Source organism: Pygocentrus nattereri, chromosome 14, assembly GCF_015220715.1.
Source record: "Pygocentrus nattereri isolate fPygNat1 chromosome 14, fPygNat1.pri, whole genome shotgun sequence".
In the NCBI taxonomy this organism is placed as follows: Eukaryota; Metazoa; Chordata; class Actinopteri; order Characiformes; family Serrasalmidae; genus Pygocentrus; species Pygocentrus nattereri.
In genome coordinates, this window is record NC_051224.1 from 20,774,450 (window position 1) to 20,905,000 (window position 130,551).

General features: G+C 40.6%; 6 protein-coding genes across 6 annotated transcripts in view; 1 reads left to right on the plus strand and 5 right to left on the minus strand.

The window, feature by feature from the left end:
- armc5 (armadillo repeat containing 5) overlaps positions 1-329 on the minus strand; it is a 13,714-nt gene extending 13,385 nt beyond the window's left edge. The window contains exon 1 of the mRNA XM_017697403.2: positions 1-329. This exon is cut by the window's left edge and continues 747 nt beyond it. The gene's annotated coding sequence lies outside the window, so the exon portion shown is untranslated.
- A 131-nt stretch (positions 330-460) lies between these two features.
- si:dkey-66i24.7 lies at positions 461-4,314 on the plus strand. Its single transcript, XM_017697405.2, has 2 exons — positions 461-689; positions 3,650-4,314. The coding sequence occupies exons 1-2, from the start codon at positions 596-598 to the stop codon at positions 4,297-4,299; spliced, it is 744 nt and encodes a 247-aa protein (XP_017552894.1). The 5' UTR covers positions 461-595; the 3' UTR covers positions 4,300-4,314.
- Positions 4,315-6,267: 1,953 nt separating this feature from the next.
- Positions 6,268-19,041, minus strand: LOC108427313 (putative nuclease HARBI1). The gene is made up of 4 exons (XM_017697365.2): positions 18,934-19,041; positions 14,631-14,960; positions 10,562-10,802; positions 6,268-7,664 (listed from the first exon to the last, which is right to left on the minus strand). The coding sequence occupies exons 1-4, from the start codon at positions 18,949-18,951 to the stop codon at positions 6,946-6,948; spliced, it is 1,308 nt and encodes a 435-aa protein (XP_017552854.1). The 5' UTR covers positions 18,952-19,041; the 3' UTR covers positions 6,268-6,945.
- Positions 19,042-20,107: 1,066 nt separating this feature from the next.
- elob (elongin B) lies at positions 20,108-27,854 on the minus strand. The gene is made up of 4 exons (XM_017697402.2): positions 27,779-27,854; positions 26,290-26,424; positions 23,499-23,607; positions 20,108-21,556 (listed from the first exon to the last, which is right to left on the minus strand). Exons 1-4 carry the CDS (start codon positions 27,779-27,781, stop codon positions 21,444-21,446), a joined length of 360 nt encoding a protein of 119 aa, XP_017552891.1. The 5' UTR covers positions 27,782-27,854; the 3' UTR covers positions 20,108-21,443.
- A 14,577-nt stretch (positions 27,855-42,431) lies between these two features.
- Positions 42,432-54,014, minus strand: arl6ip1 (ADP-ribosylation factor-like 6 interacting protein 1). The gene is made up of 6 exons (XM_017697401.2): positions 53,857-54,014; positions 50,978-51,111; positions 49,276-49,395; positions 45,743-45,860; positions 45,377-45,461; positions 42,432-43,388 (listed from the first exon to the last, which is right to left on the minus strand). The coding sequence occupies exons 1-6, from the start codon at positions 53,890-53,892 to the stop codon at positions 43,270-43,272; spliced, it is 612 nt and encodes a 203-aa protein (XP_017552890.1). The 5' UTR covers positions 53,893-54,014; the 3' UTR covers positions 42,432-43,269.
- Positions 54,015-55,205: 1,191 nt separating this feature from the next.
- smg1 (SMG1 nonsense mediated mRNA decay associated PI3K related kinase) lies at positions 55,206-120,429 on the minus strand. Its single transcript, XM_017697399.2, has 62 exons — positions 120,170-120,429; positions 112,853-113,010; positions 110,365-110,517; positions 108,922-109,058; positions 107,819-107,877; positions 107,398-107,611; positions 103,862-103,987; positions 103,692-103,764; positions 103,509-103,606; positions 100,166-100,339; positions 98,945-99,166; positions 97,077-97,178; positions 96,722-96,991; positions 94,898-95,028; positions 94,604-94,765; positions 94,321-94,439; positions 93,880-93,967; positions 93,148-93,249; positions 92,052-92,195; positions 90,875-91,074; positions 89,247-89,443; positions 88,812-88,973; positions 88,363-88,517; positions 87,809-87,954; positions 87,391-87,595; positions 87,017-87,126; positions 85,983-86,127; positions 84,809-84,968; positions 83,094-83,214; positions 82,459-82,704; positions 81,778-82,047; positions 80,618-80,762; positions 80,369-80,507; positions 79,577-79,795; positions 79,169-79,349; positions 78,667-78,828; positions 77,792-78,012; positions 76,938-77,092; positions 75,808-76,030; positions 75,167-75,413; positions 74,769-74,998; positions 73,380-73,628; positions 72,621-72,759; positions 72,417-72,526; positions 71,722-71,940; positions 69,909-70,102; positions 68,972-69,144; positions 67,805-68,084; positions 66,722-66,994; positions 65,543-65,777; positions 65,041-65,267; positions 64,512-64,668; positions 63,951-64,140; positions 62,725-63,197; positions 61,771-61,908; positions 61,336-61,668; positions 59,968-60,195; positions 59,565-59,776; positions 57,473-57,573; positions 57,124-57,300; positions 56,812-56,918; positions 55,206-56,492 (listed from the first exon to the last, which is right to left on the minus strand). The coding sequence occupies exons 1-62, from the start codon at positions 120,244-120,246 to the stop codon at positions 56,415-56,417; spliced, it is 10,941 nt and encodes a 3,646-aa protein (XP_017552888.1). The 5' UTR covers positions 120,247-120,429; the 3' UTR covers positions 55,206-56,414.
- Between the last annotated feature and the right edge of the window lie 10,122 nt (positions 120,430-130,551).

The following is a 130,551-nucleotide window of genomic DNA, read 5'->3' on the forward strand; positions in this document are numbered from 1 at the left end:
GAAAGTAGGCCACGCACAAACTAAACCTAAACAGCGACGAGTAAGAATTTACAGTGTGCATATATGTCCGTATTCTGTCGCGAAGTGATAATGATTTGACGATAATCTACCTTCCTCGCGGCCTATTTCGTACGTTCAAACAAACGCAATCGTCTCGGTTTTGCACTGACGCCATCTTTTGCTGAACGACGAAAAGAGAGGGGAAGGGGGAGGGAACGGGCATCTCAGTGTTATTGGTTTGCGGGTATTGTAGTTCTAGTCAGTCGTTATATTGGATTTAATCGAGACTTTCTCAAAGTAAACCTATTTTTAAAGTATAATTTACACATGTATCGACCATTTTGTTGGTTAAATATATCAATAAAGCCACGAATGTCGTTGCAAACGAAGAAGCGACTCGTTCTGAATTATATCAGGACTTCATTTCCCATGATCCTCTAGCCAAGCCGTCCCAGTTTAACAAAACAAATCGCAAGTGAGATTGTTGTTATAGTCATCGATGTTGTGGAAGAGTCATCGCTACCAATCTAGCGTTGTTAAAATCCGCGATTACAGCAGCAACTGCTTGTAATATATATTAAAATCAGCTGAAGGGATGGAAGTGATTGAGTCGATAGTTACGGACGGGATTGAGGTGGAAGAGTCAACAGCCACGGTTTCGACATTGGACTCGGAAAAGTCGAAAACAGGTAAAAGTGTTGTGTTCATGCAGGCGGTGAACATGAGATACCGATGGCATCGCTGCATGCTTTTTTCTGCCCATATTATTTTATTATTACATACTTTTCAAGATTATTTAAACAGTTTTTACTGACTCTCAAAGCAGAATTCATTGATAAAGACTAAATCGGGTAACAGCAGAGAGGAGTTCAGTTATCACACGTTATATAGCGGCTCTTTTGCATCACATGTTTCAGATGTACTGCACATGCGTGTTATCGTCCTCTCTTAAAGGGAAATTACACAATTTTATGGCGTTACTTTGTGAAACTCGTGAGCGCAAAAACACAACTCGCGTGCGTAAATGTCCCTCCCGCGAGCGTTGTGCTCGCGCGACATGTGTGTCCTTCGAATGTTTTCTGCCCTCGAGTGAAAGTTTTGTGCTTGCGAGTTGGATTGTAGGTGGTTTTGACCGTTTGGAGGCGGGCCCATGGCCGCTTCTGTCAGCGAATGCTATTGGCTGACGGCTCCGGGGGTGTGACTGAAGGCTCCGGGGGTGTGGCTGACTAGTAAATTAATCTTATAATTAAGATAAATCGGAGTTTAGTGGTTTTAACGTTACACATCGGCCGCCGTTCGTCTTCGTCCTCCATGTTTGTGCTTTTCGTACTGTGCGATCAGCCCCACCCCCGGAGCCGTCAGCCCCACCCCCGGAGCCGTCAGCCCCACCCCCGGAGCCGTCAACCCCACCCCCGGAGCCTTCAGCCACACCCCCGGAGCTTTTTCATCAACTAATTAAACAACTCCTCTTGGCCGTCAATCACATTTTGCATTGGCCAACCGCAGATTAGAACGAGCTGCCTGTGATTTCCTGCATTAGACAGTTTAGGGGTCAGTCTGCTGAAAACCACGACGATAAAACAACGTCGGGTTCATTCACCGAAAAAACAAACACACTACTGCTGAAGACGAACAGAACCGTTAGAAATAAAACCTGATGGTTTTGCTTCTGAATGGGAAAGAGCTTGATGGTTGCCATTAGAGACCATTAAGAAATGAAGGACTGCATATGGAATCAGTCCCAGAACACCTGATTAAATGATCTGAATCCCTCACACTGCGATACCAACCCAGAGCATCATTAGCGACTGAACACCACCAGGAACCGACAGACACCTTTAATGGGTTCTATGACTGTTTTCAACAAGCAGGTCCATTGAACGGCGTCCGCTAGCTGAGTTATGGACGAGCAAGTGATGATCTCGCTCAGCAGAAGCAGCCGAGCGTTACCGTGTGATCTGGTTAGATGTTGTGAGAAGGGGAGAATCTGCAGACCGGAGACCTGAAATGATCATAAGCGCTAAACACTGAAGGCAGACAGTTTCCACCAGGAACCAAGTGGCTGTGTGTAAATAACGTTTTGTGAACAGAGTTTGTATAAACTCAGGAAAAGACGCGTGCCGGTCAGAACTGCACACCTGCACATATTTCTATATGGAGTTCATGTATTTATTTACCCCCGAAGTCAGGAAGACATGCTCCGTCAGTTCACCGACGCTGTTGTGTGTGGTGGTCGGTCGGTGTTCGCATAAACTCCGTCCTGCTTTACCTGCTAGAGGCCTAAGCGTGGACACGCAGACCAACAGCAGCGGCAGATCTCACCCAGTGTGGTGTGACTTTGAGATGTGGTGGAGCTAAAGTGAAACAGTAGTTATAATAGTGTACTGATCTGAAATAAGAAATTAGGTGATTTTTAAGGCAACTTCACACGATCTTCCCACTTCCGCGTGTCTGAACAGTGTGAAACGCATTTTTGCACTTTCCTTCAAACCATTGGCCGATGCAGAAAATGAGTGACAGGTCATTCACACTTGTGATTGGCCAACGCGAGTTTGCGCGACAGTCCATCTGTTCCATGATTGGCCGATGCATGAAATGATTGACAGTGTCTCCGCCCATTCGCCACGCCCACTGGTTCTCCGGGCTGCAGACGCACACAAGTTGGGCGAAACTTTGTGTTTTGTTTTTGCGCTCACGAGTTTTGACATTAATATAACGCCATATGATCGGAACCAGGGGGCGTCGTGTCTACAGCACATATTTACCACCCAAAACCGCCAGAGAACCTACACGAGTCTTCTGAGCTTTAATACGGAATGCTGGTGATGGTAAAACTACTCATGAACCTGAAACGAGTTTTCTTTGGCCGCTAATTTGCTTACATCCCTCTGCTTGCACCCTCCTCCATGAATGGATTAAAATAAATTGATTCAAATACAATACAAGCTGAAACTTTATCACAGCACTGTCATAAAACGATGTCTCAGACGTTAGAGAGTGTATTCATAACCATTTCATGTTATAACTGTGAGGCAGTTTTTAGAAGTGGACGCCTGGTTCCGAGTGTGTAGAGCAACAAATGAAGCTTAAAGATTCAGTAAAATCATTAAAAAAATATATATTACATATTTAAATGTACATTAAACAAAAATAAACCAGCTACTTCATTAATTACCCCTTTGTTTCTACATTCATTGTCCATTTAATTAGCTCCACTGACCATATAGGAACACTTTGTAATTCTACAGTTACAGTCCGTTTGTTTCTCTGCATACTTTCTTAGTCCCCTTTCATCCTGTTGTTTAATGGTCAGGCCCACAGAGCAGGTATTACTGGTACAAGTGGATCAGCCATAGCAGTGCTGCTAGAGAGTAGCAACAAGGAGCTGTCCTATATATATATATATATATATATATATATATATATATATATATACACCTTTCTAAATAAAAGGAATATAGTTTAAGGATAAATTTTAAGTGGTCAACTTAATTCCTGGACCTATAAAATATTAAAACCATGATGCACAAGGAAGCATTTGTGCTCTACTTGCTGTGCAAAGTTATGACAGTTTTATAAGTTAAAAGTTTTTAAGACAAGAGCATAAATATGATTAACTATATGATGTTTCCTTCTTGTTTCCCCAAAGAGTTTGTCTGGACCTTGCAAGCCACATGGCACCTGGTTCGTGTTCGTCTGGACATGGACCACGAGTTTGACCAGCCCGTATGCAAAAAGAAGAAGTTGTGGGAGACGGTGGCTGAGAGAGTGACCACCAGATTAAGAGCCGAGGGCTACCAGGACGTCGCAGTGAAGGCTTTCGAATGTGACCTCAAGTGGAGAAACATGCTGGCAACCTACAGGAAAAATGCTGAACGGGCCAAGCGGCTCGGAACCCACAGCGTGCACTGGGAGTTCTTCAAGACCATGCATGAAGTGCTGGGCCGGAGCTACGAGGAGATCGATGCTCAGCGCAGAGCCAAGCTGAGCGGCACCAAGGTGGGCAAAACCATGGCCAGTAAACGCTACACACCGATATTACCCACACCTCCTCTCACAGCCACAGCAGTCCCTCCTAGCAGACCCCCTCAGGATGTCCTGCAGTTGTATCTGGAGCTGCAGGAGAGAAAGCTGAACATGTGGGCCCAGCAGAAGGCTCTGGAGGAGAGGAAGATCGAGGCCATTAATAATCTGGCCAGAGCCATCAGCAGCCTGGCACAGGACAGTACTGACAGAGGACAGATGCCCAAAGAGCCCACAGTCTCTGACCCTCTCTCTTCACTTTCTTCTCAACATTAAAAGACCCATAGTCTACCTTTTTCTTGTGTTTTATTTTTTCCTCCCTGATGTCCACTTTTGACATTTGTGGTTTTATGTATTAAAATCAGTCATAATTCTTTTTTCCAACCTCTCTTTATCCCTTTCAATTAAACAGGCAGTTTTTATTACTGTGCCTTTAAGACTGATTTATGTAAATGTCCTCTCCTCTGATTGGTTCCCCTGCATTGTGCTGCAGAACTGAAATCTCTTTATAACTTAAGCGTGAATGGGCGGGGCTAAACTGCTGTAGGCTGTATAAGCGGAGCTGTATAAACAAGATTTTTTTGGTGACATCACAAAAACAATGAACTCTAAATTAAACTTTTAACATTTACGTGCTACATCAAACTCCTATTTTTATTATTGTAAATATATAAAATCTAAAAACTAAAAGCACATACATATACAAGCCTTTCTCCATTTGAAAATAGCCTCACAGCTTTATTCAAAATATAACATAATTTAAAGAATATTAAATAATGAATAATGATTACAATTGATTTGAACTAGGGATGCCAATATTGGCAAATTCTGACTGATAACTGTCATTAGTCGGTGACTAATTGTTAACCGACAACCCTAAAATCAACAAAGTGACCCATCAAAACATCATTAATGATACGGACAGTTGTGTTTCTGAAATGTTTTGATTACGTGTTTACATTTCAGCTGTATGCTTGGTTGCTAGGTAACAGACTTGACAGCTGATTGTCGACGTCGATCGAGTAAGTTAAGATTTCCTCACTTATCTGAGATCAGACGCTGTAGGATTCCTAAATCAAGATCAGATTTGGTTCTGTAATACGGATTTGTGATAAAAGTATCTTGACCCGTCAGATATTATATTAAGACCAAAAGACAGGAAACGTTTCTGTAATACAGCTCCAGGTGCACGAGGCGCTACAGGCTACACAAAGTGTGTGATTATATGCACAAACCCCAGTTTTCAGAGGAATTCAGCTTTTAGGTGACTTTTAACCAAAGTGCTTTTATTCTGTTCCACAGGAATTACATACATGAAGAAATAACTGCGTAATAACTGAAATGCCTGAGGGAGGGATGTCCTCTCAAAAAACGTTCCTGAACACCATCTTTAACACTGGTCTTTCAATGTCACTTGCATCTGGACTGAAACCTGATAAAAATTGGTGGCCCCTTAAAAATAAGTTTTTTTTCCTACCACTTTTAATTTCCTTTACATGGTTATTTACAAGAAGATGAGTGTGTTGAATAATAAGCCTCCTGTATCAGTCATTATGTGTTAAAATATAACACAGTGAGGCAGTAAACAATGACAAGGCGAAGTAAAGGCCAACCAAACTGGCATGTTGTTCGATTAAACTCAGCAGAATCTCCTCTGAACCAAGTGGCTCTCATGTTCGCATTGTTTCCTTACATGCAGAACAGCAGGGGGCGGGGTCACATCAGTGGGTGGGGTTTTGTAGAATGTGACCGATGCATTTACACATGTATAAACATCTGGCTAAAATGTGCCTCAAACCTCAAAAACTGCTGTCTACAGGAAATGAACAGAGCCCCGCTGATGACGTCCCTTACAAATCAGAATAATGCTAAATGGGAAGCCTAATGCGTCGCCAATTAAGTGGTGGGCACGACTTAGTACAGTACGAGTCCAAGATCCTATTGCGTGGTAATGACTTAGTAAGGCGCAGATATTAGATAATTAAGTTGTGACACAGTTATGATGCTGATGACATTCCTTATAAATCAGAATAATGCGTAATGGGAATGAGATCCTAATGTATGGACAAAATAAGCAGTGAGAACAAGATCCTAATGTGTGGCCATGACTTAGTAAAGTGCGGGAACGAGGCAATTAAGTTGTGGCCACGATTTAGTAAGGTACGGCTATGAGATCATGCCTTATGCCGTGGTCAAAGCTCAAACCTTACTAAGTCGTGTTCATGACTTAATTATCTTGTTCCCAAGCTTTACTAAGCCATGCATTAGGATTTCGTTCCCACATGTTAATATGGCATGGCCATGCATTATTTTTATTTATACAGGATGTAATCAGCAGGGCTCTGTAGAAATGAAATGAATTCAAATATCCTTTTTTAGGACGAACAACCAAAATAACTGTCCGTCACCAAAATAAGTTTAGATTGTTAACTGAAATATACAAAACAACCTACTAGAACAAATTAATAGGCGTTCATTCAGTACTTCAAACTGAACAGCTGATTCATGGAAAGTAGCTTTATAACTTTAGAAATCAGATGATAGATAGATAGATACTTTATTGATCCCAAAGGAAATTTAGGATTCAGACTGTCCATATAAAAACAACTGATTTGAAAAAACACATATGAAAAACGAATTCCACAAATTTGGTCAAAATATCCACAAAATTAAACGTTTGAGTTATAAATAAAATTATTCAGAGTCAGGCTTATCACCTTTTTACCATTATGGACATTCCATATAAAGACCTGGCTGTTCTGAGTTGTATACATGCATATATTATGATTGCTGCCGTCAATCTCCACTGTGTAAAGCGTTTTAAAAACAGGTAATCATTTCACATCAAACTTGTCTGAATTTCTTTGTTTACATGTCAGTGATGATGATGATGTCAATCTGATTTTAAGCTCCACCCATAAGTTAATCTGTTCCTTCCTCCAGGGCGCTGTACAGCAGATTTACCACAGTATCTCTCAGAGTTATACCAGCCTCTTCTTTTCTTCCTTCTTCTTCTTCCCTCACCTCCCTGTCCACCTGCCCCTTGGTCACATGACCCATCTCCAGAAACACATTGTGCAGAATACAGCAGGTTAACACCACGGCCTTCGCCCTCTCAAAGTTGCCCATGTCCAGGTACCTCAGTTTCTGAAAGCATTCCTTCAGGTCGGCCACGGCCTGGTCAAAACCGCCCAGGTGGGCCTCTACTGACCTGTTGTAGAGGTTTTCCTGGGGACTTCGGCCTGGGGAGAATGGGGTCAGTATGTGTCCAGTGAGAGGATATCCCACTCTGGCCAGCAGGCAGGTCCCCGGAGGCATGAGTTCAGGGTTGTGCTGGAGTTTATCGCTCAGGGCGCTGCCCCTGTCCCTGTCAGAGCCTCTGCTGATGCGACAGTGGATAAACCGGCCTTGGCTGTTGCACACCAGCTCCAGGTTCAGCCAGGAGTCTGGATGGGGCTCCTTTTTCAGCCTCTTTGCATACGGCACAGCACTCTCCCCGTCCTGTTTGCTGATTGGAAGGCGGATGGGGATGCGGGTGTGGCCCAGCATCCCCAACACTTGAGGTAAACCCCTCTCCTCCAGCCTTTCATCCCACCCCAACCAGCTAGAGAAGGGAAGCAGGTGCTCTGCAGCTTCCTCACCTACAGATGTGAAGATGTAATAAAGTTGTCATTTACCTTACATTACATACAAGACACACAAGTCCAAAGGCATCCAGTGTTTCTTCTAAAATGAGGGTATTAATCGGAAGTCTGTCCCTCTTTGCTGCAGTAAGTCTCAACTCTTCTGTGAAGACTTTACACTAGATGTTGAACATTGCTGTGAGGATTTGATTGAGCATTAGTGAGGTCAAGTACTGATGTTGGATGGTCAGTTCCGGACACTTCAACTCATCCCAACTCATCATACTGAATGGAGCTCCATCACTCCAAAGAACACAGTTCCACTGCTCCACCGCTCAGAGGAACCCAACCACCTACCCATTGCTAGAGATTGCAATACTTCCCCTTAAAGCTGCAGTTACACTACATGACTTTTACCCCGATTATATCCCCGGTTCTAAGTCTAGCTGAGTCTGTGCTGGTTGGTTCTAGTCTAGAGAAACGAGTAGTTTGTGAGGGGCGAGGCCGAGTATATCAGACATGTTTGACTTTTTCGACACAACTCTGGTTGTAATTGTAGTGTAAACTGGTGAATGACTCAATCTGAACGGATTCCTGGAAACAGCCAATAAAAACAGAGACCGCAAAGCAGAAAATACAGCAAGTAAACAAAGAAAAATGTGAAAAGTCTCTCACACGTGGTGCGAAGCTTTAAAATGAAAAATACCAAACTGATCACATTTTAAATCCATGAGCCTCACTTAAACTTTTACTGAAACAGGCCAACCACAAACTGCTTTACTTGGAAACTGCTACATGCCACTGACATAACCAAGTCATGCACATTCATATGTGTCTGCAAACATAAGGGAATCTTGCTTGAAAGCTGCTGAATGCTTCAAAGAATAAACTTCTAAAAGACGAAATGCTGTAAAATAGGGATAAAAAGTTTGACCAACGTTTTCAGTTAAATATTCATTTAAGTTCATGTAAACATTTGATATTTGAATAGGTGAGGTTATTTATTCAATTCAAAATATTTGATTTTATATATATATATATATATATATATATATATACATATATAAAAACCACAATCATGTGTTTGATGTTTTCATGGGCGAATTGTATCTGTTATTTCAGGTTTGTCTGTTTATGATTATTCACAACTAATAATGGTCAGCACTGAGCAGGCAACTCCTTACAAAAGTGTCCCATCAGATAAAACCTCCTGCACAGAAGTGCATACACAAAGACGTGTGGACAGCCAATCAGACTGGAACTGGCGATAGTTGTGGCAATAGCTGTCAGACACACTGCTCATATGTGGGCAGAACATCTGAGACTGAGACCAGGAGGCTTTATACCCCTGTAGTTAACACTTGGCTTTGTGAATGGCGACCTTATGCGCAAGTACATCCCAATTCTATTGGATATTCTTTTTCTACACATTTATACAAGATTATACAAGCTGTATGCACAGCTGAACCCTGGTTTCAGCAATGGGTGACCTTAAAGTAGCTACATTTTCTCATTAGAGGACACATTGTGTCTTTCTGACACGTCTTTTGATGTAGAGGAAATGGACATGCATTCTATAATTAAAGATTATATCAGCTACAAATTTATCCAAGAGATGCAGCACAACTCAACATCCCTACAGCAACACGAACAGCCAAACAAAGAACATATTACTCCAAAGCAGGAAATATTCAAAGGTATAAAAAGTGGACAGTGACACTTTACTGAAGGGCAGCATTCATAAAACCACATAGCCCCTACATAAGCCTTTCATAACAACTGACATAAACCTTTATGTACATTTACAAAGGCCTATTTCAAGCATCAGCTGTCATAACACTTTCTAACGCTGGCCTTACCCCAAACAACTTTTCACGTGATTTCACTGTTACAGACAAATTTCCAATGTCAGAATAAAACCATGAGACTCTTGCTGGAATTGCGTCACGCTCGCGTCATCTCGATCGGATAGTGTGAGGTGGTCAGGAGGGTTGTTTTAGGTCAGTCTTTTTCTCGTCTTGCTATGACAAAATCAACTGGTTTTAATATTATTTTAGTTTTAAGTCTATGGAAATAATGACGTGCCAGAGCCACATGGGAGAGAAAGTGCATGTGTGCAGTGTGATACGAAGGATAAGAAAGAGGGAGAGAGGGAGAGAGAAGGGAGAAAGTGCATGGGTGAGAGCCTGAAACAATGAAAAATAAGCCCCACTTATAAATAACCATATTAAAAATGTAAACTTGCTGTTTTAATATGCCATGTTCATTGAGTGTAACAGTGATGTAAGGAAATGCGCAGAGGACCTTAAGAATGGCATCACTGAAGAAGCATCAATGTCTTTTTTCCTTTTTTTTGTTCTGTTATAGTGGTTTCTATTTTTGTTTGTTAGTTTATTATGGTTTAGTTCATCATATCCTTCTACGGTAAACTGGGCCCTAGGCCTTCACACACCCAGCCAGCATATCTTTCCATCTGTACCACTACACAGCGGAGAAGGAGAAGGGTACATCGTAAATTTCTACTAGGTGCTTGACGGGAAATGATCAAAGATCTGGTTTGCAGTCTTATGAATAGTGATCCTGCAATATCTCCAGTCTCTCAAAAGCACAGTCTGTGACTAAAACGATGACACGGTCTCTAGGTGTGGGAGGGTGGCAGGGTTTAGTCTTTTAAACGTCTTTTCAAAGTCTTCTAGTGTCTGGTTAGCATAAGGTGAAATGACATCAAAATAAACTAAAGCAACCTTCATGACAACTGCCGCTTTTTGGAATAAACCTTTACAAATGTTTATTCCAATTTACCTCAGTTATAAAAGGTTTATGCAGGTGTCATGTAGCATTATGAATACTGCATAGTAAAGTGTTACCAATTACACAACATCAAGCTGCACACAACCATGCTGATGTCTACACACCAGTGGGCCATCGTATCAGCTGGTCCTTCAGTGCGTTGACACGGTCACAGAAGGAGAAGAAGATCCTGTGGATGTTGCCTTTCTCCAGGCGGAAGGTGGAGGAGACGGTGCGGTAGCTGAGGCGTTTGGACAGCAGGGTGAGCGACAGGAAGACGGTGTGAGACAGGGACAAACGAGCTCTCCCGGTCAGCCGGCTCTGACTGTGGCTCGAGTTGGAGTCCTGTAGAAGAGCTGTGACATACTGAGAGAAGGAGAAATAAAAGAATTACCAACATGCAGACAAACTCAATGGAGTAACAAACTGAAAAGAATGGGATCCACCGATACAGAGATTCTGACTGAAATATGCTAATTTTGTCGGCTGTCAAGCCAGCATTCATAAACTTTGATACCACAATTTAGCATAACAGTAACAAATGATATTTAAGTTAGAATTAATAAAGACATTTATCTTGAGCTTCTGAGTACTACAACTGTTCTGCTTACCATGAAATTACACAGCACAGTAAATATTAAAGAAACACTGTTATAAATTATAATTTTTCATTCATCAAGTTTGGAGATAAAGCCAGAGAGGCCAGGTTGAGATGGTTTGGACATGTGTTGAGGAGGAATAGTGGATATATTGGGCAAAGAATGTTGGAGATGGAGCTGCCGGGTAGAAGGAGAAGAGGTAGACCTCAGAGAAGGTTTATGGATGTAGTGAAGGTGGACATGGAGATGGTTGGTATAAAAGTAGAGGAGGTAGTGGATAGGGCAAGATGGAGGCAGATGATCCGCTGTGGCGACCCCTAAAGGGAGCAGCCGAAAGAAGAAGAAGAAGATTCATCAAGGTACTAACGGTGTAAATGCCCCCTCAAAAGGTACAACAGTGGTTTAAGACCCAATTGTGTACCTTAAATAAGTTTTTCCAGGTGAAAAGTTCATATGTACACACTTTAAATCCCACTTGGAGAAAGAATAACAGATGATTTCAGTCTGGCAAAGAATGCTGGGAATCATGTAAATGAAACAAAGACACTCTTTCTTGAGATCAGCTCTCCAGCAGATAGTGAGATGTTCAAGCTTGTCCAGAAAAAGAGCTCATGCACATGTTGGGCAATATTTTGTACCACACACAGAACCAAAGGGGATTTCCAGTGATTTCTCAATATGTTTGCATAAATCAATCATTAAGATGTAAACACAGTCATTCAGAGTGGTTTGGTGTGAAATGCTCTGTTCTAGAGAAACTTACAGTCTGAACTCTTCACAGTGGTGATGGGAACCAGCCATCAGAAGAACTTAATGCCTCTAAAAGGTCCCTCACAGAATGCAGAGGATTAATATAAATGTGGTATATAATCGCAAATGGGGGAGGGTCTGACTCAGGGTCTGAGACCTCTGCCGATGCAGTGAGAAGTACAGGCTTTACACAGATCCAGATCCAACAGAGACATCACGGCTAGGTGTGAAGACAAGTCGGAGACCGTCTAGATGATTCAACAGCGAATGTGGATTCAAGGAGCTGTGTTGTGAGACTAAATGACAGATTTCCAAATGGCTGATGGAGCTATTAGAATTACAATAGAGCAAACTTCCTGAGACCAAAAGTCCCAAGTCTAAATAACACAGACATGAAATATATTAAAACATCTTCATAAGCTCAAACATACAGAATCTATCAGTATTAAAAAGTAAAAAATGCAGCTTTTAAACTTAAAAAAGTTTAAAAGTAGGTTCCTAGGTTAACTCGAAATGTTCTGCAACGAACGTGTAATATTAACAAAAGAATGTGTTTTACATTTGTTAACCTTTTATTGTCAAGTTTAATGAGCTCAATATTTCAAGTTAACCCAATTACTTACTTTTTATGTTTAACTACATTTTTTACAGTAAAATTCAAAATGGTACTCAAAAAAACGTTATGGTTTAGATTTGCTATTATTATTATTGTTATGTTATTTACTACCATCACTACATATAAGAACTCAGAAGACACGTGTAGGGTCATTGTTGGTTCTGGATATTAAATATAATGGCTATATTTGTGTTGTAGTCATGGCAACACCTGGTTCACTGTAACAAAATCAGACTCTGTCAAAATCAGAGTTAATTGCCCCAACACCGTTACATGCCATTTGCACAGATTAAAGTTATCAACATAAATTATTCAATAATATTAAAACTAGCCCAAATGGTAATTAAGTGGTAATTCTATCATAATCAGTGAAAATGTGAGGTATAGATCAAGACTCATAATACTAAGGTGTGAAAGTTCATAACTAACTTGGATGATGACAACATAGTATATCACATAATTCTGCAGACAACAATCATTTGTCTAAATTTATATTAACGTTAAAGCTTAAAAATAAATGTCATAAAATATCGCTTTGAAATTTTGCCAAATCAAAACATCTGTCCAATCTTTTTTTTTAAAGCAATTATTGATATCATTGGATATTATTGCGCATTCTAATCTATCTTTATATATACATACATACATACATACACACTCACCAGCCACTTTATTAGGTACACTTCTAGAACCAGGTACTAACTGTTCAGTTGCTTGTTAACACAAATAGCTAATCAGTCAATCACGTGGCCGCAACTCGATGCATTTAGGTATGTCAAGATAACTTACTGAAGTGCAGACCGAGCATCAGAATGGGGAAGAAAGGTGATTTAAGGGACTTTGAACGTGGCGTGGTTGTTGGTGCCAGACGGGCTGGTCTGAGTATTTCAGAAACTGCTGATCTACTGGGATTTTCATGCACAACCATCTCTAGGGTTACAGAGAACGGTCAGAAAAAGAGAAAATATCCAGTTGTGTGGACGAAAATGCCTTGTTGATGTGAGAGGTCAGAGGAGAATGGGCAGACTGGTTCCAGATGATAGAAAGGCAACAGTAACTCAAATAACCAACCAAAATCTCTGAGGAACGTTTCCAACACCTTGTGAAAGTATGGCACGAAGAATTAAGGCAGTTCTGAAGGCATATATACACATACACACACACAAAAAAAAATATATATATATATAAAAGAATATGTATTATTTAAGCAATAGAAGACGAGAGTGTGTTATTGTGCAATAACATCATGGCTGTGATTAGGTCGCCGTAGATCATAGTGATAACACACAACCTCGAGTGTTCTATTGCTTTTACACAGCAGTTAAATAAATAAAGTAATAAATTAATAAACTAGGCCGTGAATGCGGCGTTTAATATGTTAATATTCAGTTCCTTCCACCAAATCAAAGTTCCGTAACAAGCAGCTTGTTGCTATGTCAGAGTAACGAGCTCCGCCCACTCGCTATCGGGTCAGTTTTATGGCTCAGTCCGATTTGGTCAGACTCTGAAGATCAGACTTCTCATCTGGCGAATGGTACTGGGTTCATTTCTGGCTGATCCCAGGTTGTTTAGCTGTTCTTCTGTCACAGCTGTCACTGAAAAGCTGCTCAGCTGTGATGACAGTTTACGAATTTAGTGTCGTCTCATCTTCAGAATCTGACCAAATTGGCTGTCGGTCAGATGTGATCTTAAAAGTGTCCATTTTCTGTTTGTGGCAAAGTAAGAAGTAAAAACGTTCAAATGGCTTTAGTATCTCCTACAGTGGTCATATTCGTTGCTTAGCAACAGCCTCTTATTGAAGTGATGTTGTGGTGAAATGTCAGCACAGTTAGAATGCCTCTCAACCAATCAGCTTGCGTGGCCGAAACTAACTGTTGTATAAATTATAATATCTATATGTATTAGCTATTGTTATCCATCAATACAGCTAAAAACAAAAATCGAGATTGCTATGTGACATCAACATGAATATTTCAGTACATGTGACATATCAACCAACACTGTCAGTATGTTACATAAGAAGATACACTAAGTTTATATTGTTTAGTATTGTGAGTTATAACAATAAAGCCAGCCTGCCTGACTGCTGCTAAAGATGATTTGGCAATGTGTTATGTCATCCAGAGAATAGCTGTCTAAAGTTAGTGTCATTCTGTCTTAAAAGTATTCACTTGTTCTGAATGTTATAAGTGAAGCATTATCCCACAAGGTCAGAAGTTTGAAACAGACCTGAACGGTGGGGTTTCCCTCTATTTCACTGATGTTCTCTTCCTGCTCCTCCAGGAAAACAGTGGACGGGGGCTCCTCCGACACCTGAATGGTCACAGTTTGTGTTTGCTCTTGTGTGAAAGGCAAGAAGTCTTCTTGTGGAGACACCTGCATTAAAACAGGGCTACACTGAGCCTGGACACTGGACATCAGATCAGCCTCGATCATCTCCTCCACTGCCTGGTCCAGGCGCTGGTCGAGCTCCCAGTGACCCAGAGGCTCCCAGTCAAACTGCATGATGTCCATCATCAGTCGGCCAGCTGCTCCGAAACAGGACTTACGAAACTCCATCTGCAGAAAGGTACACAAAGGAACACTGGCCACTTTAACAGAAATCTGACTGTATTCCACCTTTTGATGGACAATTTGATGGACAGAGCCGCTCTTCTCTCAAATTAACATGTAAAAACCGCATATACATATATATATATATAGGACCATGGGTACTTTCAAATTATGCCAAAAACTGAGAAACATCATTTCAATGGTACATACATAAAGTGGCCAGTGAACAGAAGTACAAGGCAGGCGTTTCTTATAAAGTGGCCAGTGAGTGGAAGCATAAGGTGGATGCTCATAATAAAGTGGCCAGTGAGTGGGAGCACAAGGTGGATGCTCATAATAAAGTGGCCAGTGAGTGGGAGCACAAGGTGGATGCTCATAATAAAGTGGCCAGTGAGTGGGAGCACAAGGTGGATGCTCATAATAAAGTGGCCAGTGAGTGGGAGCACAAGGTGGATGCTCATAATAAAGTGGCCAGTGAGTGGGAGCACAAGGTGGATGCTCATAATAAAGTGGCCAGTGAGTGGGAGCACAAGGTGGATGTTCATAATAAAGTGGCCAGTGAGTGGAAGCACAAGGTGGATGTTCATAATAAAGTGGCCAGTGAGTGGAAGCACAAGGTGGATGCTCATAATAAAGTGGCCAGTGAGTGGGAGCACAAGGTGGATGCTCATAATAAAGTGGCCAGTGAGTGGGAGCACAAGGTGGACGCTCATAATAAAGTGGCCAGTGAGTGGAAGCACAAGGTGGACGCTCATAATAAAGTGGCCAGTGAGTGGGCGCACAAGGTGGATGCTCATAATAAAGTGGCCAGTGAGTGGGGGCACAAGGTGGATGCTCATAATAAAGTGGCCAGTGTGTGGGAGCACAAGGTGGATGCTCATAATAAAGTGGCTAGTGAGTAGTGAGTGGGAGCACAAGGTGGATGCTCATAATAAAGTGGCCAGTGAGTGGGAGCACAAGGTGGATGCTCATAATAAAGTGGCCAGTGAGTGGGAGCACAAGGTGGACGCTCATAATAAAGTGGCCAGTGAGTGGGAGCACAAGGTGGACGCTCATAATAAAGTGGCCAGTGAGTGGGAGCACAAGGTGGACGCTCATAATAAAGTGGCCAGTGAGTGGAATCACAAGGTGGATGCTCATAATAAAGTGGCCAGTGAGTGGGAGCACAAGGTGGATGCTCATAATAAAGTGGCCAGTGAGTGGGAGCACAAGGTGGACGCTCATAATAAAGTGGCCAGTGAGTGGGAGCACAAGGTGGACGCTCATAATAAAGTGGCCAGTGAGTGGGAGCACAAGGTGGACGCTCATAATAAAGTGGCCAGTGAGTGGGAGCACAAGGTGGATGCTCATAATAAAGTGGCCAGTGAGTGGGAGCACAAGGTGGATGCTCATAATAAAGTGGCCAGTGAGTGGGAGCACAAGGTGGATGCTCATAATAAAGTGGCCAGTGAGTGGGAGCACAAGGTGGACGCTCATAATAAAGTGGCCAGTGAGTGGAAGCACAAGGTGGACGCTCATAATAAAGTGGCCAGTGAGTGGGCGCACAAGGTGGATGCTCATAATAAAGTGGCCAGTGAGTGGGGGCACAAGGTGGATGCTCATAATAAAGTGGCCAGTGTGTGGGAGCACAAGGTGGATGCTCATAATAAAGTGGCTAGTGAGTAGTGAGTGGGAGCACAAGGTGGATGCTCATAATAAAGTGGCCAGTGAGTGGGAGCACAAGGTGGATGCTCATAATAAAGTGGCCAGTGAGTGGGAGCACAAGGTGGACGCTCATAATAAAGTGGCCAGTGAGTGGGAGCACAAGGTGGACGCTCATAATAAAGTGGCCAGTGAGTGGGAGCACAAGGTGGACGCTCATAATAAAGTGGCCAGTGAGTGGAATCACAAGGTGGATGCTCATAATAAAGTGGCCAGTGAGTGGGAGCACAAGGTGGATGCTCATAATAAAGTGGCCAGTGAGTGGGAGCACAAGGTGGACGCTCATAATAAAGTGGCCAGTGAGTGGGAGCACAAGGTGGACGCTCATAATAAAGTGGCCAGTGAGTGGGAGCACAAGGTGGACGCTCATAATAAAGTGGCCAGTGAGTGGGAGCACAAGGTGGATGCTCATAATAAAGTGGCCAGTGAGTGGGAGCACAAGGTGGATGCTCATAATAAAGTGGCCAGTGAGTGGGAGCACAAGGTGGACGCTCATAATAAAGTGGCCAGTGAGTGGGAGCACAAGGTGGACGCTCATAATAAAGTGGCCAGTGAGTGGAATCACAAGGTGGATGCTCATAATAAAGTGGCCAGTGAGTGGGAGCACAAGGTGGATGCTCATAATAAAGTGGCCAGTGAGTGGGAGCACAAGGTGGATGCTCATAATAAAGTGGCCAGTGAGTGGGAGCACAAGGTGGACGCTCATAATAAAGTGGCCAGTGAGTGGAAGCACAAGGTGGACGCTCATAATAAAGTGGCCAGTGAGTGGGAGCACAAGGTGGACGCTCATAATAAAGTGGCCAGTGAGTGGAAGCACAAGGTGGACGCTCATAATAAAGTGGCCAGTGAGTGGGAGCACAAGGTGGACGCTCATAATAAAGTGGCCAGTGAGTGGGAGCACAAGGTGGACGCTCATAATAAAGTGGCCAGTGAGTGGGAGCACAAGGTGGATGCTCATAATAAAGTGGCCAGTGAGTGGGAGCACAAGGTGGACGCTCATAATAAAGTGGCCAGTGAGTGGGAGCACAAGGTGGACGCTCATAATAAAGTGGCCAGTGAGTGGGAGCACAAGGTGGACGCTCATAATAAAGTGGCCAGTGAGTGGAAGCACAAGGTGGACGCTCATAATAAAGTGGCCAGTGAGTGGGAGCACAAGGTGGACGCTCATAATAAAGTGGCCAGTGAGTGGGAGCACAAGGTGGACGCTCATAATAAAGTGGCCAGTGAGTGGGAGCACAAGGTGGACGCTCATAATAAAGTGGCCAGTGAGTGGGAGCACAAGGTGGACGCTCATAATAAAGTGGCCAGTGAGTGGGAGCACAAGGTGGACGCTCATAATAAAGTGGCCAGTGAGTGGGAGCACAAGGTGGACGCTCATAATAAAGTGGCCAGTGAGTGGGAGCACAAGGTGGACGCTCATAATAAAGTGGCCAGTGAGTGGGAGCACAAGGTGGACGCTCATAATAAAGTGGCCAGTGAGTGGGAGCACAAGGTGGATGCTCATAATAAAGTGGCCAGTGAGTGGGAGCACAAGGTGGATGCTCATAATAAAGTGGCCAGTGAGTGGGGGCACAAGGTGGATGCTCATAATAAAGTGGCCAGTGAGTGGGAGCACAAGGTGGATGCTCATAATAAAGTGGCCAGTGAGTGGGAGCACAAGGTGGATGCTCATAATAAAGTGGCCAGTGAGTGGGAGCACAAGGTGGATGTTCATAATAAAGTGGCCAGTGAGTGGGAGCACAAGGTGGATGCTCATAATAAAGTGGCCAGTGAGTGGGAGCACAAGGTGGATGCTCATAATAAAGTGGCCAGTGAGTGGGAGCACAAGGTGGATGCTCATAATAAAGTGGCCAGTGAGTGGGAGCACAAGGTGGATGCTCATAATAAAGTGGCCAGTGAGTGGGAGCACAAGGTGGATGCTCATAATAAAGTGGCCAGTGAGTGGGAGCACAAGGTGGACGCTCATAATAAAGTGGCCAGTGAGTGGAAGCACAGGATAGGTGTTTCTAATTAAGCGGATGATGATGATGCGCTGAAAAGCACTGCAGAATAACTACCGTGAAGCTGTTGTAGTACATCGAACCGGCTGTAGTAGTGAAAAGAGCACCGTACGGATATATTTACGCCAAAAATATAACATAATCATCTCTTTAACTACCAGCTACTCAACCTAGTTAGCCACAGAGGCTACATGCTAACGCTCGCTAATGTGATAATACGGCCTCATAACTCTGTGTGGCTGCACACACTGCTTTTAATTTCAGTTCTGTGTACTTACCAAACCCGGAGAGCCCATTTCGCTCTGAAATGAATCTAAAAACTTCAAACCGACTCACTGCAACATGCACCCTGAATGACCATCCGCACAGCACTGCCACTGCACATGCGCATTGCGCACTAGGGCCGGTTTCCCGCACAAGGATTAAAGAGCCCATACTCTAAAATATCCTTGCTTTTTTCCTTCGTTGAGGCCACTTACGATATGGGTGTTGGGGGGTGGGGGGGTGGGGGGTTGGCCCAAACACGAACATAATTTTATTTCTAGCTTTGATCTGTTTGGATGGATGGATGGATGGATGGATGTACAGGAGCTGTGAACAGGCGAGTCTAAACTGTTTTAACAGTGAGTTTTGTCTGGTTTTCGAGAAAGCACAAAAACATTGAATCAAAACTGAGCTGTGTGCAGCCTGGTCGCCCTCTATAAACAGTACGGTCTGGGGCTGCCATCCAGGATTTATCAAACTTATTTCATTTGGCCCTGTAGCTTTTTATGAGTTCACAAAATGTGTTGTTATTATAATGATATATATTTCATCTTTGTCATAACCATCTTCTCAAGACTCAAATATATCATACATATTAACACTGTGTTTAATTATATGCCCCTAATAATCCTATAACCGCAAAAAAAAAAAAATCTGATTTTGTGAGCAATCCATTCAACGTGTTAACATGAACTTGGATAATCAGACAATGGGAAAACTCTGGGTCTACATCAGTCAGACAGCAATCAGACTACAGCTTTACAACCTGCTAGTAAACTCACAGAAGGCGAGATGTGGACAAAAGGCAAAACTCAAACTTCATGGGCACTTGATCTTAAAACATCAAGTCTCATTGGCAGAAAATTTGAATACTCATCATCCAAAAGACGAAGAATATTTCAATCCTTCTTGCTGTAAAGCATGCAGTCGGTTTCAGCTTTGCTCAAAAACCATTTTACTGCATCTCACGGATGCTGTGTTAAACGCTGCTTGCTATTTCCGGGCCAGCACTATGTCTTCACACATGCCCAGACAGAGAAAAACAAAAGAAATCAGAGTAAGAGCTCACATGCACTGAGAAATCAGAGTGTGCTGTTTACATGACCACCTGAATAATCCAATAACTGCAGATGACTATTATTAGGTGCATGTAAGGGCACTTCCTGTGAGAGAGAAAAAAAAACAGTGTACAAGTGTGAAAAGGGTTGGTTTTAATTTAAACTTGATTACAGATACCGCTGCATTGCTTTGTTCATCAGGATTTCTTCCTTTCCCCCCTGCTGAAAGAGTGCGGCGGGGAATCATGCTCATCACGGAGAAGGAGCAAGTTCTCGAAAACAAGACAGCAGGAGTTCTGTTTTGGGGAAGAACACCAAGTCAGCATTTTGTTAAAATGAAACAATCACTGCTTTATGCAATTATGCCTTGTTCTTACAGGTCTGCAAAATGTAACTTAAGCCATTCCTTCACACAAACAACACGCACACAAAAACAAAAACAAGGGGGAAAAAAAAAAAAAAAAAAAAATCAACGTGCATTTACACTTCCCCCTTTGGTTTAAATACAAAATTAGGGAATTTAACAAAATGACACTGCTTTGCCTTTCAAATCAAACTGATACTGGAAAATGACAGGACACAAACTTCTACTACGAGAGTGTAAAGAAGGGAAAAAACATCAAGAAGCAAAAAAAAAAAAAAAAAAAATACAAAATGTTTTTACAAGGAATCTACCGCTCTGTTGCGGAGAACAGACCTTTCATGTGTAACCTCGGGGGATATGAACTCGATGTTCATTATGATTTCTGAGCAGTCTCACGCACAATTACTCTAAATTAGAAGGTAGCAAAAACCTCGGCTTCTGGCTTTCACGTCCCCAAAGGCTCTTTGTAAAACAGAGGGCCTTTAACAACGAGTTAGAACAATATCAATATCCATTGAACACAGAACATACTGTTAATACAATTCGAGAGGGCACTGTAAAAGCCTACAGCCACTCCAGGCCCAAAACAACCCTCCCCCTTCCCTTAACACAAAGCCAAAACACACAAAGCACATAAAGCTCAAATTTCCCAAACTTAAACATGTGAATTAAATAAAAAGGTATGATTTTTAAATAGTCTATCGCCACCCCCCTCTAGATGACCGAGTCTGACCAATGAGCAGGTTATCCAGAAATGCATGGAGACATATGAGCAAATCAAAAACGTGCCCGAGCGTACATGGGGTGGCGGGTCGAAACCTTCGCACCGAACAAAGACTTGACCGGGTGCATGAAGGGTTGGAGATTAACACAGTCAGTCATAAAGCCAGTGGCTAGAGAAGGGCAGCAAAGGAGAATGATTTCAAATTTTCAGCAAAAGTCACAGCATCACACAGGATCAGTCTTCTCATGCATCCCCCCCTTTCCCCCCCTTTTGCACCATCATGTTCAAACAATTTGTCTACATGCCTGATGTTTCCCCCAATTTATCCCTCCCTTTATCTCCCCCCCTCCTGCCCTCTGTCGTCTGTCCTCCGCCGCTTCACTGCACTGCCTGCTCGTTGGCAGTGCTGCCGGAGTCTTGGGGCTTCATCACATCGGGCAGTTCAGGAGGAGTGGAGAACGGCTCCACTCGCAGAGGCTCAAAGGCATCATCTGAGGAAACAACAAGCGTCATTAGTTTAGCCTGAATACAGTTATTAACAATATTAATCATTTTATATAATTATACAAGTTTACTGCACATCTCTGCTACAAATGAAGACATTTGCTTCCAGCAACTATTGTTTATGAACAACTCAGCCCAAAGCGGCAACTTATAAAAAATGTTTAGCAAAATCAATTTCAAGCAGAGAAGCTTCCCAGTATAAATTTATAAAGACACATTGATCAAAATAAATAAGATTACATTTACATTTCCTTCTACACTGTAGACTGGGGTTCAATCCCCCACTCAGGGAAAGACCCTACACTATGCCAATAAGAGTTCTTGGGAAAGACTCTGAACACTACCTTCACCTCCCTGTGTAAAATGATCAAACTGCAAGTCGCTCTGGATAAAAGCATCTACCAAAGTCTGTGAATGTAAATGTAAATATGATTAGTGAAAAAATGGCTGTGACAAACATTACTAAAACAGCTAGTGTCAGCAAAATAAAACTAAAATATTATTTTTGTACACTTTTGATAAATCTGTGTGGGTGAGGTCCTTGTATAACACAGTGTTAAACAACCCCTATCATGTGGAGGCTGTACTTTAGTCAGGGTAGTACTCACTGTACCTACATAAATATCCTTGTAAAATTTTACCTCATGTTAGGTTGTGCTCTGTTCTCCCCCACTCAGGCAACAATCATACCCTGGGCCAATAATGATAATTAATAATTAACCCCTTGTTGTAACCCAGGGGACGGCAACAAGCTGCTCAGTTTAATAATAAATGATCTTAAATGTTAGAGTTCATGTACAACTGCTAATTCACGCTTTAACCCTGAGGTTTGCATACAGACTGCTGACCACCACAACGATACAGACAACTCAGCTAGCTAGTAAATAATGAAAAAGTAAAGGGAAAGATTTACGAAGAACATCGATAATTTGGAGACAAATTAACTTATTTGTGTTTATAGTCAATCCAGCTGGTTCCCTGATATGTTTAATCTGCAATGAGAAACTGTCAAACACTAAAAGTCACAAAGCTGAAGTCAGTTTCTCGAATTGTCCCGTTCCACCTTAAATGGTGCAGCAGTTACACTCTGGCACCTCACACATTATTTAAGGTGGAACGGAAAAATTCAAACATGAAACTGGCGAATGAGAAGGGACTTCAGCCTCATAAAAAGTTCAACGCTGAGAGACATTTTACAAAAACTGTTCTAGTTTTGTAGACAAGTTTCCTGCCAGAGATGCAAGAAAAGCAGCTATATCTGAGCTAAAGCTTTAAGCAGAGAAAAGTCTGTTTTTTTTTTCCATTTATATTATTTTTTTATCCTACACTAGAACGTGAGCACACACTGAGACATATTTGCAGCCAAGATGGTAAAACATTACTTTAAAAAATTACATGAAATTATTTTTTTACTGAAAGGACAAAGTGACAACATTTGGGTTGACAAATCCTGTTGTAACTGATGTCAGTATTCATTTTAACTACACTTTGATACTAGTTCACACTGTATAATCTATGTATGACATAAAAATAGGGCACTAAATAATCAGTTGTAACCATTATCTGTAATTTCACATATCAGGCTACTAATACCTATTCTCTCATTCTTTGGAGCTTTCTGTGTGCTAGTGTTTCCGATCACTATATAAAAGAAGATGTTATCCACTATGCTATCCAACCATTGATCTGTTTATATATTCATGTTTAAAAAAATACAAATGCCCATAGCAAGTAACATGCACATCAAAGTGTGCATGTCCAATGTGTTACTTAGTTAGCAGTTGTAATTTACATGTGTAATTCCTATATTGGACCAAAAATAATGATAAAAAAATTCCCATCTGTTAGAGAGTAACATACCAGCTGCTAATATACCATGTACCCCAAGTGTTTGAAAGTCCACAGCAGATAAAAAGAACATACACTCACCACTGATGCGGAAGGCCAGTCCTACTGTAGCCGGAGCCTGGGGTCTCGCTGTCTGGTTTGTGAATCCACAGTCTCCAAGTGTCTTGCTGTCTTCTAGCAACATGTCATCCTATAGAAGATCATATCAGAAAATGCAGGATGCGTTACAAACCAACTCATTACTAACAACACTTACACCTTATCAACATAGTCACATTACAAATTAAATAAAGCCAAAGACATGAAGTCACCAAAAAGAGGCGTAGACCATTTCAATAACGCTGTCTGCCTCAGCCACACTTGGTAGAAGCCCATGAGAGCTACAGTACATAGAATATAAATCTACAAATCTACTGTAAACGCTCATTAAAATGGTTCATCCAGCATTTCTTCTGAAACCAAGCGTATTAGTATAGTGTTTGCACCCCTTTTGCAGCAGTAATGGCCTCTATCCTTCTGGGAAGGCTTTATACTAGAAACCTGACACTAAATTTATCAATACTTTCTATTATTATGGAAGGCAGAGTCACTGCTCCACAGTCCATTGCTGGAGGGGGGCGGGGGGCGGTTATGTTCCCCTAGCTGACGCTGAGGGCTCTGGGTACAAACACCTCAGGCTCCAGAGCATCCTTTTATGCTAGCAATGCTTTAATATGAAGGTTATACAACTTCTGACTGAACATACATAAGGACACTAGATTTCTCGTTTCAATTTATACATACTCATACATACATACACACACTGACCAGGCATACCATTATTATCCTTGTTTCTGCACTCATTGTCCATTTTATCAGCTCCACTTACTATATAAGTGCACTTTGTACTTCTACAATTACAGACTATAGTCCATCTGTTACTCTGCATACTTTGTTAGCCCCCTTTTACCCTGTTTTTCAGTGGTCAGGACCCTCATGGACCCTCACAGAGCAGGCAAAAACTCCAGCAGCACAGCTGCGTCTGATCCACTCGTATCACCACAACACACATTAGCACACCACCACCACATCAGCGCTTTAGTGTATTTATTTATTGATAATGGAAAAAGACTTAAAAAGGACTCAGAATTTGCCCTTATGCCTGTTGTCTAAAACGGATGCCCACTGCATTCAGCTACATTATGAAGTTTTGTTAATTTTTATAGCTCACAATAAGTCATACAGTGTCCTAAACCTTAATGTATACAGAAAAGATTTTGGTGACTACTGACTTCTAGGGTCTGTTTGTAACGTTAGTCTCATAGCTCCAGTGCTAAGAAACATGAAAACTCATGGGCTGATTTTATTATGAATTTTTCATGTTTTCTTTTCTTTTTTTTCACACACAATTTTGCACATTCTTAACTCTGAACTCAACAGCATTATTCCACAGGGTTTATCCCTGTAATTTAGTTTCAGAATGCACAAGAATAGCATAAAAACATGAAAAAAATACATATTAAAATCGCTAAAAGAGTTTTCACGTCTGTTAATGTTGGAGCTATGAGGCGAAACAATTCCCAACAGTCACCCAAAAAACTGGAGTTAAGGTATTTTCATTTCTGTTGTTATAAATATGTAGCTTACTCTTTCAAGATCAAAAGGTCAATGTGTATGAAGAAAGAATATTTACGCAACTTCATTGCTCACAAACATAGCGTGATTCACATTCTGTTAACTTTATCTTAGATCTGATTGACTTCCTCGAGGCTCCTACTCCTTCCTGGTTGTCGCCAGACCAGCCAGACCAAGAAGTTCTAAACACGGAGTAGTTGGGCCTACTCTCCGTGTCGTCGGGCCAGTCTATTATGGTGTGTTAAACTATCCACTTTGGTGGTATGTTAAGCCTTTTCTTAAGGGACTCGGACTTCTAGACTGGAAGCCCTAGGGGGTGTAGCCTTGTTTTCTTTGGGGTTTGTCTTTTTGTTTGTCTCTTTTATTTCTGTTGAGGGAGTTAGGTTATGGTTTTTGTATTTTTGTTTCTTTTATTTTGTATAGGTAAGTTAGTCGATTGGGGAGGTCTAATCTTCTTTGTTCTTTTGGCTGAGAACCCCCCTGAATATTAAACTTAATCCATAATAAACCTCATTAGATTAGTAATGAGTTTGAGTGTGATTGGTCTGGCAGGTTGGTAATGGGAAGTTGGGGGAGACACTTATGTAGCAGCCTACCCTAGACAGGTTGTAACACCCGTCAAAATTAAATAGTATACCTGTGGCTTGGCTGAATAATGATTTGGATCTGCTGCTGTGCTGTGTTTAGGGGATAGAGGAGGGATTTGCTTTCGGAATAATCTCCTGGCAGGACACCCTGCTCTGCTCAAATCAAAAACCCTTTGAATCGACTTAGTTCACAGGAATAGTATGTTCAACATTCAAAACAGTAAATTTTGCAGAAAGGTAACAAGCTTGCACATCTAATTACACTAAAAAAAGCAAAACCTGGACACCAAACATGTCCTGGTTGACTACAACTGGAGTAAATGGAAAATTGTGTAATTGTGATTTTTCATCCAAATATTCCTTTTTATGTTGAACTAAAGCTTAAAACTATTCCTTTTAGCTGAATTCACTACCTGAAGTAGCTGAAGGTGACCACAGACAGCAACACTACGCAGGTAAACTGGAATAGTTACAAATTCTTCAATGACTGTACCTCAAACTTTTGCCTTTTCAGGACTGCAATGTTTAAAATTTAGGAAGGCTTCCCTGACCCAGATTAAGCCCATGTCCACACTAAAAAAATTCCAATGGAAATTATGCATTGCTGCTGAAATTTAGTCTTAGGCTTAACCCATATCTGAGAAAGTGGCACTGTGAGTTTGTTCGCCGACCTTGTAAAGTCTCTGTTCCTCCGGTGGCCGCTTAAGAATGCCTTCCACGATACGCTTGAGCTCGTAGACTGTGGTCGACTCCTTAGCATCCGTGAAGATGGTTGTCTTGTGACGTCTGATCATCAAAAACACATCCTGAGAGAAACAAGAAGAGATGAACCAATCAGACTCTTCATATCTCACAAGCTAATCTTCTCATTATCCTCTCAGACCTACAAACAGCAGAATCCTTATCAATTTCTAAACCACATAATGGACAAACATGCAGGCTTTTTATAGGTCGTTCAGTCTAAAATCAATTCAACCTAGAACAGTAAACATCTGGTGTCACATCAATAAGATTCATTCAGAAACCATACAGCACATAACAAAAACTCAATTTTCACCACTGATTTACTTATTCAGATACAATTCAGAACTGTTTTTCTTTTTTTTTTGTTAAATGTACTGAATACACAAACATGATTTATTTTTACATTAGAAAATAGCCCAAGAAACAGCCCATTAAATTAACAGTGTAGCCATTGCACTGTTGGTGACTATGCCAAAACTATAGAGAAGAAAAAAAAACAGCTGAAACTGCTGGAAAAAGTAAGTAAGAAATTTCTTAGCTCTGTAAATTCATGTATTTATCTATGTACAAAAAGAAGCTTTGTGAGGGCCATTAGCTCTAAACTTAATTCAGTCACCTAATCTGACAGTTCCACATCTGAAAAGACCAAAAAGAAGCCTGCTATTTAATCAGTATCGGATAGTTGTCAGCGAAATTAATCCAGCTTAACTCAGATCCAAAAGTCAACACGAGGTTTAAGTCGGTTTCTCCAGATTCTTATTAGAATTTTCCGTTCCACCTTAAACGGTGCAGCAGTCACGCGGTGTTTTTACAAATGGAAAATACGAATAAAAAGCAACTCCAGCTTCCCAAAGCCCAGCCCGGCTCTTCTGGGCTTTGACTGATTTTGACTGACAGACACTTCTTGACATGCCAGAAGTTGGCATGCTATTCGCTAGCTTCTCGCTCCACTTTTCCCGTTCCACCTTAAACGAGGCAGCAGTTACATGTTCCATTTAAGGTGGAACGGGAAAATTCGAACAAGAAGCTGGCGAATAATTAACCTAACACCTTCGTCCTGTAGGATTAAAAGAATAAGGTAGCAGGCGAAATTAAAGTGTGGCCGTCTAAATAATCGGCGTTTTCCATGTTAAGGTCTCAGTCGAGCAGCTAAAGCCAGACATCAGAGCCTTTTTTGTCTAGCGCCGCTGAAAGGAAACACTGCATCATTTACTGGAAGCTAACTCACGTTAGCATGCTAAAAATATTGCGAAACAAAGATGCGCCCTGTCACCGTTTCTCACTATTTCCCGGACTCGACAGATACAATCCGCCGCACAAACGTACGGAAAAGCTGAGCAGTCAGTAAACGCGTGAAAGAACTCGTGTTTAAGCGCTTAAATCAAAGGCAGCTCGTTGTTTCTAATCCACACTCACCATCTCTGTTACCGGTCGCAGTCCTCCACTATCCCACACTGCACTGCGCACATCGCACTGCCTGCCTTTGTGCAGCTGCTCCAAAACACCAAATGGGCTCTTCTTTTGAAGAGATTAAACACCAATAATTTAATTCGTTTATTTGCCTCTTTCATTTATTATAGTGTGGGAATGACCTAAGAAAAATGTTATGAAGAAAATAGTGTTGTTGATTTACTGTGTTGGGTATTATGTGACAGTGTGTTGGGTATTATGTGACAGTGTGTTGGGTAATCTGGGATAGATTGTGTTGGTATTATGGGACTGTGTTGGGTATTATGGGACAGTGTGGTATTATGTGACAGTGTGTTGGGTATTATGGGACAGTGTGTTGGTATTGTGGGACAGTGTGTTTCGTATTATGCGACAGTGTTGGGTATTATGGGACAGTTTGTGTTTGGTATTATGTGACAGTGTGTTTGGTATTACGGGACAGTGTTGTATTATGTGACAGTGTGTTTGGTATTACGGGACAGTGTGGTATTATGTGACAGTGGGTTGGTATTGTGGGACAGTGTGTTTCGTATTATGTGACAGTGTGTTGGGTATTATGGGACAGTTTGTGTTTGGTATTATGTGACAGTGTGTTTGGTATTATGGGACAATGTATTGGGTATTATGGGACAGTGTGTTTGGTATTATGGGACAGTGTGTTGGGTATTATGGGACAATGTGTTTGCTATTCTGGGACAATGTGTTTGGTATTATGGGACAGTGTGATTGGTATTATATGACAGTGTGTTGGGTATTATGGGACAGTGTGTTTGCTATTCTGGGACAATGTGTTTGGTACTATGGGACAGTGTGATTGGTATTATGGGACAGTGTGATTGGTATTATATGACAGTGTGTTGGGTATTATGCAACTGTGTTGGTATTATGGGAAAGTGTATTTGGTATTATGGGACAGTGTTAGGTATTCTGGGATAGTGTGTTGGTATTATGGGACAATGTGTTGGGTATTATGCATTATGTATTATGGGACAGTGTTTGGTATTCTGTGACAGTGCGTTTGGCCTTCTGGGACAATGTGTTGGGTATTATATATTATGGAACAGTGTGTTTAATATTATAGGACAGTGTGTTCAGTTTTACGTGACACTTTATTGGCAATTTGTATTATGGAACAGTGTGTTGGGTATTATGCACTGGGTTGGTATGTGCAACAGGTCAAAACAAGCTCAAAACAAAGTGACCGCTGTGCCCTGATTGGTGTTCTTGCTTTGCACTTCTTTCGTTTTGACATGTTACGTTTTTATACACACAGAAACCAAAAGGAACAACAGATTTCGCAAAATGTAGTGGAGGAAAAAGTATAAAGTCATCCATAATGGAAAAACTTCAGTAAAGTACAGATGCACAAAAATACCTAAGTACAGTAATGAATTACATTTACTTTGTTACTGTCCACCACTGACATTTTGATTATTTTTAAGTGAATGAATTACAAAGTGCATTAACAACTGTTCTATTCATTGTCAGTTATGCCAAAAAAGTATGGTATATGTTTTGCATGACATCTTTGTATACATTGCATACAGAACAATGCAAAAGTCATTTATTTAACTTCCAGTCTAAACGTATTTGAGATTAATTGGGTTGTGAGAAGCATGACATGTAAACCAACTCTACTGAACTGGAGGTGTGAAAAATAGCCCTACAGATTTGAAAAGCTGAACGTGAGTCAAAGGTAAAGAGTGAATACACTAAATACTTTTGACATTATATTTAGTTGTTTAGGCTTTATTGTATTTGTCTGTGAAATATGTGTTTAAATATGTTTTTCTTTCCTGATACTGAAATATGAGTAACTTGCCTTTCTGACCAGTTGTCTTGGATTTTTGCATAGCTCTGTACAAACTGCTCATAGTGCTTAAAATTTAAGCACCAATAAATCAAAACACCTTCCTGCGTCCCTGCTTCTAGCCATTTGTGTTCTTCTGCTTAATTTCTCTCAACCAATCAGAGCGCTCCATTCTTCTGCTTCAGTTTTCTGCTCCTCTCTGCAGGATGCCGCTGTATAGATTTATTGGTTCATACAATAGAATAGACTACAACACAGAGAGAGAGAGAGAGAGAGAGAGAGACTGTTACATGATCCTTCCATTTTACCCACTGATCTTACATGGGTGGAAAGAATAAGATTGTCAATGGATGTAAGGACAAGAGACCCTGAGAAGCACAGACAGAAAGAGAGAGAGGAAGAATGACAGCGAGGAGAGACAGTAGGAGATAGATAGATAGATAGATAGATAGATAGATAGATAGATAGATAGATAGATAGATAGATAGATAGATAGATAGATAGATAGTTGAATGGAAATGGAACAGGCTGTTTTTTTGTTACTGTGCCTTTAAGACTGATATATGTAAATGAGCTCTGTTCTGAAACACTCCATATAACTTCAGTGGAAGTGGGCAGGGCTAAAGTGCCATAGGCTGAATGGGCAGTTGTATGTAAGCTCACTGTATGTGGTGCATTTAACAACTTTAACCATGTTTACATACTACAATATACTGTTTCATTAAAAAAGTGAGAACAGTTCAGTTTTGATGCTGTGTCCCTTTAAACCAGTAACAGTTTTAGTGGCGTGGGCCTGTAATTTGCTCACACCCATCGCCTGCCTGCTGCCCTCAGACACAAACAGCAGACAAACATGCATATTCCTGCAAGTGACTTACACAGTTCAATGCAATAAACTGACAATAAACATCCTTCCACCAAGAAAAGTAGATCCTCAACAGCAGGCTGTGGTGGCCTAGCAATAGAACAGCTATTGAACAGTGCTTAAAACATCACACACATTCTCAGACATGAGCTGAGCCTGATACAGAGCACAAACAAACAAACAAATATAAAGCCTTAAATAAAGTGGTTAAGACTAAAATAAGGGTTTTTTGCACTGTTTACCTTTATATATACATACACACACCCTTAAAAATGATGGTTCTTTATGGGTTCTTTAGGTTCTATTCTATATAGCCCTACCTCCAAAAACATTTGCATGCTTTAAGGGTTCTCTGCATGGTACAATGGTTCTTTGAGTGTCCATGGTTCTGTCATTTGTATCAACTTTTCCTTTTTTGTTTGCATACACTCTGGTTCTTCAAAGGTTCTAAACACAATACTTCTTTATAGAGCCATGAACACTCAAAGTACCCTTTGCATGCTTAAAAGATTCGTTGCATGGTGAAATTGCTCTTCAGATTGATGGAGAATGTGTTGTATATGGTTCTATATAAGTCTTTCTTCAAAAGAGTTCAATGTAGCACCAAAAAGGATTTTTCTGTTGTTATAATGTCAAGCTTCTAACAATAGCAGAACCCTTTTTGGTGCAATCTAAAGAAATATTTTACCATGCAAAGAACTATTTAAGCATGCGACTGGTTCTTGGAGTGTTCATGTTTCTATACAGAACTGTTGTCTTTACTAAAGAACACTTGAAGAACCATGGAAAAAATAATACAAATGGCAGAACCATGAAGCGGCTTAGAAAATGAATGGATGGATGGATGGATGGATGGATGGACACTCAAAGAGTCATTGCACCATGCATAGAAAGAACTCTTTAAGCATGTAAATGGTATTTTGATTGCTCATGGTTCTAACTAGATTCATTGTCTTTACAAAGAACCCTTGAAGAACCATGTTTTTAAGAGTGTACACAAAAAAAGGAAAGAATAAAATAAATGACTGATGTTTTTAAAAAACCTGGCAGCGTCCTGCTGGGAGTCAGTCTGACCGGAGGCACGCTGAGGTGTCGCCCTCTCGTGGTGAAACATGCAAAGTCGAGCTGCAGCGTTCTGCTTTACAGACTGAAGAACAGAAGAGGCGACAGTTACTAGTTGCATTTACATGGTTTATTATTCTTAAAGTGAGCTTTGGATGGACTGAGTATTTTTAAATTAGCCCTGCTGAAAAAAATCATACAAACCATTTAAAGTGTAAAGGAGTCTAAGGCAAGGGTCTTTAATTAAAATTCAGTAAGGTCCAGTTAGAGAAAATTTCCTCAAGCAAAGGTCCAGAACATCATAATGTCTAATGTGCATCATGATTCAGTGCCATATACTGTTTACTGAAGTAGCCTAGTTGGTATATCAGCATCTTATACAGTCAACAACTGAGTGTCAAATCAAATAAAGTACAGTTCAGTCAAATTTCAACAACATTTATCATCAGTTTTCTCTTTTTAGATCGCACCAAGTGAAATAACCTCCCTCTGACTCACTTTCTTCTCCGACTGCTGTTTCTCACCTTGTCCCTCCCCTGTGTGTCATCACTCACTCGAGTCTCAGTGCTCATTGTAATGCACAGATCTGATTGGCTGAGTAGCGTCACATGTGATATTTACAGCACACACGATTGGTCTGTGAGTCTCTGGCTGCTAAAACAGTACATAAAGGCTAGAAAAGCTACGCGGATTAAAATAGGACCACCCCGTTGAAATTAAATAATACTCCATAGTTTATCAGTTGTAGGTCCATGTCCGCATAGGATAGCATCTGGGTCCAGACTCAGACTGCAGTCTGCCTATTAGTGTCCTCTGGTCTAAGGGTTTAACAGGTGTTCTGATTCCTGATGCATTTGCTGGTTTCCTAATGGGATATAAATTAGTTCTACAGGAAACTAATGGTCTTCTATAGTAACCAGAGCCAATTCAGACTACACAGCACCATATCATTATTGGTCTTATTGCCTTTTTTCAGCAGGAATAAAACTTTTATGAGCTTTTTATAAACGCAATGACATGCAAATGATTTAAGCCCTATATTGAATTGAAATTTACAAAGTACAAAGACAGTATATGAAATGTTGAAATTTTATAGTTTTTTGAGAAATATATGACCATTTTGAATCTGATGCCAGCAACACATTTCAATGAAGTTGGGACAGGAGCAACAAAAGACCAGAAAAGTTGCATTACAAAGCAGCTTGAGAGAAAATTAAAAGAAAATCCGGGTCCAAGCCCCAAATGTCCATGGGACCACAGTCATTTGGTGAGAAAGTGAAAACCTGTGTGTGTCGTCAGGATAACTGCGATAAGTGATTGAAAGAGATGATGATGCTGATGGGGTAGACAAGTTTAAAAAAGGATGAGGTGGCTTACTTCCATATTTTAGGTAAAATATCAGCTTATTTAACCTGTGATATTCATAAATAGCCTGTATTCAAAACATAGAACAAGTAGTATTTGTGCAAACTACTTGATTTTTTCTGATAAAAAGCTGCTGTAGTTTTTTGCCATCTGGTCCCTTGAGTGTTTACTGTCATGCCCATGCTGGGTTTGATAATGTGTTCTAGGATTCATTCATTACAGTCTCTTGACATTGGAGGCACACATTTGTTATGGTCATGGATGGATGGATGGATGGATGGATGGATAGATAGATAGATACTTTATTGATCCCGAAGGACATTTATCATCAATGAAAACCCATTCCATTGCTCTTGAAATTGCCAGTCATCCCTGTCATGTACACAATGTTGTTACTGAATGTCATTCAGTAATTTAATTTGCAAGTTAATTGTAAATTAATTGTAGGTTTACAGTAGAGGTGCCACCATCAAGTGATAGGAACAATTGCAACGTAGAGGCCAAACGAACTGATGAAAATCAGTCCGCAGGCCACATTTGGCCCTGAGGCAGGATTTTGGACACCCCTGCCCTACGAAGAACACTACAGAGCCCCCCGAAAGGACATGGGGGGAAAATATGGCACAGGTTTTTCTATAATGTGTAAAATCCCATGCCTGCAAAATTATGAGATTTTATTTTTCTCAAATGAATTATCTCAAGATAATTATCTCAGGATAATCTCAAGATAATGTTCTGAAGATAATTATCTCAAGATAATTATTTCGAGAATTCTCTCAAGATATGTATAGGAAAAACGTAAGCACATTACGCACTACAATACGCCATTCAAGCATCATTCCACTCAGTATAATGAGAGAACTTGTAGAAAGTAGAATTTCCTTCTGCAATATCTTCCAGATTTCTCAGATGCTAGAGGGCGCTCTCGAGCTCACTAGCAGTAATGCAGGCCTTCTGCTGCCCAAAACCCGTTTGTTGTAGGAAAAAAAGGACATATGTGGGTGAGTTTTCTTTGTGTGTGTGTTTTTTTTAGTGAAATACATCCTTCTACTTTCTAAAATTAAAGATATGTCCTGGGTCAGCGCGAGTGTTTGAGTAGTTTGAGCCTGATGGCATTCTTTTAGATCATCTTAAATTAAATGCTTTAAGAAAAAATCTTTCATTTAAAATAGATTTATCAGATAATGGTTAGCCAATAATCAAATTATCGGAAAGGAAACGGTCTATCAAGTCATCTCTCCCCAGTATAGCTGTAAACGGCCTCAAAGTAAACAAAACATTCTCCACTTTAACCTCACAAATGAGAGCAGAACCACAAACACACTCACACTCACTGCCATCTACAGCACATGCACAGTGACAGTGATTCAAAATAAGTGATATTAACTGGATGGAAAAGATTTTCCCTCTGACTCACTATAACATGATAAACTTTGCAGATGCCTCTATTAACATGATCATTTTCAGTGGTGGATGAAGTACACAAACCATGTACTTAAGTTAAAGTAGAGATGCCCAAGGTAAAATATTACTCCAGTAAAAGTAGAAGATCCTCCCTTTAGACCTCCACTTCAGTAAAAGTACAAAAGTATTTGCCTTCAAATGTACTTAAGTATCAAAAATAAAAGTACTAAAAGATTAATTATTACTGTAATGTCCTGTTATAATTTTTGTAACAAGACTTACTTTATCAACTCAATTTAGGTGAAAGTCCTCCAGTGTCTCTCTTGATAAACCAGTCTTTTAATAGAATGTCATTAATTAGTGACGCTGACATCTTTACTGTAATGGGTATATTCATTTCCTGAGCACAGAACAGCACAAAACATTTTAACAGCGCTGTTATATTTTAAGAGCTTTTAAACTCGAGTTACAGTGAGCGCGAACAGCCAATGAGCTGCTCCGCTCGCCAACCAATCAGCACTCGGTAGCAGGAACGTTCATATCGTTAAACAGGTGAGTTTTCTGTTTTTTAGTGAAATACAAACTTATACATTCTAAAATTAAAGGAAGGTTCTGATTAGAAACTACTTAAACTTTTCGTTTTTAGTCGTTGAGCTCCGTTTGAAAGCTCCATGGTGAAAGTTAATACCGTTCAACATGGCGGAGCAGAAACTGGTCTGTAGAGGAGACGACGTTTATGCTCTGAGCTTTAAAAGCCGGCGGCGGGACGGACGCCCAGTTTATGTGTCTCGGAACACGACGTCTTCCTTTAATAAGGACATGTGAAGGACGCTTTCCTGAGTCTGACATCGTTTTAAAGCAATTACTGGATCTCACGTGACGTTCGCTGTCATGGTAACGTTTACTCTAAGTGGTTCTCCACGCATGCGCGTCATTTTGCATGGGATTAGTTGTAGTGCGCACGTAAACGAAGATTTTCCATCAGACTGTTGAGTAGAGTGAGAAAGTAAGCACATCAGTCAAAATCTGTAATCGGAATGGCAACAACCTTTGCATGTAAACAGAAACTGTAGGCCTTAATCAGACTAGACCATTCCGACTGAGACGGTTACATGGATGTATTCTGATCGAGCTATTAGTCGGATTATTGACTTATTATAAGGCTGCATGTAGACATGGCTACTGATATTGATCATGAAACAGTTTCCAGTACTGATACAGTGAGCTTCATGAATGCTGCGAGACAAAAACAATCCCCGTAGAAGAGAAGAACGAGTTTTGGAGGAAGAAGTGGACGGTTGGCCAGTGTGCCTGTTGCCAAGGGAACGTTCAGTCAACAAGCAACCAAAGCAGGAAGATGAACTTGAGGTGAGACGTTTCTCGATATTAAAAGCGTTTCTGGCATTCTGTTATCTTTAACCTGACTACCAAACCATACTTACCATAGCACACAAAAGAAATCTGTATTTTTACTAGAAAAGGGATAATATTTCTGCTGTATAATCATCTCTTTTCTCACCTGTGTGCCTGTACAGCTGCCTGCGCAGTAACGTTATCCTGTAACAGCATTGGGATTGTTGGCATTAATACTTTTTTCTCATAAGATTTTGATTTTGAGGCATCTTGACTTATGATAACTGCAGATTTGGCATTTCCATAACAGAAAACCTGTCGGTGGACGGTCATTGCACCAGAGTACCATTTCTTTCGGAGACCAAACCAAAACCAGCTACTCCACCACTCATACAGAGGTGAGGAAGTAGCATTAGGTGGTTCTGAAGGGCAGGCTGTTCACTTTCAGTCTCCTCTTACTGTATTCACTGTCTCAGGCTCCTCTTCATGTAACATGAACCAATACATAAAAGGCCTTCTGCACCAAAACCACAGCTGATGCTGCAACCAGTTCAGTTCCCCCCCAAATTCACGTTCCCCTCCACGAGTCTACAGAAACACATCACTGAGCAGAATCGCAGAGACGGTCACTGGCTGAAATATGAAAGCTCATGACTCTCAACATGGTGTCTGTTTGTGGAGAAAGTCCTGCCCTTCAAGAGGGAGGGCCAAGCTGCTTTTTAGTTTTCCTGCATGCATAATTAGCTATGATTTCATTATTTAAAATGCTGTTAGTTTAACTGCCACTGTACAGATGTTTACAAATGAAAGAAGCGCAAAGCAAGAACACCAATCAGGGCACAGCGGTCACTTTGTTTTGAGCTTGTTTTGACCTGTTGGTCATACCGACCCAGTGCAGCACACAGTTCAACGTCAGCACAGCTGTCAACACAGAGTCTATTCAACATAAATGATGGAACTATCCTAACTTTGTGTAAATAGATCATGATATAGAAATATGTACACATATGCAGTCGTGACTGACGCGACTTTTTTCTGAATTTATACAAACTTTCATTTTATAGTAAATTAGTTTTGGCTAGTTTATGTTTATGAACAGAGACCTACAGATCAGTACAGTAAAGGAAACTCATTTGTGATCCTGAGTTTAAAGCAAGTTTTTATTAAACTTTAAACTTGTAACTAAGTTGTAAATAAATCTTAAATCTTTAACTCAAGTACATGGTTTGTCTCCCACTGCTGGCTACATCTTGCCAGAAATAAAATCTTCAGTTAAAGAACATCACATGTTTTTCCACAAACTGTCTCTGTCTTTCACTCTGCCAGTGCTGGAATTTTTTCTCCCAACTGCATCGGCACAAACACACAGCATTATGGGATATGTAGGCAGCAAAGGATACATCTACTCAAAAATGCAGGACGTCAGCAGGCAGCAATATATACATTGGACGTGGACATGAGTGGGTGCCTTTCTGCCTCAGAATAATGTCTGAGTAGACAGCATTTCTTACGTTTCAGTTCACAGTTATGAGACGTGCAGCTTTGGCTGATATTGATTGCTTTCTAATAGATACATTGTTTATGGCTGTGTCCAAAACTGAAGACAGCTGTCTTCGATGCCTTGCTGCCTGTATATCTCATAAGTCAGTGCCGTAGAAGGCAGCATGGTCCACAGTGGCAGTGCTACTGTTTTCTGCTGTTTTTTTCTAATCGTTCTGTGTGGACACAAAGGATTATGGGATATGTAAGGCAGTGAAGAATACATCTATGCTGCCTTCAAAAAATGGCCGAATGGTGGGACATGAGTAGGCAGAGTTTCTTATATTTGAGATACAGCCTGAGTGTAGAAGCCGTTATTTCATGACCTATCTAGTGCACTACTTAGGAAGTGGAGAACCATTTGAGACTTGGCCAATGTGTTTTTAGTTCTATGAAGCTAATTCGGTTGCAGATAAATGATTGTAATACGCTTGTCCTGCACATCTTCTTAAGCTGTAAATATAAATGAAGGAATGTTAATGTGTCCAGAACAATGTTGTAGAAGATTGTAAAATGACTCAGAAGGCTATAATTATATCCAGAAATCATATTTCAAAAAGTAAAGATCAGATCCAAAAATAATGTAAATAGATCATTACAGTAGATTTTATTCATTTACTGTTTACAGAATTCTTGAAATATTGATTAAAACATAAAAAAATACCTTTTGCTGTGCTTTTCGTACATTTCCTTAAAAAAAGGCTACTATTTGAGTGGTGGATCATTCTCAGCACTGCAGTAAGACTAGTGTGTGTTGCGCTGGTCTGAGTGGATCAGACACAGCACTGCTGTTGGAATTTTTAAACACCTCAGTGTCGTTGCAGGACTGAGAATCATCCACCAACCAAAAATGTCCAGCCAACAGCATCCTGTGGGCAGTGTCCTGTGACCACTGATGAAAGACTAGAGGATGACCAACACACACTGTGCAGCAGCAGATGAGCTGTCGTCTCTGACTTTACATCTACAAGGTGGACTGACAAGGTAGGAGTGTCTAATAGAGTGGACAGTGAGTGGACACAGTGTTTAAAAACTCCAGCAGCACTGCTGTGTCTGATCTACTCAGACCAGCACAACACACACTAACACACCACCACCACTTCACTGTTACTGCAGTGCTGAGAATGATCCACCACCCAAATAGTACCTGCTCTGTGAGGGTCCATGGGAGTCCTGAGCACTGAAGAACAGGGTAAAAGGGGGTAACAAAGTATCAGAGAAACAGACGGACTACAGTCTGTAACTGTAGAACTACAAAGTGCAGCTATACAGTAAGTGGAGCTGAGAAAATGGACAACGAGTGCAGAAACAAGGAGGTGGTCATAATGTCATAATGGTCATAATACTATATATATATATATATATATATATATATATATATATATATGTGTTTCAGATCACCAAACAAATTTAAATATTAGACAAAGGTAACACAAGTAAATACAAAATGCAGTTTATAAATGAAAGGCCTGTATTATTAAGGGAAAAAGAAATCCAAACCTACCGGGCCCTGTGTAAAAAGAAGTGATCGTCCCCTAAACCTAATAACTGGTTGGGCCACCCTTAGCAGCAAAAACTGCAATCAAGCATTTGCGATAACTCTTTTACAGCACTGTGGAGGAATTCTGGCCCACTCGTCTTTGCAGAATTGTTGTAATTCGGCCACATTGGAGGGTTTCCGAGCATAAACTGCCTTTTTAAGGTCATGCCACAGCATCTCAATCAGATTCAGGTCAGGACTTTGGCTAGGCCACTCCAAATATATATACATATATAAAAGATGCTGAAGACTGTAAATAAACATGTCTTTTACAGAAAAATGTTGAACTATTTCTTTAAAGAGTTTCTCAGGCAGGAGCTGTGATGGCCAGCCACTGATTTTTCAGCAGAAATCTGCTGGCAGTGTGGACCTCAGCACCCCTACAGGATCTTCATATGGTTCTACGCACTCAAGAGACGTCCACAGTCCCAAAGACGTGATGCCGGTACAGAAAGAAGTTTCTTTTAATGTGCCTTTCATTCACACTATCCACTCAGTCCTGCGTCCTTCTAAGACGAAATTTAACAGTAGATGGCAGTAAGTGTCCAAATGCTGTGACGTCTCACCTTCCACCCAGCAAAGTGTCCTGCGCGACGTGAGAACCAGGAACCGGATTCATAATTGTGAAGGGCTGATTATGAAAGAAATCACCAACCCTCTAGAGGCAACACCTTACAGGAGCTCCTATCACACAGAGCACTGCAGTCCTGCCGCCAGCGCTCAGCCCACAGGAGCTGCCGGCCAAGCCGCACTCTGGCACCAACGCAACATCCTCACAGGTACTTCAGAGGCTCAAGCTTTTAATCCAGTTATAGATGACACTGAACCAAAGGTTTTTTTTTCTCTCTTTAAGTAGCATTCCAGCCAGAATGAACAACTTGATCATCTTTTATAAACATGTTCTTACAGTGGTGCTACAGTACTTCCTGGTCTAAAGACTTGGAAAACGCCCTTCTGATGATGTATCTTGAAGGTGGAGGTATAATTTGAAAGTGTAAATATTTAGAAGCAGCCTGCTCAAATGATTTTTTAAAACATTTTTTACTTGCTTTTCATTGTTTAACAGAAATGTTCCTTCAACAAAGAAAATGTTTGATGATCAGTTGTGGTTATCGCTATATCATGAATTCTAGCACTATCGATAGTAATTATTAGCCTCTGTGAGTGTAATCATTCACAGAATTCATTCTTTGATTCAATACAGAACAACACTGCGGAGTCTTGATTTGTTCCATTTTTCAATATACAGCAAAAAAGAGGAGTGGCTAAAAATGGGCCTTAATGTTTCCATTTTCACTTTGATAAAGCATTCAGTATTATAAACGTCAATATTTAGAGCAGAAGTTGTGCCTCATAATGTCCCAATCTTTTTCAGGCCAAGCCAACATGGTAGTTACAATACAATAACATTTGATATGCTGTATAATTAAGTCTGTATTAGCCTCTAGATAAGTGGCTCATAGACCCATTGAGCACTGTAGGGATTCCCAAGACTGGTTTATGCGGTTTCTAACAGTATGACATACTATTATAAAGATGGACAAGAGTATGTAGCATAACTAAGGAACTCCTTTTAGACGTCTTTGTTCAGACTAGTTTTGGACTCCATGTTGGCCTCTACATTTATGTTTTTTTCCTCAACCCTTACTCTGCTCTCAATCACTGGCAACAACTGTTTTACCCCACAGGAGAGGACGGAGGCCCAGTTGGCCCTGGGAACCCGAGGAGGCAGTCTAGAGAGAGGCTGCTGTGGGCTGCCCGCTGCCGGGAGACTGATCGTCTCTCTCTCTGCCTGTACTGAACTATCCATTAAAGGGCCCATATACTACATTGTTACTTTCTTTTTCCTCTCAGATCCACTTATGTTTCTGCAGTTTTAAGTATCACAAAGTCATCATTTATTTTTTATGACCATTTTTAAATCTTAGTGTTTAGAGTTGAACAAAGGTGCTTGTGAGTGGATTCAAAACCAGCCCAAGCTGTTACACTCCTCTTTAATGTGAACTATGTGAATAGGATAGGTTGAGTATATGGACACGTGTAAATGTGTTGTTTTTGTAACCAAAAAAAAAAAAAACAAAACAAAACAAAAGGATAATATATATATATATATATATATATATATATATATAAATCATTTTTTTGTAGACTTCTGAGGTGAGAGGTACTTTTGGACAATTTGAGAAGTGTTTACAGGCTACATCAAACACTAAGTGGTTGTTTTTCCAAGAATAAATGAATCCATAATTTTTCTTTTACACTAATTTAGATTAATTCAAAAGCTTAAATTTCCAATTATTTATCCTAATTACGGTTTACATCTGTAGATGACACTGCAATAGGGTTGTATGAAGGCTCAATTTTGTCAAAAACACAATATGGTAAGCTTTCAATACTTCCAGTTCTTATGGCCCAGAACTGGATTATTTTCTTTTTCGGTATAAAAGAATTTAGTGTAGTGTGTAAACACAGCTATAGTTTGAAAGGTACTGTTCACTTCCTAGTAAATAGACAGAAACTGATCTGTGAAAACTGCCTGTTTTGAATTCAACGTTTTTGTAACGTAACGAAAACAAAAAGAATTAAAAAAAACATCTGCCCATTGAGTCTACAACAGTTTAGCCCCACCCATTCACACTGAAATTATAAGGAGCATTTCAGCTCAGACTGCTTTTGAACAAGGCACAATACACAACAGCCAACTGGCACTGAGCTCATTTACATATTTTAAAAGACAGTAAAAAATTGTTTAACTGTGATAAAGGTTGGAAAGTGAAAACGTAAAAGAGTTTTTGGTACAACTCTTAGGCCCAATCCCATTTCAACCCTCGCCCCTACCACTTAGCCCTACTCCTCTGTTTTGTGTGTTCACTTCTAGTGGTAGGGTGTCCCCACTGTTGTTGAGACAGAGGGGTAGGGTGAAGTGTTAGGGCTACATGACCCTCCAAACTTAATCTTCGTTTAATGTCATTTCAATGCATTATGATCCTTTTCTTCATAACAAGCTTAAAAATGTTCTAGTATTATGCTGATATGTTAGTAGCTAGCTAGCTAAATTTTCCATTCCATCTTAAATGGTGCAGCAGCTCCATTGCAGCACCTCAGGCTTCAGAACTGCTGTACCATTTAAGGTGGAACAGGGGGAGAAAGAAAGAAAAAACCTGGCAAATATCAGACTTCAGCTTCAGATCACTGAAGAAATAGTGGTGGGTGATAATACTAGAATGTAAATGTAAATGATAATAATTGCAACCCCCACCCCACCCCACCCGCTTTGAATGCATATAATGCCCTAAATGTAATCAAAGCCCAGCAGTGAGGAGCTGAACTCTACCCTCCTCTGCTGTCTCTGCAGACTGGTAGGCTACAGAACAGCGCTAGTAGCTGTTAATGAAGTAATGTTCTCTTCATTTGAGGGCTCTATTTTTTTAGTTGAGTATAGGGGGTAAAAATAAGAAATGGAATTGGGTCTTTGAATCCACTCCTTTGTTTCCCTTACTAGGAATCTGAATTGACATCAGAATTCCTGGAATGGAACATTCCCAAATATTAGTATCAGAAAAGAAAATGTGTCATCTACACTGAAATCCTCAGAAATCCATTCAACGAATGTTCAAAGCATTAGCGAAAGGCATCTACACATGACGACAAAAGTTCAAATCTAAAATAAATACTTACAGAAAAAATTTTAAGTCCATTTTATTAAGGTAGAATTAAGAATTGGAAAAAAAAGGTTGAAATGAGCAGGTGAGAAGACATGTAAAGACTAAGACCTCAAACACACACAGACAGACGTACACAGATATAGCAGTCAAAGAAAACATGTATATTTACAGTGGTAACCCAGGAGTCGGAGCTTGAGGGGTCAGAGCTGGAGGATAGTAATTATAATGAGCACAGCAGTACAGGTCAGCACCTCTCATGCATGCATTCACAGGGCACCAACGCACAGTTTTGAAACATCCAGTTTCTCCTGGTTCCTCCCAGTTTCTTCCAGTGCAGTTTTAAAAATAAATCTAAACACCTTTAATTATGTGGTGCTCCAAGGTATGATTACCGGTCGCTTCCTACAGCAATCTAGAACAAGAGAAAGCTACGCTGAGAGCCGAGTATGTATTTCAGTAGTCGCCTCATTGGCTTACAAAAGGGAATGGCTTTAAAGCAATCATGGGTTTCAAGATTTCGCAAAAAGTGAATACCTTAAACGCTGTTAGACACGTACATAGATGTGATACATATGATGATGCATCGGTTTGGTAGACAAGAATCCAAGCTCTGCCAATCAAGGTGAAAAACGTGAAATTCCAAATGGTGAAGTGAAGCCTAGAAGCGATTGGCTTGTGTTTAAGCCTTTAGCTAGTCTACATATTTGCTTCTTTCTCCAAGTCACTGGAGCTCAAGCCAGAACTTCATTGGTCTGTGGCATTATTTAAAGTACAGATGGGGAGATGGCCATGTTCAACTCTTAAATACTCCTACATAATTCCTCTCAACCTTTGTCATTGCACTGCAGCATGTTTTCACTCATTCTTCTTTTCTTTGTGTTTGAGCAGTTTGTTGATCTCTCTCTTGGCCATGCCAGCGTACTTTGTGATGATGCCGTGCTGGTTGAGGCCAGGCAGAAGCAGAAGGAAGCTCACTGGAGGGTAGAGGGAAAAAAAAAAGAAAAGAAATAAATGAGCAGGCAAGCTGCAACAGATCACCAGAGTCACAAGTACCTGTCAAACTAGCTATTTAACAGCTGGATCTGAAGGGTGTAACTTTGTGCTGAGGGGGGAAAGCAGAAATTTAAAATTTAAAAAAAAAAAAGAAAAAAAAAAAAAAAAAAAAAAGAGCTAGAAGAAGCGAAACAGAGCCCCCTTCTTAATTCTCATTGTCCTTTAAAGAGCCCATATCACGGAAAAAAACACTTTTTCTCCTTTTAGTTGTGTGAACACATTTACACAACAGTCATTGAATTTAAAAATATTGGAAAATTCAAAGTTTAAGTTTCATTTAAAGTTTGTTATATATAAAAGCTTAACATTTCAGTCCATACATGAAAACGAAGTTGTAAAAACAGCCCATATAAATTCACAATTTCTGTGATGTCACAAAAAAAACCAAAACAAAAACAACCCTTTACATATTTATGGCTATTCAACTAATCAACAATTTAGCCCCGCCCACTCATGCTGATTTTATGAAGAGTGCATCATCCTGAATGAGGCACAATACAGTGCAGCCAATGAGAACAGCACTCATTTACATATATTGGTCTTAAATGTACAGAAACAAAAACAGCCTGTTTAATTCTAAGGGATAAAGAGAGGTTGGAATTGGTCATGTAAAAATAAATTGTGACTGTTTTAGGGTCGACCCATCCAGGGTGTACCCTTGCCTCCGCCTAACGACAGCTGGGACAGGCTCCAGCTCACTAACTCTTCTTCTGAGCTAAAAGGTATGAGGCAAAGTACAATGTGACTATCAATAACCTTAGCTTAGGTAACAGACAATTAGCGTTCGCCCGTTTATCTTAAAGACTTAAGATCGTCTACTTTCGTGTAAACTTTAATTACCTGAATATTTTTCAAACAGCGCCTCAAATCTGAATGTCAAATTTGAAAGGCCCATCCCTACTACAAATCTAACAAAGTTTTACATATTACAAAAAAAATACATATACACTCAATAGAAAACTTTACACAGGCCACATTTTATGGTTTGTATGTTAACTTTAGCAAATAAACAGTAATCAGTCATCGAACTGTGCTGACTGCTGACTGTGAACTGTTCCTTCTGCATTAGTTAACTAGCAGAAAAAGAACAACGTTTTTGTTAAATTGTGAAAAAATGACTATTTAAAATAAAAGACTTGGAATTCTAGTATAAATATGTGCCAAATATAATCAATCAAATATGATTATTCAATCCCACATTTGTTTTTCCTGGGCATCAGATCAGAAAGTGAGACTACAGTAGTTAGCCAACCCCTGCATTTTGAAAGAGGCACAAAACAGGACAGCCAATCAGAGATCATTTATCAGTCTTAAAGGGGCAGTAACAACAATAGCCTGTTTAATTCTAAGGGATACAGAAATGTTGGAAAATGTTCATGTGAAAACGACTGACTGGTTTCTGGTGCACACATTAAAATAATGTATGTCAAATGCACTGTGTCAGCCTCTTTAACGCTCTGGCGGAGGCAGGGAAATGAACAGCATATTTTTGGACTGTTAATGTGGCCTGTTTTCTTGGCCTACATACCAAAGCCTCTTTGTTGAACAGCCTTCTCACACTTGCCACATGAGCCTCCTGCCGTACACTTAAATGGTGATGACTCATTGTATTACAGGCAATCTATTAACATTCTTCCACACACAAGTTGCAAACCATCCAACAGAACACAGTCCTGATGGTGCAAAAGGTCTTTTCCCCCCACATTAAATGAAAATTAATTTGGTGATACAAACTTTGTAACTAATTGCATTCCTTCCGCTGCCATTGAAGAACAGCAATAGGAAATACTCAGATTTGGCCTTTCACTGCTGTAGTGTTACTGTTGGAGGACCTTTTAGCAAAAGGGATGCTGGCTTTTTGCCCAGTGACATCTAACCCCAGACAACAGCGGCACAGTGTTGTACATACCAATCAGGTAAGTCAGGAAGAGGTTATGGACCTGCTGTCCAATCCAAGCCACAATCACAAGACTGCTGATCACTGACAGGAAGTACTGTTGGGGGACACAAAAACAAGAGACTTTTGAAACAGAGCAAAATGAGACTAACAAAGTTGAGTACACAGCTATATTCTGATAGTGCTGAATGTATATTGCTGATGCTTGTTTAAAAGTCAACTGTGTCCAAACAAACAGACATTTATCAGCAAATTTAACACAAGACCCAAATCAGAACTGAAGTATTTGATTCAAATTCAGTCCTGCGCACATTCACCCGATATAGGTCAGGAAGAATTGAGTAACTGTTTACAGAGAGACAATAAGACACTGTTTACCATCTTTGGCTTCTCCTCCTTCAGGGCGAACAGGCGCTTCCACCAGCCGAGCACGCGGCGCTGCGTCTTCACCAAGTTCCCACAGATCTGGTGGAAACGCTGCTGCTGCTCTGTGGTCCTGTGGTGGAAAGAAAACAACAAAAAATAAATCAATAAAACTTAAAACAAAGAAACAAAAAAAAAAAAAATGAGGACAACAAATACAACACCTAACATAAAACATATTAAATATGCATTGTACAGTACTGCACAGAACTCTGACACATTTAATTTCCAGCCCAAACAACTTTCTCAGTGTCAGGGAAAAAATTAGCAGTTAACAACTTAATTTAAGGGCAATTATTGTGCCCACTCTATTACAACTTGCATTCTTTACAATTTTTTCCCCACACACAACCAAAGTTCAGTCATAGAAGTTGGCTAAATTTCATGCTTCTCACCATCCAAGTAATCTTAAACACATTCAGTGATGTTGAGATCTGGACTCTGGGGTGGTCCGTCCAATGATTTGAGAACCCCTACAACTTCCTGTTTGTCTGTTTCTTTTCTCAGTAATGGCTTCATCCTTTCAGGCACATAGCGCTGAGTCATCTCCTCACAGCGGAAGGATGGACAGAAACACAATGTTTTTAACCTGAAGCCGCTTGATTTTCTCCTCTTTCAAAAGGTGAGAGCTTTAAGCCCTGTTTATCTGACCGGGGCAGTTTTGGTGGTCTAGCAGGACTCTGCAGTTTTATTCTAAAGGGACTTAAATGGAACAAGATACTGTACATAAGATACACCGATCAGCAGATCATGACCACCTCCTTGTTTCTGTGCTTACTGTCCATTTTATCAGCTCCACTTACTGTATAGGTGCACTTTGAAATTCTACAGTTACAGACTGTAGTCCATCTGTTTCTCTGATACTTTATTAGCCCCCTTTTAGCCTATTTTTCAGTGGTCAGGACCCCCATAGACCCTCACCCTCACTCCCATAGGTAGGAGGTAGGAGTGTCTAATATAGTGGACAGTGAATGGGCACAATGTTTAAAAACTCCAGCAGCACTGCTGTGTCTGATCCACCAGCACAACACACACAAACACACCACCACCATGTCAGTGACACTGCAGTGCTGAGAATGATCCACCACTCAAAAAGTGCCTGCTCTGTCCACTGAAGAACAGGGTAAAAGGGGGCTAATGAAGTAACAGATGGACTACAGTCTGTAACTGTAGAACTACAAAGTGCACCGATACAGTAAGTGGAGCTGATAAAATGGACAATGAGTGTGGAAACTCACATAACCCTGCTCTTTTGAATGTAAATAGAATAAGATACAGTGATCTTATAAAATCCCATACACAGCAGGAGCACTTCTGTAAACGAGTCCATATTTGCAGTGGAAAACTCGACTGCATATGTGCTTAGGCACTGCATTTTATTTCTGGACGTAAAACATGACCATATATACAGGAGGCAGAGGTACAAGGACGCTGCCAGACTCTAAAATAAACCCCTGCGCTCTGATCTACACTGCCTCAGCTGACTGTTCGGAGGCCTTTGCCTACTGCAGTGTGTCTGCAGATAGCACAGTCCCAACCAGCAGGGAGGAAATGACTGCTGAGTCAGTGTAGCACTCCGTCTGACGCTGCACATCCAGCAGCACCTGTAGACTGCCAGTCAGCAACACCAAGACACGAGCTGAGGGGACAGACAACAGTCACTGGGCAGACTCACCACAACGGAGAGAGATGGAACGAGACCACTTTTACTATTCTGAGATCAATACGGGTCCCTTGAGTACTGATCTAATACTTATTCTTTTAAAACATTTTAAAAATAAATTTTAACTGAAGCACTTCACTTAAGATGACCATTTAGAAGCATCCAATTTAAGCTGCTCAAACACGCCACCTACATCCAGGAAGTAATACAGACAGTCATCAAAGGTTTTTCACACACTCAGAGCTCTACAGAGAACAAAAATTTGAAATTGGATGTCAGTTAAGTGAGCAAGTAAAGCACACAAATTAAATCACTACTCATTTGCTGAATTTTACATGTAAAAAAAATTATATATAATTTTTTACATGTAAAATTCAGTATATTACATGTAAAATTATATATATATATATATATATATATATATATATATATTTCCCCTTATGTTTATATATACACACACATAAGAAAAAAAAAATCAAAATCGTAACAACTGTAATTTCACATCAACCTATTTTGTAATAAATACAGATTCACGGTCAGGTTAGCTCCATGACTTCCTTCTGAATTGGCCAGGTAGCAGAAAAAACATTATTTTAAACTCCAAGTGTGAAAAACTGACTAGTTAAAATAAAGGACTTGTAATTCTAGTATAAATACATCCAGAATATAAATCAAATCAATCTATACGCATTTGTTTTTTCTTGTGTATCAGATCATAAAAAAAATAAAATAAAATGCATGGCTCCAAATGTAGTCTCAAACGGATCAGAAGCAAACAAGCAGAAAACAAACTCCAAGTGTGAAAACTCAGCAACAACTTGTTTGTGCTGTACTTGAACCACCAGTGCGATCAGAGATAACAGTTCTGCCACCATTTGCAACAAGTGTGTCTAATGTGATATTTATATCTGCCACTGAGAGAAAGGAAGACCACTGTGAAGCTTGCTTACATCCTGGAGAACAAGATGTTCCTGACATTATGAATAAATCAATAGTCACTATAAATGTGTGCCAAGCCTACCCTTAATCTGGAGCCCATCCTCAAAACGCATGTGTACAAATCTACAATTAAATAAACTTAAATTTTCTCCTGCTGAGTGTGAAAAAATGAGCAACGCTAAAAGCTTTAACTCCTTTCATCTTACGTCCCCTCATGTCAAACTCTACAAAAGTAATGATCCTATAAATAACACCACGTTAATGTAACGCCCTAGTTTACATTCTGCTGCTCTTACTGGTTGTGTAACAGAACTTGGCAATGTCATCTGGAAGAGCAAATGATTCACTAAATTGTCTTTAGCTTCAGCTGGAAATGTTCCCAAAGACAGAGGATCCCTCAGTGGGGCTAATTACATACATCTATTACATACATCTGACAGCCTCAAATACAATGGTATCTAATTCTTTGGTGATACGAAGCTGAAGTCAGCTACTCACCAGCTAATCTTTGTTTGGAGGGTCATACAGCCCCAGTACTTCACCCTACACCTCTATCTCAACAAGACTTGGAGCACCTTAACCTTAGACATGAACATGCAAAACAGAGGGCTAAGGGCTAAGCAGTAGGGGTGAGAGGTGAAATGAGATTGGGCCAAAGTCATCCATGTGAACGTACAGCCAACTGTTGTGTTTATAAACATTCTGATTCGGTCTACATCATATGTAACTGTTTATCTGCAGTCCAGCACGCAACTGTGAACGAATTTTTAATTATACTGCCTCGCAAATCCTGTATTTTTAATATGTAATGTGTATCTTATTGTTGTTTTTTGTTATCTGAGCATGCAGAACTGAACTGATTTAACCTTTCTCTACAAACACATACCATTTGTTGGAGCCAAAGATGCGTGGGGCGAGAATGGGCACTAGATAGTCAGCCAGGCACAGAATCATGACAGTGCAGGACAGTCCAGTCAGCACAGATGGGTCCAAATAGTAGATGAGCCTGCCAAGAAGAGAGGGCATGGATGAAACATGGGCTTTAAGGATTAAGACAACGGCAAGCTGTGAAGATTAAAGAATGCACCATTACAAGTTTGTCATTTTTCTCTTCTGGAACAACCGTCGTCTTAACAAAAAAAAAAAAAAAAAAAAAAAAATCCTCTTATAATTTGAATTACCAATATTACCAATTGGTAATAATATCAACAGAACATTCCTTAATTAAAATGAACACATATCACCACTTTTGTTACATACGTCACGATTTACACTCTTATGAACACAGACTGGCTCTGCATTCTCAAATTCACTTTAATCCTACAAATGAGCTCTTACCAACAGCAGCTAAGACAAGCCGAGGCCACTTAATACGAACAGCTGTTGTACTGAAATGTAATCCTGAAAAATATTTCTTATAACTAAAACTATGCACAAACAATGAAAAGCAGTCCTAATCTTTAAAAACACAATAATCCATTGTACTGTAAACAGCTGCTTTAGCAAAGTGTTGGAAGGGAGGACTACATAATCCTTTAAAATCTTCAAATGTGTGGAGCAGCACAAAGACTAAGCCCAAGACGCACACACAAGATATGCTGCAGTTTAGCTGTTTCTGGTCTGTGCTGTTTACTTTAACTTACAGCAGGATACATATTATATAAATATAGCCATAATTATATTTGCTGCTCACTCCAAGAGCTGTACATACTCCATATCTGTGACTGTGCTTAACCTTCATTGCACATTCTTTACATTACTTGCAGATTATTTGCATATACGCATGCGCACACACACACACACACACACACACACACACACACACACACACACACACACACACACACACACACCCATATGACTTTTTACAGTCTTCTACATTACAAGGGACTGAACCAAGACATTTTAATGAGCTATATTAAAGACCAGTCCATTAACAGTCCTGCTTAAATGCAAACCAGCATAGTCTGACCATCTAACCATTAATGTCCCCTTAATGAAGCAGCCAAGTTCATCCACATGATGAGTTTGCTTGTTAATTTCCTCCCTGTTCATTTAAAGAGAAATGAATCTCCCAAACATTGGTGAAAGGAGTTCGAAAGTAACATCCAAACACTGTTTGGGTCAAAAATACGGGACAACCAATCAGTTAAAAATAAATAAATACATGAAAAATAACACTAAGTGGACTTCAAAGGCAAAATTAAAAATACAAGGAAAATGTAGGAACATGGACCCTTAAAATGTATATATAATGATTCCTGATTGCAAAATGTTTAATACGAGAGACATCTCTTCCTCCTCTCTGCTAAAGCGCCTTTCCTTCTGCCTTTGGCGTCAAAAAGCGGTCATCACAAATGGTGCTGCAGAAAAGAAAAAAAAAAAAAAACAAAACTACACAACGTCGTAGCTTATTTAGGCTTGCAGTCTTAGACAAGCTAATTGATAGGCATGTAGAAGTTGTTACTGCAAAAACAAACAAAAAGAAAAAGGAAAATCTGCAGACCAGATCTGACATCTGAAACACATTTAGGATCAGACTGTGGTTGGGCATTGCAGTATGAACCATGTTTTATCTGTATACTCACATGAAAAGCACTGTGGTGGCACCCATCAGTGCCCCAGGGAACCACGGTTTCTCCCACCGCAGGAACTGGTCCCCGGCCAAAATGACTTCGCCCCATCCTTGCAGCTGCTCCTCGAGTTGCGCCGTCTCTTGGGCCTGCATCATATGCAGGGCTCACAGTTAAGAATGATTTCTACCAGTACTGCATCATACAACAATATATTAACTTCGTTTCAGTGTTGTTGATCCATAACAGGCGGTACATCCATGACAGCATTCTATTCCAATAAATGACCGTATCCATGTTGCCCAGCTAGAAGAAATACACTGCTTAAGTTTCCCTTTGGTGTAACTTTAAAAGACAAGATCCGGAAAAACAGTCCAAAGGCTTTGTCAGGTTTGTACGACGTCCTTTTACTATAAAGTAACAGCACACAGGAAGCATGTGGAAATGGATACTTGAATATTATTATCTGTTACTCAGACACAGTGATGCAACTGGAAAATACTGTGATATTAAAGGTTAATCAGTACCACCCAGCACTAGTGTTAGTGTCAGTACAGTGACGACACCCAGGAAGAATGATGAAACAGAACAAGTCAATGCCAGCAAGGTAGCTAGGTGAAGAGTCATGTCCAGCTAGAAGCACAGCTCACAACTTTTTCAAACTATTTCTGCTTTAAGATTCTAAAGTTTATTTAAATTTATTTTCAGGCCTAAATGAGAAAAAAAAAAAATCTCAGACTTCTGGACACCGCTGTATCTTGAAGGTGCAAGGAACTATGACTGTATGACTGCACTGGGGCGGATACTTGAGGGCAGGCATGTTGAAATTTTGTCCCACTAGCTGGCTCATTCAGAAGGAAGTTATATAGCTAATGTGACCATTCATCTGTATTTATTATCCCTACATCACCAGATGGGTGTGTTCCTAGTCTTGAAACCAGAAAATCTCACTGTAGAGTGTCGGTCACCAACCCTCCTCCTACTTTCCTGAGTTTAGTTCCTACCAGCATCAAAAACGCAGCCTCCTTCTTACCTAATGCACTAATGCATCTGATGCAGCTAAACAAGTAGTACTGTACACACAATAGATGGTTCTTCAGGAATGAAAATGGTTCTATATAGAACCATGAACACTCAAAGAACACTTTGCTTGATTTTTGTTTTTACAAAAGGGCTCTATACAGCACCAAAAAAGCTCCTCTATTATCACAAGCTTGACATTGTAACAATAGAAGAAAAAGGTTCCACATGGAACCATACTACAGCACACTTTTAACATCCAAAAGGTTCTCTGAGCTGAGAGTTCATGGTTCCCTATGGATGCATTTTCTTTACTAAAAGATTTTCAAATGTGTAGTAATTAGTTAGCTGGAGCAGGTGGTCAAACTGTGGTTGGAACTAGATGCTACATGAAGGTAGATCTCCAGGACCAACCTTGGTGATCACAGTTCTAGATACTACCGCAGTACCACTGCAGGAGACAAGCAGGCATATTTGCAACACATATAGAAATGGCTAAAACGTTACTTTTGGAGTGTCACTTGAACTACCACAGTAAACTGTACAAAATATAATACAGCTAAATGCTGTAAATGTAAAATAAAATAAAATAAAAAGTTCAAACCATTTGACCACAGGAACATTAATATTTTACTACTAAAAATGAAAAGCAACATGAGAGTAAAATGGTTTAGACAATATACATCACTCACCACCACACCTAACCTTCATTACTCACAATACACAGCCAAACAGGGGCTGGATCTCAAAAAGTTCCTTCCTGCCAGTACAAAATAATGACCTGAATACCCAAATAGTCCTAGACCATTTAGGATTTAACCTGACTTAATCCTGCACTGCAATCCATTTTTTTTGGCTCAGATGTCCTTCAGCTAAAGCATCATCATTAGTTGTGAGAAACGGATTGTGCCCAGTGGTATTGCTACCAGAGCTTAATCCATGTGGACCATCTATCCGCCTTTAGCGGATAAAGGAATTTCCTGTGGATATCATTAGTGTTTATATCCACATGAATGGAGCGGACTATACATGTTTATTCAAAATGCCCAGATTAGACACTGAACAGTACCAGATTTACCCACCTGTTAATCAGCACAGGGAAGAGTGGGTTAGTACTGCTAAATAACGGAGTTAACGTCTTCTGTTTTAAAGGTAGAGTCCCAAATGTGACAAGGTGGTTGTTTTTAATGAAGTGTGGTTACAAATTAAGGCCATGAGTTGCTATATTGAGAACATTAATTAATAAATTGAGGCCAAGAGCTATGAGACTCTTAACTCGTGGACTAAATATATTAATTTGAAACAAATAATTATTTGGCTTCCTTTTACCGGGGGAACGCTACATGGGTTCGCTTCCTGCGTTCCTCCAGAGATGGGGAAGTGCGAGGTCACACCTATATACTGGCGGCGAGCGATCGATTCAGTCCCCGCACTATAGCGCCCATATCGTGCTGTTATCATGTCTCCTCTAGTTTTACACCCACATTCGTTAGCATCAGTGTTTCTAACACTTTTTTCGACGAGGCTGAAGTCGGCTTCCTATTCGAATTTTCCCGTTCCACCTTAAATAGTGCAGCAGTTACACTGTGCAGAGGCTGCACCATTTAAGATGGAACGGGAAAATTCGAACAAGAAGCTTCTGCCTCTTTCACAACACTGAAGCGGGACAACACTCCTGTAAACATATTAAAACATTTAACTACATAACAAAGGCATATATTTGGCCTGTAGTGACAAAAAACAGACAAAAAAAGTGACGCCAACGTTCACCCGCTCGGAAACAGGAGCTGTTAGCGCCAAGCTAGCTGGCTAATCATCGTCTGCTTGTTCGGACAATCTCTCTCACTGTGAAGCATGTAAATTATAACACTTACCAACTGATTAGAACTTTTATTATCGCCTTCTGCCATTGTTTAATTATTTTTTTGTATGCTTTTCTTGTGGTTTCAACCTAAACGTCCTCGCCCCAGCAGTGCGCAGCTCTCTGGCAGCTAACGGTTACATGCAGGATGTTTTTATCCGAAACTCAAGCGCAAAGCTTCTTGGGAAATGTAGTTTGCAGTTCTGCATGGCACATGCGTGGTGGACGTAAAATGACACATTAAAACAGGCGTTTACACCGATTAGTCATGACAGCCGAAGAAACGTTTCGTCACACAGTCCATATCTTTATTTAGACATCTAAAAATTGATTTAATACAAAACACGCCATTTTATTTTCTACATGTATTTAAAACAAAATAGTTTCTAATTGATACATGGAGAAAACCTTTGCTCACTATTGCTTTTTTTTTTTAAACCAAGGTGGTGCTCTAATGTAAACTAACAGAGGTTGTATTAGTACAGTATAATATAGGGCAGGGACATGACAATATTTATTACCATCTTGATAAATCTGTCTTTTTTTTTTTTTTTTAAAGAAATCGAAAATACTTCACAACTGCATGTGCAAAGGGAGCATAACTAGATTTTAACTGGATTTAGTGCATCCCAGAATGTGAAATGTTGAATACATACAATTGAATTCAATTGTCATAGTATTCTTTAAATCATTTTTCCTTTTCCAACTTATCAGAAAAAAAATATCATGGATGTAAAAGCTTCTTAAAGTATCATATTACATTTTTGCTGCATCACCCACCTCTAATATATTATGTCCTTGAAGCTACCCACTGCATACTTCCAAACTATGACGTGCAAAGCTTCTTGGGAAGTGTAGTTTGCAGTTCTGCACAGGCAACAGAGAAGTTTCTTCCCACAAGCCATCACTCCCTTGAACCATGGAAATATTACACATGCACAATTACAACTGGACTTCTTAAATACAGTATTATACAGTATATATGGTATACTCAATAGTCCATCTCCTAACTACCATCTCAGACCAGTGTTTCCTTATTATCCCACTTATCTGACTCGTTACCTCTTATCCCTTTAACCACTATACATCCTTTAACTGCTGCCGAACTCAGCACTTTTAAGATAAGACGTATAACTCTGCACAATGCAAGGTTTACAGGTGTAATTGTGTGTGTGATGGTCAGAGTCTGTGGTAGCAATGCACATTCTATTCACTACTGTCAAATGTTTGTCTGATACTGTGCACTGTGAGCTCCTGTAACCAAAACCAAACTCCACATGGGTAAACATACCTGGCCAATAAGGCTTGATTTTGATTTAAAAAAAAAAAAAATGAAAGCAGCAAATAAATGAACCACAATCCTAACATTTGAAATCCAAGTTTATTTGGCAAACAAAATATAGAATAAAATCATTAAGAGACGATATTTTTACCATCACCACAGCACTATTCCATGACTTATTTCTCCCACTAAAAATGTAAAACTAGGTCAAGATCAGTAAAACGCAAGCTTAGTGGGGAATACGCATCAAACCTGATACATGTCCACAGGCAAGTCAAAAAAGGTGCGATCTAAATAGCTAGTAAAGAAGGGAAAGGGAGAAAAATACCTACAATACACAACAAATCGCAGAGATGCATACTAAAGAAAAGAAAAACAAGCGTTTTGAAACTGATTTTGCACATTTTATCAGATTTGAGTCTGGGCCTTAAACATCTTCCAAGTCTCATCCAAAGATCAATCAAAAGAACTTAAGACAGTGCATTTACCACCTCAAAGTACATCATTCGCTTGTGCCAAACATTCAAACATTAATTTGTCCACCCCTAAGGCCGTCGCCATGTCATGAATTTTTTTTCCCACTGAATTATGAAATTCCTGCGAAACACTTAGAGGCATGTAAAATAAGTTTTGAATAAAGTGAAAGGGAAAAAGTCTTGATTACAAATGTGTTGAGAGATTAAAGATCTCTCTGCCCACGGCCATCTGGCTTTGAATGGAGTCCCGCTTCAACCTTCCACACCTTCCCCAGCACGTCAGCTTCAGTGGCTGCAATCTCGCCATCCCTGAGCCATCCAAAAACAGAGGCCAGAGGATCCTCAGAGGAACGGACACCCCAGTGTCCCATCTCCTCTTTAGCGAAGTCCAGAGACGTGCCACTCAATATGCGTCTCTCTGCTCTAAAGAGAACGGGATTAGGAGTCATCGTTTCCAAGTATTTTCCTGCGGCAAATCCTATTTATTGACAGATGACAAATTTTATTGTTGATGATACAGGGGTTGGTTGGAGGGGTAGTTCAAGCTGGGATGCCTCGTTCTCCCCCCCACCCCCCCTCCCCGTCTCGGTATGCTCCCCACACATCTCAGGGAGACAGATGCAGACCCATTTCGTTGGTGTAATCTTGAACGCCGGGTGCAGCTGTGCTTACGGGGATCCCGTGTGGGCGCGCAGGAGGGCCTCTACACCCCCCCTTTCCCGCATGGTGCTCTGTGGCTCTGATGCCCCAGACCCAGTGGATTCTGGTGGATTTTTACCCTCGCTGGACCGAAGTGATCTACAAGGATCCCGTTCACACCCATGCAGTCCATCCTTCGTACAACTGTGCCAGGTTGTCCAGGTTCGTAGCCTCTTTGATGACATAATCCACCTGCGAGACGAAGAGAGAGACAAATTACCACAAAGACAATAAGAACATGTGGAGAAGTCCAAAGTCAATGGTCAATGGCGCTCTCATTAATGCTGTGTGACTGACGAGAAGCCTGTTGTTAGCCCATGGATTATAGCTGTGTTAACATGGCTGAAAAGTCCCCCCTAGAAACTACAATTAAGCATATAGATGTGTTGTATATTACTTGCAGAAAAAAAAAAATACCCCTTTCAAAAGAAAACATTTTTGCAAGTGAGGGATGTTTTGGTGCTCTGTATTTCTTTTAATTGTCAAAAAAATTTTAAGAAACGATAAGTGCCTGCTCAGTGACGCTCATTCTCCTGTTAGGGTCCATGTCCCTTCCTTCCAGTTTCGCCTTCACTCTCTTCCAAACACTCACAGCATACGAGTTCCTCTCTTGTACAGCTGAGGGGGGAAAAAAGAGAAAGTTATACAATATATTCATTCCCTTCAAAAACTGGAGTTGGCACCCCTCATTACTTGGGTTATTCAGAGACAGCACATCAGATTTGTTCGTTCCATTACAAGCTGGCTAAAACCAAAACAACTGCATTCAAATCAGATTCAGTATCTCAACAAAAAACACAAAAGTGACTTGAGATGCACAAACCTCTCCCAGTTTTAGGGTCCCTCACGGCTCTCTTGGGGCTCGGGGCCAGGCCTTTGGTGGCAATGAGCAGGGTGCTGGGTGGGGTGTCTGCTGGGGTTCCAAAGTTTCGAGGAAGGGCTTTGCGAGCATTCTGAGACATGCTGTCAGGCTGAGTCTTCATTGCACTGCAACGCACCGCTGTACAAATACGGAGAAACCAGAGTGAAATCAGACCATGCACTGGAAATCTCTACAAACTGCAGAAATACTACTAAACTTCTAATGCAAATAATAATAATAATAATAATAATAATAATAATAATAATAATAATAATATTATAAATAACAATAACAATAAAATGTTCCTTACCAGCAGCAAAGCTTGTCTGCACTGTTGAAGTGGGACTTGAACAGTCACTTCCTCTATCAGTGACCAGGGGAGAAGCAAAACCAACCAACCCATTGTAGATGCTGCATTAACAAGAACCAGAAAACGGTTACAGCAAACATTATCCATCAGTCCAGCTTACATCAGTCACTTTAATTAGCAAAACAATAAGACCATCGATGCTGTCCATTACAAATGATTGTACTACAGTTAAGGGGTGCATGAGGCAAAGTAAAAAAAAAAAAGATCAAACATTTAATAATTTAATAACCATCAAATAAAATTGTTGCAAAAAAAAAAAAAATGCTGTGAACAACCTGTTAATCAAGCAACATGATAAAAGATCATTATAAACAACTTAATGGATGAGTGGCCATGACACATGACCACTCATCCATTAAGTTGTTTTTTAATGATCAAGCATTTCACAGCTTCTCATGTGGCTCAGACTTTAAAACCAGAACTCTGTTTAAACAAAATATGCATGTACAATGTAAGCCTTGCGAATGTATTTTCTCCTGATAACTGGGCAGTCATGTGTACATGAGCAGTATCTCAATCCACAAGGCTGATGCAACAAAAAAAAAAAAAAAAAAAAAAAAAAGTTGCCCAACAGACTTTTTGTGCTCGAATCAGCAAAACATACTGAGAAAAGGCTAAAAACCAAGGGAAAGGTAACCTAGGAGGCATAACTAAACTAGCAAGAATATCCATCTGTCCATTCGTTTGGCCCTTTTCACATTTTTTTCTGCTGGAAGTTGTTGTTGCAGGGTAATGTCAAGTTGAGGTCATACAAGTGGAAGAGTCTGAAGCAAAAACAGCCTCATCTCAGTTTCGGTGGCTTGTCAGCTGATGGTGAGCAGAGCAAAACAGCTTTGTGCAATTAATAAACTGAATAAACTTTGACATGTGGAGTAAAAAAACCTCTGTATCTGCATTTCAGTTCTGAATGCAGTTTGTGTTTTCAAGTTTCTGCTACAGGCATCAGTCATTCATTTTCTCCCTCAAAAATGATCAGTGACTAAGAGCAGATGCTCGTACACTTGTGCCGGTGGTTCCACCTTAATTGGTGCCTTACCTGCCAGAATGTAACTGCTGCACCATTTAAGGTGGAATGGAAAATTCAAACAAGAAGCTGACTTCAGCCTCATGACTTTTTAGTGTTTGACAGTTTCTCGTTTCAGATTAAAGAATCAGGAAACAAGATGAGCGATTATAAACGCAAATGACAAAAGCACTTCAGACTCTGACGCCCCGGTAACTACGATAAAGCCACCCACCTTTCTGTGGTGAGCTGAAGGGATACGAACACCTGTATTTCTGAGGTTAGTAACTGTCCGAAAAGCAATAGCACGACTTGTTGTACCTCCTTTTTGACACTTCCATTTCTTGTGAAAAGGGCCTATAGAAACCTTTAAGATGTGTCCACATAAAAGACTGAATGTTTGCGTTTGGCTCACTATACAATAGGGACAGTCTAAAATACCAGCTTTATAGGTAGAGCCCGTTTCACTGTGCTCATGCTGTTATACTGAGGCCTGTTTCAGCAGTGTAGTAAGAAGGAAGCCCAACACTGAGGGCTGTCAATCACACACGCACAACAGATTTTATTATTCCACGCCCCACACTGTTCTCAAAGGTCTGATTTTGTAAGCTGTGTTTTGGTAAATATCTTTTTAAGATTCAAACTTTGCTGGATGTTTAATATTTTAGGACCAAACAAACATTGTAAAATATTACTGTGTTCCCTACACACTTAAAAATGATCGTTCTTCAAGGGTTCTTAAGTACAGAAAATGGCTCAGCAAAAAGGGTTCTTCTATCATTATAAGCTTAACTTCGTAACAATAGAAGAATCATTTTATGATTCAAAGAACTCTAATTATGCAAATATGCATGAAACTTAATCATGCCTGGTTCTATATAGAACCCTGAAGAATCAAGTGTGTGCAACCTTAACAGGCCGACTCATTTCAACTACAAATGGTACTAGACACACTGCAATACCAGCTTGGGTTCTGAAGTGTACAGGCGCTTTAACACTAAGCCGCTTGTTTTGAGTACGCCAGCTCACCTCTGGCTCTGGACTTTGAGCTCCTTGAGTGTGGCAGGAATCTCTTGCAGCAGCTCCACCTGCTCCAGGCTGCGTGGCTGACCCGTGGCCTGCACCACCGTGAATAGCACTATCTGCACATTATCCTGCCAAGCCTTGTATTCAGACAGGAACTGACGCACACTTCCTTCGTAGGTCACTTCCTCTCCTTCTGCAAGGGCATTCTCCTCATCCTGCCAAACAAAAGCAGGGATTAATGGAAAGAAGCATGTGCATACTAATGCATACTGAATGACACATGTGCATGTGTGTGTGCAGACTTAATGCGTTACTGTAGCTGCTACAGCCAATAGCATTCTTGGCTGTACGAAAAGTTTTACTTTAAAAGTTTTATTTTCCTGGTTCAAAGACGAACTCAACCCACTTTGGCCATAGCACGTAGCAGGTGCTTAACATCAGCTAGCAGGCGGTTGTGATTTGACAGGATGCCTTTGATAGTGTCCACGAGAAGCTGCAAGGTTTCAGTCACACTGTCCAGCTGCTGCTCCCGCTCCTCCTGCAGGGCCCTCTGGCTGGACATCTCCTGTGACAGATGCTTCTGAGCACACGCTAGCCACTCAGGCCCGCCAATCGACAGCTCCATCACTGGGCTCTACGGAAACAAACCCACAAGTTAGAATATTGTATTTTCATAGCTGTTCTTTTATAACAGTTACTTTTTGACAAGTGAACCTAAAGAGATTGTGTAGCTCATCAACAGGTGATGCTGATAAGAAGGGAGGGGGGGAAAAAAAAAAAAAAAAAAAATCAAGAGTCAGGAAAAAGCAGCTCAGGGACATCCAAGAGCCCTATGCACCACCATAGAACACTTGCATTTGATTACAGCTTTCGTTCGAACACCAGTCAATTGACTCTGCGCTCTCAGAAATCCTCTAAAGAGATGTTTTAGCATCAGATAGCTGGAACCAAGCCTGGCAACTTTATCCTGCTAAGCTCACATTAGTACCAAGCACCACAGGACAGGCTTGATTTCAGATTTCTTTCTAGCTTTCATCATCGAAGGTTGTTTCATCAGAGCAGCAGTTAGTCAGAATACACCATGCACTGTGGTGTGTGGGTCAGATACAAACACCAAGGAACAGGTTTAATGGCACCTTTCTGTGCCTTCGTCTTCACTCTCTCTGATCTTGTCCATCATTTAACTTTTCTCAGTGCTTTTGTTTGGCAGAACTGAACTTGAGCAGAGTTATTAAGCTAGCCAATTCAAGGCTAACCAGTTCCTCTCAGTTTGCAGCACTATTTAACATTTACCAGATGGTTGACATTTATTGAATGATGCCTCAAAAACTGTACTGTGTTCATTTATTTTTGACCATGTGTAGTGGTGCTTGTAAGTTTGTGAACACTTTAGAATTTTCTAATAATAACTGAAGGTGAAATTAAAGCTATGTAATACTGGATCATTTCTGGATCAATTTTATGCAGAAATATAGAAAATCCTAAAGGGTTCGTAATCTTTCAAGCACCACTGTAAATGCACTACCCACTTTCTAAATACCACATATGTGGTACAAAATGCTCCATGAATGCCTTTATATCCAGAAAACTTCAAGATAAATAATTCGGTCATTTATAACTATGCAAGTACACTGCAAAGAGTCACATGTTCACAAGCAGTTTTAGAGAACAGGGGGAGGGGAAAAAAAAAAAAAAAAAAAAAAAAAAGTAGTACTGGTCACTCGCCAACTACAGCACAGAGAGCTGTGAAGAGAAATGAGAGCAAGGAACAAACCAGTCTGTGGAGCAGCTGCAGCTCCAGAGGGGAGACAGAGGTGCTGAACTGGGCGGCGTAGGAGCAGGTTGCCTGGCAACGCTTCACCAGGTCAAAGAGAGCAGCATCCATGCTCAGGGCCTCTGGGGTGCGTGTGCGGAGGCCCTCAAAGTTGAGGACAGTGCTGCAGAGAAATGTGACCTGGCTGGTACGCTGGCTCTCCTTCACCACCAGGGAGCGTCGCTCAGCAATGGTACCCTCAAAGTCCTGCAGTACTGGGGCAAGTGCTGGATTTGCACCACCCGCCCACTTCAGTCTCTGCTCGATACTGCCCTCTAATGATGCCAACTTCTCCTACAGGATCAGAACAACACCGTGAAGCGGATCTGTAACCAAGCAATGTAAACAGTCTAGTCTACTGCTAGATGAGAAGGCTTTCCAAGAGGAGACATTAACCTGAACACTTGCAATGGCCGCTTCATCCTGGCTGAGCTTGTAGATCTTTTTCTTCATGTTGCTGAGGATGATGGAGCGTGGCGGAGGGCTAACTGTCAGAGGCTGACTCCGAGCACCAAGCACATCCTCATGCTGCCACTGTACGAAGATATCAAAGTTACAGTTAGAGTTAAAAGATTAACTGTTTTTAATAGTGAAATAAAAACATGCAAGAGCTCAATTTTCAAATCACAAGACCTACATTATGAACAAAGTCTTAAGTGGAGAAATTTGTGTGTATTAGTTGCTAACCATGTGCTGTGTACATGACAAACAAACCACCTCAGTACCTGACTGACAGCAATCAAGTGTCCAGCAATCAAATCTCAAGCAGAAAAAAAAAGGATGTGCTGGTGGTCTTAGCCAAAATAACAGGCCTGGATCTTAATTTACAGAAAATAATGGAAATTTGAAACAGTCACTTTACTGATGAGATACAACATAACTGGATTTTACCCCAAATCATTCAGTCCATTGTTATAGCTAAATGTACAGTACCAAGGACTGATCAGGATGGAATAAAAGGTAACAAAAACAGGCTAAATAAATGCATGAAATTTAATTTTGCTGATACTGGAACAAGTGCAAAAAATGATTGAGACAGACAATAAGTTTGAAACAAATTCACAGAGTTAACTAAAAGAACTGACCAGCACAGAATTCAGATTGGCAAGTGCTTATTATTGTATTGTTGTTTTATTTATTAACGGCAATAATAAAATGGTTGGTTGTGAGTGAATAAAAATCTTCATTTTTAGCTTTGTTCAAAAACATTTAGAACATCAGTTAAAAACAAAAGCAGCAGTCTGTAATCATGTAATTAACGAAAGAAAGAAGATAAGAGGACAAATTAGCTAGTACTTTGAGCCGGCGTTAAAGGGTTAAGCATCATGCTCCTGCAGAACCAGCTCTTACCTGAAACATGGCTATATGCAGCTGGGCTCTCTGCAGGCTGACTTTGCAGGCCTCTATGCTGACCTCCAGACGACGCACCAGATCCAGCTTCTTCCAGGCTGTGTCATACGAGCTGGCCAGCACTGTGGCCCTGTTCAGCAGCAGCTGAGACAGTCGTCCTGCCTGAACTCCTTGCTCCACTGCTTTCTTACACAGATCATCCAGAGAAACCTTTCCCTCTGCCCCAAAGTCTTTGGCCTCGACTTGGGCGATGAGATCTGTGCCAAGGGCGCTCAGGGCACTGCAAAGGGCCAAGCCCAGTGCCTGTGTGGGGAGCCCCATCAGCATCTGCCTCACGAAGTCTGCAGTGAAGGCTTTGATGGGCCGCGTCATCTGTTCCTCACTCACCACAGTGGAGCCGCGGTACAGGGGCTTCACTATGGGGATCGGGCCATTAGACGGTGGGGGTTCATCAGTGGGAGCGGGGCATGTGCCTGAGGAAAATTGGGAAGAATAACATCAGCTTCTAGAGGACATCTTCAGGTATAAATATTTGAGTGGTATAAACATCATCGTTCACATCACAAGCCCTACTGCTTAATGTTTTTTTAACGTCACTCAGTGTTGATGGTTCACATTCTTGTTTGACAACAATGTGTGTCAATACTGTGAATACACCTGTGCATTAATAATGGCATGTGCACATCTGATCAAGTTAGCTACTAAAAATGGGGTGGACACAACAACAATATATAATGCTAGAGTCATAAATTACTTCACATTAAGCCATACTATGCTTTTTGGAGAGTTTCACAGATACACTCTTAAAGAAGCACTAAAGAACTGCATGTTTCATTACAAAGAGCATAATCCAGCATTTTTCATTGGAATAAATCAATGCATTCAGAGTAAAAGTGAGATTCCTGGTTCTTTTTTGTCTGTTGGAACACATTAAATTTCAAAAATGTGTATAATATACTGTGCACTGTGAAAAAGTAGTACAAAAATGTTACATCGTTGTCATATCACCAAACCCTATACTATTAATGAAAACAAAAAAGATTTTAAAAGATCAGAATCAGAGTTAGATTTCTGTGTGATCTGTCACACTATATTTCAGTTTCTAAGACACTGGACCTGGATTATCAATGCAAATTCTGACCAGCTGACCCACTGCTGAAAGGTGGAATAGACCATAACATCAGCTAGACGGGGAACTCCAAAACTGGACTAGTCTCTCATCTCACCTGACAACGTCTGCGCAAATGAGGCACACAGGCGGAAGAAGTCACGGATGGTTTGGAGCCTCTTGAGGAAGAATATTTCCTCTAGGACCTGCCGGGTCTGCACATTGTCAAAGAAATGCACCTGCATGGCCCTGGCCTCCCGGATAACGTCCACCTTCCTCCAAGCAGCGGGCACATCCATAGAGTTCAGCTGCACAAAAAAGAGAACATGAGCACAGCTAGCCATGAAATAATTTGAATTACATAACATGAAATAAATTAAGATGAATAAATGTAAAATTAATTATTATGGTTTGTGTTTTGCTAGATGTGCATTTCGATATCGTGTATGATGCATTATATCTCATGACCAATTTTCTGCTTATATCAGAATCAGAATCATATAGGCTATTTTAGGGTCTCTCTTAACATCTGACCTCGGACAACAGATGAAAACGAACCTATTCTGCTAACATCAGCTCACTTACAGTTCCGTTCATACAGTTTATTAACAGGTGCTCTCCCTGACAAATTGGCAAATAAAACAAAAACAAACTGGCACCCCTTCTACATAAGCATCACCTTTTCAATCAAGAGGCCAAAAGCAGTCTCCAACTGTGCAAACATTCCATCAAAGGCCACCAGTAGCATCTGTCCCGCGGTCATTTTAGGAGTGTCCTGCACTGAACCGTCAATGTTTCGTGGCTGGATCAACTCTGAGTATTGGACACGGAGCACCCTGTGAAGACCACACACACACACACACACACACACACACACACACACACACACACAGTTAGGGCCAACGAAATTGGGGAAAATATCTACTTTCTGACCAATACTGTGATTGTGAAGTTATAGAAAACAATGCCTTTAAGCGCCAAGAAAACCAGCACATAAAATATTCAGGCTTGATGTTTGAATGTTGTGTGCCTGACTGCCAGCTTATGAGTTCTGCACATTAAATAAAATTCACACATAAAATACAAACGTTGAATAATGTAATCAAAACTGTAGCTCTTCCAATTTGAAGGGAGCAGTCTTCCAAACTGTGATTTCTATAAAAATTCATACAGCCCTACAAAGAACATGGTTCAAAAACGGAATTCACCTTGTGACATCAAGATAATGAGAGTCTGCATCTTCCTCTAGACCCATGGCTGCATTGCGGAGGTGAGTCTGCAGAGCCTCTCCCAGACCCTGCAGGGAAACCCCATCAGCACACTGCTCTATGAGGGTGTCCAGCTCTGACAGCATGGCCTCCAGAGTGCTCTCTCCTTTCAGCATACAGCGCAGGGCCTCAGGGAAGATGATCTGACGGAAATTGGTGTTCAGCTCCTGCAAGGGTACCAACAATGTGTCAATTTGTGCCGAGTAATCAAGTGGTTTACCAAAAGTGCTTTCATCATAAAAACTCAGCATTATAACATATCATAATTGCGATATGTTCCTGAAGATGTTTTCAAAAGCTTCACTTAGCCCCAGACACAATACACAAACAAATACTAATACTAAACAGATAAAAAGCAAAATGTGATTACAATCTAGTCTGCAAACAAACAAACAAACAAACAAACAAACAAACAAACAAACAAACAAACAATCAATCTCACCTGTAGGCAGGTGTAAACCCCATTGGTCAGGTAGACGGCCTGCGAAGTGTCAGCAGGGCTGAGGACATCCAGATCATGAGACTGGAGCTGGCACTCTTTAAGCAGCTGGACTAGACAAGTGATATTACCACTCATGCTGCAGAGCTCCTCCAGAAACCAGGCTCCATCTCGGGACGTCAGCTCCACCAGCTGCTCTCCTGCACTTGCTGCCGCACCCTCCATCACCAGGTTACGTCTATCGGAAAAGCACAGACATTAACACTGACTGGAAAGGAAGCAAGATAACTCCAGCGAACAGGTAAAAGTATGGCTACAGTCATATTACATGCCATAAGCCGCAGTTACATAAGCACAAGGAATATCACATCAATTTGACTGTGAAAGGACAAAAAAATGGATTGGTTTCTGGTAGTGTTAAATTTTCTTTTTGTGCTGGGTTCAGCTAGGTGTACTTTAACTCTATGAATTTGTAAACAACAGAAGCAACAACCAATAGAAAAAGAACTGCACAATTTTCCCCCCACAGATTTGATATTTCTTGATAAACCTGTTTGCAAGTGGTCCATATAAGGAGGATTTGACCATTCACCTGGATGATCACTATAATATATAATTAGTGCATTTTTTAAAAATGCAAATTAATCATATTACCAAGTTTGACCCCAACTTTCTCCTGTAATTCCTGTGCGGATTTACTGAAAAGCACAAACATACATAACACGACGACTGAGGAAACATCCCTGGTGTGCTAAATGGCAAGTTTCATTTTAAAAACCTCCAGATGTTCTAGTTCCATCTAGAACTGGATGACTAAAGGTCACCACTATAGAAACAGAGAGTGCTTGCAACGTGAGCACGGCAGCAAGGAATCTAACATTCAAGTATGTCCTGCAGCGCTCATCACAGTGGCTCTCCGTGACAGGGGGTTTGTCGATGCTTTAGCCAAATGCCGTAAAATAGTCTGACATTTCAAACACAGTCCTGCAAACACAGCAGAGCTGAAAGTTGAGCAAGCCTCTCATTGTCAAGAAAAGGAGACACTCGTCCAGGAGATATATATATAGCCCTGTGACCTGAAAACACAGTCTGATGTTACATGGCCATCAGATCTACTGACAGCATCCCAAAAGCATTATAATCCAATACCCCTTTCCATATGTTTCAAGCGAGCAGGCTCACCTGGTGAGAGCGCAGAGAGCGGAGACGATGATCCCAGCCAGGCTGAAGGAGGCAAGCTCAGCATCCTCATGCAGGAAGACTTTGATGCAGCGCTCTATCTCCTGCAGCTGCTCCTCACACACAGGAACGCTGGCACCTTCTGCCTTCAGCCGCTCCACCTGTCGCAGCAGCCGTGTGTTCGTCTCTGAGGCGTGATGCTGCAGGGCCATTTCTACACTCGATAGGAACTGGCAGGTGGTAGCAGGTGGCTGAGGCGCAAACTGCATCTCATAACTGCGGATAAAAAATAGGAATGTGTGAATTTACTGATCAGAATCTCATGTCATGTCCTGTTTAATGTTTTTGTGCTCCAGAACCATTCAGTGCAGACTGGCATCATTAGTATTGTCAAAATTCCTTGTTTTGGAATTATGTTCATAAACGGCTTATAATTAGCAGATGAGTTGAATCAGCTGACAGCACAGGGCAAAAAACCTGGGCTGTGCACAGGTATATCACTTTTATACATGTTGCATTATAAGACAATTTTCAGGGAGTCAACAATGTAAGACAATGTCACGTGGTTAATGTTCAATAATGCGTTTGTTGCACATTAATTATTTCAATAAATTATCTCTATCATTTTGTCTGGAGGTTTCATTGAAGCAGGAAACCATTTTTCCATCAATACTGGAAATAATCAGATCCTTTAAATCTTCAAATTAGACTTAAGGCCAGATGTGATCTAGCAATGAGCTGTTTGGGGACAATTTTGAGAATTTTTTGGGCTAAACATGGGTGAAAAAACTGAGCAGGAAATGTCCTTGTTTGCGGCACAATCCAACATCAAAATGTATCCTTGATGTGAAATCAAGTCAGACACTGCCAACCTACCCTTGAAGACAATCGTATCAATCAGTAAAAATTAAAAACCTAAACACCACCACCACACAACAAATGATTATGTGTAGGCTGGCCAAGACAGTGACTCCCACAAGTCACTTTTCCAGCATATCTAGGAACTGGAGTGACTTGCCTTATAAATACCTCAAAATTAGATTTAATTCTCTCCAACGCTTAAATCATAAATGTTTTTCCACTCACTGGTGATAGACAGCCTGGCAGTGCTCCACAGTCATGTCACACACCAGCTCCTCCATCCACTGCTTCCAGGCATACACTCTGTGTCTGTGCAGCACGGCACGCGGGTACAGCAGGGCCACGGTGGCATAGCTGTGCAGGTGCTCCAGGCAGCCTCGAAGCAGAGATCGGCGCTGTTGCAACAGGGCACTAACCTCTGCCTCTAGAGCTTCACACTGGCTGATTAGGTGAGCCTGGCCTGCGTTCTGCAGAAAGGCTGTGGCTGGAACGTAGCTTGGTGGACCTGCAGCCAAAAAAAGGAATTGGGGGGGGGTTAAGGAGGACAGATTCGATCACATACCTAGAACTTTCCTTCTTTTAACGAAAAAGCTGATAATTTTTCAGCCTAGCCTGGCTACGCAGCATTAATTCCAACCAAAAACTGCAATATTCAGTGGAGCACTCAAGCAGTGGGTACAAACCAAGAAAAGAGATTTTGCAGACGCTACATATGGTGCAGTATCAGGCCAGTAGCAGGCAGTATGGAGGAAAAAAAAGAAAAAAGTATAGTTCAAATTTGTTACTGTTAAAAAAAAAATCTCTAATTTATTTCATTCAAATAAAACATTTTAGGTAAAAAAAAGTATTTTTATTGTTCAAAATGGTAAAAACAAAACAGTGTGTACACACACATTTTATAAAATTTTTTATATATGTATACACACACACACACACACCTCTGCGTCTTACAACAGTAATGCCATGGGCCCTGCAAAAAATGCCCTTAATTTCTACCAAGCTGTATTGGGCTACTTATCAGCTTTTTGTTTGAATTCTTTCGTGTCACCTTAAATGGAGCACCATTTGCATTCTGGCACCTGTACAAGAACCTGAATCTAACTGCTGCATCAATTAAGGTAGAACGGATAGAGTCTACATCAGTTTAGTCAAATTTCTGAAGTCATGTGTGTTCTTTACACGCATATTCCTTAATTTTCATCTAAAACAAACACTCTTGGCTCAGCTGCTTAGTAGTTCTGGATGAACTTTATTACCCACTTCTACATCAAGCCTGGGTTATATTCAATTATGGCACTACCCCCCCCCCCATTCACATAATTACACCAATGAAACAAATCCACACTCCACAATAGGACATATAAACTCATACAACAAACACTTGGCGAATACCTAAGTCTATGGGGCTGCTGATCTCTTGCAGCAGGCTGGCGAGTTGTGTGGCTTCCAAACTGGCGAAAGCAGCCTGATATTGAGAGATCCACTGATCCAAATCTGACAGTTTACTCTGGATGGCATCCTGCACGGTTCTCTGTCTGGACTGCAGCTGGGTGTGCTCAGAATATCTGAAGAAGCAGAGTGGTGAACGAGAGTTAACAAAGGTAAAAATAAAAGTTTTAATTTCAACATTAACACAGAACACTAACATTGTAAGAATTTGAATACATTATTGAAAAACAGGCATTTGAAAAGTGAACCGTCTCTCATTTGCCATCTTTCATTAAAACCACGATCAATGGTCAAAACTATGCATGTGGATACAGAGTAAAGCAGGCGGAGAGGAGACTGTGCTCTAATGCTATAGACATCACACTCAAATGACCATTTTTAGATTGAAAAACCTCATTGACTTGGCTTTCACCTCACTCATTCACATTCAGCAGGCTGAAGATTCTCCACATATGGCACTATTAGCGATTAACTCAGCATTTTGCACCAATGACACTCTTTTTTTCCCAGCACTTGCATCAATGATCCTGCATATCCTTGTTTTCTCCCCTCCAACGTCACCTAAAAAAACCTAGGGTTTGTGATTTTTGAGCTTATTTTGTTAGAGGGATGGCATGACCAAACCAGTCTGTAGATTGTAAAACGTAAGAGAAAATATCAAAAATCAAAATGCATCTTTACCTCAGAATCAAGAATTTTCAGAGAGTGAGTCAGCTATTTTAAGTGTGAAATTGCAAAGTGCAAAAAATGGTTATGAGTTTGAGGAAAATTACTATTCGGAGTACAAATCTTAATGGTCAGATGACAATTTGCACAAATCTCTAAAGATAATGACAGATCAGGTGCTGCTTCCCAAGTGCTCCGTAAGGCTTCTGCTGACCTGTGTTCAAGTGTGTGGATGGGGTGGTCTGCCCTGTTGTCTGCTCCATCTAGAAACTCCATCTCCTCCAGTAACTTTGCTTGCACCTTCTCCACCTGGGTAAGCTGCTCCTGCAGACTCAGGTACTCTTCCACAGCCATCTCCACCTGAGGCAGCACTGCCAACATCTCATCACGGTTTTTAAACCAGTTCACCTACAGGGGAAAAAAACAGTGAATGAGTCTTAATGGAAGAACATCACTGTTTACTGCACATTCCACATATGTAAACTAAGCTGCACAAACAGTGCATTCTGAATTCACTGTTTCTGTGGCGGGACGAAATTTAATCTACATATATCCACCAATTCAGGCTACAGCAGTTTACCCCTGCCCACTCACACTGAGGTTATAAAGGAGCGTTTCACCCTGGACTGTTTTTTAAATGAGGCACAATACAATGCATTCAAAAAATGTCCGTTTACATACATGAGTCTTAAAAAGCACAGTATGAAAAACTGGAATATGGTCACGTAAAAATGAATTACGACTGTTTTGCTTGTACATAAACCCACACAAATATCAAAATTGGATGTGGACAAAATTCAAGCAAAATGTAAGATATGGGTCCTTCGGAGTTTACAGACATTTCATAAACAGACCGCAGAGAATCTAGACAACATTATAAAGCAAACTTTGTCTTATGATTTTCACATGGTGGAAAATTAAACACACAAGTGTGAGTAATTTCTCTCCTGCTTTCTGCACCATTCTCAGTCCAGCAGTTCAAGTATTTTTGGGGACATGCATATATACACTACACTACTGCACTTACAGTACTGACCTCCAGTGGTGGACAGTAACTAAGTAAATGTAGTTCGTTACTGTACTCAACTAGTTTTTTCGTGTATCTGTACTTAAGTTTTTCCATTTTGGGCGACTTTTTACTTTCACTCCACTACATTTCAAAGTCAAATATCTGACTTTTTACTCCACTACATTTTGAGAAATCTGTCGTTCCTTTTGGTTTATGTGTGTATAAAAACATAACATGTCAAAACGAAAGAAGTGCAAGAGCACCAATCCGGGCACAGCGGTCACTTTGTTCTGAGCTTGTTTTGACCTGTTGGTCATACCGACCCAGTGCAAATTTGGGAGCACATACGTCACCTAAATGATGAACTAACCTAACTTTGTGTAAATAGACCACAATATAGAAATATGTACACATATGCAGTCGTGACTGGAATGTTTCTTTTTTTCTGAACTCATACAAACTTTCATTTTACAGTAAATTAGTTTTGGTTAGTTTATGTTTATGAACAGAGACCTACAGATCAACATAGTAAAGGAAACTTATTTGTGATCCTGAGTTTAAATCAAGTTTTTATTCAACTTGTAACTAATTTCGAAAGTAATCTTAAACTGAAACTTTGCTTGTTTGTAAAAGTGATTTCAGAGCCACTCGGTTCTCCCTGATGGAAACTGTTTACCTTCAGTGTTTTGTGCTTATGATCATTTTAATAGACGTCAGCGTCACTAATTAATGACGCTAATTAAAAGACTGGTTTACCAAGAGAGACGCTGGAGGATTTTCCCCTAAAATAAGTTCATGAAGCGACATCAGAGCCATAATTAATCTTTTAGTACTTTTACTTTCGATACTTAAGTACACTTGAAGACAAATACTTTTGTACTTTTACTCAAGTTGAGGTCTAGATTAAGGGCTTCTACTTTTACTGGAGTAATATTTTACCTTGGGTATCTCTACTTTAACTCAAGTACATGATCTGTGTAGTTCGTCCAACTCTGCTGACCTCACGACATTAACTCACCTTGATCTCAGCCACACGGGAAGAGAAAAGGCTGCGAGTGATGTCTCTCTCCATCTCCCTCTTGCTCTGCTTGCTCTCAGCCTGCTGCCCACCTCCTCCGTACACGGCTCCAGCAAAGCCCACCTCACCACCTGCCGTCCAGTCCACAAGAGGGTCATAGACAAATGCCTCCAGCAGGGTCAAAAGGGTCTCTCGACCCCGTCGCATCATTTGAACCACCTGCAATACATGAAAAGGGGGAAAAAAATGTCAAGAAATAATGCAACTAATAACGACAGGTGCCGTGTCTGATTCAGCTGTCACTGGGGCATCCCTACCAGGAATAAGAGCAATCATTAGCCAGAGCCCTAAAATGATTCAAACTAATCGTGCAGTAGTCTTGTGTAGCATCGGCTCCAGTGCTTCCCAACATCCAGGAGTCTTATGGTTCAATTACTACTGAACATCTGTTCTTTCAGAAATCCCACCTCAATTTCAAGATCTGCCCTTACAAATTAACTTCTGTCAAACTCAATTATCAATTAGTGCATTAAAAACACTGACACAAAGTTGGTTAAATAGGAGGAGAAAAAGTTGGTTAAATAGGAGGAAAAAAGAAGACTCAAGCAAAAAAAAAAAAAAAAAAAAAAAAAAAAAAAAAAAAAAAAAACCCACAACCAACACTCTTATCCTGACAGGCCAGTTTAATTGCTGACCTGTTCACATGAAAGCCTGAAAATTCCTTCCACTCCTGTGACTCCTAAAGCAGTCTCAATGTTGTGTGTCATGCGGAATGGAACCTTCTCTGGAACCCTCAGGCTTTTTCCTGCAACCACACCAAAACACAAGCATTTGACTCACAGAACTCCGCACTCACTCAAAGTGAATTTGTACAATGCATTTATGGGCATATGACTAACCTTTCTCGAAACAGACGTTGTAGTCTATGTGCACAACCTCTCCTGTCGTCATGTCAATCAGAACATTGTCCAAATGACGATCACCCAAGCCAATGATGTAGCCCACCATTGACATTACAGCTGTGGACCTGGCGTATGACTGCCGATACAAGGACAGAAAGACATTTTTCCAGGGATATACAATGAGAACGTTCACGCATTTGTCAAAACTTGCCTGTAACATATACTGTTATAGTGCAGCATTCAGAGATATAATGGAGTATACTGATTGAAAAACAAACAGGAAAGCATGTAGTGTTCAACACAGCATCTGTTTACAGGGAAAAACAAACAACTGGCTTGCTTGTAAAACCGCAAGCAGGTAACACCCTCGCTCATTGTGGAAAGAGGCTAATGCAGACCTGCCAGAACAGTGTGAGGAAATTAAATAATGCTTCTTTTGTGCCCCAAATAACTGCAAACACTACAAACTATGCTATTTTTTTTTGTTTAAGATTTTATCAGTGATTTGAATTTGTTAATGAAATGAAGTGGTTTACAGGTTTCTCATCATTTTGGGGGGGGAGACAACAAAGGCAGTGGAAATAACTGCCCGGGGTGTTCGCAAGAAGGCCACTGTATGAACAGACCATTCAATATGGACTTTCAACCATTTTAAGGGATTCTTCTGGTCATCAGTGCTCTGTTTGCCATAACAGGCAAAATGTCTGTCTGGCAGCTGTGGGATTCCATGGTGGGGGTCCAATTTCCTGTGCTCACCTGAGTCACTCTCCACCACTCGCTGGGAGTGGTGCAAGAACACCACAGCTCTTTTGCAAGCAGGTTGGGGGGAGTTGCTTCCATCAGCTCTCGCAGCACATCCCTCATGACACTGAGCGGCCAGTCACGGCGAGACACATCCAGACTGAGCCCTACAGCCTTCAGAGCAGGGCCGATCTTACTGTAGTAGAGCTCGCTGGGGCGGGGGACCATAGGCAGATTCTGTGGCTGCTGGAAAGAGTCCTGCGCCTGTAAGGAAGAACATTTCTGATATTAACAGTCTGAACATTGTGCGACGGTTTGTCTAAGTCACAGGAGCATATTTTGCACTTGCCTTCTGGTGGCACGCTGCTTGCAGCAAGTAGTCTAGAGGCATAATGTCTGACGAAAGGCAGCTCAAATACAGTCAAAACACTGGAGCTGTAGATATTGAAAGATCTCATATTCCACTGGAAAACAGTTCAGCGCTGTAGAGATTTAGATCTCTTATTTTCTGGAAATGCTTGTCACCACTGGATAACATCTGCCTACACCAGCGCTTTGACAGTGGCGTAAACGTAACTCAAAAACCAAACAACAAATTTACTTCAAAAAAATGATCAGATCTGGATCTCGGTTAAAATAGCATATAACCGAATAGGGATGTTAATGATTAACTGTTAACGGACAAATGCATGTGTGTTCTACCAAAATGTTAATTAGATTTTCAATAAAGAACTAGTTTTAACTGCTGTGTTTGTCAACAAACTGTATGCATCAGGCCTTTGTAGCGCAACTGTTCTGGTAGCCCTACTTTTTCTGCCATTGACTCTTCACTGCTTCTGATTGAGTCAATGAAGTGGACTGCTTACCACTACTTAGTTTTAACCAATAGTGCCAGGGCTGTTGATAATGGGATACTGCAGAGCTGAACCCAGCTGAAATGTCATTTACAGCAACACTTCAACCAGCATATTTAGCAACGTGTTACAGTAGTCTGCAGTGGACACGTTGCTTGAATGCAGCCTTAAGCAAAAGCCTGCAAATGTGTTTGTGAGCTAACTTGTTTACCCATGTAGTTACTATTCTTAATTTGTGTAGTTTGAACGATCAGCATAAACAACAAGCTACGTTTGTTAACTTGGGTCACTGTGTGGTAAATTTAAGTAAAAAGTGTACATTGTTATCGTCATCTCTTATGTCTGGCTGCATTTTTTATTCAATAATGCTTTGATTATATATTACAGGTTTGTTATGTAAAAATTAATCACAGACTAATAATGCTCGGTCAATAGAATTTGCCAAAACTAACATTAAAATGCCCGGATCGGCTCTTATCTCGATTCCAATGTCCCTTGAAATAAACCAAGAGCTAAGTCAGCTAATCCTACAGGAGAAAGTGTAACTCACCTTCTGAGCTTGGAGCACAGCCTCGCGCTGCTGCCAGCGTTTATAGAGGCCGAACAGAGGTGTAGCTCCATCCACCCACTGGATGAGACCCGAGCGTGTGCCCAGTGGAGTGACCGAGTAGTGTCTGGCATGAAAACGTGGACTCTCCTGCTGATTCACTTTAGTGAACATAGTGTTGACAATGGACAGGAACTGCATGATCCTCTCATCCAAATGCAAGTCCTCCAAGCCTGAGAGAGACAAACAAGGTGTTATTTATTGATTTATTATTAAGTAGCTTAAAGAAATCATGGAGAACCCTCATTATGTTAGCAGCATTTTAAACATCTATCTGGAACAACATTGGTACTGCTGAAAATACTGATTCCAAACAGAAATGTGCAGAGAGCTCTACTTACCTTTGAAAAGGTAGGGATAATTTCTGCCGTCGGAGCCAAGGAAGTAGAGCTTTTTGGGCTTGGTCTTGGTGGGTAGGATAGTAATCGTGTTGCCCACATTGTGGATGGTCACTGCATCAGTAGCCGACACCTCTCCTGGGAGGGCCATCTCAGTGTTGGCCATTGAGGCCAGACGAGGGCTGATCTCATCCAGCCTCAGAAGGTAACTGGCTCGCTTCTGTGCCCGTTGCTGCAAACTCAGCATAATCTGTGACAGGATAAAGTACAAGAAAATTCAGCAAGGGCCACACAATATGTGTGTGTCTGCAGCGCAGTGGAACTGCATTCCCTGGAGTGATGGAGCTCAATCCAATACCTTTGGGATGAGTTGGAGTGATCCAGAACCGATCATCCAACATCAGTACCTGACATCACTAATGCTCTTCTAGCTAAATCCAATCAAATCCTCACAGCAATTCCAAATGTTCCGAGATCTAGTGTCAACCCTTCCCAGAGGAGTAGAGGCTGTTACTGAAGCAAATTAATACCCATCATTTCAAGAGAAAAGCTGGCTGAGCAGGTGTTCACAAACTTTTGGACATGTAGTTTATCTGTTCACATATGCAAAAAAAAAAAAAAAAACGCTATGTTGAGTGTCTGACCTGCTTGAAGGGCACCCAGCTGCTGGCCGGGTTGGCTGGGTTAAGTGGGTTCTTCAGTCTCTCCAGAGCATTGTGGATGGCTTCTCCATATGTTTCCTGAAACCAGGTCTCGTGTGGTGTCTCTGCAGGGGCAGCAGTGATGCTGCGGACATGGTCCAGAGCAAAGACAACAGGTCTCATAAGGGCAGAGTGCTTTTCCCGCATGATGGCCATCTTCTCCTCCCTAAATTATCAGTACATGGAGATGAGAGACATCAGCAAATAAAAAAAGGGTATGAACAGAAAGCTGTCTACCAATGCTAAAGAAATAGGTTCATTTTTAAAATGTTAAACAAAAAACTATTTTTCCATCTAGTTAGTGCAGTTAAGTTCAAACAGTTTAGTATAATTGAAACAGTGTCAAATGGGCACAACACTCAGGAATCTCTAAACTTAAATTTTAATACCACTTTTAAACCACAACACTACTTGCAAAACAAAACAGAACCACAAAGAAAAGTTCCTTCAAGCACACTAACAGCTTCTTTCCCTCAGTTTTAGAAAAGACCCCCCCCCCCCCCCCCCCCAAAAAAAAAAAAAAAAAAAAAAAAAAAAAAAAAAAAAAAAAGTATAAATGGCAAAGCCAAAATGCACAAGTACAACTAATTACTCTGTAAGCTGCATTATGTGCCACAGAATATAATCAATAATTATTGTAGTAAGTTTATTTTATATAAACTTTATTCATTGTCAGCTTTTATAACTTTTCAACAGAGTGTGCCCTGAATTTTGGTTTCACCCAAATTTTTTTATTTTATTTCAGTGCATCAGTACTGAAGATGTTATTATAACTGAATGTAGACCTATGGGCTGGTTTCCCAGATCCAGCTCAAGTCCAAGCCTAGACTTAGACTTAACGAAAGAGGGGAAAGGGGGGGGGGGGGGGTTTATATATAAAAAATAAAAATAAAAACACCACCACCTTTCCGGTGAATTACCACTGGCACAATTTACCCCAAGACTATATATCCTTGTTTGCATATATGTCTACTGAGATGACAATCTGCACTACTTCTGTTAATACTGTAAATGCCTAATATAAATAGCTGGAAGTGGAATAGACTGACAACAGGCTGTATTTGAGCTCTTACTTGCGCAGTGTATTATTGTTCTGAACTCTCTTTACTTCATCCTCCAGCTGCTGGATCCTGCGCAGCACATGCATGTGCTGCTGCTGCAGGACACCCAACCACAACTCATCCCACAGCAGTGTGACTCTCCGTAGCTCTCCCACCAGCATCTGCACCTACACACAAAGCATTTTAAAACAGGGAACTGCTTTTTTTCCCTATTCCATTGCATTTGCCAAAATCAACAACCAACATGCTCATTTTGTGTTGAAAAGCTGATGGGTAACCTTTCCGCCTAACAGTACGTACAGGGGTAGATATAAAAAATTTAATTGGCCAAAGGAAGAGAAATGAAGAAAAAAAAAAAAAAAAAAAAAGTGTTTAGTGGTCAAAACACGAAATTCATTACACAACTTTTGCTGCTGTTTGTCACCGTTTGCGCTGAAACAGTAAAGAAGCAGCAGGTAAACATGCGGTAAAGTGAGGATCATGGAATTAAAAGTGATCAGTGAAGTATTTAAGAGTTTAGATTGTACATAAGCTTGATTTGGCATGTGCCATAAACCTCATTCGTTTAAAAGGTTCGCTTCACACGAGTGACTACTCGCCATTTTTCTTTGTTTACTTGGTGTTTATTTCTTTCATGCTCTCAGCTTTCATTGGCTGTTGGAGGAATTGTTCAGACTGACCAGGATACACAAACTAGGTTATGCTCAGAAATGGGTCAAAAAAATCTGGATTGAAATGCAATCAGGAGGCCTGCACCCCTCACATACTGCTCAATTCTCCAAATGCTGAGTCTGACTCACCCAAGAAGAAAGTAGGAACAAGAGCTAAAATTGAGGTAATAGTTAATAGTAAATCTGGAGCATTACCTGGAGGACCATAGTGGGGTTGGCAGACGACAGCGTGTCCACAATCTTGCTGTAACAGTCTTGCATCATGGCCTGGTCTTCACTGGAGCACAGTACAAGCTCCTCCCCACGGCCACTCTCCTGAGAGGCAGGAGCGCTACCTGCCTGGCTCTCCTCCCCACACAAACCCTCACCCTGCATGTTCCCCAGCAGTGTAGGCAGAGCTGATGGCAATTTGTTACCTGCTCCAAAAGAGACAGCACAATCAGGACATACAGAAAATACTACACTAAAAAAAGGCTTCAAAATGAACTGCAACTGCACTAAAACTACTACACTTTCAGTGGCAAAGCAAAGAAAAATCACTCTAAACAAAACTGCATTCTTTTTCCTTTTCATGATCTCACTGGTAAACCCTACTGACAGTGGAAAAAACATCTTCAAACCAGTTCAACACACAAAATTCCAAACATACGGCAAAGTCGTATGGAAAAATTAGGAACGAATTCCATATTTTGCTGATTATCCAAGCGAGGTTAGTATGTCATCTACATGCAAACAGTATTTTTCTACAAATTTTAGCGCAGTTTATTTTTTTTGCCAAATTTAATACACTATAAAATACTTTTGGCATAGCCCCTATACGTTAAATTCAGCGAAAAACAGTAACTTTGCTGTTAAAATGTGCAGAAGTGTGTTCTTTAGAACGCGTGTTTACTTTTTTTTTTTACTTAGAAAAATCAACCTAAAATGTCATTTAACCAGATACAAACTTTAAAATACAGTTTGTATGTGAAACTTTTTTGTGCATTAGTCATGTGTTTGATTAGGCAACATTCCTCTAACAGAGGAATCATTGTGCAGGACTGTCTAGAAGAATGATGGCTGCAGCGTACCTGCTGCCTGGGCTTCTCCACCAAGTGAGATTGAGCCCACAATAGCTGGGTAAAGAATAAGATGGGGTGAATCCTGGGCTACACGGCAAAGCAGGCTGCAGATGCTCTGGCGGATGTAGGCCTCTGGGTGGTTCAGTCTGGAGAACAGCTGTGGGATAATGCCTTAAGAAAAGAATAAAACAAAGCTGTCAATGGACTATTCATGGTATACTACTGTGTACTATACAACGAATAAAAGCACTTGCCAACAGCAACCTTCCCATTTCACAAGAAAAATACATTGTTTGATGACACTAAACAAACTAAGCAACAAACTAAAACAAACCAAGTAAAAATAAACCAACCCTTCACATACAAAATGTACAATCTGGCATGATGGCCGATTAACAACTGGCCCCTTCATTTCAAAACCAGGAATTTGTTTTCTAAAAATATTGGCACTTCAGATGTATACTTCTATTTTTAAATGTAGATAACTGTTGTAGCAGGAGTTGGTGGTCACCTCTCCAGGGGGCAGTGGGTGTGGAGGCCAAGCCGTGCTCTAGACCCTCCCTAAGCTCTCCAGCATGCTTCACCAAGAGGCGCAGCAGACGCAGGGTTGCCATAACAATCACGTCGTCACTGCTCTGCTTGCTGCTTTGGCTGTTCAGAAGGAGCTTAGGGTCGTCTTCATCAATAGGAACCTGAAGGAGAGAAAACGGAGTCAAATGATCTCAAAAACTTCTAGAGAGTGTATTAAAAATAGAATATGTAAAAAAAATTTACAACCGAATTTATTTTATATTTAAAAGTTAGGGGGAAGAAAAAAAAAAAAAAAAAAACAAAAAAAAAAAAAAAAAAAAAAAAAAAAAAAAAAACCAACAACACTCATTCTTTAGCAGAGAAAAAGGGCATCAGGAGGAATGCTGACCTGTCCAGCATTGAGTTTAAGGAAGGTGAAGTAGGCTCTACAGGATACACGGTAGAGGCTGAAGATTCGGTCCACCACCCGCCTCCACACTCTGATCAGCCCATCAGTCACTCCATCCTCTACCTCTGCTAGCCACGGGCATGAGCTAAGCAGCTGCCTCCAGATCACATCCACAATGTCATCTTCATCCTCTTCATTCTGCAAAGCCATGTCCTCATCCTGAGGGCAGAGAAAAGTCAGGGGTGTAGCGTGCAAAATTCGTTATTCGAATACAATGAAGCACAGATGATGCTAATGACATCCTCACAAAAGCATATTTTTATTTACAATAAAGTAAACTGTGATAAAATATATTGCTTACTTCTAACCTAAAAATGGAGGCATTAATGTGAGATACATTTTCAGCCACTCTTTATTTTTGTTGCATCAAAAAACTGATCAAATCAAAATGAAGCAATATATTTATTAATATCATGGTAAATTTTGTTTTCATGATTAACAATATGCTTTTGTGAGCATATTGTGGATATCATCTGCACTGTAACACTGATCAGCTTCATGTTTCGTTGCAAGATAGCACACTTTGTATTTCACATGCAGTACATTAAATCATAGTTGATGCGCCAAAGGTCTTCTTACAGTTAAGAACGTTTTTCCTTTTCCTGTATAGTCACCGTTAAGACAAATGTTTATATGATCACACAGACTAAGAAAGTACACAAACTCTTAAATCATCATTTGTTTTTCAGGCTCACAGCTGAGAGCTTCGAGATTAGCAACAAGTCCTCTCACCTGAATTCCAGCTGGGCGACACATTGCTTGACCCAGTATGCCGAAAATAGTTTCCTTATCCTCCTCGCTGGTGCCTGACGGCAACAGCTCCTCTATCTCCTTCTTTTCTCCAAGGAGCAGAGGAACCCCTTCCCCTTGACTGCAGGGATCAAAGGAAAAATATTACATATATAAAAATCACACATGCACACACAAAGCTGACCTCTATGGATGTTAAAATGAGGTGAAAGAGTAACAGTGCATACATACCTTGCATTGTCCACAACCTTTCGGCCCCATCTGTAGGCCCAACTTGCTAAAGCAGCCCATGACTTGGCTACTTCAGGGGCCTGATTAGCAGAAAGCTGGTACAGCTGTCCCAGCACAAAATCTGCTTCACCAACACCTACACTTACTACACAAAAAACAAAGTATGATGTTTAAAGGCAAATTACTCAAAATGGCTATAGCCCAGTCCTGTTTGAAATGCAGTTCAATAGTCCAATCTAGTACAACCCATTATACTAGTTTGATATCACAGCAACTTTCAGCTTATTTCTTGTGATTGACATAGGAAAAGCCTTAACATCTATTTCTGAATTCTCGTGTAAAAATAGGAGAATAAAAATAAATAAATAAAAAACACATGAACTTGCATTGAAAGTTACGACAGCTACCATTTCCGAATGATGTAAAAATATGTAAAATAGACATACAAGTATGGATAAACAAGCATCTCTAAAACTGCAGATGCAGTGACAACTTGCTTTCTGTGGTTCATTTATTTTTATGTAGCATTTTCAGATATCAGATCACAAGTTTAACAAAAATCTGTTTATTGATTTGGCAGCATGATACAGAAATGTGTGGAAGAGGGGAGTTGTTTGTACTTGTGGAGGAGCTTCTAACTTGGTTCTATTCACAGAACTAGCCACATGAGGATTCATTAATTTATTGGTCCTCAAAAATGGCAAAGACATGTTTGTTTTTGGTGGTTTTATTGGAAAATAGTGCTGTGTTCCTGAAAATAAAGTAGACATGGAAATAATACTACAATACAGATATATTTAAGCCAACTTCCAGACTTGACAGCCCAACCAGTATTTAGTGTTGGTTTAAACTTTGACTTTGCAGACTTTGCAATCCTGTAGGAAAAAAAATGTTTAAATTGTAATATGAACTGTATTCATCACATGAATGTTTCTACTATAAATTAACTGACTAAAATTAATCAATCAATCAGAACAGTATTCACATGAAGTGTTTCTGTATTTCAAGCTTAAAAAACAAAAATAATTTATGATGTGCAATAATTCTACCCCAGCCTTGTATGTTTGACACCAAGCATGTAAAGATAACGCTTGTGGCTTCAAAGGGTCCTCCGTCTGGCTGGGAAAAACTAAAGAGGAACACTGGCGGTGTATAAGTACCTGTTGTCTCCACAGTGATGCGTGCCATGCCCTGCTCCTCCACTGGCAACTCCAGCAGTCCGGCAATGTTTTTACTGAGGGTGGAGAGGGTGCCACTAGCAGCATTCTTCTTTACTACCAGCTTCAGTTGTGGCGTTAGGTCCTTCCAGTCGGCCAACAGCCACTTGCACAGAGTAAGCACGGAGCGGCAGGCTGCCCGCTCGCACTTCCCAGACTGACAGTAGGAGAGCGCACAAGAGCTCAGCATCTCTATGGCAGCCGTGGACTGACCTGAGAACCATAATGGATAAATTCAAACAATTACAATACAGCTACAGTATACATATCAGCTGTTAATTACCTTCTAAACTATATTCATAACTCCCAGTTTGGTGGATTCATCTTCACCCACGCTGTGTACATTTGTGTATTTTTCTTGATACAATACATTCAAAATTCATTAAGGGTTTGTTGATCAGTAGAAGTTTTGGCTCCGTTGCATTGTGAGCAGAAAAACTTGCAGTGCAGGATCATAAATACTGTTTCAACCTGTAATCAGAGCTTGACAATCAGGTGGGTTGAATCAAAAATGCTAAAATGTGCACAGTACTGGAAAATCAGCTCTGGGACTGAAAACCAACTTGCCATTCTTCTTGTATGACAAAAGGACTGTATTTCCGAGCAGTCAGAGGACAGACAAACCTGCAGTGAACAGGACTTTAGCCCTCTCGATTTCCAACTCTGGCCCCCACTTCTCCCCCACAGTGCCATCTAGAGACAGCTGCTTGAAACTCTGCACCAGATCTGGGGCTTCTGAGTCCTCAGCAGCTGGTTTACTGCATTGTGCCAAAAGCCGTGTGGCCAGAGCAATGTTGCCGCGTTTACGGGCAAACTTCACCGCAGTCAGACATAGCTCCATCAGGTGAGAGTCCAGAGAACCAGAAGACCCTATAAGAACAAGGGAAGACACTTAAACTTTCTTTTAACATATTTCAACTGTTTATTTCAAAGTGCTACATAAAAATAAGGGACAAATGGCTAATTAGCACAAGGTGTCATGAACAATGCTGCAGTATTTTAGTTCAGGTGTAGCAGCAGCATTTTAATAAAGCATTTATATACCTGCCTCCTTTTCATTTAAAAACCTATCATCAACGGACCAGAACATAAATTCAGCAGATAGAACACAGCGTCTTTTACGAAATAAAGAAATAAACCTATAACCCTATTGCCTATAGACATTCTGGTTACGGTTATCATGACCAAACCCACTGAGCCACTCAGCCCTCAGACACCACTGGGTCAGTATATGTAAACCCAAGACAGCTCCTTCCTACCTCTGAGCTTCTGGAAGAGCTGCCTCTGAAAGATGGTGTACCGGAGCGCATGCAGCCATGGCTGAACGTCCTGCTGCTTACAAGTGCTCAAGGCTTCACTGTAGAGTGGGATGAGACACTCCTAGAGACAGTGCGGGAGCAAATTGATGAGCATTTTAAGACATTACAAACGGCAAAGAGGGAGAAAGCACATACTGAGAAATAAACTGAATTCAACATCCAGTGAACTCAAACACAGGAACTGAAACAGTAAATTTGGTTTTAAAAATAAATAAATAAATAAATAAATAAAGGAAAAATTGGTGAGAATAGACTACCATTTCAAATAGAATCTGGCAAACTTTGATTCTTAAAGGAGAATTCCACTGATTTTCAGAAAGATCTTCATAATCTACTCATTGAGATGTAAACAAAGTCACTGAGTGGTTTGATATAAAATGGTTAATTGTATTGAAACTTATCAATTTAGCTTTGTTTACAATGGTGTTGATGGGAATCAGGAATCTAATATCTACAATGCAAACCATAGCCATTTTATTTACTAGACAAAGTGCCCAGTAAACCTACATGGTTACTCAGTTTTTATATATAACACACACACACACACACACACACACACACACACACACACACACACACACACACACACACACACACACACACACACAGAGAGAGCCAGGTCAAAACCTCATATTAAAAGTAACTTGAACCAATTACTGCATCCAGACACCCTGAATACTACTGCTTTTTCTTATGGATCTGTCCCTCTCCTCCTTGACCTGGAAACCAATTTTGTCATGCCGGCTCTCCAAATACCAGAGGAGACAAGACAAGTTGCTCCTAAAACCTGCTGAAGCAGCTTCCAACAAAGAATACAGAAGTGTATGGTACCCAGGAACGTATTTTAGAGATTATAAATGTGACATCACTGTATGCACATGCAGAGAGGATGGACAAAAATGAAGCAAACCAAACTATATTTTTACATCCGTGTTCTGTTTGTGCTTATAATATTTCTCTGTTGTATATTTTGTACTTGGTGTAAAAGAAATAAACAAAAATCTGAAAAGAAATGAAAACCTCACAAATGCAAATCAACATGTTCTATGCAGTAGCTGTGACTGGATGCAGGAGTATTGGGGTGTTTTCAAGCAAACATTGTGAGAGGTAAATTTAATGATGCTGAAAAGAATATGCTGTCCCATTTGCCCAATTTCTGCTCATTCCTCTTGTTTTTCTTTCCTCTGCTCATTTTGTTCTTTCAGGTTAGAAATGGAGTCAGAAGGAGGAGGACAGGAGCAGTCACAACAATGTGTGGAGGCAACCAGAAAAACGTGTTTGTAACAAATTTCATGAAACAGGTTTTAGAAGCATTAAACTTTTCAGATATTTGGTTGATACTGAACAATGCTGACTTAGTAAATTGATGTGAAAAATGTGAATTTCACATTAAACCACTTCGAATGACTGCTGACTTTATTACATAAAAATTTTTTTAAATCAGTGGAACTCCCCTTAAGTATGTCTGTACCTTTGGGTACTATGGTCAGAACTGTGAGAATCTAAGAGAAGTGAACATCTCACTGAAATAAAAGCTCTAAAGAGCTGGCCGGCACAAACAGCATCTAGCTACGTAATCACAGGCACAGCGAGGTTTTGAAGTAGGTGGTGCCCAGAGTTTGGTTGCGTTATACTATATGTGGGCAGAAGCTGACCTCGGAAGGGTGCTGGCTACAAAGAGAGGTTTCCAGAGAGCTGGCACAGTGGAGCTGCAGGGTGTTGAGGGTAGGCAGGGAGTCCGAGAGCGTGAGGGTGGACAGACGTAGTGGCCCCAGAGCGATCCGCCCTGTCTGCTTCAGGTACTTCACAAGAATGCTGTGGAGTTTCAACAAGAAAGATCAAGTTATTCACAACATGCGCTGTTACATCTACGCTACAAAATGGTGCTTCACGGGCTTTTTAATAAAGAAAATGGTTCTATCTAGGACTGTGAACACTCAAAAGAACCCGTGATCATAGGGTTATTTGCATCATGATAGGGCTCTTCAGACTGATGGAGAATGTGCCGTGGATGGCTCTACATAGAACCTTTTGAAAATGAATCATCTACAGCACATTCATGCGCATTTCAATCTGAAGAACTAAAGAAATAAAGAACTCAACATGCAAAGCGTTCTTCTGAGTGTTCATGGCTCTATACACAACCATTTTCTTTAATAAAGAACTTGAAGCACCATTTTTTTTAAATAAAAGAATGTACAGTTTCTGAATATGGTCCAAAATCAATGCAGAACTACAGAGACCAAAAACGAACTGGCTATAATGCTTGCCAATCAAAGAATATTAGAATATTAATAGACGTGGCATGAGGTTATGGCTAATGCATCTAATTCATGAACTGGAATGATAAAGCATTGTCTGGATATGGTTACATTTCCCCGCATAACTAAAGTAAGCCAAAACTGACTGACCGCAGCACCCAGTTCTTGAATATAAGAATATTAGCAGCTGCGACATCTGGCTATGATTAACACAAATCTTCTGGAACAAAAGCATTCGAATCATACCTAATTATCTGCATCTGCCCTACTCTGTTAATGAGATCAAATTCATAATGGAAAACAAACAAATAAACAAACAAATAAACAAACAAACAAACAAACACCTCAAGAATACGGTATTGGTCGTATCCAGGATGTAATTCACAAATGAATGCATAGTTTTGTTTTTTTCTTTTCTTTTTCCAACACAAATGGCTCAACTCACTGGCTCATTACAAAGCTCATGAGGTTAAAATGGGTGAGTTAGAGCAAAGGACAAGTAGTATAAATATGCACAGTCCAGCACCAAGACTAGCAAACACAGCAGTAGAAAACCACACAGACTTACTCAGATGAAGGTAGAACCTTCTGGTCCTGCTCATGATTGGTTGAAGTAAGGGCTCCCACTCCACTCCTCAGCAGCTGAACCTCAATGGCTTTCTGCAATTCTGATGGATCAGGGCTTAGTACAGCAGGCAGGAGCCTCTTCAGGTCTACACACACAAAACCACGACAGTTAATTCAGGGGGAATACAGTTTCCCAAGAACAGTTCAGTCAACATACAGAGCACACAGCTAATATACAGCTCATCAAAGAGCAGCCCTTCTCAGTTTTGGTCCTCAATAAACAGTTCTGTCCAACAGAAAATTACCCTAACTCCACCCCCTCATTCAAAAAGAGAACAAACCTCTGATTTGTGATTGTAAAAATCAACACAATAGAATAAAATCTATTTCTTCAAATTAAATCATCAGCACACCTTATTTACTTTTGATGAGGTAAACTAGGTGTTGAAGGATATGATACAACAAACAATACTGGGATTCCTCAAGGAGAGACTGGAAATGGTTCATCAAACACAGACGTATGGAAAACAACTACTTACTGCATTAATAATACAGTGTAGTATTTGTATTTACTGCAATAAGTGGTTCTCTAAGCAAGTAAATGCTTAACTATTACACATTTTTAAAAACTCTACCTACCTCTTTGCATATCATTTTGTCTTTTTTTGACCCAGTGCCACCAGTGCCAAAACATTGTGACCGCTATTCTAAAATTCAGCCTAGTTTAATGATTACTGAATCATCAGCTGATGAGGGCCACAGACGCCTAGTCTACTAGATTTAATTCACCAACTAATTACTCGGGCATTAATTAAACTTTGTGTATTAGGGCAAAGCAAAATGTAAACCACATGTGTCAGAGACCCCAGTTTTGGTGGGCCACTGCACTGAAGACTCAAGTCATTCCCAAACTAAGTCAATATCGGCAGAGGAGGGAAAATGCTAAACTCTACAAGGCTGTGGCCTGTAAAGAACCAAGTCTGACACCCAAGAGACAGAGCTGCTAGATTGAGAGCAGACAGTGGTTATGTGTACCAAGCTTATCCTTTGTGGTGGAGTTGAGAAAGCAGTAATCTTCCCCTGGCAGCAACTCCAACTGAGCACGGCACTCTGGGAAATCCCCATCCTCAAACCTGCTCAGTGCTCTAAAACACACAGACAAAAACAAATGAGTGTTTGAAGAGGCCTGGTGGATAATTCTGAGGCAGCCCAGACACAGCGCATGCATATCAGCTTCAAAAAGTACAACATTTATGTGAAGTTTTGAGCTTTTTGGGTTACTTAGCTAGATAAACATCTCCTTAAGTCCTTCCAACAGGAATGTATCGGTTCACTGCATGTAATTAAACTACAGGGCTTTTGGCCTTAAAGTTTTGCTTTATACATATAAGCCATTTCATGCTGCTCACTTGATGTAGTTGAAGTCGGTTTTGAGGTTGATGGTGGTGGAGCTGCTGCTGTTCTTTTTGAGGGTCAGCATGCTGGCCTGCCATTCCTGCACCGAGGCCCAGTCACTCAGAGCCACGTAGCACTCGCATGCTTTATTGGCAAGGAAGTTCAGTACTTCAGGGGAACACTCGCTGGACTTCAGCAGAACAGTCTTCCTTACATCCCCTTCACACAGAGGGAAAGAGAGAGAATGAGATAAAAAAAAAAAGAAGAAAGAAAGAAAACCGACAGAGAAAGAAAAAATGATGAGGGAAAGTGAGAGAAAATAGAGAAAGAAATACAGAAAGAGCAAAAGAAAACACTGAGTGTGTTAAAATACACTAGTCATGCTATTTGAAAATAAAAGAACACTAAATGCATCTGTAAACACTTCCTCACCGCTGCCTGTGTGCTTAGGGCTAGAACTGTTGCCTGTGGTTGAGCTGGCAAGCTTCAGTAAAGATCTGTCGAAGCCTTTGATGGAGCAGTCCATTCCTGTGACCGCACATAACTGCTCCTGATACTCCAGAGCCGCTTTCTCAAACCTGATACAGGCACACCATATTAGGAAAAACTGCAATACACTGTGTTTCCACATTTATACAGTAATCTCACATCATAAACCAAGTCAAGTATGCTCATTTCAGGGGGAAAAAAGTGTTTAGTCACTTCACATCTGAAATGATCAAGCTCTTCACCCAGAGCTGATCTAGAAGTCAGAGCAGTGTTCTCCAAAGCTGGTCCTACAGTATGTGCGCTAAACATTTAAACATATTTCAGCCAATTAACACCCATGGATTTACAATTGGCATGTTAGAATGAAAGGAAAAAAATAAAATAAACACACACATACACACGCACGCACGCACACAAAAAGTGTAATACATGGGTACCCCCAGGACTACGTCTGGAGAGGTGGCTGGGGGAAACGGAACAAAGCTGCATCAACTTACTTCCCCTCTGCTTGCAGAGCCACAGAGCCCACCCAGGCCAGACTCTTGCCCATGTTAGCTTGGCTCCAGGCTGCCAGTCCCTGGATAGCCTCCGGACAGCGCAGCTCACAAAGAGCCTCTACCAGCATGGTGATGGGAACTTCCATCTCAGGACCCTACAGGAGTAATAAAGCCTCTTGGTACTGCCTTCAACAACTGTTTTTAATGTAAAGGTTTAGCTTATTGAATAAAAAAATGAATACATAAATCAAAATTATGCAGTAGCTCACAAGATAGCAGCATCATACACCTTTTTCAAACCAAAAAAAAAAAGTAGTTTGGGGGTGGGAGAGTAATGTTTTTAATGGAAAATCTCATATTTTGTCAAATATTGTGGGCCCCTGTGATCTGAAAATATCCAGAACTAAGGTAAGGCAGGTAGGCCATTTTCGCTGAGTGGTCGATCTTACCTGAGCACTGCTGTTTTTGATCTCTGTAAGCAGGTCAAAGCCGTGGCGGATCGTGACTGCTGGCTGGCCAGACAGGAGTCCCACCCTCATCAGAGCCATTCGAATCCTGGTCAGCCAATCCTGGCAGGTCTGACGGTTGGTGTAGAAAAATGTTCTGATGCCCTGGGGAAGATGATTGACAGGAAGCATTACTCACATCTGTGCACATTTATTTATTGCTGTACTGGAAAGGAACATCATAAAAGCACACTGTACAATTAATGGAAAAATTTTTTTTTAACATGTTATGGTTGCAAATATGGATAAAATTGATTACTGATTTTGCTGTATGAAAGATTATGCATTTAGCTAAATATCTTATTACTTACTGACTGAAAATTCTAGACATTATGCAATGGTGACAACATCGATGACAACGTAAGGTTAAAGTCTTACCTTTGGGGGAGCAGTGAGAGCATTGGCACAGCCTTCATAAGCATTATACATGAGCTTCTCTAGATTTTCCAGGAACTGCAGTAGCAGAGCCAGACGGAGCTGGTTAGCGTGGTGGCCCTCGTCACTCTCCCCACCACTCCATTGACTCAGCTCCTGCTCACCGTTTAGGCTGTGTGCCGCCAGGCTACGGATCATACCTACAGCAGGTGAAGGCAAGAGGAATAAACAAATAAGTCATTCAAATGAACTCCACAAACATGAGCTTGTTCCCTTAAGTATATTGACAGGTACCCAAGTATATTGTGTCCCATTTTTAAAAATTTCAAACACAACATAATATATAAATCTAAATAACAAACTGTCTTCTATTTTTTGTTTTTATTTATCTTTAATATATGAACCATGGCACACAGTGCTACTGATGCAAGCATCACTTCTCTCCTGAAGTTATTTCAACAACCAAAACCCAAAAAAACAACAGGTCCATTTAGTGCTTCATATCTAAAATGAACATTGGAGATGTAACATCCACTTATGACATTCCAGTTCTGATCCTGGAGTCCTTGAGTACCCCTGCCCTGCACATTTTAGTGTTAGCCCTGGTAGAGTTACTGCAGCTCTGCACATCAACCTTGTTCTTAAAAATGGGGACCAGTACAGTACTTCTCCACTCATCAGGCATCCTCTCACTCTCCAGGATTTTGTTAAACAACCTGGTTAAAAAGTCCACTGCCTTCTCTCCTAAACATCTCCATACCTCCACAGGTATGTCATCTGGACCAACTGCCTTTCCATTCTTCATCCTTTTTAAAGCTGCCCTCACTTCCACCTTACTAATTCTCTGCACTTCCTGATCCACTATCTCTCCCCCCGTTGTCCTCCTCTCTCTCTCTCGTTTTCCTCATTCATTAGTTCTTCAAAGAACTCCTTCCATCTACTCAACACTCTCTGTTCACTCACTAGTACATTTCCCTCTCTATCCTTTATCAGCCTAACCTGCTGTACATCCTTTCCAGCTCTATCTCTCTGTTTAGCCAAACGATACAAGTCCTTTACTCCTTCTTTACTGTCCAGCCTCTCATACAGCTCATCATAGGCCTAAGCCTTTGCCTTTGCCACCATTCTTTTCGCTATGCGACTAGCCTCACAGTACTCCTGCCTACTTCCTTCATTTCTCTGGTTATCCCACTTTTTCTTAGCTGCCTTCGTCTTCTGAATACTCTCCTGGACTTCCTCATTCCACCACCAACTTTCCTTGTCTTCTTTCCTCTGACCAGACAAAGCACCCAACACATTCTTGCCAGTTTCTCTCACCACCTTAGCTGTAGTTTCCCCAGTCCTCAGGTAGCTCCTCACTGCCCCCAAGGGCCAGTTGCAATTTTCCCTGAACTACCTGCAACCATCCTCCTTCTTCAGCTTCCACCATCTAATACCCCAGGACCACCTGTGCCTTATTTCAATACCTGAAGCAATGAGCAAACAAATGCTATGATGAGATCAGACATCCATCTATTTACCCCAATGGTGCTGCCTGACTCCCACCAGTTTGTTTTAAACCCATGTGAAATACAGAATTCATAGGTCTCCTTAACCAAAGCACCAAAAGTGCTGAGCAGCACTACTCTGACCTTCGATAGTTTGGAAGGTGTCCTGTGCCCGTCCAAGAGGGGTGCGCAGTTTGGAGAGAACTGTGAACTGGGCTGCTTCCCACACAGCCCATTGCCACAGCACTGCCTCAGTCTTCAGTAGAGGTCGGGGCACTACACCACACTCACGCTTGTCCAGCCGCTGACAGCTGTGATACAGTCTCTCCAACCATGGCTCCTTTCTGCCAAAAAAGAAGACACAGCCATACATCATTTATTTACACAATAATTGCAGTTACTTGCTAATAAGTCAGGCAATAGCCAACTAACAAAAAAAATTATTTTAGATTGTGATTCTGAACAGTGTGAAGTTGTGGGGCACTTGTGGGTTGGAGGTTAGGGATCTGGCCCTGTGACCGGAAGGTTGCCGGTTCGATCCCCAGGGCCAACAGTCCATGACTGAGGTGTCCTTGAGCAAGACACCTAACCCCCAACTGTTCCCCGGGCGCCGTGGATAGGGCTGCCCACCGCTACGGGCAAGTGTGCTCACTGCCCCCTAGTGTGTGTGTTCACTAGTGTGTTTGTGGTGTTTCACTTCACGGATGGGTTAAATGCAGAGGTGGAATTTCCCCGGTTGTGGGATCAAAAAAGTATCACTTAACATTATTTTATTCACTCTTTCAGATTTTCACAAACTCGCACTGGCAACATGAACTTACTGCCTGATCAACTTCAGTATCTGATGTTGGCATGGTGACAACCAAACTGATAATTCAGCTGTGTGCTAGCAACTGTTTTTTGACATCAGGATTATTTTGCTTTCTGCTTCTTCATGGATGGTGTTTTGTGAGGAGCAAAAATGTCATTGATATTTTGCCCATTTGCCCCCCCCCCCTTGTGTAAAGCTGCTTTGTGACAATGCCTGTTGTAAAAAGCCTATATTAATATAGTTTGACTTGATTTATTCCTGTTGCGTTCTACGTGTAATGGCCTTCAAGCTATATAAAACAACATGGCTACATGTGTTGCTTATTTCATTGGTCAGACACCAACTTCATCCACACGGACCTGCACCTATCGAACACTGGACTGTGCTCATCACTGTAAACAAATTTTGTATTTCTCACACTTTTTTTCTGGCCAATGAGTCTACGTTTCTCTCTCACTACAGGGTGAAACGAAAGCTGTGCTCCCCTTTGCCAGCCGGCCTCCTACTCACCCCCCGCGGTGGACCGTTCCATACAAAATGAAGCTGATGAGGTCAGAGAAGTCCTGTGGGTGGAAGGTGTTGCTGGGCGCTTTGCTCATATGTCGGCGGATGGCAAGAGAAATCTCATGAATCTCTGAGGGACTGCTGTTACAGCTGAGAAACAAAAAAATGAGAAGACAAAAGAATCAGCTAATTTGTATACTGTGTTCAGTGAAAAGCATCAGTTTTCTTCATCACAGGTTTAAAGCAATACTCCTGCAACTGCCCATAGGTTCCTATTATAAGTGTCTTGAGGACACTTTTTTTTTTATATAAAACACGTACAAGTAAATTCAAGGCAAAACTAAACCAAAAACAACTAAAATCATGGCAAATGACTTCACACCGCAGATGCTCCAAGATAAAGAATGGGTTGAAAAGGCTGGAGTATTTCTTTAGCACCCAAACACATCCGCCCTTTGAGCAAGACCTAGCACAGTCCCCTAACAGCTTTACATTAAAAGAAACTACCGTTAGCTTGAAAGAGTTCAAAGTGTGTTATTGTGTTATCAGAGCACCTTCAAAGCTTTGGCACATCCTTGTTTATTATATAACAATAAAAATAACAAAAAATATATATTCTTGCTATATATGATATGCAAGACTCATCAATATGTAATATAATACATTTTGAAATGAAGGGCTCCTGAGTGGTGCAAGTCTAAAAGTTTGCCCCATAATCACACAATCTGGAGATTGCAATGTCACAGCCAATAAAGCCAAAATCTAATGGCAAATGGAATTGGTAAACACTAAATTGGAGAGAATACTGGGTAAAAATCCAAAGCAATCAATCCATTAATCCATCCAGTCACCTGAACTGTAAAAATGGATAAAATGTTCATCAGTAATGATTCAAAACAAGGCTGCTGTCTGCGCACCCTCTCTTTGCTCTCCTTTCATTGTTCATGAATTGTACTGATTCATGTCTCTCACGGCCAATCTCTGATGCCAATTTAACACGCTTAACAGGCCAAAACAAAGCTGACAACTAGAGACCGGCGACACTTGGCCCGATACATCAGGTGACCTTTACGTAAACCTTGAAACACAACAGGAGACTCACCTCAGTGTAACGTGCAGCGGGACAGACTTCAACAATTTGCCAAAGGCTTGTCTGACCCGCACCGCCGAATGGACCAGCTGGACACGGCACACGTCCACACACCTGCACATAAAACAAGGTGGAGAGTGAAGTAAGTGATTAAGTGGTACGCGTGCTTGCCAACCTGGTCCTCAGAGCCCCTCAGACACTCATCATTTCCAATCTAATTCACTATACACAGGGATAAAGAAAAAATGCTGAGCGTCTGGGGGGGGCTTGGTTTGGGAAACACGGATACATAGGCTTAAATGAAATCCTTGGATGGAAGCATTACTCTTGTAGGTAGTTTTAAAGGGGAATTTTTTTTTTTACATTTCTCCCCCTTTACAGCAAAGTAAGAATTTCATTGTACAGTGCAACTGCAATAAAACTCTTGAATCTTACTTATCCCCTAAAGTATGCAGATGAACAAATTGCTTACCATATTGTGGATATCATAAATACATTGGCCAACTGCATGCCTCATTATAAAGATTGCATAGTTATTTTCCTTTAATAAACTTTAGTGCACCATAGTATATAAAATGCTGAATAAAAATTGCAGTTGATAGTATTTTTAAATGTGGCACATTCGGTTCATTTTTTTGGGTTTCAATTTAACAAACCTCAGTTTTTTTGTGAAAATGTCTTAAAATATTATGATTATATTATTGCCATTTCCCACACCCTGGCTGAGAGAATGTCAATGCTGACCTTTGCAGAAGCTCTGTGGGCAAGGAGGACGACAGCACCTGCAGACTGCTGCAAGTCTGCAGGCATACGGTGGGGTCTTCATACAAAGCTTCGCAGGAGGGGAAAAAGAAGAGAAAGAAAAAAAAAAAAAAAGCATGTCAAATCACGAGGCTCTGATAGCACACAATTTCTTAATTACACTCATCTTTATCTTCATCACAGTGTGTGTGTATATATATATATATATATATATATATATATATATATATATATATATATATATATATATATATATATATATATATATATATATATATACACACACACACACACACACACACACACATATATATACACACACATATATACACACACACATATATACACACACACATATACACACACACACACACACACAATGCTATGATTCATCTAAATGCTAACTGCTGATTTTCCACATACCATTAGCAAGAAGTCCTTTACAAAACTTGTGAAAGGAGGGCAAAGAAAAGAGTGGAGAATAGGTCTCAGATTTCTTCATCATCAGGGCAACCTCCAGAGACCAGGTAAGCAACAGCCTTCTGCAGAAATACATCCATGCAACATTTGGGTTCAGAAACAACAACCTTTCCTTCAACATCCTGAACTATAATGAAAGTGGCCAAAAAGAGCCATAGTACTAATACAGAATGATGCAATCAGAGAGCTGATGAAAAGGTTGGATGACTTTGCTGGAGAGACATACCTGGTCTCAGGATTCAGATGTTCTTTACTAAGTAGCATCCCCAGCAGACTGAGGAGTGTGCTGAAATGCTTCTTAGTTGCTGTAGTAACTGTGCTGATGACGGCACCATCGAACAGTGAGGGGGATGAGGAGCTGAGGCTGCTAGAAATGAAGTGGTCGTGCCTGCAGAAAGACAGAGTGCATGGTAATGTAAAGAAGCAGAATAAAAAGGAGAAAGCCTATAAAAAAAACCAAGATAAAGTGTTTAAAAAGAATTTGAAAACAGCAGGAGGGATCTTGCATCTGAGTGTGTACCTGGTGCAATGAGAGTAGAGTGTGTAAAGCACTGCATACTGGACTGCAGGGTGGTGCACAGCCAGCTCCATGTGAACCACCACCAGGTTCTGACTGAGCAGAGCGAATACAGTTGGAGACAGAGCCCACATCTGCAACACAAGCATAGAAAACATGAATAACATGAGTAACATGATGAAAAGCAACAGCAGATTATATCTGCTCTGAAAACAAAGAAAACAGACTATAGATTTCACAAGATTTGTACATCTGAGAACATTGCACAAAAATAAATAAATGACAGGCAAAAACACTCAAACACGATGTGCAGATGGCACAACAGCATTTTTGTTTCTTACTTAAACCAAAAAACAAGCTTCAAAATAAGCCATTTTGAATCAAATCGCTTAACTTCCAAGCATGTCTACAAATTTTCAGGGTTTTCTTCAAGCAATTATCTGAATAGTCAATGATTTTCTACTCCGAACCGTCAGAGAAAGAATGCCGTTTGCCTTTTTTGAGAGACATTTTTTAAAATGACTTTTCCTGCTGTTTTCTTGAGTTTGATTTTAATTGGTGGTAGTAAATTTGGCACAGGGGACGTCAGATCTGCAAAAGTACCAATCAGAGTTAGCAATATGTATATGTCTGCTCCTCACATTCCTGTCCCTAACTACACACACACACACACACACACACACACACACACACACACACACACACACACACACGACCTCTGAGCAAAAGGTACATCTTGAATGTTTTCCATGACATGGGCCCCGTAAAACAAATCATATATACTCATATGCACAGCTAACATCATATACCATCACTCATAGTGTGAGCAAGTATTGTTACCGGATGGATTGCAGGATTAGATCACAATCACAAAACTCGCAGACACCAAGATGAACAAAGGAAAAAAGAAAAACTGATGGTTCAAGTAAAAATCTAATTTCCACACACTTGCCTCAAAGCTTGCTCATGTGGCTTCTGGCACTGTATGACCTAGTGTTTATTCCACAAAAATGGGCAAAGGCTATGTTCACACAGCAGGTAAAAAAGTGGACCAAATCTGATCCTTACCAAATCGGATTTTTTTTCCTTTGGCTGTTCACATTATCCTTTAAATGTGATCTGTATGCGACAGCAGTCTGAACAGATCAGCTCCTGAACTGACCCAAATGAGCAAAAGACCAGTGTGTCATATTGCTTCACGTGGCTCACGCACAGGTAACCAATCATGAATATAAACAAACACCAGTCACTCCCAGAGCTTTCAGTTTCACCTTTGCCAGTATCAAAGTAGCCATCATGAAGTTCTGATGGCAAACAGCTGGGCTCATCACCCTGACTGTGTTTGAGCTCACAGTAAAAAGGGCATGATCACGTACTCGGATTCTTTAAACTTTGCTTTCAGACATTTAACTGTTCACTGAAGCCGTAGCCTCGTTCTCCTACAGCTGCGTTCGGCCATTTTGTTCAGAATCTCTTCAAACGTGAAGGGTTTGGATCAGTTTCTTCTAATTTTGTTTTTTAGGACAAAAACATCAGCCTGGATGTTGAGTCTCAGCAGCATGAAATGATGACCAACATAGAGTTGGATTGACGTAAAAGTCGCATGAATTCCAATCTGGCTGTTCAGATGGAGTCGCGGTGCCGCAGACCGGATATGTATTGGATTTCAGTACCACATATGAAAGCATCTCAAATCGTAATTGAGAATGTCAGATTCAGCATGCTTATCTGTCCACTACATTCAGGAACAGCAGAAATGTATGAAATTTAGATTTGTAGTCAGAGACATCGCTTCACACCTACAAACAATAACACAAGGGCACTTACTCCAATGAGGGAGTTTTTGGTGTTGCCAATGGTGGTGAGGGTGCTGAGGTTGAAGATGAGGATGAATTCGGCTCTCTCTGGGCTGAGCTGCAGCTGGCTGAAGGTTGGGTGCTGGATGTGTGGGCAGGCTGGCGGTAGCCCCAACAGTTCAAGCAGACTGTTCAGGGCGCAGCCCATCTCACCCAGCACCAGCTTATACGCTGCCTCCAGAATGGGGATATTTTTCAGACTCAGAACGGCCTGGTACACACCATGTGCTGCTGCCATGACCTGCAACCCAAAGGTAACTCAAAATAGGCCTAGAAATGAAGACGAAAGTATGCAGTTTTATTAGTGTTGATGACCCATGCTGTACCTCTCGCTCTCGATGGAAACGCAGCTCCAAAAGCTGGGAGTTTGGGGCCAACAGCTTTTCCACAAATGAAGCAGGTAGCTTGGTGTTTATCTGGTCGACAATCTGCAACCACAATATATGTTTGTATATATTTTCATTTCATAGAACTAAACTATTTCCCATTTCCTTTCTCTCTTTTCTTTTAGCAAGAGAGTTCTACAATTGACCAACAATACAAAGTCAAACAAAGCAGCAATGATTTGTTATTTACTTTGTTAACTAATGTTTACAAAAGGTGTCAAAGTGCATTTATTAAAAAAAAAAAAGAAAAAAAAAGTAAAAACAGGACAGTATAGGTAGTGTAGGGGGAAAGAGGCTTCTACTGTTTCTTGGCACCAAAAACAAAACACTTGTAGCAAAACTCTGAAAGATAGTGGCAGCAAAGAGACAGAAAACCTGTTCGTTGACATTGGAGGAAGCATGTGTTCACGCCTTCACCCTCCCAGGTTGGTAGCATTGCACGATGGGTGATACACTGCTAGTGAGTCTTGCTTATACAGATTTCAGCTGATGTGTGAGCTTGTACATGTATGTCAAGTGTTTAATAAGCTGTTCCTGAGAGACACAATTTACACATAAGATTACATTAACACGCTCCTGCTAGCCTTTTAATTATCAGTAGGGCTGAACAATTTTGGCAAAATATCTAACTGCAATTTTTCCGACCAATATTGCAATTATGAATTAAATTGCAATTGTTTAGAACTGAGGTATAAATTGAGGTTTGGGCCTTTTTTGGCTCAGAAGAACAGCGTATATTTTTTCTGGCTTGTGACTAGAACTGTTAACATAGTTAACACAGCCCGCAAGTTATCTGTGGTGTCTGATGTCACAGCAGTTAAGCTCCATGTAACTTGGTAAAACTTGCATCGTATCAAATGTTGTTGATAATAAATTAAGACTAATAAAACTGCAGCTCCTGAGATTTTAAAATTGCAATTGATATAAAATCAATTTTCAGCACTAATTATTAGTGTCTAGGGATACAAATTTTGGCAAATCTTTCACTGATCACTCTCCATCATTAGTCTGCAATTAAATTATTAACAGACAAACGTAACTTAAAGGACTCAAACCATCAAAACATCAATTATACAACAGAAAGGTCCAGATGTAAAAGCCAACTGGTTAAGCCACAGTCCAAACCAGTATATATCAGAACAAAATGTTGATCTTCAGGCATGACGTTTCTCAACCACACACCAACTTCTGTATTAATACACTGATGTTAAATTGTGTTCCTTGAATGGAGAGTGGAACATAGTACTGAAAACTGCAGCCAAAAATTGGACCTACAACTGAACCGTTGGAATATGTAATCACTGGCTCCTCCAAGGTAAATATGTTATAATGTCATACACACCGCTTGTTACTAGCTTAAGTTCAAACAAAAAAAAATGACTTGCCTGGGGCTAGTTTTGGCTTAGTATAACCTAGTAGTATCACAACACACTTTCCCTCTGAAAACATGTTTGCTTTCAATTTAGCACATCCTTGTAGTTCTGCCATTGTCCTCTCTAAAAATCGCTCCCAAAGACCCATTTTTTGCTGTGCGCTTTAAATTTTAGTAGGCTCATCTAGTGAAAATCAACTGTCTAATTCAAAACGTGCTTCAACTTTAGTTATAAACCTGCATATTTCAATAGGAACGGTTATTTATTAGAAGTAGAAGTAGAATTCTTATTTATTAAGAATTAGAAGATTAAATTTAACTGATACCATCAGTCTAACAAGTGTTTATTTGTTGGTTAGTAGCTGATCACAACTGCGAGCGATGATGTCATACTTGGGTGAAGTGCTCTGGAAGGCTGGTCAGAGTTGAGTCTTACCAGCGTGAGCAGGTTGAGGACGCCCATGCTGTACTCTGGGCCACAGGACCGGCAGCTATCCAGCTGGTCCAGGCCATAGGAGATGACCGCCCCCGTCAGCTGGCTGTTTGAGTCCATGCTTGTCAGCAGAACACACACACACTCGTTCCCTGCAGTCAGCACGTCCTCTGAGAAGAACACCTGCTTGGCTGTGGTGACGCAAGCCAACACACGGTTCAAAACCTGTTGCAGAGGAAGCACATGGCAAACTGGCATAAAAAAAAGTTATTAAAACAGCACAAAAAATTATTAGAGCAAGAATATAAGATGCTAACAGGCCAGTAAAAGAAGGTACAGGTACACAATTTAATTGCATACAGATGATATTTTTATCTAATATCCTTATTTACATACAGCATGCAGGATAAGCCAATATTTATCAAGGCTGCAGTATGTATACACTGTGTTGAACACAGCACAAAAGTGGGGGGGAAAAAAAAAAAAAAAGTATTACCTTCTCTCAAATGATCCTACCTAGGTCTAATATCAATTTTTTTATTACAAGATTCATTCATTTCATTTTGACCTTTTCATTATTTTATTATTTATTATTATTCATATTCTTATTTTAATTGATTTTATTTTTTTGTCATTTTAATACATCTGTTTACTTTCTTATTCTCTTTATTTTGATTTGATGAACCTTTACATTAGCTTTGTTTTATATTTTATTTTAATGTATTTTTATTATTAAATGTTTCACTTTTTTCTACTTACCAAATTAAAGCATGTTATTTATTAAATTTACTTTTATTATTTGATATGTTCTTACACATTATCAATCCCCTGCTCTGTGTTAACATTGTAAATGAGAGTCACCCTCAATATTCTCAGAGACTAAATAAAGGTTGATTGATTATATGTGTGATAAACATACCTTATATTCACTAAATTAAAGGTTCAACATAAATTATATACAAGATTTGACCTGACTGGTATGATGAATACAACCGCATGAACACGAGTAGCAGCATTCCTTCTTAGATGTGTGATAAATGTGGGTGTATTGTGGTCACCACTGAAACCTACAGCAACACGTTTTCAGGCGACTTGAGAAACATTTCTTTTAAGGTGGTTACCACAAAGCTACTGGCAACTGATCAACAAAAATAATAATAAATAAATATAATTGAACTCCAAGGGCATTTAATCTCATCCGTCTGACCTGCCCAGAACACTCACATCAGTGACATATGCCTCTGTGATGGGGGGTCCCCGGATGGGGTTGAACCTTTCTCCGATGCTGCGCACCACAGTGCTGAAGACTCGCAGCAGGGCCGCCAGCTTAGGCAGAGACACAGTAGGCGGAGGGATGTCCTCATCTACTGCTTCACCCGACACCACGTGACTCAAATCCTACAAAAAGAAGTGAAAACACAGCCAGTCTGTTAGAAAACCAAAACTTAAAACTAAGGGTGGACAATATGCTGAACGTTTTTCATTAATAATTCAATTAAAAACCAAAAACACTACTCCACAATAAACAGGAGAACGTAAAAATAACAGGAATGCTATAATGGGCTGACATCCAATCCAAATTTGTTTATTCAGTTTAAGAAGTTACTATATGCTGATTACTGTTTACATGATTACTGTTCTCTATGTGTCTCTATTAGACCAAACCATAAAGCTTGTAAACATAACACTTGGCTATAGTTCCAGGATAACCAATTTACCACAAATTCAAGCATAACATAAAACATTGGCAAAAAACAGCAAAATTATGCCATGTTTGAGGCAGTCCAATGTATCCAAGCACACAATGGATTTAACTGACTAACTTGATCAACTCTGTTTGCCAACACTTGTAGCTGAAGCTAACAGCAATTTAGCAAATCCTTTGCTCTCCCAGATGAAAATGCCAAGCACTATTACGCAACCGATAAGAGCATCAACATGTAAACTAGGATGGTACGTTTTGTTGATAATTCTATATAATAGTTATCACTTAAGGACAGTTTGACATCAGGCGACAAGCCACAAAGAGCTAACGCTATTAGCATTTATGTTATCAGCCATGTATGGGCTGATTTCACCATAGACAGAGAAAGATGAAGCTGTTTGATTCTGCACATCATCCAGTGTAAATTTTTGTATTATAGTGTGGTGCATCATGTCATAACGGCCAATGACGCAAGCTAAATAGCAAGCAAGGTAGGTAAATCAGGGAAATTAGATGCTTTACTGTTCCATAAAATGACCAGAAAGATCATTAAAATCATTAACCACTTATGCTCGTAGGTATATTTTGTTTTTTCCATATGAACGGACATGCCCAAATCGTAAGGCAAATTATTCAATAACTGCATGAAATAACTTTTTTGGGGGTGAAAATATCTTGGATATTTTGATTGATTTTTGATAAAAAATATTTTTACAGAGTACATCACTAAAGAGATGCCATCTGTTTATAGTTTATAGCCCAGATTTATGGAAAAACTGATCGAGCTTTAGTAGGAAAAAAAAGTGAGTTCAGCTTATTTTATTATCTTCTTCTTCTTCTTTCGGCTGCTCCCTTTAGGGGTCGCCACAGCAGATCATCTGCCTCCATCTTGCCCTATCCACTGCCTCCTCTACTTTTACACCAACCATCTCCATGTCCACCTTCACTACATCCATAAACCTTCTCTGAGGTGTACCTCTTCTACTTCTACCCGGCAGCTCCATCTCCAACATTCTTTGCCCAGTATATCCACTATTCCTCCTCAACACATGTCCAAACCATCTCAACCTGGCCTCTCTGGCTTTATCTCCAAACTGCTCCACCTTCACTGTCCCTCTGATCTGCTCTTTTCTAATCTTGTCCATCCTTGTCACTCCCAACGAAAATCTCAGCATCTTCATCTCCGCCACCTCCAGCTCAGCCTCCTGTCTTTTAGACAGAGCCACAGTCATCAAACCATACATCATAGCAGGACGCACTACTGTCTTTTAAACCTTCCCTTTCACTCTTGCTGCTATCCTTCTGTCACACATCAGCCCTGACACCCGTCTCCACCCACTCCATCCTGCCTGCACCCTCTTCTTCACCTCTTTTCTACAATGTCCATTGCTCTGGATGGTTGACCCAAGATATTGGAAGCCATCCAACTTTACGACCTCTACTCCTTGCATCTTCACCTTTCCACCTGCCTCTGTCATCTGCAAACATCATGGTCCATGGAGCCTCCTGCCTGACCTCATCTGTCAACCTTTCCATCACCATTGCAAACAAGAACTATTCTCATACATGTCCTGCACCACCCTAACATACTTTTCAGCTACACCTGACTTCCTCATACAGTACCACAGTTCCTGTCTTGGCACCCTATCATATGCCTTCTCTAGATCCACAAAGGCACAATGTAGCTCCTTCTGACCTTCTCTGTACTTCTCTACCAACACTCTCAATGCAAAAATTGCATCTGTGGTACTCTTTCTGGGCATGAAACCAAACTGCTGCTCGCTCATCTGAACCTCTCGCCTTAGCCTTGCTTCAACAACTCTTTCCCATACCTTCATGGTGTGGCTCATCAACTTTATACCTCTGTAGTTACTGCAGCTCTGCACATCACCCTTGTTCTTAAAAATGGGGACCAGTACACTACTTCTCCACTCATCAGGCATCCTCTCACTCTCCAGGATTTTGTTAAACAACCTGGTTAAAAAGTCCACCGCCTTCTCTCCTAAACATCTCCATACCTCCACAGGTATGTCATCTGGACCATCTGCCTTTCAATTCTTCATCCTTTTTAAAGCTGCCCTCACTTCCACCTTACTAATTCTCTGCACTTCCTGATCCACTATCTCTCCCCCCGTTGTCCTCCTCTTTCTCTCTCGTTTTCCTCATTCATTAGTTCTTCAAAGTACTCCTTCCATCTACTCAACACTCTGTTCACTCACTAGTACATTTCCCTCTCTATCCTTTATCAGCCTAACCTGCTGTACATCCTTTCCATCTCGGTTTAGCCAAACGATACAAGTCCTTTACTTCTTTACTGTCCAGCCTCTCATACAGCTTATTTTATTATAAAGTTTTAAAATTACATTACCCATATCTGACTGGAAAGAAGATGCTTACAGCTCTCACACGACACCCAACTTCTGAATGAAGCTTATGAAACATGAAAGTTATGAAGAATATGCCCAAGTGCATTTTGGAACCACTGGTGGTCCCAAGGAGTTAAATAGGTTTTAAAAGGTGGCTATTATAACACGTCCAGCTTCCAACACTTCACAAGCAGGTACAAAATAAATTAGAACCTAAATCATATATGAAATTGGTTCCCGTTTGGGTCAGTTATTTTTGAATGTGCAGTGGGAAAAGCAGTACAAAGCAAATTCTTGGTTATTAAACCCTACAGCGAACCATTATATATAGTATCGTATTAAAGCACTACTTGCACATTACCAACCAGAAGTAAGCTCTTTGCTATTGTGAGGCAAAGAACTATGACGCGTGCACTTGTTCAGTGTCCCTGAAGTAGACATAATGCAATTTTATTATGACATTACCACACTAAAAGCTTACATTGCCCACCCTTACCTCAGCATATGCTTCCATGTCTTCCAGAAACTGGCCCAACAAAGTTGTAGAAAATGCCAAATCTGCCACCCAAAACTGCTCCAGACTCTGTAACCACCCTGTAAACACATGCAAGTTATTTTGCCACTTCTCCACCCCAAAAAACAACCCCCCCCCCCCCCGCAACACACACACACCACTTACCAGACACCTGAAGAGTGAGAGACTGTTTCTGTGTATGATCTATATGCCAACCCACTAGGATATCCACTGTGTCCTAAAAAAGGGAGGAATATTAGGAGTTAGGAATTTGTCTTCACTGAGAAAGGGGACACACAAAAAGACAGAGGATGCTCAAGGATATCCTTGCTTACTCTGAAGTTGGTACTGAAGATGTGTGGGTAGCAACGAGCCACCAGCAGAATGCATTTCACGCTCTGACAGAGCAGCTCTGGGGTGTCCAAGTTCTCCAGAATAGACTGAAGGCTGCTCATCACCAACTGTACAGAAACAGCAGCGCCCAGTTACAATTCACTGTAATAAGTATTGTGCGACAAACTAAATAACATGCAAAAAAGGTAATAAAGTAATCAGTCCATTTTTCTTTCTCTGTCTCTGTGCATCACACAGAAAAGGTTCATTTGACTGCTTCAGGTGTGCTGAGAGGTGAAATTATATCTGCAATGATTAAAGGACATGCTGTTACTTAATGCTAATGTTAATGCTGTTACTGACAACTTGGAAAATGCAAAGCTTTATATATTAATCTAATGCAAGCAGAAATCTGAGACATTGCAATGTGCTACAGGAAGTAAAGGAGGTGATAAATATTGTAGTGTTTCATTACATTAGAAGGTACTGCTTGTTACAGCGACAGAAAGCGGGACTACCGGATTTATATTAGATCAGGTGTTCTCAAACTCTTCCACACCAAGGCCCACTTGTTTATAACTATAAATCATACAGAGCCCACAGAAAAAGTTAAATGTTGGAAGAAGAAAAAAAAAGTTTGCAGAGGTGTCAAAAAAGGGGGGGTGGGGGGAAGGAGGCAGATGGTGATACAAGTGAGTGAGTGACACTTTTTAATAACACAAACAGGGAAACTTCACCTCTGCATTTAACCCATCCGTGAAGTGAAACACCACATACACACTAGTGAGCACACGCACACACACACACACACACACACACACACACACACACACACACACACACGGGAGCAATTGGGGGTTAGGTGCCTTGCTCAAGGGCACCTCAGTCATGGACTGTCAGCGCTTGGGGATCAAACCGGCAACCTTCCGGTCACAGGGCCAGTACCCTAACCTGCCATATCTTTAGTTTTGAGGGTTTTGTGGTTTATTTGAAACAAATCTCAATACACTCTGTGGTCTTTTGGATTAGCGTCGCCACAAACAAAAAACTGATAGGTCCGCACTGAACAATTCAAGATAAAGAGCTATGAAAAACCTCTCCATCTCCGGCTAACTGTGCATTGCGTGCCCACGACTGCGTTGCCTCAAACAGATGACATCTAATTAGCCCGCGAATGCGGCATTTTTATAACAGCCCACTACAAACTACTGCCTCTCCCTGAATTCAGGCCTGTGGACCACATTGGTGGTCCTCAGCCCAGTTTGAGAAACCCTGCATTAGATTAACTGAATAATGGGCAACAGATTAATCCTTTATAGAAGTGAAAGGTGGAACGAATGAAACAATGCATATACGGTGTTAGGCGTAGGATCTAATATTAGGGAGATACATGCTTCCCAGAGGTGGTTCTGAAACCCCTCTCGCAGAGTGCTACAACAGAGCTAATTACACTCAGCTACAAAGCACACACATGCACAGCTCAAACACTACCTTCTCCTCATCCATTCACTTATTAAAATACTTGAAACAAAAAATGTGTGAATCAGAAAAAGGCTACCGTCACAACAAACCGGCAACATCGCAAGGAGATTTTTTAAATGAATTTACTACACATTAATTTAATTCTCTTAGACTGATGGATAAAGATACATATGTATATACAACCCCAATTGCAATGAAGTTGGGACATTGTGCAAAACAAATAAAAACAGAATACGATGATTTGCAAATCCTGTTCAATCTATATTCAATCGAATACACTACAAAGACAAGATATTTAAATGTTCAAACAGATAAACTTTGTTTTTTTGCAAATATTCACTCATTTTGAATTTTATGCCTGCAACACGTTCCAAAGAAGTTGGGACAGGGGCATGTTTACCACTGTGTTACATCACCTTTCCTTTCAACAACACAAAATCAGCGTTTGGGAACTGAGGACACTAATTGTTGAAGCTTTGTAGGTGGAATTCTTTCCCATTCTTGCTTGATGAGCACCTGAATTTGTACAACAGTCCGGGGTCTCCGTTGTCATATTTTGCGCTTCATAATGCGCCACATATTTTCAACGGGAGACAGGTCTGGACTGCAGGCAGGCCAGTCTAGTACCCGCACTCTTACTACGAAGCCACGCTGTTACACATGCAGAATGTGGATTGGCATTGTCTTGCTGAAATAAGCAGGGACGCCCCTGAAAAAGACGTTGCTTGGATGGCAGCAGATGTTGCTCCAAAACCTGTATGTACCTTTCAGCATTAATGCTGCCTTCACAGATGTGCAAGTTACCCATGCCATGGGCACTAACACACCCCCACACCATCAGAGATGCTGGCTTTTGAACTTTGTGCTGAGGCTCGGAGGACACGACATCCATGATTCCCAAAAACAATTTGAAATGTGGACTCGTCAGACCACAGGACACTTTTCCACTTTGCGTCAGTCCATCTCAGATGAGCTCGGGCCCAGAGAAGCCAGTGGCGTTTCTGGGTGTTGTTGATATATGGCTTTCGCTTTACACGCGTACATGAGTTTTAACTTGCATATGTAGATGGAGCGACGAACTGTGTTCACAGATAATGGTTCTCTGAAGTGTTCCTGAGCCCATGTGGTAATATCCGTTACAGAATGATGTCGGTTTTTAATGCAGTGCCGCCTGAGGGATCGACGGTCACTGGCATTCAGTGTTGGTTTTCTGCCTTGCCGCTTACTTGCAGAGATTTCTCCAGATTCTCGGAACCTTTTGATGATATTATGGACTGTAGATGATGAAATCCCTAAATTCCTTGCAGTTGCACATTGAGAAACGTTGTTCTTAAACTGAGCCTTTCATTTATACCCAATCATGACACTCACCTGTTTCCAATTAACCTGTTCACCTGTGGAATGCTCCAAACAGGTGTTTTTTGAGCATTCCTCAACTTTCCCAGTCTTTTGTTGCCCCTGTCCCAACTTCTTTGGAACGTGTTTATCCGTTTGAACATTAAATATCTTGTCTTTGTAGTGTATTCAATACAATATAGGTTGAATAGGATTTGCAAATCATTGTATTCTGTTTTTATTTGCTTTAAACAATGTCCCAACTTCACTGGAATTGGGGTTGTAAAATAAATACATAAATGTACTAATTTGTTTATTTTTCTAAACCTTAACAAAAAATCTGCCCAGAATATGCTGTTTTCGTAAAGCTTTACAGTGCATAAAAATAATAAAACACCAGCAGCACATTTCTATCTTGCACTTTCCACAATAATGAATAAAGCACTTGTAATGTTTTATTTGGTGTTTCCTTAAGGTGTTCTTTAGATTTCTTTAGGAAATTTTTTTTTTAAATCAGCATCTCTACCCACTCCCCCCATCAGAGTAATGTTATGTTAATCAGAATACATCACTTCTCATATCATCTTGCAATATCAAAAAGTTTCATCAATTTCATGTCCCTACTGTGCAACTCCATGCCCTAACATTATTAAACTTTCACTCTTTGAAAAACTACCTCACCTCAGAGCTTAATATCCCAACCATAGTGTTGAGTGAATACCTGCATCACAGGCGAGAAAGCCTTTTTCTCCCCTGCCGTCTCCAGAGCCTTGTACACCGCCACCAGATAGAGCAGCTTCACTTCGTCCTTGGTGCAAGCACTGAACTTAACAAACATCCATTTGAAGATCCTCTCTGCCTCATAACTGAGGGCAGCACAGAGCAGGCCCAGGCAGCAGGCAGCTTCCTGTCTTAGCTCCTGAAGGAGCTTACTGCTGTAATGACAGATACAAACCCTAAGTTGGCTATACACATCAAAATAAGCAACACCACCCACCTGCAGGTTTTCAAATGCTTTCATAACTAAAACTGAAAACAGCTGGCAGACAGATGGCCTTCAAAACAATGGCAAGCTAAAAATACCCATTAGATGAAGCAAGAACGATTTATACTGTTAAAAATAAATGGATTCGTGTTCCTACCTCTCATTCAAAATGTCATTCAGGGTACTCAAAATGTTATCCAACTGTTTCACAAGGACCTGTGACAAAAGAATAAAAAGACAGTTTAATACAGCCAACTCTTCTTTTAAAGGGGAATTTCACCAATTTTTCAAAATTTCTGAATAATGGTCAAGATGTAAAATAGTAAGATCGGATCAACGCACACTGGTGAAACGCGCATTTTATAATAATTAGAGTCAAAATTGTTCACTTTGGTGGGGACAGAAACCAGACTTCTCAAATTCTTCATAGAAAGCTATTACAGAAATTGATTATGAATATCATTGCTGCCGAAACAAAACACTGCATCACCAAATAAACACTTCACTTTTAATGTAAATTTTTTCCAAATAATTTGGGGCCATTTCTTTCGGGCCACTAGTCATGAAATGTGCACACAATACAAAGAACAATCAGCATTTTCAAATTATGCCAAAAACTGAAAAAAAAATTGTTTCAGTCAGCAGCAATATGCTGCATAAGACATTATTTTATGATAGTTTTGAGAAGGTTTTGGCTTATAAATGTAATTTAAAAAAACGTGATATGTTCAATAACAACATTACATCTAAACACTCAGAAGACATTTGTAGGTTCACTGGTGGCTCTAGGCAGTAAATAAAATGATCAGATCTAGATTACAGACATTGCAACCCTTGGTTCTCATCAACACCACTAAAGAAATCAAGAGGCTGTTTCTCTACAATTATTTCACTCTTAAATTGCAATAATTTAATTATGTAGAATTTTGGGAATCATTTTTAGAATTTTCCACTTACAACACTAGCAAAGCCTGCACAGAGACAAACAAATAATAATAAAATAAATAAAAAAAGGTAATCAATAACACTAATATAGCAGGCCTGTCAAACTGGGGACCTTCCAGGCCAAAGTGCAGTGGAGATTAGTGTTATCCCTCACTGAACACTGAACTTAGTTTAGGAAAGCCTTGCTAAGCTGATGAGTTGAAACAGGTGAGTTTAATGAGGCAGTGTGATAAAGTCTGCAGTGTTGTGACCCACGAGGATTTGAGCTTGACACACATGCAGAAGAGGTCTTGTAAACAGAGTGCCATAACTTACCACCTTGTTTTCAGAGTGCACAATCAGTTCCCTCATTTGTTTCATGGTGGCCAACCTGCGGTCCCGGTCGTCCTCCCGCGAGACCCTGCGCAGAAGATTCGCAAGCCGAGACTCATCAGAATGAGTCTGCGGTCGGTCTGTGAGAGAATGCAGGAAAAGGACAAAATGTTAAAGCATCAAGCCACCAGAGCATTCGCTTCACATGTCTGACTCCCTTCACCTGTGATATAGGGGCTGTTGTGCACAAGCTTGAATGGATTATGCACCTGCATGTCACACAAAAAAGCAGCTTACGGACAATGTGTTATCATGTCAGTCAAATGGTACTTCCAATCCAAGCTGTGCCGACATCTCACCACCAGTCAGAGGTGGGGCTGTTGAAACCCTGTTCCTATTAGAGCTCTAGTATGAGGCAATTAAGTGGGGTACAATCGCCTGGTTTAGTCAAAATGTTTTACCTATTGCTCTGGATTGCTAGCTAGGTGCTATCTACCGCATTCATTACAGAAAACAACAGCATGCTGGCTAATGCAATATTATCTGTCCGCTGAGCCGCAGAGCCTCGGTTTCACTCTAACAGGTTCAAGCCAGTGGCATTTAGCGCACTTTTTTTTTTCTTAGCGAGATTTAGGTGACTGTCATTTCATGTGAATTTTCAGTGCATGTGTGATAAAACAAACAAAAACAAACAAAAAAACAACATATAAACCATTAAGTGCTATTGTGCATGCATTACACCGGCTTGAAACCGCTGGAGTGAAACTGCAGGTGTAAATCTGCGGTCAGACCTTTCTCGGCTAATGAGCGGTCCGTCTGGACAAGAAAGAAGCTTGTTAAAACTGCACCAGGTGATAAGACTAACATCTTTTTAGCACATGCTTGAGTATAAAGTGTTTTACAAGCAGTGTAATAAACTTGATTGCACAGGATCTAAAACAGTCACTGACGACTTGACCAAAAAGCTTAAGACGCGTGATTAAAGATGCTGCTCTGCTCTCCACAGTGACCAAGTCAGGCTTGCTAGTTTAAGGCAAAATCCCTCATTGAAGCTTTTATTGTTACCTACTACGAAAGTATTTAGCATGTTTTTCCCCACAGCATTTCCAATGTCATAAATTATACAAACATCAATAACAGCAAAAAAATCAAAATATATCAAAGTGAAACACACAGACTCTTATTCTTGTAGAATATTCAACTACATGAGATTGCTGAAAAAAGCTCTTATTATACAGTACCAGCCGTAACTCGAATGACGTGATTCTAATACAACCGTTTAACAGGAAAGACCTACCATCTGAGCTCCAGAAACAGCTGTAAGCTACATCCTGTGTGTTTAAATAAGCTTTTGGCTGCCCAGAGCTGATGCTCTATGTCTTTGCAACAGAACTCTCTGTATCTTAAAAGAAAATATTTAAATGGGACTACTGTAACTGAACACACCCTGTGATTTCCTCATGTCCTTTGTAGCTAAAGCACGGTTTCCATGCTGAAAACTGGTCAAATCAGTGGTCACATCATTGATCCTCAACTCTTGCCCCAACGACTTCCAACCAAAAGTATTTTCACTGAGGCCTCCATCAGTGTCATAAACCCCTGCAATAAAACAAACAGAGATTAAAACTTGCTCTGAGGTTTCTTACACAATAACACACTTGAAAGCCTTGCAAAAAAACACCAAGGTGCTTTCCAAACATACAGAAAGAGTGAGCAGGTTATTTTCAGTTTCGTTTCCTACCAGGAACACATGAAGGAGACACTTATAAAGCCTCTGCCAAGTAATAAGATGCCAGCACTTATTACAGCAACAGACATTACAGGTGATTCTAGTCCAATATCTCCAATTAGGGAGCAAAGTTTTCCACCCTAGTTGGACCTCATTTTTGCTCTATATCAGTTCCCAGCACACCTCAATCAAGAATACCTGTTACAGCTGCACTGGTGGCAGAGATGAAGTAAAAGATGTGAACTGCCTGGGGCTCCAAGGACTGTTAGGATAATTAGACCCTCTGGAGCCAAATTACATTAGCAATCATTCGAGAACATGGCATGGGCGTGGCTGTTTAAATTCTCAGATAGTGAAACTTATCCTAGTATTCCCGTAGGGCATAAGTAGCCTGTAATTCTTTAAAAATAACATCTATAGTGTTTTATTAACTAGTTTTACACGTACGCTGATACTGCATCTCACTACTACACCCAAACAGAGCTATATATAGGAACACATCAAAAAGATAACAGATGTGTGTATCGTCATTGTTGAAACAAAACCTCATACTTCCAAAATGATACCTTTCAAGAAGAAAACAAAACAAAAACATTTACTTGTTGAAGTTCATGTAACAAGATTTTCTCCCCCTCAATTAATTGTGCACCATTTATAATAATTAGAAAACATAGGGTAACTGGAGTTTTTAAATAATGCAAAAAAAGTGAAATATCTGGGAAAAAAGGATGTTTTGCAACAGGGACCAAACTGTGCGCTGTAGCATTCAACTGTTGACTTGAGTGGTAGTTTAGTTAGGTTGTGTAATTATTTTTCCATTTGAAGTGTAAAGTTCATTATGAATAAAAACCATAAGATTAATTACTGCATGTTGCCAGGTCAGCTAGCAGTGTGTTAAAGCTCATACAACCAAAACACAAAGAGGTCTTACAACAAAAAAAATTGCTGTGATCACACCACGCTGTACAAACTAAAACCATCAAATTGTCTTGAACAAAAAGACATCACCTTCCTTTGAAATGTTTTCATTTTAAGTATAGTGCTGGCTTTAGCAATGTAACAAGCAACAGAGCACTCAAGGTCATGTTATCGCGAAGTAGCATCACAGCTGTGATCTGGTCGCCGCAGATCATGTTACTTGCAATAACACGCAACCTGAAGTGTTAATTTAACAACAGTTAAATAAAATAAGAAAATCAATAAACTGGGCCATGAACGCAGCATTTAATGTTTTATTGTTCACAGTTCCTTCTGCCAAATTATAGTTCCTTAACCAGAAGCTTGTTGCTACGTCAGAGTAATGAGTTCCACCCACTTGCTGCTCAGTCAGCAGTTCGCTCTCCAGCTCCTTACACTAAATTCCCCAACAGTCACCACCACTGAGCAGCTTTTCAGTCGGCAGCTCTGACAGAAGAACAGCTAAACAAATAGGAATCAGCCAGAAATGAACCAAATACCATTCCCCAAACATGTAGTCTGGTCTTCAGAGTCTGACCAAATCAGACAGCCATAAAACTGCCGCAATATCAAGTTTAGCTCAGTTTTGTCTGTTTTTGCCAATATTGTTGTTTTGTTTCAGCCAGTCTGTATAGCATATTACAACCCATTTAGTTTGGCGATTGGTACTGGGTTAATTTCTGGCTGATTCCAGGTTGTTTAGCTGTTCTTTTGTCACAGCTGCCAACTGAAAGGCTGTTCAGTGGTGATGTTCTGGCAAAATAACAGCAGTTAGAGCGCCCCTCAACCTATCACCTTGAGTGACCGAAACAAACTGTTGTACATTATAAAACAACATACTGTACCTGACTGTCTCAGTACATATGTTGTATTGACGGCGTGACTATTTTATCTTGTGGTGAGTATGTTATCTTGGGGCCAGCATATACTGGTTAGGGATACGGCATTAGGCCAGTACAATAAAGCACAGCTTTTGTTTCAGATATTGTATTTTTATAATGCTTAACACTAATGAACAGGAAACGTTAATGTTTCTACTAACATCAGGTACATTTCCAGCCACTCCTTATTTCTGCTGTGTTTGCACTAAAATGAGACATCAAATCGAAATCCAAATTTCTTGTAAATAGTCACTTCTATTTACCAAATTTAAAACCATTTCTTCAATGGGACATCTGAATATCATTAATCAAGTGGATGTTTAAATACCAAAAATGGTAAAACCACCTGTCCCTATCTGGAATATACCTCCTTCTTCCAGTGCAGCGGCGGCAGTGAAGACGTCATTGTGCAGAGGTGGGGTGCCAGGCTGGTCAGACGGAGGAGTGTCGTAAAGAGCTGCTGAACCGTGGTCTCTAGAGACACTGCACTTCACACCTTCCTGGCTGGCTGACACACTGTCACCTCTGAAACATTCAACAGTCAGTCAGTGAGGGGGATAACAGGTGCACACAGCAAATACATTCTAAAATGTTGCTTAGTTTGTACTAATCTCAACACAAACAGGCTAGCAAAGACAAGCAAGTTGTTGATTTAAAAGGTTAAAAGACTGGCTTACTGTAAGACAGTTTTGCTATGAAGGACAACACCACACAATGGCTATGATCAAAAGTCACATTATGCCTTTTGAGAGGTTAAGCCTGTCCTACTGAGTGGGGCATGACATCAGAAAGCGTCTAAGGACAATCGTGAGAAACTGTGGGCTAAAGGTTGGTGGGAACGTAGACTTCTTAGGGTCTGAGCAAATGCAATTTAAAACTTCTAAACCAATCCAACGCCTCTTGAAAGAAAAGCTCAAAATAGGGAGCACTTGTCAACACTGACAGGCAGCAAGTTTGTCATTAGTAAATGGATGCATCATAAGGCCAAAAACACTCAAGTATGTTAACACTATGCCCTTCTGTACAAATCCACTGTTAGCTCTTATGTTGCTGTGGCGGTTAAAACATTCTGTAGAGGACAAATCAGAGGGGATGTACTATTATTCCAACAGCCTCAAAAGCTAAACATGGACAGTAGAATGAGCAGCTTTATCTCTTCAGCTGGAGAGGAAAGGTGATAATGTATGATATTTTATTGATTATGTAAGCCTTCTTCTCGGGAGACTCAACTGCTCATCTGCTATGGCAGTTGTGAAAGCACACTGGTGGTACAAGACCTCTTGGACAGGCTTGGCTGTAGTTATAGCACCCTTTGCTCTAACGTTGTAATGCTTTACGATATGAATCTTCACTCGTAAAGATTATTTTCAATCTTAACACAACTACGTGCAAAACCCTGTCTGTATAACTCGAAGCGTCTGCTTCGTATCTTTGCATGAAATGTGTTTTGGGCTTAAGTCAGAAGAAAATCCCCCAAAAACTCCAAATTAGCATGTAGATGTGTGCCGTATGTGTGAACACTTTACCTGCGGTCAAAATAAAGGAAAAACTCGGACATCATTTCTTTCTTTCACGGTTTGACTATAGCAGATTTTTCACTTCACAAAACAAACGGACAGAGATTTCTGTATCAGACTATGAGACTTTTGCGAACCAAAGTGTTGTTTACGATGGGCCAAGGGCCAAAAAGAGACACTAAATAAAGAAAGAAAGAAAAATGTCTTTTATTTATATATATATATATATGTATATATACACACACACACACACACACACATACACACACACACACACACACGTTTCAAAATGTATTTTATGACAAAATCTCAACAGAGAAACTTAGAGATATTTTGATAATGAAATACTTTAAACAACAAAATCTGAAAGTAGATTTTTTTTTAAAAACTGTTTACATCTCAACCGTTTAATTTTGCAGAGTGATTCAGAGTGGTTTGGTCTGAAATGCTCTGTTCTAGAGAAACTCATCAAGCCAGAATGATAGGAACCAGATGCCTCTAGAAGCTCACTCACAGAAAGCTCTTATAAGAAACGGGTACTGATATGCTGCCTGGTGTCGGAGACATTGTTTTACAACCGGTTCCAGAACTTTTTTTTTTTTTTTTTTTTTTTAATTAAGAGGTACATATAGTGCACTGTAAGCAAAACTGTCCCAAAAGAAAACTATTCCGCCACTACTCCCACTTGATCATCACATAAAAATTCAGAACAGGTTCTGGAGCTTTTAGTTAAGCAACAGATCACGAGAGGGAGTGTGTTATTGCGAAATAACATCATGGCTGAGATTTGGTTGCCATAGATCACCACAGCTGTGATGTTATAGCGATAATACACGAGTGTTCTGCTTTTATACAACAGTTAAATAAAGCAATAAATGAATAAATCTGGCCGTGAACGTGGCGTTTAATATGTTAATATTCAGTTCCTTCCACCAAATTATAGTTCCTTAACCAGCAGCTTGTTAGTACAGAGTAACGAGCTCCGCCCACTTGTAGTGCAGCCAGCAGTTCGCTCTCCAGCTCCTTACACTAAACTCCCGAACTGTCGTCACCGCTGAGCAGCTTTTTTTTTTTTTTTTTTTTTTTTTTTTTAATCGGGTCAGTTTTATGGCTCAGACTCTGAAGATCAGACTTCACATCTGGTGAATGGTACTGGGTTAATTTCTGGCTGATTCCAGGTTGTTTAGCTGTTCTTCTGTCACAGATGCCACTGAAAAGCTGCTCAGCTGTGATGACACTTTGGGAATTTAGTGTAGCCTCATCTTCAGAGTCTGACCAAATTGGCTGTCGGTCAGAAATGATCTTAAAAAAGGGTCCATTTTCTGTTTGTGGCAAAGTAAGAAGTAAAAACTTTCAAATGACTTGAGCATCTCCTACAGCTGTCAAAGTCGTTGCTTAGCAACGGCGTCTCAGCGGAGTGAGTGTTTGTGAAAAATGCGATGTTGTGGTGAAATATCAGCACAGTTAATTCCTCTCAACCAGTCAGCTTGTGTGGCTGAACCTAACTGTTGCATAAAAAAAAAGCAAATAAAACAGTTAACAAAATGGCTATATTGTTTGCATTGTATACATCAAGACTCCTGACTCCCATCACCACTAGGGGAAAAAGAAAAACATCACATCAAACCGCAAATAACTTTGCTTACATTTCAATGATTAAATTACGCTTCATTTTTAAAAATTACTCTTTAAATGGAAATAAGAATTTGTAGATCAACCCTGCTAAACCATTTTCTAAAGTAGCCATTTTAACTACACAGGTCTGTGTTTTTACTGCACCTGAGGCACATCTGCGACTGATCAGGTCCTAACTGAGCTGAACCAGGTATGTTATAGCAGGAAGTAAACATTAAGTGGTGCAGGGCAGGAGGACAAAACTGTCTGGAAACCCTGAACTGACAAGTGGAAACCCTGAACTTACATGAGCAAGAGCTGGTTTGCTATTTGCCATGCCAGGATTGCACAACTTCACTGAAAGTTCAGTTAACTTGCCAGCCACGTAGTTCACATGTCAGTGCGCTCTCACTTAATTACCACCAATGTCCAATGAACCACAGCCTGAAGATAATTCCATATGACTCTCTAACTCTAACTGAGAACCACCGGTTTACAACATGACATACAACAGGCCAGACCATAAACTGCTGTGAGCCTCCTCCTACAGTACAACTACTCATACTGCCGTCTGTGGATAGATCCTGGTAGCATGTCCTCAGTTTGAAGAGGGTCTTTGAGAGGATTTCAAGTGTTTACAGTCAACTAAAGTTAAAGGACTACTCCATTGTTTTTACAACTTAGTTTTTGCTGGCCACACAGTTTGCTAAAAGAACAGAAATCAGATGACTCAAAACACATCAACTGAGCTTAGAGATTAAGGTATCCATGCTGGTCTAGAAACCAAATATGGGAACCCGGGCACCTACTATCCACACTTCAATTCAAAAGAGTCAATGTAGACTCTAAAGCATCAATACGTAGGAGATTTAGCTGCTCATGAACTGGATGTCACTGTACACTGATGCCTAAGAAGTTTGTAGAGACCTATACATCCAGCATTTCTTGTGAAATTAAAGAACTTAAGTGAAAAGAAAAAAAGTGTACAACTTTCCATGTCCATTCCAGATGCAGTCAACTACCCAAGACATGTCTAGGTGTCCCACTATTGCTTTTGTAGTTTAGCACTGGACTAACAGTTTGTTCCAAACAAACACTAGAAGTAGGAGTGAATGATACTGCCAAAAAAGATATAGATTTTTAAAAATACTAATAATTTTCCATTTCCTTTCTAGATCAAGAGCGCCATCAAACAATCTATGAAAAAAAATACAAATTTACAATACGTAATAAACTAGATGTGCATTTCCTGAAGGATTTGCAAGGGTGCTTGACAAGAGCTGCAAGTGTGTGTGTTTGTGTGGGTTTCTGTGTAGGTGAACAACACCTCCTTAGATGTGTGTGTGGTGTGTCTGTAATCGTTAATGAACGATTATTTTGTTTTTGCCCTCACAGTTCACTGACGAGGTTTGTACTGTACATATGCTCTGCACATCGTAATGTAAATCGTCTCAACAGCCAGATCAGAATTCACATGACTTTTACATCAATCTAACTCCGTGTTTGAAGAGAATTCTAAAGAAATGTCCAAAAGTGGCCGCAGGAGAACGAGGCTGCAGCGTCAAAGAACAGTCAAAAGTCTGAAAGCAAAGTTTAAAGAACCCGAGGACACAAACCAATAAAAGTGACTTTTGCATTTTTATGGGGCTCGGACACATTCTGAGTGATCAGCCCAGCTGTCAGTCAGTGAAGCTTCATGATGGCTCCTGTGATGCCGACAAAGACGAAACTGCCATTCGTTCATAGTCGTGAACGCTCGCCTCTGGATAAGCCGAATGAAGCAACGCGACACACTAATTCTTTTGCGCATGTGGTTCAGTTTAGGAGCTGATCTGTTCAGCCTGATTTAGCATACAGACCATATTTAAAACATTCTGAACAGCCAAACAAAAAATTGGATTTGGTGAGAAAATCAGATTTGGGCCACTTTTACCTGCTATGTGAACATAGCCTTAGTTTCCATGTCACAGAGTGGATGTGGCAGAGCCATGTGACGACACACATGGTGGTAAGTTTTTTTTTTTTTTTAAACCTGATTTTCCTCCCCAATTTAGTCGTCTCCAATTCCACCCGCTATTAGGACTCCCCCAATCACACGATGTTACCAACGCTAGGAGGGTGAAGGCTAGCACAGGCTTCTTCCGAGACCTGCGAAATCACTGCTTCTTTTCGAACTGCCGCTCACGCAATATCACTGGACAGCCGAACGCACTCGGAGGAAAGCGCCAACCGTCAGATCTGTTACATCAGCTAACAGATGCCTGTGCTGACTACTATCGCATTGAGTGATGGGAGGAGAAGGGGGCCATCCTACCCACCCCGCCAATTCGCTCTCTTGGACTCATGGCTACGGATGGCTGTAGCATCACCAAGGATCGAACTTGCGATCTCCTGACAATAGGGCCAACGCTTAGATGGTTGCGCCACTCGGGAGCCTGGTGGTAAGTTTTTAAGGGGACAGTACATGAACACACAGAGTGGGGAAAGGATAAACAGAACTTAAAAAAAAAAATCTAAATAACCGACATGGGCAAGATTACGTCAGTTGGAAGTTCTGAATGTTTAAATTAATCACCCAGCCCTATACTGAGGTCAGGTACTGATGTTAGATGATCACTCCAGCTCATCCCAAAGGTATTGGGTGGAGCTCCATCACTCTGGAGAATGCAGATCCACTGCTCCACAGCCCAGTGGTGGGGGGCTTTTTATCCCTCTAGCCCACACTTTGCAGTGGGCATGCTGACATTAGGCTCATACATGGCTGCTCAATTCTATTGGTAAACGTTTTTCTATGGAGATTATACAAGTTGTGTGCCCAATTGGACACCAGCAAATGCAATGGGTGACAAAGTAGCTGAATTAATCGGTGAGACAGACTACCTGGGTATGTCTGGACATACAGTGCTCTTGATACTTCCATTGCTTAATTATAGACTCAACACATTAAATCTGAAATGATTCCATAGCTTTATGTCCACTGTGATCCCTACAGTGGAGCTCCATTTCCCTTTGTCCCCCAGAGGGCTGCGTAGGTTACTTTCACTGGAGGGCACTGGTTTGGTTCTATGCTTTTGAAGAAAAAAGAAGAAGAATTCTATATGGAACTTTTAAGCTTAAATGGATCTCTGCATGGTGAGATGGTTCTTCAGGCTGATGGAGAATGAGCTGTATACTGTTCTTCACAGAACCTTTGGTTGCCATCTATGACCAAAAAGGGTTCTTCTATTTTTACAAGCTTGATATAGCACAAAAAAAAGAAGAGTTCCATATACAACACATTCTCCACTCAAAAACCATTTCACCATGCAAAGAACCATATAAGCATGACATGGTTCTACACAGAACTAGGGTTCTAAAGAGGATCTTTCCCTTCACTAAAGGAACCCTTGTAGAACCATCTTTTTTAAGAGTGCAATGTTCATCATGAGAGAGAAATAGAAGGAAGACAGCAGTTTAGACACCTGTATGTTGCTAGTCTAGGACAATTTCATGCCCCTCGTACAACTTTACACAATATGGGATGAACAAAATTATATGTTGGCCGTTATCTCTAAGAACTGGTATCTTAGAATGTTTCCTGCACTTTTGGACTAAATTTTTAAGCACAATTTAATAACACCAAACCATTACAAATACTACCTAAAATGACTTAAGGTTTAACACCACAGCTGCAACTTAAATATGTAGCTTATAAAAACATAAATCACAGGAATGTTAGCAGCGCCACTGCATTTTCAGTAACAGAGATTGCTGACGTACTGACTTGCATTTAGGGAACAATTTACTATGAAGCTGAAGTCAATTACTTGTTCGAATTCTCCGTTCCACCTTAAATGGTACAGCGGTTACGTTCTGACGCTTCAGGTGCCAGAGTGTAACTGCTGCACCATTTAAGGTGGAACGGGAAAACTCGAACAAGAACCTAGTAAATAGGAAGCAAACTTAAGCCTCGTTAATTTATTGCTGAAAATCTGTAAAGTAACAACAACAATACTAACGATAATAATAACAACAATAAGAATTTAAACACAAATCTAAAACAACTGCTAACAGTCAAACTTACCGCTCCGTAAGCGGCCTCAGCAACATTCAATCAAAGGCAGCTCATGTCTCACCACACAGGCGCTAACATTTTATAAACCCCCCGTTCTCTAACAACAGAGCTAAATTAACACCTCTATCCAAACTACACACCATCACACTCGTTTCTTTTTCCTAATAAATAATACAATATTGTTGCTGCCTCGAAAACAACAACAACGTTAGACCCGCGCTAGCTCGCCAGCTAAGCTAACCAGCGGAAAAAATGCAGCTGGCGCCCCGCACACGACGGACTTTCCGTCTAGCTGTTTTGAGAAAACTAACGTAGTGTTGAAGCCATTTTAAAGATGAATAGGTGCTGTATGTGTATTTTATGCCGAGAAGGCTGAAACCGCGCCCGCCCCTCTACACGTGGAGGGAAAACGCCGCGAGTCTAAATAAAGCGGCGAGGTTGCGGCCTGCTGAATCCCCGGGCTGTCGTACAAACACACACACGCAGAGCGATTACCAACCTGGGCTGCCAATCATTCCAGTTCCGTTGCAGTTTATGGGCGCTGCTAAGCCGAGACCCGAGGGCTTTGCGGCTCATTACCTTCGCCGGGACAGCATGACCCGCTTCGCCACGGGAGAGGTCCACAAACAGACTGTATTCAGAGTGTTTGTCCGACCCTCATGCAAGAATAGAAAGCGAGAAAGAAAGAAAAAATCAGTCGTGTTGTTTGAAAATTCCGAAAAAAGCGACACTCCGTTTCTGCCTCGGACGATTTTTAACTTGCAGAAACAGCGGCGCCTTCCGGCGGACGCGGGTAAGCGCAATAGTGCTGTCGGCTCGGTTCTTTTCAATGGATCGATTGAACCGATTCACCAGTTCAAGTCCAACAGAGCTTTTTAAAAATATTTATTGTAAAATATTAAAAACGTATGTAAACGTTTATTTAAAAATATCCAAAGTATGACAAAAAAATTACTAATAATTTGATGTGTGTGTATTACCAATGGCTGGATGACAAATTTGTGTAAGGCATTCTGGGTATTGTAGTTAGAGAACATTGATGGCACAAAAAACGAGATAAAATCGTCAGTTTTGTCTGTCTGATGAGACTGACGGATGCAATGCTGTGCATCAGAAAGTTGCGTAACGTAAATAATATTAAATGCTAATCACAGACCCTAATGCCCCTTGAAGTTAGTTTTAGTGACATAATTTTTCACATAGACAATTTTCGATTCAGTTATCCACTGAGAGTGCTGGGCTCCACTTCAGTTCAGAATCATTTCAAGGGTCAACAAGTTCACCTATTAGGATATTCAGGCCTGCATACACCTACTGTGATGTTTAATCTTTGCAATATTTTCTTTTTCTCCAGTAGAGCAAGTAGAGCAAACAATTTTACTAAGCATTAAAAATCAAATCATTGAATATTTACATGAATTTTCTTAGTATTTGGTGGTGTGTTCATCTTTTGCTTTAATGACAATGTGAGCTCCAGCTTGCATGGAGTCCCCAAGATTGACCAAAAGCCTGTGATCAGCAGATCAAATCCACTTGGGAGTCGTTTGAACAGGAGCTTTAATGGAATGAATAAGATTTTAAAATTTCCAACCATTTTGTTCAAAGGCCTTAATGCGGTCAATCTGACAAATGTGCTTCAGTTTTGAATCATGATGTAGAGGTAGTGCAGAGTTTCAAATATTTTCTCTTCATTTTAATTGTTGTAACTTTTCTTTGTTGTCATTTTTTGTGGTGGTTTAAATGTAAAAAAACCCCACAGATTTGCGATAGATAGATAGATAGATAGATAGATAGATAGATAGATAGATAGATAGATAGATAGATAGATAGATAGATAGATAGATAGATAGATAGATAGATAGATAGATAGATAGATAGATAGATAGATAGATAGATAGATAGATAGATAGATAGATAGATAGATAGATAGATAGATAGATAGATAGATAGATAGATAGATAGATAGATAGATAGATAGATAGATAATATAATTGAATAGCCTGAAATGAGATAGACTGAATGATTTCACTGAAAGCACAGCTGTATTGTTTTTAAGCTGTTTTCTCTCACTCACTTCTTGTTATCTCCAGGCAACCAGTTATTCAGGGAACCAGATTAAAACAGCAATACTTTTCTCCATGAAGTGAAATGAAAAATAAATCATACTGAAAGTAAATACGGCACACTACATAACACACATTGCATGTGCGCTACATACACTATATTGCCAAAAGTATTCGCTCATCTGCCTTCACACGCATATTAACTTGAGTGACATCCCATTCTTAATCCATAGGGTTTAATATGATATCGGGCCACCCTCTGCTAATAAGAGCTTAGACTTTTCTGGGAACATTTACCACAAGGTTTAGGAGTTTTTATGGGAATTCTTGACCATTCTTCCAGAAGCGCATTTGTGAGGTCAGACAGACACTGATGTTGCACGAGAAGGTCTGGCTCGCAATCTCCACTCTGATTCATCCCAAAGGTGTTCTATCGGGTTGAGGTCAGGACTCTGTGCAGGCCAGTCAAGTTCTTCCACACCAAACTCGCTCAGCCATGTCTTTATGGACTTGCTTCGTGCACGGGTGCGCAGTCACGTTGGAACAGGAAGGGGCCATCCCCTAACCATTCCCACAAAGTTGGGAGAATGAAATTGTCCAAAATCTCTTGGTGCTGAAGCATTAAGAGTTCCTTTCACTGGAACTAAGGGGCCGAGCTCAACTCCTGAAAAACAACCCCACATCATAATCCCCCCTCCACCAAACTTTACACTTGGCACAATGCAGTCAGACAAGTACCGTTCTCCTGGCAACCTCCAAGCCCAGAGTCATCCATAGGATTGCCAGACAGAGAAGTGTGATTGGTCACTCCAGAGAACACGTCTCCACTGCTATAGAGTCCAGTGGCGGCGCTTTACACCACTGCATTCCACGCTTTGCATTGCGCTTGGTGATGTAAGGCTTGGGGGCAACTGCTTGGCCACGGAAAACCATTCCATGAAGCTCTCCATGAAGTTCTTAAGCTAATCTGAAGGCCACATGAAATTTGGAGGTCTGTATTGATTGACTCCGCAGAAAGTTGGCGACCTCTGTGCACTATGCCCCTCAGCATCTGCTGACCCCTATCTGTCATTTTACGTGGCCTACCACTTCATAGCTGAGTTGCTGTCGTTCCCAATCACTTCCACTTTGTTATAATACCACCGACAGCTGACTGTGGAATATTTAGTAGTGAGGAAATTTTATGACTGGACTTGTTGCACAGGTGGCATCCTATCACGGTACCACGCTGGAATTCACTGAGCTCCTGAGAGCGACCCATTCTTTCACTAATGTCTGTAGAAGCAGTCTGCAGGCCTAGCGGCTTGGTCTTATACACCTGTGGCCATGGAAATGATTGGAACACCTGAATTCAATGATTTGCGTGGGTGAGTGAAAACCTTTGGCAATATATTGTATTACTACATTCATATTATACATGAGGCGCATACAGATGACCTTATTTATGTCTGCTCGGTCTAAATGGGAGTATTGGGAAGCTCCATTTAGTTTCAAGGACTGAATCTTACTAACCTCCCTAAACCGCAGGGCACACAGTGGACAGATAACAGAAAGTGAAAGACAGAACAGTCCACAGACAGATAATGTGAGTTATTTTAAGAAGATGGAGCGATATTGTATACTGTTTTTAAATTGTGAAAGATTTATTTCAGTCTTTCAGTTCATAACATGTATGTAAACATTGCACAAACAGTGGGGTCCAAATGCTTCTACATTGCATTGTTTTCTAATTTAATATGGATTTTTTCTTTACAAATGACATTAGCAGCATAACAGTCTGAGTGAAAAGCAGAATATTTGAATGTTGAATTTATATAAATGTCCAGATTTCTTAGTATTTGGTGGCCTCTGAGCAGTAGATCAAACCTGAGACTCTTTTGAACATGTGCTTCAATGGAAGGGGTCAGACCAAAAAGAAATTTGACCTTCTGGGTAGAGGCCGTAGCCTTTTAAATTGCTTGAGACCACCGGTGGTTCCAAAATGCAAGGTCATATTCTTCATAACTTTCATATTTCATAAGCTACATTCAAAAGGTGGGCGTCGTATGAGGCTGTAACGTCTTCTTTGCGGTCAAATGTATGGTGATGTAATTTTAAACCCTTATAATAAAAGAAGCTGAACTCACATTTTTTTTCTACTGAAAGTAGATTCATTTTTCCACAAATCTGGGCTATAAACTATAAACAGTGATCTGCTTTGTAAAAATTACTTTTGTAAAATAATACAAAGAGTGGCTTTCAACAGTAAATTTTAAGCATGAGTATAAACACATTTTCTGTTAATTTAAAGGGAGCTTTTTCAACAAAAACAAAATTGCATTTATTTAATGCAGTTACTGAACAATTTGCCTCACGATTTGGTCGTGGAAATTCAGAAATTCAGATTTGGTCGTGGAAATTCAGAAAAACCAAAATACACCCTGGAGTATAAAGAGGTTTAAGAGGTTAAAGTGGGCAGTTTCAGACATTTGCTTCAATCTGAATAGAGATTTAGAAATAGTGCAGAATTTTGAATATTTCTACTTCACTTTGTCTAAATGTTTCTTTGTTTTAGATTTTTTTAAGATTCTAAAACTTGCTCTTGTTTATTTCTAGGTTTAAATAAAAATGTACCAGATCTTTGGACTTCACTAGATCAGTTGTTCCCAAACTTGGGCCTGCGGACCCCATGCTCTGCACATATTTTTTTGTTTTTGTTTTTTTCTTACTCTACTCACCTGACCTAGGAGCTATTTCAAAAAGCAAGATTTCTCAGTTTTGCCACATAATTCAATCCCAAAATCAAGCCTGTTCAATAGGAAAGGAGCTGAGGGACATTCCTATTGGACAATCTCCATCTTTAGGCTTAAATTACCTGACTAACTGAGGAACCTTGCTCTGTGAAACACCCCCTGGCATATGAGAAGCTGTTAATGAGTTGAATCCGGAATGCTAGAAGGAAGGAAAGTATGGAAATGGTTGTAGTGTAGACATGGCTGGATTACTGACTGGGCCAGTTGCTCAGGGGCCTCTGATTGCCACAAGGGGTTCAAGCACTTAACACTATTCACCACATACAGTGCCCTTTGACACCCCAGTAAACATGAGGAAAACAGACTGTATTAAGCTTCTTAACTGATGATTCTTTTGAGCTTTCATTCAAAATATTAACGAATCTAGCCTTCATTTGCAGCACAATGATTAAAAGAATATAAATTTACATCTCGTCATGAAATAAATATTTTTCTCAAATCTGTATGTGCCATTCCTCCCACAGTCCAAAGACATGCAGTCAGGCTAATTGGACATGCTAAACTGCCCCTAGTATGTGTGAGTGTGAGTGTATATGTCTGTCTGTCTGCCCTGTGATGGACTGGCGACCTGTCCAGGACGTATCCTGCCTTCCACCCAATCACAGCTGGCTCCAGCTCCCCTCATGACCCAGAAGAACAAGTGGTTTAGATGGTTGGTGTGTGTGTGTGTGTGTGTGTGTGTGTGTGTGTGTGCGCCATAATTGTTGACGCTCTTTCATTTAACCCTTTGTGCAGCCTTCCTTTGCAAAGATTACAGATCTTTTTTAAACACCTCAAACCAAACATATCCAGCCAACAGTGTCCTGTGGGCAGCATCCTGGGACCACTGATGAAGGACTGGAGGATGACCAACACAAACTGTGCAGCACTTTACATCTACAAGGTGGACTGACAAGGTAGGAGTGTCTAATAGAGTGGACAGTGAGTGGACACAGTGTTTAAAAACTCCAGCAGCACTGCTGTGTCTGATCCACTTACACCAGCACCACGTCAGTGTTACTGCAGTGCTGAGAAAGATCCACCACCCAAATAGTACCTGCTCTGTGAATAAACATATTACCGATTACAAACAGCCTGCCCTCAAGTATCTAAAGCTCCTCCCACCTCACCAGAAGGGGATTTGTCTGGTCTTCAAACTGGAAACTCTCCCGTTTGGGACAATGACAACACCGCTGTAAGATCTGAAAGTCAGCTGGGAAGTATATACATTATATATAAGTAGTTAAATCTAGTCACTGAACCACTTACAGACTGGACTTTTTAAAAAACAGAATATTTTTTGGCTTTGATTGATGAACTCGTAGATGCTGTGCGCACCCGATACTAGGTCTTGAAATTATACAATTATATCGGCCATAAGATGTCAGCATTGAGCTAGCAAAGAGACCCAGACCGCCGAGCCCTGAGAAACGACTACAGTCTCGAATCAGATTTCCTCCTGCTTTGACCTAATGATGCCGCCTCTAACACTCGATGCTCTACTTTCGTTTTGTTGACAGAAGACGTTTAGTCCAGTGAGACACGCCGAAGTTATCGTTATCTTGTCTTTCTATCTAACTCGCACACGACGTTGCTAAGCAACAGCACTGAATGTAATAAACAGTGCGGTCTGACAACAAAGGCCATGAAGATGACAGTCAGAAACGATATGACTGCTGAGAACTGCTCCGAGTGGCCTGGCATAACCGGCATTCTCTGAAAATATTGTTTGCTTCAACTGTGAATTCTGTTCAGTAGAATAGTGTCCTTCATCCATCCTTAAGGAAAATCAAAACAACTTGTATTCTTATTTTTCTTAAGATTTTTGGAGTAATCAAACCAACTTGCAACTGGCAAAAAATAATAGGACCATATTTTAAAAACTGGCAGAAATTCAACTGAATGTTTCTGCTTTAGGTGTTAACCAGATTTCCACATTAGTTAGACAATCATGGATGCATTGTTCCTTCAATGGTTAGGATATATCCAGGTCCTGAGCCTAAACAGCTGCCCAAAACCATGATGCTCCCACTACCATGCTTCACAGGGGAAGGTCCATGGTACTTTAAGAGGTGCCTAAAATGTTGAGTCTCTCATATACTGACACAATTATACGTTATGTATAAAAAATGTAAATCTTAAATAGGTGGGCTAATGTAAACATTTAGGTTAAGATCCTAATTACAGTTCAGCTTTTATCTTATACTGGCAAAAGGAATTGCTGAGATATACACTGTGTGTCATTCTCTGTTTTTGATACATTTGAATAGATCTGTCCTTTCTGTTCAATGAAAGGTGGAAAACCACAAAAGGGATGAAAAGCCATTTTATCAAGACAGTATGCCATACTGCTCATCTGGGGAGGTAATGGTTAGAGGACTCTACATCATTTAAATCTACATAATGTGGGCCTACAAGTGTGAAGAAAAATCCATGGGATTGAATCCATTAGAAACAGTTTTCAATTACTTACAATCATAAAACTGCCTCAGGTGATCTTCAAGGCCATGAGAGGAGCTGCAAAACAATTAAAAAACACTCAGAGTCAATTTCTGGGACATGGATAAAACCTAGTCTTGGACAAAACTGGATGATTTCCTATTTAAAAGCTTGGCTCAGGAAAACTGCACAGTGGTCCACAGTGTCTATTATATACAGCGCCATAAAAATGGTTCAATCCACTTTGTTTCCAAAGGTGTAAATGTACCCCTTAAAGGTATGACAGTGATCCCTAAGGTCTAGTTGTGTAACTTGAATGATTTTTAAAGGTACACCATGTTCACTTTCCCATGTGCCAGAAAAAATGTGTTTCTCTCTTTTCATAAATAAACTCTTTAAATAGAAATATGAAATTATGTTCCCTACAAAAGGTGCAGAAAAACCTACCCTTAACTCTTATTCTCCAGGGTATATTTTGGTTTGTCCATCTGAATTTAAATGATCAAATCGTAAGGCAAACTCCATGAAATAAATGTACATGTTTATTTTATTTATTTATTTATTTTTGTGCGTAAAATCTCCCCTCAGATTAACAGAAAATGTTGTCATTTTATGATCATAAACATATTGCTATATGCTTACAATTTACTGCTTAGATGCTCTTTGTATTTTACAGAAGTAAATTTTACAGAGTAGATCACTGAAGAGACGCCATCTGTTTATAGTTTATAGTCTTGATTTGTAGAAAAATGGGTCGACTTTCAGTAGAAAAATTAAACGTGAGTTCAGCTTCTTCTATTATAAGGGTTTAAAATTATATCACCATACTTTTGACTGGAAAGAAGATAGTTACAGCCTCATACAACACCCAGCTTTTGAATGTGGCTTATGAAATATGAAAGTTATGAAGAATATGATGAAGAGCATTATGGAATGGAGTTAGCATTTGCTCCCAAAACGTACTGTTTAGTACCTTTTTGTCTGAGTGTGTAGATCTGCATTTATTGTTTGGAGCGTTTTAGGGATGATTACAAAACAATGATGCTTGATCAATTCTTATTGACCAACCAGTTTGTCAGGGATGGATTACTGACCAGTGCCTAGGGGCCTCTGTCTACCAGAGGCTGTGGGGCTCAAAAGCTTGGGACAGTCCATTCCAGATTTAAACATTAGATTAATGAATAGCCACTGCTCCTCAAACCACTAGATTTATTTACTGTTATTGTTTCGATCTTCAAATAAAGCATGGAATGTCTGTTTAAATATCTGTGTTTAATCTAGAATGGACAAAACATTTCATGTGCACCAATATTAGTTTTGCGCTAACATTCCATTAGAAATCCCATAGGTGAGCCAGCAGAAATGAGCATTAGCAAATTTATGGTCCACACTCAATGCCTAGCTGTAATTGTCATACTTCACCACTGCATAAAAATACAAATCCCCATAATGGGACTCCAAAGATGCTTGGGCCCCAAATGACTATGACCCATCCCTGAGCTATATGCATCACAGTATAGCCGGTTCCTTTTCAATAAACGGCCCACCAATTTCCCCCAGTTCACAGGAAGCAGCTCAGCTCTGCTGCATGTCCAGCCAGCTCCGCTTGATGAAACTCTAATTGCCTGGGAATTGGTGGCTGGAGGTTCGTAGCAGTTCTCTGCTCATTAACAGCCTGGGCAGCTGTTCAATTAGTGTCCTGCTGCAGGAAGAGGCCAGTGTTACAGCTGTCTCTTGTCCTGGTCTGATGGCTCAGCACATAATCAATGCATTTTATATACATCGCTGGTTGCAATAAACCTGGGAGGCTTTTACTAAACCAGGCCTGCAAAGTATTTAAAAGAATTGCTGAACAAAGTGACCTCTGAATTTAGTATAGCTCCTCTACAAAGGGGCAGTTAAATGTTTGACTTCATCTTATGGCATCAAACATCTCAGACAGGCTTCCATCAGTGGAATGAATGACGCTCATCAATTTATGTGCGATTCTTTGAGCTGACGCAAAATCAATAGCCGGCTCCAATAAGATATTTTTAGCAAACTCGCACGTCTGAGTTCATCTTTTTTTGGTTCTTAGACGCAGCCAGAGATGCACTTAAAGATGACGCAGTGCGGACAGATTTGAGGTTCAGTTGAAATCAATCTGCACCACGGAGAATAGATTTCAGCAGAATTTTGGAAGACCACTATGTGCAGTAGAAGAGTCACAGAGCATTGTGGTGCATTAGATGATTGATGCTGACCGAAAAAAAAGAGTGAGATTGGGATGTAAATCTCTGATCTCATAAACAGTTCATGATTCTTTAGGAAGTAATTTCATGCAGCACACTTTGATTTAATATGATTATTTTGCTAAGATTAATGATCGGACACCGATATGGCAATCGACTTTGATATTTTTAAATAAATTTAATCAAAGTAAATATTTTACCCATAACTATGTTATCAGATTAACTGGGACACTGTTGTACAGAGCCCTGCTGGTGGCATCCCCTATAAGAAAAAATAATGAATGGCCACAACTTAGTAAGGTGTGGGAATGAGATAATTAAGTCATGGCAGCGACTTAGTAAGGCATAGGAATGAGATCCTAATGAGTGGCCATGGCTTAGTAAAGCAGAATGAGATAATTAAGCCTTGATCACAGGTTAATAAGGCATGATCACACCTTACTAAGTCATGGCCACAAATGAATTCTCTTGTTCATACACCTTACTAAATCATGGCAATGCACTAGGATCTAGTTCTCATGCATTAATACGGACTGTGGGATATTCCAGTTATTTCATGAATGTTTTCCTCCTGATGCACCTCAGGTCAAAGTTGTGCAGCCCTTTTCTAAAAGTAGATGCAGGTATTTGTACATCAACAGTGGCAGAGTGAATCAGACCAGACATCTGATGTTTAAATAAGACAAGTTCCTCCAAGATGTTCTCGTGCAGTGTTCTAATCACTAGCACCTGATCGAGTGCATCTGATTTCAATCTGACATACCTGAAATAGGGATATGTCTAGGGGTGCTCTTACTTTTTCCATGTAAGAAAATGGCAGTACTTTTAAAAATTAACTGTATAAATAATGGGATGGCAAAAATGTTAAACCAAAGTGTCACTTGTTAAATTATATCAACAGTGAGAGTGGTTAAATTCAATTAATAACCTGATAACTGCAGAAAATCTGATTTTGTCAGTAATCTGATTAATGCGTTTATATGCACTTGAGTAGTCAGATAATGGAAAAACACCGGGTCTCCATGAATCAGACAGTAATCAGAGTTCTGCTTTACAACCAGCCAATAAACTCACTGAAGAAGACGTGATGTCACAATTGGCCCCGCCCAGTCCTGTCCATGTGCTCCTGTTGTGTTTACTTCTCAGTCCTGTCCATGTGCTTTGTTTTGGTTTTCAGTCCTGCCCTCTTGTTTTGTGACTCCACCTCTGATTGTCTCCCCCTGTGTTTCCACCTGTCCCTCATTTACACTCATCTATTTAAGCCCTGTGTTTTCCCCAGTGGTGGACAGTAACTAAGCAAATGTAATTAGTTACTGTACTTAAGTAGTTTTTTTTTTTTTTTTTCCGTATCTGTACTTTAGTGAAGTTTTTCCATTT

Excerpts from the sequence above, each read along its gene's own strand:
- si:dkey-66i24.7 (XM_017697405.2), top strand. The coding sequence starts at position 596 with ATGGAAGTGATTGAGTCGATAGTTACGGACGGGATTGAGGTGGAAGAG. Across the intron at positions 690-3,649 it reads CTCGGAAAAGTCGAAAACAG|AGTTTGTCTGGACCTTGCAA; the intron begins GTAAAAGTGTTG and ends GTTTCCCCAAAG.
- LOC108427313 (XM_017697365.2), bottom strand. Across the intron at positions 10,803-14,630 it reads AGGGAAACCCCACCGTTCAG|TATGTCACAGCTCTTCTACA; the intron begins GTCTGTTTCAAA and ends TCCTTCTCTCAG. Across the intron at positions 7,665-10,561 it reads GCTGATACGATGGCCCACTG|GTGAGGAAGCTGCAGAGCAC; the intron begins GTGTGTAGACAT and ends TCACATCTGTAG.
- elob (XM_017697402.2), bottom strand. Across the intron at positions 23,608-26,289 it reads AGGAACAGAGACTTTACAAG|GATGACATGTTGCTAGAAGA; the intron begins GTCGGCGAACAA and ends GATCTTCTATAG. Across the intron at positions 21,557-23,498 it reads ACTGGCCTTCCGCATCAGTG|ATGATGCCTTTGAGCCTCTG; the intron begins GTGAGTGTATGT and ends TTGTTTCCTCAG.
- arl6ip1 (XM_017697401.2), bottom strand. The coding sequence starts at position 53,892 with ATGGCAGAAGGCGATAATAAAAGTTCTAATCAGTTG. Across the intron at positions 45,861-49,275 it reads ATCTTTGGCTCCAACAAATG|GACCACAGAGCAGCAGCAGC; the intron begins GTATGTGTTTGT and ends TTTCCACCACAG. Across the intron at positions 45,462-45,742 it reads AGGAGGAGAAGCCAAAGATG|TACTTCCTGTCAGTGATCAG; the intron begins GTAAACAGTGTC and ends GTCCCCCAACAG.
- smg1 (XM_017697399.2), bottom strand. The coding sequence starts at position 120,246 with ATGAGCCGCAAAGCCCTCGGGTCTCGGCTTAGCAGCGCCCATAAACTG. Across the intron at positions 56,919-57,123 it reads GGACCCTAAAACTGGGAGAG|CTGTACAAGAGAGGAACTCG; the intron begins GTTTGTGCATCT and ends TTCCCCCCTCAG. Across the intron at positions 56,493-56,811 it reads GAATGAGCGTCACTGAGCAG|GTGGATTATGTCATCAAAGA; the intron begins GCACTTATCGTT and ends TTCGTCTCGCAG.